At 49.8% G+C, this 142,283-nt stretch overlaps 1 protein-coding gene across 1 annotated transcript; it reads left to right on the plus strand.

Annotated features, from left to right (window-relative positions):
* Positions 1–6,518: 6,518 nt before the first annotated feature.
* DYSF (dysferlin) lies at positions 6,519–76,209 on the plus strand. The gene is made up of 57 exons (XM_059469819.1): positions 6,519–6,648; positions 8,480–8,535; positions 9,034–9,125; positions 10,211–10,316; positions 11,498–11,612; positions 11,694–11,887; positions 12,060–12,188; positions 12,298–12,360; positions 12,476–12,526; positions 12,604–12,634; positions 13,047–13,162; positions 13,891–14,017; positions 14,288–14,391; positions 16,307–16,375; positions 16,453–16,496; positions 16,594–16,676; positions 18,486–18,527; positions 19,227–19,342; positions 19,647–19,760; positions 20,967–21,144; positions 22,145–22,269; positions 22,875–22,981; positions 24,966–25,158; positions 25,830–25,985; positions 27,141–27,272; positions 27,771–27,937; positions 28,227–28,341; positions 28,433–28,538; positions 29,151–29,293; positions 30,251–30,424; positions 31,081–31,186; positions 31,422–31,499; positions 34,047–34,228; positions 35,051–35,191; positions 35,998–36,027; positions 36,734–36,760; positions 39,579–39,680; positions 40,220–40,381; positions 40,921–41,086; positions 41,847–41,920; positions 45,653–45,715; positions 49,173–49,184; positions 50,206–50,304; positions 50,871–50,999; positions 51,703–51,858; positions 53,070–53,161; positions 54,206–54,376; positions 54,840–54,982; positions 57,860–57,999; positions 58,839–58,927; positions 59,134–59,229; positions 61,735–61,876; positions 68,528–68,627; positions 68,892–69,070; positions 69,867–69,976; positions 71,436–71,583; positions 73,134–76,209. The coding sequence occupies exons 1-57, from the start codon at positions 6,555–6,557 to the stop codon at positions 73,170–73,172; spliced, it is 6,318 nt and encodes a 2,105-aa protein (XP_059325802.1). The 5' UTR covers positions 6,519–6,554; the 3' UTR covers positions 73,173–76,209.
* The last annotated feature ends 66,074 nt before the right edge of the window (positions 76,210–142,283 follow it).

Here is a 142,283-nt window from a genome sequence, read left to right on the forward strand (position 1 = left end):
GGGTGGCTCGTGTCCCTCCTCTCCGTGTCTGTCCCCTCTCGGTATCACCGCGTGTCCCCTCCACGCCGGGCTGGGGGGTGACCCTTGGGGACAATGTTCCCCCCACTCGCGGAGGTGGCGTAGGGCATGGCCGGGGGCCCGAATGGGAATTAAAGACCTCGTGGAAAAGCTGCGACTCCCGGGATTTGTCACCCCCCGGGATGGTGACACCAGTGTCACCCCGCTGTCCCCACCCCTTGGGGACACGGCGGGGATGTCCCCACGCCCGGCCCCGGCTCATTCCCAGCGCTGGAATCCCGGGAATGCTGCAGGCCCCAGCCCCCCAGGCCACCCCCACTCCCCTCCAGCTGCGGTGTCACCTCTTGTCACCTCCCCCCGCCCCCGCGCGCCGGGATGAGCGCAGGAGGCGCTGGAATTAATTGCGTTAATCAAGAAAGGTTAATGAGGAGGCGGCGGTGCCAGCGCGGGGAGCGGGGGGGTGGCACAGCTGGCACCGGCACGGGGATGGCGACACCGGGTGGGGACACCGAGCGGCGACACGGGGCTGGGGACACCACGTGACCCCCGTGGGGACAGCTGGGGACCCCCGTGGGGACGGGGGTGACCCCGTGACCAGCCTGGGGTGGTGGCACCGTGAGTGAGCACGTGTGGCAGGGGTGTTGGGGACACACGCAGGGGTTGGGGACAGTCACAGGTGATGGGGACACGCACAGGTATTGGTGACATGCAGAGCTGTTGGGGACACTCACATGGCACATGTTGGGGACAGTCACAGGTGTTGGGGAGAGTCACAGGTGGTGGGGACATGCAAGTGGCACATGCCGTGGGGGCACTCCTATGTGTTGGGGACATGCACAGATGGTGGGGACATGAGGTGGGGACACTCATATGGCACAGGTGTTGGGGAAACACATGTGACACTTCTAATGGGGACGTTGACAGGTGGTGAGTTCATGCCAGGTGTTAGGGACATGTGGTTTGGACAGACACATGGTGCAGGTGGTGAGGACTGTCACAGGTGTTGGGGACACACAGATGGCGCAAGGGGACATGCATGTGGCACTTCCCATGGGGACACTCACAGGTGTTGGAGACATGCAAGTGGCACATGCTGTGGGGACACTCCCAGGTGCTGGGGACATGCACAGATGGTGGGTACATGTGGTGGGGACACTCACATCGCATGGGTGTTGGGGACACACATGTGACACTTCCCATGGGGACATTGGCAGGTCATGAATTCATGCTCAGGTGTTGGGGACATGAGGTGGGGACAGACTGGTGGCTCAGGTGGTGGGGACACACAGATAGGACATGGGGACATGTGGCACGTGCTGTGGGGACATTCACAGGTGTTGGGGACAGGTATTGGGGACACATATGGCACTTGTCATGGGGACACTCAGGTGGTGGGAACTTGTCCGGGTGTTGGGGACACACATGTGACACACTGCAGGGACACGCAGGGGTTGGGGACACTCACAAGTGCTGGGGGCATGCTCAGGTGTTGGGGACATGCACATGTGGTGGGGACACACAAGTGGCAGGGACGTGGTGGCGACACACACATGGCACAGGTGATGGGGACACATGTGGCACTCACTGTGGGGATGTGCAGAGGTGTTGGAGACACGTGGAACTTGTTGGGGACACACTCAGGTGTTGGGGACACACATGTGGCACTTGTGACACATGTGACACTTCCCATGGGGACATTGGCAGGTGGTGAGTTCATGCCCAGGTGTTGAGAACGTGAGGTGGGGACACACAGATGGCACACAGGGACACACATGTGGCACGTGCTGTGGGGACACTTCCAGTTGGTGGGGACACACATGACACTTGTCATGGGGACACTGAGTGGTGGGAACCTGTCTGGGTGTTGGGGACATGCATCTGACACTTCCCATGGGCACATTGACAGGTGGTGAGTTCATGTCCAGGTGTTGGGGACAGGCAGGTGACACAGGTGTTGGGCACACACAGATGACACATGGGGACATGCATGTGGCACATGCCATGGGACACTCCCATGTTTTGGGGACATGCACAGATGGTGGGGACATGTGGTGGGGACACTCATATGGCGCAGGTGGTGGGGACACACACAGGTGTTGGAGACATGCAAGTGGCACGTGCCATGGGGACACTCCCAGGTGCTGGGGACATGCATGGGTGGTGGGGACATGTGGTGGGGACACTCACATGGCATGGGTGTTGGGGACACACATGTGGCACTTCCCATGGGGACAGTGACAGGTGGTGAGTTCATGCCAGGTGGTGGGGACATGAGGTGGGGACAGTCACAGGTGTTGGGGACAGTGACAGTTCATGGGGACACGCACATGGCATAGCTGGTGGGGACACACAGGTGTTGGGGACATGCAGAGGTATTGGGGACACTCACAAGTGCTGGAGACACACTCAGGTGTTGGGGACAGACATGTGGCACTTCCCATGGGGACATGGACAGGTGATGAGTTCATGCCCAGGTTGTGGGGACAGGCAGGTGGCACATGCCACACTCACAGGAGGTGGAGGGGACATGGTGGGGACAAGCACATGTTGGGGACAGGTGGTGGGGACACACATGGCACTTGTCATGGGGACACTCAGGAGGTGGGAACTTGTCCGGGTGCTGGGGACACACATGTGACACACTGCAGGGACACACAGGGGTTGGGGACAGTCACAGATGTTGGGAGACATGCATGTGGCACATGCCATGGGGACAATCCCAGGTTTTGGGGACATGCAGAGGGACCACGCACATGGCACAGGCGTTGGGGACACACTCAGGGCACCGGTCATAGGGACAACCCTGTGGTGGCACTGGTGGTGGGGACACTCACAGGGCCTGGGGGCACTCACGTGGCACAGGGGCTGGGGACATGCACTGGTGGCCCTTCCCATTCCCATGGGTGGCCTCGGCTTTGATCTCTCCCAAATCCCAATTTTACCCCAAATCCCGAATTTCCCCCAAACCCCCAGGTCCCAATCCTGGCTCTGCAGGGTTTGGGGTCGCAGCTGATCCTGGGATTTGGGGCTGGGAAAAATGGGAAGGGATAAAGCCAAGAGGGAAAACTGGAATGGGATAAACCCAAAGAGGGGGAAGTGGGAATGGGGTCAGATAAACCCAAAGAGGGAAAAACTGGAATGGAGTCAGATAAACCCAAAGGGGGGAAAACTGGAATGGAGTCGGATAGACCCAAAGAAGGGAAAATGGGAATGGGATAAACCTAAAGAGGGGAAAGCAGGAATGAGGGGATGGGATCAGGGGGATATCAGTGAAAAGGGGGATCCCAAATTCTGGATCCTATCCTAGTTTGGGGCAGGATCAAGGATCCCAGATTCCAGATCCCAGCTTCCATCCCAGTTTGGGGTGAGACTGGGTATCCTGGATCCCATCCTGTTTTGGGGTCAGATCAGGGATCCCACACGCCCTCCTGGTTTGTGGCGGGACCGGAGATCCCAGATCCCAGATCCCGGTCTGGGGGGCGATCAGGGATCCCAGATTCCAGATCCTGGTTTGGGGTGAGATCAGGGATCCCAGATCCCGATCCCCTTCCAATAAGGGGCAGGATCAGGGATCTCAGATTTCAGATCCCAATCCCATCCCGGTTTGGGGTGGGATCTCCCAGAGCCACTTTCTGGGAAAGGCTGAGGCTGGAAAGAATTCCCAAAAATAGCTGAGGGTGGGGCCAATCCCAGCTGTTCCTGCTGGGAATGCAAATCCCATAATGGGGGCGGGGACCCCAAAATCCCCCTGGAGACTCAAAAAGGGGAGTGGGAACCCCAAATTCCCATCCCAGGGAAAACTCGGAGGTGGGGATCCCAAAATTCCCTCCTTAGGGATAAGGGGGGAATTGAGGACCCCCAAATCCCCTTTATGTCCTCAAAGGGACATCAGAAGGACTCCAGAATTCTTTTTCTGGGGATACTGAGGGAATGGGGACCCCAAAATTCCATCCTGGGGACAATGGGGGGGTGGGGACCCCAAAATTCCCTTTAGGACACAAAAGGGGGAGTGGGGACCCCAAAATTCCCTCTTGGGGACAATTTAGGGCTGTAGAGACCCCAAAATCCCCCTGATGTCCCCGAAGGAGGAGTGAGGATCTCAGACTTCCCACCTTGGGGACACTGAGGGAGTGAGGACCCCAAAACTCCCACTTGAGGACAATTTAGGGCTGCTGTGTCCCCAAAATCCCCCTGATGTCCCCAAAGAGGGGGTGGGGACCCCAAAATTCCTGCCTCGGGGACAATGGCAAACTGGGGACCCCAAAATTCCCTCTTGGGGTCACTGAGGGAGTGGGCACCCAAATATCACTCCCAGTGCCCCCAAAGGGGGAGGGAGAACCCCAAAATTTCTGCCTTTGGGGCAATGGGAAAGTGGGGACCCCAAAACTCCCTCTTGGAGACAACTTGTGGCTGCGGTGTCCCCAAAACGCCCCCGATGTCCCCAAGGGGGGTGTGTGGCGCCGCAGCCCCGCCCCTCCCCCACCCCAGGGGCCGGGTCCCTTTAAGGGGGCGGAGCTTTGGAGGGGGGAGGGGGGGAAATCCCGGGAATTTTTTTTTTTTTTTTGGGAAGGGGGGGATGCAGAGGGGTGGGGGAGGGGACGATGCTCCGCGTCTTCGTCCTGCGGGCCGAAAATGTCCTCACAGGCGACAGCGACATCAGCGACACCTACTGCTCCTCCACGTTCCAAGGTGGGAAAGAAACCCCTCGGGATTTGGGGTGGATTTGGGGGAATTCTGGGGGGAGATTCGGCCACGCCCGGCTGGGTCCTAAAAGTTGGGATGGGGCTGGAAGAGCCGCGGGTGCCCCCCTGTCCCCGTTGTCGCCGCCACCTCTTTAGTGTCCCCTCCCCGTTCCGAAATGTGAAGATCCAGAGGGGAAAAAAATCGGGATTTTGGGATTTTTTGGGGGGATTTTGGCGGCCCTAAATGTTGGGATGGGGCTGGAAGCGCTGCCAGTCCCCCCTGTCCCCATTGTCACCGCCACCCCTTTGGTGTCCTCTCCCCGTTCCAGCGTCAGAAACTCTAGGCGGGGGGGGGGGGAATCGGGATTTAGGGGAATTTTGGTTTTTTTTTGGGATAAATGTGAGGGAATTTTGGCCCGAGAAGTCGGGATGGGGTTGGAAGAGCCGCAGGTCCGCGCTGTCCCCTCTGTGGTGTCGCCACCCCACTGGTGGCACTTGGGGACCCCCCTAAAGCCACCCCCGGTCCCCGCCGCGGATATTTTGGGATTTTCCGTGCGGAAGGGGGGGGGGGGGGAGGGGAGGATCCCAAATTTGGGAATTGTTCCTTCCCGGGGTCCTTTCCCCACTGGGGACAAAAGTGACACTGAGGGGACAAATGACATGCTGACGTCACGGATTGGTTGGGATTTTTAATTTTTTTTTTTTTTTTTTTAATGGGAAAAAGCGGCTTTTTGGGATTTCCTGGGTGTTCGTGGATGAGGGAGCGGTCCCAGTTTTCCATGGGATTCTCCCGGTGTGGGTGTGGCATTCCCAGATTTTGGGGTTTTGGTGTTCCCAGGAATTCCAAAATCCCAGCATCTTCAGGCCTTGTAGGATCCTGAAATTCCCAGGGATTTATTTCCTATCCCTGAGGTTCCCAGCATTCCCAAATCCCAGTCCTGGGATATCCTTGGGGTTTCCAGAATTCCTGGATCTCGATGTTTTGATTTCTCATCCCTGGGAATTGTGGGATCTCTGAATCCCAGGGATTTGTGCCCCATCCCTGGAGCTCCCAGCATTCCCAAATCCCAGGGTTTGAGGGATCCTTGGGGTTTCCAGAATTTCTGAATCCCAGGATTTTATTCCTGGTCCCTGGGGTTTCCAGCATTCCTGAATTCCCAAGGATTTAATTCCCCATCCCTGGAAATTGCAGCATTCCTGGATCCTGGTGCTGGGTCATCCTCAGGCCTTGGAACATCCCTGAATCCCAGGGATTCATTCCCCATTTTTGGGGTTCCTGCATTCCCAGATCCCAGTGCCAGGTTATCCCTGGGGTTTCCAGAATTCCTGGATCCCAATTTATCATCCCTGGGAATTGTGGGATCCCCAAATCCCAGGGATTCATTCCCCATCTCTGGGAATTGCAGCATTCCCAAATCCTGATGCTGGGTCATCCTCAGGTTTTATTGGATCCCTGAATCCCAGGGATTTATTCCCCATCCCTGAGGTTCCCAGCATTCCCAGATCCCGGGGTTTGAGCATCTCTGGGGTTTCCAGAATTTCTGAATTCCCAAGGATTTAATTCTCCATCCCTGGGAATTGCAGTATTCCCAAATTCCTGTGCTGGGTCATCCTCAGGCCTTGGAGCATCCCTGAATCCCAGGGATTTATTCCCAACTCCCGCCCTCCCCATCTCCCCCCAATCCCAACTCTCTTCCCACGATCCCGGTTTTTTCCCAGCCCCTCCAGGGGCGTTCCCGTGCCGGGATGGGCCGGACCGGGAAAAGGGGGTGGGAATGGGATAAGGGAGAGCGGATCCCGACCCCGGCTTTCCCCATCCCGGCTTTCCCCATCCCGGCTTTCCCGATCCCGGCCATGCTCCGCTGCCTGCTCCAAAGGGCTTCCCAACTTCCCAGCCTGGAAAAGCGGGATAAACAAAGCGATCCCGTGGCCAGCCTGACATTCCGAGGTGAGGGAATCCCGATTTTGTATTTTTTTTTGGGAAGGAAGGGAGGGTTTGGAATGTTTTTAGCAGCTCTCAAGAAAATTTGGGATCTGGGAAGCTCCTAAATCCTTGGAAAATCTTTTGCTTTGAGGCTTTTATCCCCCTGATCTCAAAGTTTTTAAATCCACGCTGGAATATCCATCCCTTGAAATCCTTGAATTCTGCACTGGGATGGATATGAATAATCCCACATGGAGCAGGGGTTATCCAATTCCCGAGGGATGGATTTCCTGGGAAAACTGAGGGGTTTGCACTCCCAAAATTCCCTTTGGAGTACGGCGCTGCCCTGGCATTTTCCTGGAGTTCGAAAAAATGGGGGAAAAAAATCCAATTTTAAACAAAAATTAGGGAAAAGGACGAGCAGCTCCCGATCCAGGTTTTCCATTTGCTGCTGATCCCATTCCCACCGGGATCTCGCTGGAGAATCCCGGGAGCTCCATCTTCGACCAAATCCCGATCCAGGGTAATTCCAGGGCACTGAATCCCGGGAAATACCAGGAACGAGATGGGAACGAATCTCTGGATGAGGAAAACCAGGGGGATGAGTTTTCCATATTCCCAGAGCCGGGAAGTTCGGCTCTTCCCCAATCCCAAATAGGGAAGGGGTCGCTGAACGGTGCGAAAAGAGCGGAAAACCGGGAATATTTGGAATATCCCGGAGTCTCCCGGGATCTGAGTCACCTCTATTGTTTGGCCTTTTCCTTTTCCTCTTCCCGCGGGGGTCCCTCCCTTGGGATGCGGCGACATTCCAGAAGGGATGAGGGGGGCGTGGCTTTGGGAAGGGGGTGGGTGCATTCCCGGGATTGGGAATGTTGGATTTTGGGGGAATCCCGAGATTCCTGCCCGCGGCATTTGGGAGATTCTGGGGAAACTGAGGCACGATCCCGAGGTTTGGGAATGGAGGGAATGGAATGTTTGGGATCTCCGCTGGCTCTTCCCACCCTGAATTCCCAGTCCTTGGAAACCTTTGGATGCTCCTGGGGAAACTGAGGCACAGCAAGGAGGATTTTCCAGTGCATTTTCCAGCCTGGAAGGGTTGGGGATCCAAGTGGGATCTTGGATCCAATCTCTGTATTCCCAGCCCTGGGAAGAGGGAATGGGGCTGGATCCTGATCCTGGGGATTATGGGAATTTCTGGAAGCTCAGCCCTCGCTGTGAGGAGAGAACAGGATCCAGTCCTGGTCCTGGAAATTTCTGGAATTTCTGCCCCACCTGGGATCAGGGATTGGGATCCAGTCCTCCTCCTGGGAATTTCTGGAGGTCCAGCTCCACCTGGGATCAGGAATTTGGATCCAGTCCTATCCCTTGGAATTTCTGGAAGTTCACCTCTACCTGGGATCAGGCAATGGGATCCAATCCTCATCCTGGGAATTTTTGGAAGCCCAGTTCCAGCTGGGAGGAGGGCAATGGCTGTGATCCTGCTCCTGGGAATTGTGGGAATTTCTGGAAGTTCAGCTCCAACTGGGAGGAGAGAATGGGATCCAATTCCTGGATCATGATGTTTTAATTTCCCATCCCTGGGAACTGTGGTATCCCTGAATCCCAGGGTCCTGGTCCTGGGAATTTCTGGAGGTTCAGCTCCAGCTGGAATGGAGCCTGATCCTGGTCCTGGGAAGTTCTGGAGGTTCAGCTCCAGCTGGGATCAGGGAATGGAGCCTGATCCTGGTCCTGGGAATTCTGGGAATCCCTGGAAGCTCAGCCCCAGCTGAGATCAGAGTTTCATTGTGGGTTCCTGATCCCTGGGAAGCTCCCAAACCCCTGGAAGATCCCAATCCCGTTTTTTTTTTCCTTCCAGGTGTCAAGAAGAGGACAAAGGTCATCAAGAACAATGTGAATCCTGTCTGGAATGAGGTGAGAATTCCCAGTCCCTGGATTTATCCCCATTCCCAGAAAATGCCCGAATCCAGATGATTCCCTGGGGCTTCTGCCCCATGGGAAGTTTGGGATTGTTCCCTTTCTGTTCCAGAATTCCAGGCAGAATTCCAATCTCTTCCCCTTCCAGCAAAGTCTTATCCAGACTTGGCACAAATGTTTCAAGGAATTTCCATGGAATGGGAATTTTTCCAGCACCTTTTCCCTTCCAACACTTTCCTTGTGCTCCCATAGGCCAAAATTCCAAAAAAAAAAGGGAATTTGGTGGGAACATGGGCACACATTTGGGCTGGAGCAGCTCCTGGGATTTGTTCCTTCCCGGTAATCCATGGCCAAGGAAAACTTTGTCCCAAGGCAACTTTTCCTGGTGGATTTGCTGGGAAATTTGGCTTTGGGAATGCTGTGATTCCGAGGGGGTTTGGGATTTGGGTTCTCCACTCCAGACACTGATCCTGGCCTCTCCCTCCTTTTTTCCAGGGATTCGAGTGGGATCTGAAGGGAATCCCTCTGGATCCCGATGCCGAGCTCACCGTGGTGGTCAAGGACCATGAAACTGTGGGGAGAAACAGGTGGGAAAAATTCCAGAGCTGGACACGGCTCCTTCTCCCTTTTCCCATCCCCAGGATTCATCCGGCTCTTCCCAGACTCCGCGGATTCCCACTGTAGGATGGCCGTGGGAGGCTGGAGCTGCATTTTTGGGCTGCTTCTCTCGGAATCCGGGGGAAATTCCAGCGTTGGAAGGTCGGGAGGACACAGGGGGTGGTTGTTTAGGGACAGACGGATGGACACTTTGGACACTTGGCCGGGTTTTGGGAAGGGCTGCCAAGATCATTCCCAAGGCGCCGGCAGTGCCGGGAACGGCGGCGGGAGTGGAGCCTCCAGTTTCCTTCCTCCGACTGATCCCAGTGCCTCCCCCATTCCAGGGGTTCCCCACGGATCGGGGGCTCCTGCTGGGTGAGGATGGAAGGGATTCCGGTGATTCCCGGCCTTTCCCGGCTCAGTGGGGTGGGAAAGCTGCTTGGAAAAGGGAAAAAAATAGAGAAAGGGATTTATTTTTAGGGGTAAGAGGTTGGGAATGTGGCCTGAGGAGGGGAGGATCCTGATTCCAGGGCTGGAGCTGAGGCTGGAATTGCTGCTGGGCTGAAATCCAAAGAGGGTTGGAATTTGGGGCCGCTCCAACAGCTGGGTGCTCATAAATAGCCACGGGGAAATGGGAGGAGAGTCCTGGATCCTGGAGTAGGAAGATTCCGGCTGGCACCTCCCAGGCTGCTCCAAGCCCCATCCCAACCTGGCCTTGGGCACTGCCAGGGATCCAGGGGCAGCCACAGCAAATCTGGCAATTCCAGCCCAGCCCCTGCCCACCCTCCCAGACAGCAATTCCTTGCCCAGATCCCAGCCCAATCTCCCCTTTCCCAGTGGGAGCCATTCCCTGGCTCCTGTCCCTGCAGGCCTTGTCCCCAGTCCCTCTGCAGCTCTCCTGGAGCCCCTTCAGGGACTCTGAGCATACCCTGGATTTTTCTCTTCTCCAGGTGAACATTCCCAGCTCTCCCAGCCTGGCTTCATTTCCATGGCCTCCTTTGGACTCCCATCCTTGTCTCTGAAACAGTTTGGATGCCCTTGGAGCAGTGCTGATCCCTCTCCCTGTTTCCTGCAGGTTTTTGGGAGAATCCCGGGTGCCGCTCCGGGATGTTCTGGGCACTCCCAGCCTGGCGGCCTCGTTCAACCTCCCACTGCTGGACTCGCGCAAGGAGAGCACCGGGGTGAGTGCCCAGGTCCCAGTTTGGGACCAGTATGAACCATGGTGTGGCCAGCAGGGGCTCCCAGTTTGGGACCAGTATGAACCATGGTGTGGCCAGCAGGGGCTCCCAGTTTGGGACCAGTATGAGCTGTGGCGTGGCCAGAGGGGCTCCCAGTCTGCGACCTGTACGAGCCATGTGTGGCCAGGAGGGCTCCCAGTTTGGGGCCAGTATGTGCCATGGCTTGGCCAGTTTGGGCTCCCAGTTTGGGACCAGTATAAGCAGTAGCATGGCCAGGGAGGCCCCCAGTTTGGGACCAGTTGGGGCTCCCAGTTTGGGACCAGTTGGGACTCCCAGTTTGTGGCCAGTACGAGCCATGGTGTGGCCAATTTGGGCTCCCAGTTTAGGACCACTTGGGGCTCCCAGTTTGGGGCCAATATAAGCCATGCCATGGCCAACTGGGGCTCCCAGTTTGGGACCAGTAGGAGCCATGGCATGGCCAGGGGTGCTCCCAGTTTGGAATCAGCTGGGGCTCCCAGTTTGGGGCCAGTTGGGGCTCCCAGTTTGGGACCAGTACAAGCCATAGCATGGCCCCTGTGGGCTCCCAGTTTGGGACCACTTGGGCTTCCCAGGTTGAGACCAGTTGGGTCTTCCATTTTGGGACCAGTCTGAGCAATGTCCTTACCAGTGGCAGCTCCCAGTTTGAGACCAGTCTGAATCCCTTCCCTCCCAGTTTGATCCCAGTTTGAGTCCTGTCCCCCCCAGATGAAGCTACCAGTTTGGGACTGGTCTGAATTCCATCCCTCCCAGTTTGATCCCAGTCTGAGCCACATCCCTCCCAGTCTGATCCCAGTTTGAATCCTGTACCTCCCAGTCTGGGACCAGTCTGAATCCCTTCCCTCTTACTCTGGGACCAGTTTGAGTCCTGTTCCTCCCAGTTTGATCCCAGTCGCTCCCATTTTGATCCCAGTTTGAGTCCTGTCCTTCCCAATCTGAGACCAGTCTGAATCCCTTCCCTCCAAGTCTGGAACCAGTTTGAGTCCCATCCCTCCCAATCTGATCCCAGTCTGAATCCCTTCCCTCCCAGTTTGATCCCAGTTTGAGTCATCTCCTTCCCCGTCTGGGACCAGTCTGATCCTTTCCCTCCCAGTTTGATCCCAGTTCTCCCATCCCGGCCTCTCTGACACTCATTCCCTGTTTTCCAGGCCTCCCTGTTCCTGCAGGTGTCCTACATCCCCCCTCCGGGCGCTATCCCGCTTTTCCCTCCTCCGGCTCCTCCGGAGCCGGCCCCGCCTGCAGCCGAGCTGGACACGGTCACCGGTAACACAGCCCTTCCCCATCCCGGATTTTGGGATCCAAACCCATTCCCAAATCCCACATTTCCCTTCTCCCTTCCGGCAGAGACGGCCGGAGAGGAGGACACGGAAGACCCGGAGGCCATGGGGGACACGGAGCCCTCGGCGTCCTCGGGAGCACCGGGCTCGGAGCCGCCCTCGCTCCCAAGGAAACCGTCCGGGAATCACATCCAGGGGGTGAAGAGGAGGAGGAGGAGCTCTCCCAAAAAGCCTTTATCCAACAAACCGCAGGATTTCCAGGTGGGATGAGCTGTTCCCTTAAAATCCTGCCGGTTGTCCTGGTGATTCCCTGTCCTCCATCCTATGGGATGATCCTGGTGATTCTCATCCTGGTGATTCCCTGTCCTCCATTCTGTGGGATGATCTTTGTGATTCCCTTCCCGGTGATTCCATATCCTCCACCCCATCCCAGATCCGGGTGAGGGTCATTGAGGCCCGGCAGCTTCCCGGGATCCAGATCCGGCCGGTGGTGAAGGTGACGGTGGCTGGACAAACACGGAGAACACGGATCCGGAAAGGGAACAGCCCCTTCTTTGATGAGGTCAGCAGGAATTCCCACTCCAGCGATTCCTGGGAGAGGCTGCAATGTGGGAATGCACTCTGGATGGAAAACTGGGATAATGCCTCATCCTCATCCCGGTTTTCCACAGACTTTTTTCTTCAACATCTTTGAGTCGCCATCGGAGCTGTTCGATGCTCCCATTTTCCTCACAGTGAGTGTTGGGAAATCCTGGAATTCCCCCCTTCCCAGGGAAACCCCTCCTGTTCCCCAGGATCCTCCATCCCAGCAGGATTTGGGCTGGATCGCACATTTTTCCTCATTTTCAGGTCGTGGATTCTCGGTCGTTCCGCACGGATTCGGTGATCGGGGAATTCCGGGTAAGATCCCATCCCCTTTTCCTGGCATTTCCTGCTCTGGATGAACTCTGGCATCTCCTTTTCCTTTAATCCCGCAGATGGATGTGGAGACCGTTTACTCCGAGCCAAGTGAGCCTTGGGAAATTTCTTTGGGATTTTTTTGGGAAATGCGCCCACACATCCCAACTCTTCCATAGAGGAGCCCCAAATCCCAAATCCATGGCCACGGAATCCCAGAATGGTTTGGGTGGGAAGGGACTTTAAGGATCATCTGGTTCCATCCAGGGAAAAATTCCACCATCCCAGGTGGATCCAAGTCCATCCAACCTGGCCTGGGACATTTCCAGGGATGGAGCATCCATAGTTTTTCCAGGAATTTTGTTCCAATTATCGTTCCCTCTTCCCTGGTCCCTTCCTGGGAAAGGAACTGAAACATTCCCTTATCCCATTGCATGATTTCCATTTAAACCCCACCCGGGAGCATCCCTGACCTCCCTGCACATTCAAGGAGTAATTCCCAGTTTCCCACGTTTTCCCGCAGAACACGCTTTCCGCAGGAAGTGGCTGCTCCTCTCGGATCCGGAGGATTTTTCTGCGGGAGCCAAGGGCTACTTGAAGGTCAGCGCCTGCGTGCTGGGGCCTGGAGACGAAGCTCCCGTGAGTATTCCTACTGGGAATGGGGGGACATTCCAGCCCTGGGGCGTTCCAGCCCTGGGATATTCTGGCCAAGACCCACCAACCTCCATGGCCATTCCCAAGGAAGCCACAGTTTGGATTTTCCTCTGTTTTGGGGGAAAAGTGTTGCATTTTATCATGGAATCCTGGAATGGTTTGGGTTGGGGGAGATCTTAAATCCCACCCCTTTCTAGCTTAGGGACACTTCCCACTGTCCCAGGTGGATCCAACCCTGATGTCCAACCTGGGATCCAGGGGCAGCCACAGCAAATCTGGCAATTCCAGCCCAGCCCCTGCCCACCCTCCCAGACAGCAATTCCTTGCCAAGATCCCAACCCAATCTCCCCTTTCCCAGTGGGAGCCATTCCCTGGCTCCTGTCCCTGCAGGCCTTGTCCCCAGTCCCTCTGCAGCTCTCCTGGAGCCCCTTTAGGGACTCTGAGGATTCCCTGGAATTTTCCCTTCTCCAGGGGAACATTCCCAGCTCTCCCAGAGCTCCTGGGCTCCAGAATCCTGGAATGGTTTGGATTGGTTAAATCCCACTGCATCCATGGGCAGGGACACCTCCACTATCCCAGGTTGCTCCAAGCCCCATACCAACCTCACCTTGGACACTCCCAGGGCTGGAGCATCCCCCCACCCTCTCTCTTTTGGGATTTTCCTGCTCATTCCCGAATCCAGGGTGACTTTTCCCCTTGTCCTGTTCCCACAGCTGGAGAAGAAGGAGGTGTCCGAGGACAAGGAGGACATTGAGGCCAACCTGCTGCGCCCCACTGGGGTCACCCTCAGGGGCGCCCAGTTCTGCCTCAAGATCTACAAAGCTGAGGATTTGCCCCAGAGTAGGTTTTTCCTTTGGATCCCTCGGAATCACGACATTCCAGGCAGGAATTAGGGCCTGGAGAAGGAAAAGATCCGTTATTATAATCCAAGGATGTCGGGCCGTTTTATGGGAGAGGAGTTTCTTACTGGTCCAAACTGGTTTTAACCCCCTGCTTTTCCTGCCCGGAGAGCGTCTCCCCCATGGGAGCCCTCATCCCGCTGGTGGGACGGCTGGGACCCTCTAGATACTGCGGAATTCCAGGGATTTTGGCATCTCCCTCTTTTCCCAGTGGATGACGCCGTCATGGACAACGTCCGGCAGATCTTTGGCTTCGAGAGCAACAAGAAGAACCTGGTGGATCCCTTTGTGGAAGTCAGCTTTGCCGGGAAAACAGTCAGTGGAGCGGGATCCACCGGGATCCCGGGAATGGCAGCGGGAGGAACCCGGGATTGGGATGGCAGTGGGGTGTTCCTGGGGCTGGGATAACAGCGGGATTATCCTGGGATTGGGAATGGCAGCAGGACATTCCCTCCCAGATCTCTGGGATTGGGAATTCAGTGGGATGTCCTCAGGACTGGGATGGTAGTGGGGTGTTCCTGGAGCTGGGATAACAGTGAGATGATCCTGGGGTTGGGAATGGCAATAGGATGATCCTGGGATTGGAGTGGCAGTGGGATGATCCTGGGATTGGGAATGGTGGCGGGATGATTTTGGGATTGGGAATGGCAGCAGGACATTCCCTCCCAGCTCTCTGGGATTGGAATTTAAGTGGGATGTTCTTAGGACTGGGATTATAGCGGGATGATCCTGGGATTGGGAGTGGCAGTGGGATGATTTTGGGATTGGAAGTGGTACCAGGATGATCCTGGGATTAGGAATGGCAGTGGGGTAATCCTGGGATTGAGAATGGCACCGGGATGAACCTGGGATTGGAAATGACAGGGGGACGTTCCCTCCCAGATCTCTGGGATTGGGATTTCAGTGGGATGTCCTCAGGACTGGGATGGTAACAGGGTGTTCCTGGGACTGGGATAAACTTGGGATTGGGAATGACAGTGGGATAATCCTGGGATTGAGAATGGCACTGGGATGATCCTGGGATTGGGAATGGCAGCTGGATGACCGCTCATGGTCCTCAGGGTTGGGATGGCAGTGGGACATTCCCACCCAGGTCTGTGGGATTGGGATAACAGCAGGATGTCCTTGGTATTGGGATTTCAGTGGGATGGCCCCTCCTGGGTCTCTGGGACTGGAATTTCAGTGGGATGTCCTTGAGGTTGGAATGGCAGTGGGACATTCCCTCCCAGGTCTTTGGGATTGGGATGGCACTGGGATATCCTTGGGGTTAGAATGGCAGTGGGACATTCCTTCTGGATCCCTGGGATTGGGATTTCAGTGGGATGTCCTCAAGGCTGGAATGGCAACAGGACAGACCCCAGGAATCTGGGGTTGGGATGGCAGTGGGACATTCCCTTTGGATCTCTGGGACTGGGATTTCAGCAGGATATCCATGGGGTTGGGATGGCAGCAGGACGGTCCCCAGGAATTTGGGATTGGGATGGCACTGGGACAATTACTCCCAGATCTTTTGGATTGGGATGGCACTGGGACATTCACTGTGGATCCCTGGGATTGGGATTTCGGTGGGATGTCCTTGGAGCTGGAATGGCAGTGGGATATTCCCTCCAGATCCCCAAGCCTGGAATGAGGAAATTCAGTCTTTAAATGGAGGAATTTGGTCTTGGAATGGGGAAATTTGCTCCTGGAATGGGGCAGATGCAATCCTGCTGGTCCCAAGGTGGGAAGATCCCTGGGAAATCCGAAGCATCCTCTGCCTCCTGCACCAGGGGGTTTAGGAACCCCATGGAATGGGGGATGGATTTTAGGGAATCTGAGGCTGGATTTTAAGGAGGCTGAGACTAGATTTTAGGGAATTTGGGGACGGATTTTAGGGAAACTGAGGCCAGATTCTGAGAAGCCTGAGACTGCATTTTGGGGAACCTGAGGCTGGATTTCAGGAACTTGAAGCTGGATTTGGGGGAATGTGAACCTCAACTTTTGGGAATCTAAGACTGGATTTTGGGGAACCTGAGGATGGATTTTAGGGAATCTGAAGTTGGATTTGGGGGAATCTGAGCCTCAACTTTCTGGAATCTGAGACCAGATTTTAGGGAATCTGAGACCAGATTTTAGGGAATCTGAAGCCAGATTTTAGGGAATCTGAGGCTTCCCAGCTCCATGAACTGGGCCAACAGCTGCTTTCCTGGGACAACACCGACTTTTCCCTCTTCCCATCCCTCCTTTCCAGCTCTGCTCCCGAATCCTGGAGAAAAACGCCAACCCCCAGTGGAACCAGTGCCTGACGCTGCCGGCCATGGTGAGCCCTGGTGTCCCCAAGGTCCCCTCCCAGTGTCCCCAGCACCGCTCACCCTCTTCCTGTATCCCTTTTCCCAGTTCCCTTCCATGTGCGAGCGGATGAGGATCCGTGTGACCGACTGGTGAGCGGGAAGGGCATTCCCAGAGCCTGGAATGGTGGGATGGGCGAGGGGACGTCCCTTCCCCCGCGGTCCCCAAAGTGACGATGTCACCTCGCAGGGACCGCCTGACGCACAACGACGTCGTCGGCACCGCTTTCCTCGGAATGTCCAAGATTTCGGCCCCCGGCGGGGAGCTGGAGGGTAAGGGCAGGAAGCAGGCTGGGATTTGGGATGCATGGCCTTGGAGGAGCTGCATGGCGTGGCTGGAGGTTGGTGGTAGCTCTGGGGACGTCACAGCTGTCACTGTCCCTGCTTGGGGACGCAGGGTCCTGTGGTCACTTCAAGCTGTGCTGCATGTCCAGATTGGATCCAACCCCTCTGGTTCTTGTGATTGGATTCTTGGGAATGGGGGATGGAGGCTGCAGGTCCATGGTGTGGCTGGATGTTGGTGGTGGCTTTGGGGATGTTACAGCTGTCACTGTCCCCACCTGGGGACAGGGGATGGGGTCCTGGGATTGCTCTGAGCTGTGCCTCATTTCCAGATGGATCCAACCCCTCTGGATTCTTGGGATTTGGTGGATTATTGGGAATGGGGCTATGGAGGAGCTACATGGTGTGGCTGGAGGTTGGTGGTGGCTTTGGGGACATCACAGCTGTCACCGTCCCTGCCTGGGGACACAGAATGGGCTCCTGTGGTTGCTTGGAGCTGTTCCCCATTTCCAGATTGGATCCAACCCCTCTGGATTTTTGGGATTTGGTGGATTCTTGGGAATGGGGGAAGGAAGTTGCAGGTCCATGACATGGCTGGATGTTGGTGGTGGCTTTGGGGATGTCACAGCTGTCACTGTCCCCACCTGGGGAAGCGCAATGGGCTCCTGGTGTTGCTCTGAGCTGTGCCTCATTTCCAGATGGATCCAACCCTTCTGGATTCTTGGGATATGGTGGATTATTGGGAATGGGGGAGGCTGCAGGTTCATGGTGTGGCTGGAGGTTGGTGACACATGGTGGTGGTGGCACCACTGCTGGCAGCCACGTACCCCTGACGTGTCCACCTCACTAAGGTGACATTTAGGGGCTGTCACAGGGTGGGAATTCCCATTCAGCCCGTGCTGTTCCAAATCCTGGGAATTTTCTGAGGGTAAGGAGCCCCAGGCGTGGCAGGGCTCAGCCGGGTGTCACTGTCAACGGTGCCAAGTTGGAGGGTGGGAATTTGGGACGCGGCTTTGGACCTGCTGAGGGCTTGGAGCTTCTACCTGCATGAACTTTTCCTGCTGCCAGTGCTTCCGTGGAATCTGTGATCCCAGTGGGAATTCTGCACTTGGCTTTGTGACTTCCCCATGAGCTGTAGCGACACGGGATGGCCATGCTGGAAAAAGCTTGGAGCATGCTGGGATAGTGGGATGTGTCCCTGCCCATGGAATGGGATGAGCTTTAATGTCCCTCCAAGCCATTCCATGATTCCATGGATCAGGACACGATCCAGAGGCTCCACCCGTGTCCCACCCCTGGCGCTGTCCAGTCCCCTCTTCCCAATCCCAACACAAATCCTGGGATGGGCTGGAGAGAGAGAGAGAGAAAGAGGCTGGGAGGGAGGATGGGAATGGTGGGATCCAGGATTGGCATCTCCCTTTCCCACCACTGGGATCTGTTTGATCCCAAGGAAATGCCTGGGAATTCAACTCAGGGATGCTCCAACCCCGCTCCATCCCAATCCCACAGCCTCTGGAATTGTCCAAGGCCAGGTTGGACAAGGCTCGGAACAACCCAGGATAGTGGGAAGTGTCCCTGGATGCACCTGGATGGGCTTTAAGGTCCCTTCCCACCCCAACCATTCCATGATTCTTTGATTCCATGATTCCATAATTCCTTGACTCCATGATTCCATGAAAAACCTCTCCCTTTCTTTCTCTGTCTCTCCATGGGAATCTCCCCCCTCATTCCCGTCTCCATCCCTTTTCCGTGCTCCTCTTCCAGCCTTTCCCAACCTCTCTCCCTCTCTTTGTGCCTCAGATGAGTTTCCTGCTCCTGTGAAGCCTCTGAAACCCTCGGACCGTACGTTCCCAGTACATCCCAGTTTTCCAGCGCCTCCTGGGACTGGTTTTACTGGTTCCGCTCTCTGGATTGGGGGAGGATCCGCTGGGATGAGTTGGGCACCTTGGGAAAAGGGAATGGCTCCAGTTTGGCCCTTTGGGGATTCCTGGGATGCTGTCGTGTCTGGAATGTGTAGCCAGATGGGTGCATGGAGGGCAGGATTCCTGCTCAAAGTTCCATAAAAATGAGTGGTTCTCCTCATGGAATCACAGGATTGGAAAATCCCTCTGATCCATTGGCCCCCAAGGCCACCCCATATCCATGTCCCAGGTGCCACCTCCACAGGGATGTTCAGTCCCTCCAGGGAGGGGGACAACCCCTTGCAGGAAGGAATTTTCCTGAAAATCCAACCTAAACCTCCCCAGCACATCCTAAGGCTCTTTCCTCTCTCCTGTCACTCTTACTCTTGTCTGACCCCTCTCTGACTTCGCCCTTTTCCATGGGGACTTTTCCTGGGATTGGGAATTCCCAGGATTCAGCACCACGCCCTCCGTATTGTTCTCCTGCTCCAAGGTGAGGTCGTGGGATTCAAAATGGGTGGAAATTCTGGGATTTTGGTGGCCTCTGGCTGTGTGATCTCTGTGATGCTCCAGTGAGCATGATGCATTCCCAAAGTGCCTCCAGGAATCCCTTAATCCCTCTTTTCCCTGCCATTCCCAGTGGATGACGGGCTGGGATTCCTGCCGACCTTCGGGCCCTGCTACATCAACCTGTACGGCAGCCCCCGGGAATTCACCGGATTTCCCGATCCCTACGAGACGCTCAATTTGGGAAAGGTGACATTGGCTGCTTCACAGCGCATCCCAAAATAACCTCCGTCTCCTCTTTTCCAAAAAAAAGCTGCTTCTAACTGCACCTAGCTTTGTCATCAGGAGCCTGTGCTGCATTTCCCGCTCCAGGTTATTCCCGCTAACGCCTCCCGATTCCACTCTGTTCCCAAAATTCCACCTTGGAAGCTCCAGCTGGAATTCTTTGCCTGATCCTGCTACTTCATGATGAAGCTCCTTGGAAGCAAAGGCAGAGCTTGGCCTCGGGAAGGGAATTCCGGGATCCTGACTTCTGTTCCTGGTCTATCCCAAGGGCGAGGGGGTTGCGTATCGGGGACGGATCCTGGTGGAGCTGGAGACCAAACTGGTGGAGCACATGGAGCAGAAGGTGGAGGAGATTCCTGCTGATGACATCCTGAGGGTGGAGGTATTGGAATTTCTGGAAAATCTCTGGGATTAGCATGTGGGACACTATGGAAGGGATGTTGGCCATGGGTAGGGATTGTCCCATGGTCTGTGAGCTCCTGGAGGGGTCTCCTGTTGGATTTTTATCCCAAAGTGTCCAGGTTGGTCCATCTGAGCTGATCATGGTGAGCATGGAATTGTGGGACCATGGAATGGTTTGGGTGGGAATGGGCCTTGAAGTTGATCACATTCCACGGGCAGGGGCAGCTCCCACTATCCCAGGTGGATCCAAGCTCAATCCAGCCTGGCCTTGGAGACTGCCAGGGATCCAGGGGCAGCCACAGCAAATCTGGCAATTCCAGCCCAGCCCCTGCCCACCCTCCCAGCCAGCAATTCCTTGCCAAGATCCCAGCCCAATCTCCCCTTTCCCAGTGGGAGCCATTCCCTGGCTCCTGTCCCTGCAGGCCTTGTCCCCAGTCCCTCTCCAGCTCTCCTGGAGCCCCTTTAGGCCCTGCCAGGGGCTCTGAGCTCTCCCATGATGTTGTGGGATATTTCCCTTCATTCTGGCTCTCTCAGATTTCCTCCTTTGACTCCTTTTCCATGAGAAGTTGTAGCCTCCTCTTCCATCTGGTTTTTCTAAAATTCCCCCAAGATTCCCATGATGCAAAATTTGTTATTCCCCCTGCAAGGAAATTCCCATCCTGGGCTCACTGAGTTTGGAAAATCCTCTGGGATCATCCAGTCCAAGCTGTGCCTGATGCCCACCCTGGCACTGAGTGCCACACCCAGGAATTCCTTGGGCATCTCCAGGGATGGGGACTCCAAATCTCTCTGGGCACTCCCAATCCCTGACCACCCTTTCCATGAGGAAATTCCTGCTGTTGTCCAATCTGAGCCTCCCCTGACCCAGCATGAGGCTGTTCCCTTCTATCCTATTATTCCCTGGGATTAGATCCCAACTCCCAACTGGTTCCAATCTGTCAGGAAGTTGTGCAAAGCCAGAAGGTCCCTGTGGATCCTCCTTTTCTCTGGAATGAGCCCCTTTCCCAACTTCCTCATCTTTTCCTGGTTCTCCAGCCCCTTCCCAGCTCCCTCAGCTTTTCCTGGATCTCCAACCCTTTCCCAACTCCCTCAGCCACTCAGGATTTACTCTCCAGCCTCTTCCAGCTCCACATCCTGGAGATCATTGCAGCATCTCCTCCACATCCAATTCCTGTTTGTATTCCAGAAGTACCTGCGCCGACGGAAATATTCCCTCTTCGCCGCCTTCTACTCGGCCACGATGCTCCAGGGTGTGGATGGCGCCGTCCAGTTTGAGGTCAGCATTGGGAATTACGGCAACAAGTTCGACACCACCTGCCTGCCCCTGGCCTCCACCACCCAGTACAGCGGGGCTGTCTTCGATGGTGAGTGTGGATTCCGTCCCTTGGGATGATCCAAACACGGCTGGTGGAAGAGAACCCTGGAATTATGGAATGGTTTGGGATGGAAGGGGCCTTAAATCCCATCCTGTTCCAGATTAGGGACACCTTCCACTATCCCAGGTGGATCCAAGCCCCAATGTCCAACCTGGCCTTGGGCACTGCCAGGGATCCAGGGGCAGCCACAGCAAATCTGGGAATTCCAGCCCAGCCCCTGCCTACCCTCCCAGCCAGCAATTCCTTGCCAAGATCCCAGCCCAATCTCCCCTTTCCCAGTGGGAGCCATTCCCTGGCTCCTGTCCCTGCAGGCCTTGTCCCCAGTCCCTCTCCAGCTCTCCTGGAGCCTCTTTAGGGACTCTGAGGATTCCCTGGATTGATTCCTTCTCCAGGGGAACATTCCCAACTCTCCCAGAGCAGAGGGGCTCCAGAATCCTGGAATGCTTTGGGTTGGAAGGGACCTTGAATCCCATCCCATTCCAACCCCATCCATGTTTAGGGACACCTCCCACTACCCCTGGTGATTCCAAACCCCAATGTCCAGCCTGGCCTTGGACACTCCCAGGGATCCAGGGAAGCCAGAGGTTGTGTCCAGGTGATCCTGGTGAAGGTGTCCCTGCTTGGACCAGACAGCTCCAGAGGGTTTTCCTGCCTCATCCATGGGGAATTTTTGTCTGGGAAGGAGCAGGGAAGCTGTGACATCTCTCAGCTCCATGAGGTGGTTTTTGGTAGTGTCTTTTCCTGGCTCCCATCTTATCCCACCAGGAATGCTGAGCTTGTTTCTGGTCTCACTGCCAGAGCCATGGAGTCAGATCCCATTGGATCTCGGTGGGATCTCAAGGATTTGGGGAACACCATTCCCATCTTTCTCTTAAACACCTTCTGAGGGGAATTCCCATCCCGATCACACTGTTCCCCCTACATCCCCGCTCCCGAGGGGTGGATCCCATTATCCAACATCCCGAGGTGACGCCGTGCTGTCCCCCAGGCTGTCACTACTATTACCTGCCCTGGGGGAACGTGAAGCCCGTGGTGGTGCTCTCCTCCTACTGGGAGGACATCGGCCACCGCATGGACGCCCAGAACCTGCTGCTCCACGGGGCCGAGCGGTTGGTGAGTGACCGGGACATCCTGGGGACACTGGGACGGGACAGAGGCCATCTCCAGGCTGGGGAATGACCAGGGACATCCCTGGGGACATCCCTGGGGACATCCTGGGGACACCGGGAGGGGATAAGGGCCACCTCCAGGTTGGGGAGTGTCCAGTGATGCCCTTGGGGACACCGGGAGGGGACAGAGGCCACCTCCAGGCTGGGGAGTGTCTGGTGACACAGCCGTGTATCCACTGGATGAGGAGCTTCATGGAATCATGAAATGGTTTGGGTGGGAAGGGAACTTAAATCCCATCCCAATCCCACCCAATCCATGGGCAGGGACACTGCCCGCTGTCCCAGGTGGATCCAAGCCCTGTCCAACCTGGAGACAATTCCAGCGATCCAGGGGCTGTCCTTCAGCTCCTGAGTGATTTCTGAGGTTTCCCGTTGGATTTCCCTGTTGGTTCCCCTGGAGCTCCAAACATTTGGATGCAGATCCTTGCTGAGACCCAGAGCGGAATCTCTGATCCCTGGGAGTTTTCCCAATCTCTTGCTGGGAATATCCTGAAAACGGGATGGGATTCCAGGTGATTCCTCAGCTCCTGATCCCCACTTTTCGTGCAGGAAGCCAACCTGGAGAAGATCCATGTGGCCCTGAAATCCAACCGCTCTCCAGTCGAGCTGGAGGCCCTGGGGTCCCAACTGCTCAATGACGTCATTGCTGACTGCAGGTACTTTGGGAATTCGTGATGGGAAACCTTTCCTGATGTTTCTTCTTGGTTTTGGAAGGGAACACTGCCTCCACTCCTCTTCTCCTTTCTTCACCCCCTTTTTTCCCCCTTTTCCCCTCTTTTCTCCCCTTTCCCCTCTTTTACCTCTTTTTTCCCATTTCTCCTAATTTTTTCCACTTTTTCATCCCTTTCCCCCTTTTCTATCCCTTTTTTGTTTGTTCCCTCCTTTTCCCCACCTTTTTTCCTTCTATTTTCTCTCCCTCTTTTCCCCATTTTCCCCTTTCCCCCTTTTCCTTCCTTTTCCCACTTTCCTTTTATTCACTTTTTCCCTTATTTCAGTTTTTCCTTTCCCCTCTTTTTCCTCTTTTTCCCTCTCCCCCCTTTCCCCCTTTTTGCTTTCTTTTTTCCTTTTCCCCCTTCTCCCTTTTTTCTATTTCTTTCTTTTTTCCCCTCTTTCTGTCTTTCTCTCTTTTAATATTTTTCCTATTCTCCCCTTTCCCCTACTCCTCTTTCCATTTTTTTGTCTTTTCTCCTTTTTTTTCTGTGCTTTTCCTTTTTCCACTTCCCCCTTTTTTTTCCATTTTCCCCTCTTTTTCCCTTTTTCCATTTCCTCCTTTTCTCCCTTGTTTCTCTTTTTCCCATTTTTCCTTCTTTTGTCTTTCCCCCTTTTATTCTCTTCCCCCTTTTTTCCTCTTTTTGCCTTTTCTCCCCTTTTTCTTTTTCCCTTTTTTCCTTCCCACCCTTTCTTTGTCCTTATTTTCTTTCTTTCCTTATTTCCCTTTTTCCATTCTCCCCCTCCTTCCCCCCCCCCCTTTTCCCATTTTTTCCCATTTTCCCACCTTTTCCCTGCTCATTCCCCCTCACTTCAAATCCTCATCCCTGGAAGTATCCAAAGCCAGGCTGAACAGGGCTTGGAGCAACTGAGGAGCGTGGAAAATCCCAAACTATTCCATAATTCCATGTTCTCCCTATTTACCTGCAATAAAAAATGGGATTTACAATCCCAATTCCCGAGGTGAGAATGTCGCATCCTTAAAAATCTCCTTCCAAACCTCTGCACAGCCTAAAAATAAAATTATCTTTCTCTCCATCTATTTTTTCCGGAGGAAATCCTGATTTGTGGCTCAGGAGTTGGGAGCAGGAAGTTAATTTATAGCAGCGGATCCATAAATCCTTGAATTTTACAGGAAAACCTCCCAGTTTGGCACCTGATCCATTTTTCCAGGAGCTTGGATAATGGATATTAAAATGTGGGTGTGGCTCATTCCCATCCTGATTCCCGGGGGAATTCTGGCCTTGGTTTGAAACTCTTTTGCTCTTCCCATTCCCAAATATCTTCGTTGGCTTCTCAATTCCTTTGAAATTTGCTGAAAATATGGAAAAGCCAATTAAAAAGGCTGGAAAATCCCACAAGAAGTTGGATGAGCTATTGGGGGGGGAAATTGGGGTGGATTCATGATCATTAATGACGATTAGTGACCATTAATGACCTGCAATGATCGTTAATGACCATTGATGATGATTGGCGACATTAGTGACTGTTAAACACCATTAATGATGACTGGTGATCTTTAATGACAATTAGTGACTTTTAATGACCATTAATGAACAATTCATGATGATTGGTTACCATTAATGACCATTAGTGACCCTTAATGAACTTTAATTATCATTAATCACCTTTAATGATAATTAATGACCATTAATGATGATTGGTGACCATTAATGATCAGTAACAACCATTAACAACCTTTGATGATGATTGGTGACCATTAATGACTATTAATCACCATTAATGATGACAGGTGACCATTAATGACGTTTAAGGATCATTAAAGACCATTGATGATGATTGGTGACCATTAATGACCACTAATGACCATTAATCACCAGTGGTGATCATCAGTGACAATTTACAGCCCTTAATGACCTTCAAGGTCCATCCCAATCCAACCCAATCCCTGATTCCTGCCTATCCCTGCAGCCTGAAGCTTCCCGATGTCCTGGGGAGGGCATCCAGCACCCACCTGGATCAGAATCTGTTCCGCTTCCGAAGCACCCACCTGGAGCAGATCCTCAAGGTGGCCCTGAGGCTCAAGCATGAGAATTCCGGCCTTTCCCAAATCCTGGATCAGGCGGAGGATTGGCTGTGCCGGCTCCGGGCCATGGCGGAGGAGGTGACGCTTCCTGGTTTTCCCATCGTGGTTGTGGTGGGAAGCCAGCGGGGGGGATGTTCCATCCTGGCTCCCAAATCCATGGATTCTCCCACGGTGCTAGATTTTGGTCCGATGGTTGAGGTTGGTCTTGCTCACGGATGGGTTGAGGTCAACTCATGGATAGGGAGCAGCCGTGGGAGAAGGACTTGGAATGTTGGTGGGTGGGAAGTTCTGCGTGCTCCAGCAGATCCCACAGCAGAAATAGGGGGAATTCTGCCCCTCTGCCATGGAGCCAGGCTGAGAGAGCTGGGAATGTTCCCCTGGAGAAGGAATCTATCCAGGGAATCCTCAGAGTGCCTGAAGGGGCTCCAGGAGAGCTGGAGAGGGACGGGGGACAAGGCCTGCAGGGACAGGAGCCAGGGAATGGCTCCCACTGGGAAAGGGGATATTGGGCTTGGGATCTGGGCAAGGAATTGCTGTCTGGGAGGGTGGGCAGGGGCTGGGCTGGAATTGCCAGATTTGCTGTGGCTGTCCCTGGATCCCTGGCAGTGTCCAAGGCCAGGCTGGATGGAGTTGGATCCATCTGGGATAAGATCTCTCCCAACCCAACCCATTCCATGATTTCACGATCCCATTCTGGGCTGTGCTGGTGGATCCCTCCTAACAGGATCCTATGGATTTGTGTTTTCCAGCCCCAGAACAGCCTCCCGGACATTGTCATCTGGATGCTCCAGGGGTACAAACGTGTGGCCTTCGCCCGCATCCCGGCCCACCAGGTCCTGTATTCCCGGAACATCCCCAACTGCTGCGGCCGGAACTGTGGGAAGCTCCAGACCATCTTCCTCAAGGTACCTTTGGAAGCCTGTCCTGGCAGAATCTTGGTTTTCCAAACTGTTTTCCCACTAAAAATAATTAAAAAGATGGAAAATCCAGCAGGGAAAGCTCAAATCCCAACACAATGTTCAGCTCTGGTTTCATGGAATCATGGAAAGTCTTGGGTTGGGAGAGGCCTTAAATACTTGACCTTGTCAGGGTTCCTGTCCCTCTCCCTGTCCTTGCCCCTGGCTTTGTCCCTCTCCCTGTCCCTGACCTTCTCCCTGACCCTGTCCTTATCCTTTTCCCTGGCCTTGTCCCTGACCCTATCCATGTCCCTGAACTTGTTCCTGCCCTTGACCTTGTCCCTGTCCCTGTCCTTGTTCCTATCCATGTCCTTGTTCCTATCCACGTCCTTATTCCTATCCCTGTTCTTGAACTTGTCCCTGTCCTTGACCTGTCCTTGTCCTGTCCCTCTCCCTGTCCCTGTCCCTGCCCTTGTCCCTGACCCTGTCCTTGTTCCTATCCATGTCCTTGTTCCTATCCACGTCCTTGTTCCTATCAATGTTCCTGAACTTGTCCCTGTCCTTGACCTGTCCTTGTCCTGTCCCTCTCCCTGTCCTTGTCCCTGACCTTCTCCCTGGCCCTGTCCTTATCCTTTATCCCTGGCCTTGTCCCTGACTGTGCCCTTGTCCCTATCCATGTCCCTGAACTTGTCCCTGTCCTTGAGCTTGTCCCTGTCCTTGTCCCTGACCTTTTCCCTCGCCTTGACCTTGTCCTTTTCGCTGTCCATGTCCTTGTCCCTTTGTCCCTGTCCCTCTCCCTGTCTTTGTCCCTGACCTTTTCCGTCTCCTTGATCTTGTCCTTATCCCTATCCCTATCCCTGCCCTTCTCCTTGTCCCTGTCCCTGACCTTTCTGTGACCCTGTCCTTGTCCCTGATCCTGTCCAGGACCACTGGAATTTTGAAGCTCCTCAAGGTCACATTTTATGGATGTCGATGGTGGCATTGGGATGATCCTGAAGGTCTTTTCCAACCTCAATTCCATGATCCCAAAGTGCTCCACCCACTCCTGACATTATCCCATGACTGCTCCATGTCCCACCTTCCCCATTCAGGGATCTTCATTCCCACCCTTCCAGTCTCCCAGAATTGCCGTTAATCCCTCCCCGGGGGCCTTTTCCTTGGCAGTACCCGCAGGAGGAGACAATGGGGCCACGGATCCCGGCGCAGATCCGGGTGCGGCTCTGGTTCGGATTGGCTGTGGATGAGAAGGAGTTCAACCAATTCGCCGAGGGAAAACTCTCCGTCTTCGCTGAAACTGTGAGCATTCCCAAGGGATCCTCATCCCGGCGGGAAAAGGGGGTGGGCTGGACCTAAAACCTCTTCACATTCCCAAAGGATCCCTGTCCTGATGGGAAAAGGGGGTGGGCTGAACCTAAAACCTCATTGCATTCCCAAAGGATCCCTGTCCTGATGGGAAAAGGGGGTGGGCTGAACCTAAAACCTCATTGCATTCCCAAAGGATCCCTGTCCTGGTGGGAAAAGGGGGTGGGCTGGACCTAAAACCTCATCATTCCCTAAAAACTGTGGGAAGGGGGAGCTATTCCCACCATCTCAGACTGGAATGCTGAGGGGAAAGTTGGGAGTGAGCCATGGAACTGTGTTGTCCCTCACAACGGGAAAATTGGGATGCTGTGGAATGGGTTGGGCTTTTCCCAGATCTGTCCCTCTACTGGGATTATTCATGGGATTCTATGGGATTATTCATGGAATTCTGTAATTCTGACCCCAAATCCATCTTTTTCTTGGCTCTCCTAGTATGAGAACCAGACCAAGCTGGCACTGGTAGGGAACTGGGGCACCACCGGCCTCACTTATCCCAAATATTCCGACGTCACCGGCCGGATCAAGCTTCCCAAGGACAGCTTCCGGCCTTCCGCGGGATGGACCTGGGCTGGGGATTGGTTCATCTGCCCAGAAAAGACGTGAGTGGGGCTTTTCTGCTGGGAATTCCCGGGAATCCCAAAATCCGGTGGCAAAATCTGGGATGCCTTCGTGGTTCCTTGTCTGTGCCCACGGATGTGATTCCCCTTCATCCAAATCTTGGGATGCTCCAAAACTGAGGATTTTTGGGGTGGGATTTTCATCCTGGTTTTGGTTTTTCCTAAGGAGGAATTTTGCTCGGATAGGTGGGAGAAATTTGGGAGCGCTGAGGATGGCACAGGAGGAAGGTGGGATGGAGAATCCCTGATTTTGGGTATTCCTGGGATTCAGGCTGTTGCACGATGTGGATGCTGGGCACCTGAGCTTCGTGGAGGAGGTGTTTGAGAACCAGGTCCGGCTTCCCGGAGGGCAGTGGATCCACATGACCGATTCCTACACGGACGTGGTGAGGGAAAACTGGGAATTCTGGGAGCTGGGCTGGAATCCCAGGGGAAATTTAGGGATCGGTTTGGGTGAGAATTCCCTGTGTCCCACAGAATGGGGAGAAGGTCCTGCCCAAGGATGAGATCGAGTGTCCTCCAGGCTGGAAGTGGGAAGATGTGGAATGGGACACGGATCTCAACAGGGCTGTGGATGAGAAAGGTACCAGAGACGGAATTTCAGGATCTGATATTTGGGAATTTTGGGATCCTGGAATTTTGGGATCTATGAATTAGGAAATTTGGGATCCTCAAATTTAGGGATCTGGGATTTGGGAATTTTGGAATCCTAGAATTTTGGAATCCAGGGTTTGGGAAGTTTGGGATTTCTTACCATGGGACATGGATGAAAACATACCCATGGCTGTGGGAACTGGATCAGGAGAAGGGATCAGGCTCTGGGAGATAATTTTCCCTTGTCTGCCTGGAGCTGTGGGATGGGAATTCCAAAAGGCAGTACTGGGATAATCTGGGAAGGTCCTGGAGGAAAAGAAATGGAAAACACCGGGCTGGAGAGTGCTGGAATGGTCTCAGGGGTTGGAATAGCTGGAGGGAGTGAGGGAAGAGTCCCCATGGTGGGATTTGGAGCCAAGGACACCACGGATCCATCCCTGGGCATTCCAGAGGGATGGACTGTGCTGTAAGGAGGGAAATCCAACTGGAAAATTTTGCTGGATTCAGCCACACCTTCACTGTTGTAAATTCCTGGTGGGAACCAAGGTGTGGGGAGAGAGGCTCTTCTCCCGCCTCCACCAGGTATTCCCTTCTTCCCAAGGCTGGGAATACGGGATCACGATCCCACCGGAGCGCAAGCCCAAGGCCTGGGTGCCGGCGGAGAAGATGTTCCACACCAACCGGCGCCGGCGCTGGGTGCGGCTCCGCCGGCGTGACCTGGAGCACATGGAAGCCGTGAGAAAGGTGGGATTGGCTGGGAAAAGGTGCCACCGGATTGGGATGTGGCCCTGTCCCTCCGGGTGGATGCCTGGCTTTGGCAGGATCCGCTTTTCCTTGGAGATTGAGGGAGGCTTGTCCCGGTTTCTAGTGGAAAACGCCACATTCCTGGGGTGGAGAACATTCCGGAGGGATTGACTAGGATGTGGTGTGGGGTGGGGACATCCAGGAAAGTCCAGGAGTGTGGGAAATGGGGGAGGGCTGGTGTCCCCAGCCTGTCCCTATCCCGCTTCCCTCTAGATGGGGCCATTGGACCAGGAATGCCACTTCCGCTCCTCGGTCCTTCCCGCTGCTTCCCAAGGCCACTTGTCTCCCTTCCCAGAAAATGTTTGGGATAATTGTAGCCACTGTCACCCCATTTGCTGTGGGTGTCACCGGGAGAAAAACCTTCCAGGGCTTGGGGTGGACGATCCAGGGAGAAATTCCAGAGGTGGCAGAGTCATGGGAGGGGTCGGGACGATGGCAAAGGGAAAAACAGGATCTTGGCAAGGAATTCCTGGCTGGGAGGGTGGGCAGGGGCTGGGCTGGAATTGCCAGATTTGCTGTGGCTGCCCCTGGATCTCTGGCAGTGCCCAAGGCCAGGTTGGACACTGGGGCTTGGAGCACACTGGGATGGTGGGAGGTGTCCCTGGAAGTGGCTGAGCTTTAAAGTCCCTTCCATCCCAAACCATAATTCCATGATTCCATGACAATCTCCAGGGCCTTTCCCAACTGAAACCAAATGACCTCAGAAATCCTTCCCAACCTGAATATTCCTATGATTCTCCAAATTATTCCATAACTCCATTCCATGACTCCAATCTGGAGGAGACACAGGGAAAACCTGGGGTGGAACAACCATATTGAACAACATCCCGAAAAACCCTAAACCCAGCTTTTGGGTCAATCCTAGAAAACCTGATCCCTGTGATCTCTGTCTGGCAGCACAAGCAGGAGGAACTGGACGGGGATGGTTGGGAATACGCTTCCCTCTTTGGCTGGCGCTTCCACCTCCAGCAGCGCCGCTCTGACGCCTTCCGCCGGCGTCGCTGGAGACGCCGGATGGAGCCTCTGGAACGCACCGGCCCCGCCGCTGTCTTTGCCTTGGAAGGGGCTCTGGTAGGGAACAGCTTATCTCATTCCCAAATTTCGGCCTGGAAATGTTATCGGCCGCTCGTTATCTGTTTCCCGTTATCCTGTTATCCTCCCTGTTTGTTCCCTGCTTTCCCTCTTTGCTCCTGACTTTCTCCACACTCTGGATTTTCCAATCCACTCCTTTTCCAATGATCCCATGAGAGCCAAAGCAGCACAAAGCTCCCATTCTATGTTTTTATGGAATTTTTTCCTCTCCTGTTTGGCTTTTTTCCCTCCTTTTTCCTTGCTCTGTCTTTCCCTTCAATCCAGAGTTGATCTCTTTGGGATCAAAGCAGCTCCATGGTGTTTTCCATGAGCTGTTCGCATCTTGGGGGATCCCGGCTGCCTCTCACCCCCAGAGCTCCTGATGGGACTGTTCCTATTCCCCTTTTTCCCATGGGATCCACAAACAGGAATTCTCAGCCTTGGAAATCGCTCCTTTTCCCACAAATATTCCAAGGCCAATGGGGAATTAGGAGAACTTGGGAATCTCCAAGAGCTTTTCCAACCTAAATTTTAGGATTCTGGGGAACACTGGAAGCCCAGACTCCTCTTGGACACCCCAGAGAATTCCATTCATGGGAAATCCTGGCTCTGGGGATGATCCCAGCATTCCCCACTTTCCATTGTTTTCCTTGCAGGGAGGAGTGACTGATGACAAGAGCGACGACGGAAAATCTGATGGAAAATCTGCATCCACCCTGAGTTTCGGAGTCAACAGACCCACAATCTCCTGCATTTTTGACTGTAAGGACCCCAAGGGAGTGGGAAAGGCATTTCCCATCCTTTTCCCAGAAAAAGATGGAAAAATAAAAATGGAAAAAGGGTGGAGAGGAGGACAGTGCTTATGGGAACATCCACAGGCTCCAGGATCGGAGCTAGGGATATCCCGGGGGGATTGAGCTGGAATTCTCTCAGATGGGAGATGAGGAATGATGGAATCTCCCTGGGGTCTTTTCCATGTTTCCCGTTCTTCCGGCAGCCGGGAACAGATTCCACCTGCGCTGTTACCTGTACCAGGCACGGGATCTCATTGCCATGGACAAGGACAGCTTCTCTGGTGAGTCTGGATCTACACTGGCATGGAATTCCGGGAAGAGTGGGACCATCCATGGGCCAGGACACTTTCCCTGATCCCAGGTGGATCCAAGTCCATCCAACCTGGCCTTGGGCACTGCCAGGGATCCAGGGGCAGCCACAGCAAATCTGGGAATTCCAGCCCAGCCCCTGCCCACCCTCCCAGACAGCAATTCCTTGCCAAGATCCCAGCAAAATCTCCCCTTTCCCAGTGGGAGCCATTCCCTGGCTCCTGTTCCTGCAGGCCTTGTCCCCAGTCCCTCTGCAGCTCTCCTGGAGCCCCTCCAGGCCTGGAATGGGCTCCAAGAAATCTCTGGAGCCTTTCACTCTCCAGGCTGGATATGATGGAGCACAGGGAGACACTTCCATGGGATTTGCCCAGGGAAAATTCCAGAGGGTGATTCCAGGATTTAATCAGGACCTTGGCACTGTCCGGCCCCTTCTTCTCCAGCATCCTCAGGAAATTCCTTGTTGGATTCAATCTAGTGAAAGGTTTCCAGCCCATGGGGTTGGATCCGGATGATCCATAAGGTCCTTTCCATCCCAAAACAGTCTGGGATTCCATGATTCCATATTTCCTTAGCATCCCCCTTCTCCCAGCTGCACAGTGGGGCAGCAGTCCCTGGGATTTGGGATTTAGGAAGGGGATTTCCATGGAAAGAAGGGAATCCAGGTGGAAAACAGGGGCTGGCCTTTGTGAAGGATTTTTCCACGTCCTGCTGCTCCACCCTTTCCCAGCATAACTCCACAGATTTCTGAAATTCCCAGGATTGTACTGGTGCGGTCGGGACTTCCCACGCTGGGGTTTTTGGGATAAGAAAGAAGTCAGAATAGGAAAAATCCTTTTATCCATGAGATTTCCATGCTGGAGGTGCTTGGATGGTTGGATGCAGATGGAACATCCCTTTGGAATGTGGTTGAGGGGGTATGGAATGCCGGAAAATCCCACATCCTCATCCCTGGAGGCTGGGTCATCCCAGCCAGAAATTCCCATTAATGATTTGGAGCTGGAAAAGCGGGAAAAGGGAATGTCACCTCCTCTAGATCAGAGCTGGAATAATGTCCCAAATCCTGGGAAAAGAGTCCACTGGTGGGAGGGCTCCAACATCCCTCCAGGGCTATCCCTGCTTGATTCCCATGAGAATTTACAGAAGGATTTGGGTGGGATTTCCCTCCAAATTCTGGGATTTCAATCCCACTTGGAACAACACATCCCAGGAATGATGGGAAACAGGGTCAATCCCAAAACTGGGGAAGCAGCTGGACCATGATCCCGAGGGAATTCTGCTTTTCCCTGTGGTTGGAATAATGTGATTTTTGGGAATAAACACCCCAGAGCATCCAAAAAAAAAAAATCCCCCAGTGCCTGTTCCCACCTGGAATTCCCACAAAAGGCTCCTTGTTGGGATGAGGAGGTGGGAGCGAGGTGAGCTCATGGCCCGGGAGGGCAGTCCGGAATCGTTTTCCTTTGGAAAAATCCCGGCCAAGGACAACACGAGCAGCAACGTTCCACAATGTGGGATTGTGATTCCTGCTGCCGGGAATAAAGGAGTTCATTAAAGGGGCTTGGCAGTTGGAAAAATAAACATTCCCTGCTCCCAACAAAGGGGCTTTAGAGAGGCTTCCATTAAAAAAAAAAAAAAAAAAAAAAAAAAAAAGGAGGAGAAGGGAAAGAAAAAAGGGGGAAAAAAAGGGAAAAGCAACTCCAAATCCAGGGGTTTTTGTATATTGTAATGGATTTGGCTGAGGAAAAGTGAGAAAGGCTCTTCCCAGAGTGGGTTTTTGGGAATGTCTGAGTGGTCCTGGATTGTTGAGTGTGGATAGAGGGAGAAATCCAGCCCCTGGTGCCCCAATTCCTTGGAAAATGGGGGGAAAAGGGGGAATGCTGCTGAGATCAGCTGGCCCTGCTTCCAGGGGGTGTGGGATCATCCTGGGATCTCAATCCAGTGGTTTGTGGGATAATCCTGGGATCTGAATCCAGGGAGGTGTGGGATAATCCGGGGATCTGCATCCTTTGCCTCCCATTAAAGCCCCCAGGGATATGTGGGATGTTCCTGGAATCTTCATCCAGGGATGTGGGGGATGCTCCTCTACCTTCCAGCCAGGAATTCCTTCCCAAGATCCCACCCCAATCTCCCCTTTCCCAGTGGAAGCCATTCCCTGGCTCCTGTCCTTCCTTCCCTTGTCCCAAATTCCTCCTCAGCTCTCCTGGAGCCCCTTTAGGTCCTGGCAGTGGCGCCAAGATTTCCCTGGATCTTTAGAACAATCCCAACTCTCAGACTGAGCCTTTCCAGCTGGAAAACCACCTGGAAAACCCGGCAGTTTAAGCTTGGAATGCTGAATTCCAGGTGGGATACACTGGGTAGCTCCTTTCTCCTCAAGCAAGACCTGAGGGAACTCAGGGTGAGATGGAGCAAGCTGAGAATTCCAAAATTCTTTGGGAGCCAGTTCTGGATGGAGCTTGGAATTCTGCGAGAGCCAGAGCTGGGATCCATCCCTGAATCCCAATCCTTGAATCCCATTCCCGCAGATCCCTACGCCATCGTGTCCTTCCTGCACCAGAGCCAGAAGACAGTGGTGGAGAAGAACACCCTGAATCCCACCTGGGATCAGACCCTGATCTTCTACGAGATCGAGATTTTCGGGAATTCTCAGGATGTGGCCGAGTCCCCTCCCAACATCCTGGTGGAAATCTACGACCACGACACCTATGTGAGTGTGGCCATTCCCGACGGGAATTCGCAGCCTCTGGAATGTGTGATTTCCAGCATCTCTGGGTGGTTCGGGCTTTGGGGTGGACTTTCCAGAGAGGGAAAATTCCAGGGAAAATCCTGGAATGTTGGGTAGTGTCCTGGAGGTCCCATTCGTTGAGCTTCCTCATTGTCATTTGAAGTGGGGAAATTAACAGAGTTTCCTCATGGAAAAACATTGGGATAAAGTTGGATGCAGTCATGGAAATAGGGAAACGCCCTGTGCTGTTTGTGGTGTCCAAAAGGCCTGGGAATTATGGAATTTTGGGGGGTCAGTGGCAGGAACTTGAAGTTTTTCCCAGAAAAAACAGGCTGAAAAAAAGAAGTCGGAAAAACCAAGTGCGACAGGGAATTCTGTGGAAAACCACTTGGAATACACCTTGGGAAGGACTTGGGAATATCTCGGGAATCTTCTTCCCTCTCTCCTGCTTCTTCCCAGCAGGAAAGATTCCAAAGATCCCAGTGCAGAGCAGGGAATGGGATTTTTAAGAGCTGCCAAAGGCTCTGTGTTCCTGCTCTGGAACACCTGGGATAGGAATTCCTAAAAAAGTGTTTTTCTCCTAAAAAGGTGTTTTTCCAGCCTTAGGAATTCCAGGGAGGACTTGGAAAGCTGGAGGCTCTAAGAGCACCAATCCCATACATTTTCCCTGCCCCAATCCCATAACGGGATCGTCCCTCACTCCTGATTTTTAGCTGAGAGGAGGGATGGATTTCTCTGGGAAAAGGGATGGCAAGGACGATCCCAATTCCCATGGTTCCCAATTCTCTGGAATTCCCTTTCCAGGGTGCGGATGAATTCATGGGACGCTGCATCTGCCGGCCCAGCCTGGAGCGCTCACCCCGGCTCTCCTGGTATCCCGTCCTCAAATCCGGCCGGAATGTCGGGGAACTCCTGGCCGCCTTTGAGCTGATCCAGAGGGAAAAGGTGAGATCCATCCCTGAGCCTGGAATGCTCCGTAATTCCATTTCTTCCTCAGGATCCAACTTTTCCAGGCAGTGGGTTTTCCATTGGTGCCTTTGGAGCCTGTGAAGAATTGGAGGGATTTGGGACTTGTCCCTTTTTGAGGGATAATTCCATAGGAGGAGATTTTCCAGGAGGGAAAAGAGGTGGTTTAGGGTTGGCCTGATGGAAAACTGCAGAATTCCAGGTGGGATGGGCTGGATGGATCCTTCTCTTCTTGCCAAGTTCTGGGGAATCTCATGGATATCGAGGGAGCTGGGAATTGCCAAATCCCCAAGGAATGCTGCCCTTTCCTTGGAATTATTTCTGGAGGGGGTTTAGGAGAGCGGAAGCCACTCCAGCTTTTCCAATGGCTGCATCCCAGATGTGCCAGGAAAAAGGGATGGATTGGGAAGCTCAGTCCCTGTATCCCACTCTTCCTTCCCAGCCCTTAGGTTTATCTGGGAATGGGAATCCCACAATTCCCTCTTCCCTGGAAATCCCAGCCCAAGCACCAGGACAAGGACCCAAATATCCACATGTGGCCTCTTCGTCCTCCTCATTCCCTCAGAAATGGGTGGGAAAGGCCTTGGAAAAGCCTTGGAATGAGGTGTGCTCCCAGAGGAGCTGTTTGATCCCAGTGGGAATCATCTGGGTGGATTTGGTCCTTCCATGCTGGATGAGAATCCAGGATTTTTAGAGCTTGGAATGGAAGGGGCTGAAGTTTCCCTCCTGGAAAAAGAGGAATTAGCAGTGGGAATGTTAATGGGAATTGTGTTCTCTCCCTGCAGCCGGCTGTTCATCACATCCCTGGATTTGAGGTAATTCCCAACTCCTCCTTGTGAATCCAGCACCATTCCCAGCTTTCCCAGGGATTTGGAGGTGTTTCCAGCCCTGCGGCAATCCCTCCATCCTGTCTTAGGGAATTCTTTTAGGATAAAAGAAATCCTAAAGCATAGAGATTCCGATTTTCCTCAGCTGATAAGGAAAACTGGGAGTGGGGCAGCTCCTTCCCGACAGGGCAAACTCATCCCATTCCAGGATGATCCAGAGGATGCCATGGAGATGCTCCAAAGGCTCTGGAGCCAGGCTGGCAGAGCTGGGAATGTTCCCCTGGGGAAGGGAAAATTCCAGGGAATCCTCAGAGTGCCTGAAGGGGCTCCAGGAGAGCTGGAGAGGGACTGGGGACAAGGCCTGCAGGGACAGGAGCCAGGGAATGGCTCCCACTGGGAAAGGGGAGATTTTGCTGGGATCTTGGCAAGGAATTGGTGTCTGGGAGGGTGGGCAGGGGCTTGGCTGGAATTGCCAGATTTGCTGTGGCTGTCCCTGGATCCCTGGCAGTGCCCAAGGCCAGGCTGGATCCACCTGGGCCAGTGGGAGGTGTGGGACCCCATCCTGGATGGGATTTAGGGATTTTTCCTCCCTAACCCATTCCATGATTCCCTTTGGATATCAGCTCCAATTATAAACCTTGGGATGGGTTTAGGGATGAGAATTCCTCTAATTCTGTCCTCTCCTCTTTCCCAGAGCGAGCTCTCCTCCAGTCTGGATGAGGTGAGTCTTCGGGAATTCCATATTTTCATCTTGGAATTGTTCAAATTTGTTTCTTTGGGAAATCCTCTTTTTCCCAGATGGGTCAAGATGGGAGCATCAGGATTTTGGGAATAGGAGTGACCTCTGACCTGATGGGCTTTTCCTCATGGCCAGGAATGTTGGGATCCATTTACCCTCTGGAATGAGGTGTCCCATCCTTTCAACCCGGGCGTGCCAAAGCCGGAATGCTCCCAATTCCAAACTTTCCACAGGGAATCCCAATTCCAAACTTTCGATAGGGAATTTGCTGTGAATCGAGGATGTGCTGGACTGTTCCAGTTGTTCCAAAGGAAATTTTCGTCCCTCATCCTGGGAAAAATTCAGGGATAGGTTGTATGTGGCTTGGAGCTACCTGGGATAGTGGAATGTTCCCTGCTCATGGAATGGGATGAGTTTTCCAATGGAAAGTATTCCATGATTCCATGATTCCCATGATTCTTATTCCATACCCAGGATCCCAAGACTTTATCCCTGTACGTCCCATGGAACCAATCCCAGGCTGAACCATCAGTTGGGATCTTGGAAAACTCCAGGCAGGGAAAGGGAACAACTCTTGGAATGTTGTGGTGGCCCTCGGAGCCGTTAATCCCAAAATTTGGGAGATGAGCTAGGAAAGACCTGAGCCACATTCCCAGGAAAGGTTGGATTGGATGGGATAAACACATTTTTCCAAGATTTTTTCCCACCCAAACCAGCTTTCCTGAGAGCTCATCCCGCTGTTCCATGTGTCCATAATCATCTCTCTCCTTTTTTTTTTTCCTCCATTTCTTCCCACTGCCGGGATTCCGGGATGGGGCATTCCACAGCTCTGCATCCCTGCCTTGTTCTCGGAGGGGCTCCTCCAATGGGTACCACTCTCTTCCCTCTCCTTCCCTTTTCCCAGAATCCAAGAAAATACTGGCAGAGCCTTTCAGGGAGAGCAGGATTGCAGGAACCCCATCCCAACAAAATTCCGAAGGATTGGTGCCACCTGGAGCCTCCGGTGCCCCATGGATGCTCCTGAAGGACCGGGATGGCTCCATCCTTATCCATTTTTTCTTGGGAATGGCCTTTTGTGGCTGAATTCCCTCTGAACTCTGGGATTTATGTTTGGATCGCATCCCAGCTTCCATTTAAACTGGGAATATTTTCCAGCCTTTTTTTTTGGCCTCATCCATGTTGATTTTCCCGGATACAAATCTGGGATGGAATCAATGATCTCCAGAGTTCCCTGCCACCTGGATTCCCTTGAATTTATCCTTGTTCAACCCATCCTGGCTCCCAGCAGGATTTTCATGGATTTTCTTCCCTCCAGCCAGCTTTGTCTGGGAATTTTTTTTCCCACTCCCATCCTGATCCTTCTGTGCTCCCGCCTCATTCCTGGCATTCCCTGCTCATTCCCATCCATTCCAGCATTCCATCCTCTGACATTCAGCTGGAATCCAGGAGGATGCCTGCAAAACCACTGGGAGAGCAGCAGGAAGGACTTAAAAAACCCCTGGAATGACACAGGGTTAAAATCCAAGTTGATCCTGGAGAGGATGGACGGGGCAGGAGCTCTTTCCCAAGGATTTCCCACTGGATTTGCTGAAAGATTGATCTCTAAAATCCCTTCCAACCCAAACCATTCCATGATTTTGGGCCTGAGCAGCCTGAAATGAATTTTTTTGGGAATTAGATTTCCAGAGGTAACCCAGGGAATGTGGGAATTCTCTGCAGCTCTCCCTTCTCCTTCGGGTTATCCCAGATAAAATTCCCATTCCCTGACAGCACTAACCCGTGCTGGGAGCACATGGATCATGGAATGGAGGAGTGGCTGCTCTGTGTGGGAATCCCAGGCACCTCTTCCCACATGGAATTCCCAAAAACTCCTTCTAACAAGCAGCTGGACTCAGGAACCAGCAATTCCCAAGGAAAATTAAAACTTGGAATTTTATGGGAAGGGGAGTTGGAATTGGATGATCCTTAAGGCCCTTTCCAACTCCAACCATTCCATGATTCCATGTGGAAAATCCCTTTGGAGAACCAATCCCTCACCCAGTCCCGTAATTAAAACACACCCACGCGTCATTGAATCCAATAAAATTCCAGCTGGGAGAGAATTCCATGCTCCTGGGATGGATTTCCAGAGGTTTTGCTTTCATTGCGGCCTTTCCGGGGGCTCTGGGAGATGCAGGAAAAGAAAAGGGGAGGAATTCTGGCTTCCACTCTCCTCCTCCGGAAAGGCAAATTTGGAATTCCTCAGCTGCCTCGCAGATTTGGGATGATCCCAATGGAATTCCCAGGTAGTTTCTCCCGCGCCCTATCCCATGGATTTCTGGATTATCCATGAAGTGTGGGATGAACCACAGCCCCTTCCCAGATCCAGAGGTGATGCCAATCCCCCATCCCACGGTGCTGCTCCCACTAAACTTTTTGGGAATTGTCCAACTACAAACCCGCCGCTGCTGCTTCATCCCTTTCCTCATCCCACTGTGATCCCGGAATGGGATAGAGGTGATTCCATCCTGTCATTCCCTAAAAAAGGTTTAACCTTGGAGGGCAGATCCTTTGTGTTTTTTGATCCCTGGGAAAACCTCAGGAATGTTGGATCTTCTCCAGGATGGATTAAAGAGATTGAACCACTTTTCTGGCACCTCCATCCTGCCATTCCTCACCTCTCTCCTCTGGCTGTCCTGGATTTCCTGGGAGAGATCAGTTTGGCAAGGATGGAGATTCCGGGTGGATCCAACCTGGAAAGGGATTGGATGTCCCATCCTGGTGCTTCCTGACATTTTCCTTTCCCTCTCTGCTCCCACAGTCCGCGGATTCCGACCTTCCCTACCCGCCGCCGCAGCGGGAGCCCAATGTTTACATGGTCCCGCAGGGAATCAAACCCGTCCTGCAGCGCACGGCCATCGAGGTGAGCCATGGATTCGGGAATGACAGCCGGGAATGGGATCCAAGATGGATTCTGGGGTGTGATTCCAAAAAAATAAAGGAGGCTCCAGGGGGAACTTCTGGTTATTCACAATTCCCTGACAGGAAGGTGGACCTGGGAGTGTTGGGGTCTTCTCCCAGAGAACCAGGGATAGGATAAGGATGAAGTTCAGGGAACAAGGAATGGGAAAAGGATAAGGATGAAATTCAGGGAACAAGAGATGGGATAAGGATGAAGCTCAGGTTGGATATCAGGAGGAATTTCCTCATGGAAAGGATGGTCAGGCATTGGAAGTGCCCAGGGAGCTTTGGAAGTGTCCAAGGAACTCCTGGTGCTGAGGTGGGGATCAGTCAAAGGTTGAACTCCATGACCTTGGAGATGTTTTCCAACCTCAAGAATTCCATAATTCCCACTGCTGGTTGTGTTGCTTGTCCTGGAGGTTCTCCTCCACTGCCAAGGAGCTCCATGGAAACCTGGAAGCAGAGCCTTGGCTCAGGATTTGGTGTCCCCTCATCCCACAGATCCTGGCCTGGGGGCTGAGGAACCTCAAGAGCTTCCAGCTGGCCAGCGTGACCTCGCCCAGCCTGCTGGTGGAGTGTGGCGGGCAGCGTGTCCAGTCCGGCGTCATCAAGAACGTCAAGAAGAACCCAAACTTCGACGTCTGCGTGCTCTTCATGGAAGTGGTGAGGTCCCAGTGGGACTGGGGTGGTGCAGGGGCAAGGGAATGTCCTCAAAAATGGGGTGAAGTTCCTTAAAATCCTGTAAAAATGGATCTGGTGAAGGACCTCAAAGTTCCATAAAGGAGGATCTTGTGAAGGGCCTGAATGTCCCATAAAAATGGAGCTTGTGGTGAAGGATCTCAAAATCCCATAAAAGTGGATCTTGTGCGGAAGATCCTCAAAGTCCCATGAAAGTGGATCTTATGAAGAACAGTGCTGTAAAAATAAATTTTATAGTGAAGGACCTCAAAATCCCATAAAAATGGATCTGATGAAGGACCTTAGAACCTCACAAAAATGGACCATGTGGAGGTGTCATAAAATTGGTTCTACTGATGAAGGACAGTCCTGTGAAAATGGATTTTATGGTGAAGGACCTCAAAATTCCATAAAAATGATTCTTTTGGTGAAGTTCCTTCTGCCCTTGGTTTTTTGGGGAATGGTGCAGAACCTCTGCCCTCCCTTTCCAGCCTCATTCCATCTTCCTTTCCCTCTTCCCGCAGCGTCTGCCCAAGGAGAGCCTCTACAGCCCCCCCATCATCCTGAAGATCATCGACAACCGCCCCTTTGGCCGGAGACCCGTGGTGGGACAGTGCACCATCCGCTCCCTCCAGGAATTCTACTGGGATCCCTCCCAGCAGGACACGGGGGCACCCCAGGAGCAGCCAGGTATGTGGGAATGCTGGGATTTGTGTCCTTCGTGGAGTCATGGGATGGTTGGCTTGGGAAGGAACTTAAAGATCATCTGGTTGCACCCCATCCATGGGCACCTCCCACTGTCCCAGGTGGATCCAAGCCCCAATGTCCAACCTTGGACACTTCCAGTGATCCAGGGGCAGCCACAGCTGCTCTGGGAATTCCATCCCAGCCTCTCCCACCCTTCCCAATGGAATTTTTTCACAATATTCCATTGAAATCTCCCCTCCTTCAGTTCAATCCATTCCCTCTTGTCCTGGCACTCCGTGTCACAAGCCCCTCTCCTGACTCCTTGGAGCCCTGGATGGGATGGGGATCATGGGCTTGGGATATTGGAGATGAGCTTTGGGTGGTGAGAAAAGTCTGGATGAGTTTGGGATCTTGGAGATGAACTTTGGATGGTGGGAAGGGTCTGGGATGAATTTGGGATCATGGAGAAGAACTTTGGGTGGTGGGAAATGTCTGGCATGAGTTTGGGATCATGGAGATGAATTTTGAATGGTGGGACGTGTCTGGGATCATGGACATGAACGTTGGATGGTGCGATGTGTCTGGGATGAGTTTTGGATCATGGAGAAGAACTTTGGATGGTCTGCGGGGCCTGGATGGGATTGGGATCATGGAGATGGGATCAGGGAGAAACTGGGATCACTCCTGGAGGTAGATCCCACAGTTTCTGGGCTCTGGGATTCCCAAATCCCGGGATCATGGTGCCGTCCTGCTCCGGTTGCAGATGACGTCAGCCTCACGCCCAGGGACGACGTCCTCATCGACATCGATGACAAAGAGCCCCTGATCCCCATCCAGGTACGGAAAATGCGCTGGGAAAATCCTGGATTCTTTCTGTGGGTCTGGTGAGGGTGGATCCGAGGTGCTGATGTGAGGCCGGATCTGCTTGGATCCATCCTTTTCCAACTTTCACGCGTTTTTCCTTCCTCTCCTCACCTGCGCAACCCCAAACTCCTCCTCATTCCCTCTCTTGGGAATGAGGGACTGGATTTGCTTTCCCGATGGAGAGAAATCCATGCAAGGTTCTTCCCAAGGAAAGCAAAAATTCCCTGAGGCTCCGTCATCCTTGCTCCATGGCCGGATCTCCTTTTCCCAGTTTGGCTCCTGGTTTGCAGGAATTTTACTGAACTGGGATTGTAGAATCCCAAATCCATTGTGGTGGGAGTGGGAATTGGTGCAGTTCCAATGAATTTGAGGGATCTCAGCATTCCCTTGGGAATGGATCAGGATGGACACACCCCTGGAGCTTCCATTCTTCCAGAAACTTCCTGTATCCACAGTCCTCGGGTTCCTTCTCCAGCAGAAGGAATCTTTGGGACCTGTGCCGAGATGTGAGTGGGATGCACGGATCCCAAGGTGATCCCGGTGCCTCTGGAGCAGCTAGGAATGGTGTCAGGAATGTTTGGTGGAGCTTTTCCCAGTCTCCCATGCCTTGGTGGGATATCAAGGGCCGGAATTTCCCTTCTCCCTATTCCTGGATGCCACAGGACTGGAAAAGCTGGAGTTTCCAGAAGGAATCAGCTTTGCAGGTGTTTCCTGTCTCAGTTTCCCTGGCCTTGAGTGATTCCAGGGATGGAGGAGCTGCTGAATCCAAGATGTCCAACTTGGGCATGGATCCTGCTCTTTATCCACATCCTTGGTGACTCCTGGGAGTTTCTATTCCCAAGGATTTTCTGGTGCTTTTGGATATTTGTGGTGTATCCCAAGCCAAACACGGGCTGGGTCCCACATCAAGCTGGGAATCCAGAATTTGGCTAATTCCCCAAAAAAACTGTGGATGTGGCCCTGCTCATTCCCACTCATTCCAAATCCTCATCCCTGGAAGTGTCCAAGGCCAGGTTGGATGGAGCTTGGAGAAACCTGGGATAGTGGGAGGTGTCCCTGCCCATGGAAAAGATGGAATGGGATGAGATTTAAGATCCTTCCCACCCAAATAATTCCATGATTCCATGATCCTATTCACAGCTCCGTTGGGATCTTGTCCTGAAATCCTTCAGCCTCCATTGGGAACAGGACAGGAGAATTGGGAAAAGTTGGCTCTGGTGAAAAGTGTGGAAAGGGAAAAGCAGCTCCCGAAAATGCTCCTGATTGGAGCACTGGGAAATTGGGAAAGCAGCCCCATTCCCTCCTTTTTGCTTCCCATTTAGGATTTATTCTTAAAATTTACAGCTGGGCTTCATCTTTTATCAGGGAAGTAACTGGAGCGTGTCCATGGAAAACATGGAATTTGGGAAAGGGACTTGTTGTAATAAAATCCCTATTTTTTTAAGTCAGAGAAACTTGGGAGAAAACTGAGGGAATAATGTGGGAATCTGTGAGATCCCAGCTTGAGATGTGGAGCTTGATCCCAGCTTCCCATGACCTTGATCTGGGGTTTCCCATGATCTGGAATTGGAATTTCCCACAATCCAGTGCAGGAAGAGCTTGGACCTTCCCACTGGTGGGATTCCCAGTTTGTCCCATTTTTCTGAATGATCAGGATGGAAGGAACACCCTGGGATGTCCAGAGTGGCTTTGGCCATGCCCACGAATCCCTGGAATTCTCTGCTCAGATTTCCATGATTTATTCATGGAAAGCCATGGTGGTGGGAAACCTGCTCCCATTTTTTCCTTTGGGAATAAAACCTCTGGATAGGGACTCACCTCCCTTTATACCCCCTGGAGCTCTGGGAGCTGCTCCCAGGAATGTGGGATCCCATCCCAAAGATTCCAGAGGAAGGAATGAGAAGGAGCTTTGGAATCCTGGAGCTTTGTTCCCTGGGATAATTTTATTGGAAACATCTCCAAGCTCATATCAAATTTAGGGAAGAGTTTACACAGTAGGAAAAGGGAGAGAGGGATGTGACAAAACCATTCCAAAGTGGAAAATTCCAGCATTTTTTTCCTGGGAAAAACATTTCCCAAACAATCCCCCTGCCACCAATGGAGTTCTTCAGTTTGACCCTGGATTTGTCCTTCTCTGTTTGTTTCTTTCCTTGTTTTTCCTGTTATTTCGGGAAAGGAGGGAGCTTCTTCCTGGAAAACCAACCCAAAATTCCCACCTGGGAATTTTGGCCCTGGAAGCTGCTCCTCTCCTGGAGGTGGGCATGGATTGAGGCGTGGATGGACCATTGGGATCATTCCGCCCATCCCGGGCCAGATTTGGCAGGTCAAGGACTAGTCCCTGCTCCGCTTTCCTGGGAAAAGGGAGGGATCCCAAGCCAGCAGCTTGTGCTCAGGGCTCTTTGGAAGCAGGAGCCAGGATTTTTCATGGATGCGTTTCCTTGTGTGGCTCCGGAGTTTTTCTCCCTCCTTGCCAAGCCTGGCTTTGGTCCCTGCTCCAAAGGATGGTTGGAACAAAGGATCCCTTTGTTGCTTTCCCTGGAAAATTGGGAAAACAACCAGAGGTGAAATCCCTCTGCTCCAAGGTTTGGGAGTGTGTTATCCATCTCATCCGAGCAGGATCAAGAGTTCAGATGGAATTTAAAACCAGTTTAAGTGCACGGGACACATCCTGGTCACCCAAAGCGAGGAAAATCCTAAAAAATCCTGGAAAAGTGATTTTTCCTGGCTAATCCTGTCTAGATTGGTTCTTTGGGAAAAGGACACGGAGTGAAGCTTTGGAAAGGTGGAATTTGTGGAAGAGGCTGCTGGGTCAGGCCTTGTCCTGCCTGCTCTGCTCCCGGTGTTTTCTGAGGGTTCATTCCCATGGGAAGAGGCTCAGGAAGGACTTCCACAGCTCCATGGGATTTGTTCTGTCTGCTCATGGATAAACCAGCTGGAAAGGAGCTGTTCCCAGAGCCACGAGGGAATCCTGGTGGAAAATGATCCTCGGGGAGTGTTTTCCCTATGGAATGTTTTCCCTATGGGAATCCTGGTGGAAAATGATCCGCAGCAAATGTTTTCCCTGGAAATTGTGGAGTTTGGCCCAAGGATGCCGGTCTGGATCTGGTTGGATAAGAGAACGGTTTTGGGAACAAGCCTGAGCTGGATAACTGGGAATGCTGTCAGGATTGGCCTGATCCTCAAACCTGGCTGTTTTCTGGGAAGAACCTCTCATTCCTCCCCCTTTTCCACTTCCAAGGGATCCTTGGAATCTTGAAACAGCGCTGCCACTTCCTGCCCATGGATGTGATGCCGGCTTTTGGTTTGCCCAGGATGAGCCGGACTTGGACGTGGGCTTTGATCCTGAGCATTCCCAATCCCATTCTAAATCCCCCTGGCTCAGATCCTTCCCTGAATTCTGGGATAACTCCTTGACTTTGCAGCTCACAGTATCCAGGGAAAAGCCTCTGCTCCACTGGAAATTACTAACAGTAATTTTTCCATATTTTTCCCCTTTAATATCCCAATTTTCCTCTGCGTCATTCCAGCTGTTTGCTGAACATCCCTAAAAACAAGCCCTGTGCTCATCCTAAATTTGCCTCATCCTGGGAAACCCCAGGGTTGGTAATATTAGTTTGGATTAATCCCATTAATTGTTGCTTTTGCTGCTGTGTGTTCATCCCGATTCCTGGAATTCCTTGGATAACGGATCATTTTAATTTGTAGCTTCCTGAGGGTTTGACAAGCTCAGCACTAATTAACATCCCGGATTCCCGGGCCCTGCCTCATGTAGGTATCGCTTCCTTTCTAATTGCTAATGAATTTCTTAATTAATTAACCGCTTAATTGATGACCTGAGCCCATGAGGATACACAGATAAAGCCAGAAGGAGGCGTTTTCCTTCTGGGAGTGATCCCGCTTGCTGCTTAGGAAAATGGCAATTCCAGCTGGCTGCCCCTGTGTCCTTGGGCTTTCCATTAATTCCAAAGGGAATGAGGGGGTGGTTTGAAGGAATTCCATCCCCAGCTCGGGGATCCCAGCACAGGAAGGACATGGAAATGTGGGAGTGATCCAGAGGTGGGACCAGGATGATTAGAGGGATGGAACAGCTCTGCTGGGAGGAAAAGCTGGGAATGTTCCCCTGGAGAAGGGAAAAATCCAGGGAATCCTCAGAGTCCCTAAAGGGGCTCCAGGAGAGCTGGAGAGGGACTGGGGACAAGGCCTGCAGGGACAGGAGCCAGGGAATGGCTCCCACTGGGAAAGGGGAGATTGGGCTGGGATCTTGGCAAGGAATTGCTGTCTGGGAGGGTGGGCAGGGGCTGGGCTGGAATTCCCAGATTTGCTGTGACTGCCCCTGGATCCCTGGCAGTGCCCAAGGCCAGGTTGGATCCATCTGGGACAGTGGGAGGTGTCCTTGCCCATGGATGGGGTGGGAATGGGATTTGGGGATCCTTTCCATTTTCCTGCTCCCTTTTTCTCTTTTCCATGAGAAAAGCGGATGTTGGGATTTTCCTGGGTTTTATAGGGAGGGCAGTGGAGCTTCTTTGCCTTCTCAGGGATAGCACTCCAGAGGAGTAGTTCCCTTCATCCCAAATTCATCCCGATTAGGTTCTCCATGGAATCGTGGAATGATTTGAGGTTGGAAGGACCTTAAATCCCATCCCATTCCTCAATTTCCATGGGCAGGGACACCTCCCACTATCCCAGGTGGATCCAAGCCCCAGTGTCCAACCTGGCCTTGGACACTTCCAGGGATCCAAATATTTTCCAATGGATGGATTTCTCCATTCCAGAGAGGTGACAGTGCTGGGATCCCAACTATGGAAGCAAAAATTCCTGAAACAACCCCCCCCCATCCCGCTGTCCATCCACATTTTTAATTTCCATGGATGTGCTTTTGGTATAGGACAAAGAAAATCCAGGGGAAAAAAACAAAAAAGAGGGAAAAGCTACAAAGTGTTAATTTAAAATCAAACTACGGGAATATTAGGTGGGAATAAACCATCCAATTGTCCTGGTTCATCCAGGATTCTCCAGGAATGGGAATCAATGTGATAAACCCCAGTTTGCAGAAAGATGGGAATGTTTCCTCGGGAAAACCATCCTGGTTTGGAAAACTGGGTTCCCATCTTCCTTCCCGGCTCCTTCTCCTTTATGGTTCAGGAGCTCTGCACAAAAGCAGGAGCTGGGAATGAGGCCCAGGGGCTGCAGCTGGGGAAATCTTGGAAAAAAGCTTTTCCAGCCAAAAAAATACAGCTCCGTGCAGAGTGTGTGAGGGAGGTCCTGGATTTCACCGGGATCTGCCTCAGGCTGGGGCGTTAATGAGGAGGGGGAAGAGTTTAAAGTGCCAGAGGTCAGGGATGGGTGAGATCTTGGGATGGAATTCTGCCCTGGGAGAGTGGGCAGGGGCTGGGCTGGAATTCCCAGATTTGCTGTGGCTGCCCCTGGAACCCTGGCAGTGCCCAAGGATGGATACTGGGGCTTGGATCCACCTGGGACAGTGGGAGCTGTCCCTGCCCATGGATGGGGTGGGATTTAAGGTCATTTCCTACCCAGAACGTTCCAGGATTCTGGAGCCCATCTGCTCTGGGAGAGCTGGGAATGTTCCCCTGGAGAAGGGAAAAATCCAAGGAATCCTCAGAGTCCCTGCAGGGGCTCCAGGAGAGCTGGAGAGGGACTGGGGACAAGGCCTGCAGGCACAGGAGCCAGGGAATGGCTCCCATTGGGAAAAGGGAGATTGGGCTGGGATCTTGGCAAGGAATTGCTGGCTGGGAGGGTGGGCAGGGGCTTGGCTGGAATTGCCAGATTTGCTGTGGCTGCCCCTGGATCCCTGGCAGTGCCCAAGGCCAGGTTGGATCCACCTGGGACAATGGGAGGTGTCCCTGACTGTGGGATGGGATGAGCTTTCAGGTCCCTTCCCATTCCATGATTCCGTAATTCCATGATTCCTGGGCACCTCCTGGAGGAGAGGAGCTCAGGAGGGACTCTTGGACACCTCTGCTCCTCCATTCCCTGCTGAGGAGCCCTACAAAGCGGTTACTCTGCTGTTACTCCACTGTTACTCCAGCTCGTGCTGCTTTCCAAATCCCCCATCCCAGGACATGTTAATGGAGCCCAGCGGAGCCAGTTCCAGCCAATCCATGTCTGTAAACTATTTGGGATAATTGGTTGTTTGCTGTGTTTGCTCCTTTCAAATCCAAGCCTACATTTCACGGCTTCTCCGGTTACTGTTCCTTGGAAGGGCTCTGGGTGTTGGATGGCTTCTCCTGGGAATGATTCCCATCCCAGCGCTGCCCCCCCATAATGTTCCTGATGGTTTTAATATTCCCAGCTGGGAGCCAGCCCATGGCACTGCCACTGGGGAGGGGGAAAAGTATTCCCAGAGAAAACGCCGAGATTTCTACAGCCAGGGTTTGTAGGATCATGGAATGGTTTGAGTGGGAAGGGAGCTGAAAGCTCATCCCATTCCATGGGCAGGGACACCTCCCACTATCCCAGGTGGACCCAAGTCCTTCCAAGCTGGTCTTGGGCACTGCCAGGGATCCAGGGGCAGCCACAGCTGCTCTGGGAATTCCATCCCAGCCCCTCACCACCCTTCCAGCCAGGAATGTTTTCCATAAAGGAGGAATTATCCTTCCTTCATTCATGCTTTCTTCCCAGAGCTGCTGTAGCTCCTGGGATGACGGGATTGGGTGAAATGATCCGGTTATTCCCAGGATATCCAAATGATGGGTCCCTCTTGGGAAACGTTGGAGTTCTAGGGTGGCGAGAGGGAACAGGGATGGAACACGGATGGGGAAACTCTGGGTAATCATGGCAGCAGATTTCCAGGTGGGAATGAGCTCCTTTTCCAGGGAATTTTCAAGATTTGCTCACTTGAGGTTAAATTTATCCACAAGGGATTCTCACCTGGGGGTTGTGCCCAGTGGGATCCATGAAAAAGCTGGAAAGGGAGCACAGATCCCAATCCCAGAGATCATCTGTACCATGGAAAAACCCCTGGAGGTGGTTTGGGATACCTGGAGGGAATTTTATCTTTCCCTTGGATAAATGAAATTCCTCAATCTGTTCTTTTTTAATCCATTGCTTTCTATGACTTTTCCATTCCCCAATGGAATCATATCCATCACCATTAACATTCCAGCTGCTCTCCTTCCCTCCTTTTTGTGTTTTCCCTGTTTTTCATTGGAATATCAGTCAAAATCCACCAAAATCTCTAATCCAGTTCTTTCTCTTGTGGCTGCAGAGGATTCCATGGGTAAGTCCTGGGTTGAATCCAAGCGTTGTCTCTGTATCCCAATACTGTGGAATGTCATGATGTCTGAATGGAGCCCTTGGAACAATAAAATGGGAAGTGACGAAAGGAAAATTGGGATTTCCCCTCCCAAAAAAAGGAGGTGGCAGAAGCCTCTGAGTGAATTTCCATAATATTCCAATTAAATCTGGTGTCTATCCATTAAATCCCGTGCTGTTGATTTCAAATATAAATCCAGTAAAACTCCATTTGGAATTCTCTGTGAGGTCACTGAGCTGGAATTCTGTGGCCTCCTAAAAGGAGACACCAGGATTTTCTCGGAATTTTTCATGAATTGCAGGCAAAGCGATCTCAAAAATGGGATTCCTATAAAATCTATGGAATATTGAGCCCACATGGTCCTTTTTTTCCTCCTGGAATGGTTTGAACTGGGAATAAGGCAATGGGAGTTGGTGAGAGCTGAGGTTTTGTGGGATTTTCCCAGGTTTTTTTCGTCCAAGGGTTGTGTCATTCTGGAGACCTATGCACTGTTGGGTTTTAATGGAAAGATGGGAATTGTATGGATTTATTAATTTATCCTCAGGTTTTGTTGGGATGGGGAGGTTGGGAGGTGCTGAGATACAACCAGGAAGTCAATCCCTGTCTCCCAAATCCCCAAAATTTCCAGGAAAAGCCTAAAATTGGGGCATTTCAAGCTGTTAACACTGGAGTTAAATTGGTTTATTCCTTGCATGGAAATTCTGGGAAAACCACCCTTTAAGTGGCCAAAACTTCCCTAAAAATGCTCCAAATTCTTGGAATATTCTTCTTGGAGCTCTACCTCATCTTCCCATGAGGAATAATCCTCTTGGGAATATCCAGAGTGGCTGTAACACCCGGATTTGGGCTGGGGGCATCCTGAAAAAAACCTGGAAATCAGGGATGGAGTTGATGCAGGGTTCACTTCCCAAATCTGGGAGCTGCTGCTGTTTTCTGGGGATTTTTTTCTGTGGAAAATGAGTAACTCTGGGATCTCTGGCTGCAGGAGGAGGAATTCATTGACTGGTGGAGCAAATTTTACGCTTCCACGGGAGAGAGGGAAAAATGTGGATATTACTTGGAAAAGGGATTTGACACCCTGAAGGTGAGTGACTTCCATCAGGTGTGGGTCCTTGGAATTCCACTCTCCATGATTTCTTTGGGATTTTTGGCTTTTTTTCCAAATCCGGTTTCAAAAAAACCAAAACATTTTCCCCAGGTGTGGAAAATTCCGTTTCCTTTGGAAAAGCCTTTTGGGAAACTTCTGGAAATTTTCCCTTGGGAAATGGCAGAGAGGGTGGGGAAGTGCCATCCTGGGAAAAGTTTGGGAATGAGGAAAATCAGGGATTTCTCAGGGAAGAGGGAGATTAAGGCACAAGAGGTGCTAAATTTAACACATTAAAATTTAACCATTTTTTCCTTGGGTTTAAGGAAAATATTCTCAGCTGGAAGATCTCTATCCATGAAAAACCCACCAGGAGACCTTGGCTTTGTCTGGGTCCTTGGGATGGGCTGGAATTTATTGTGGGATTCCCAAATTCTCCTTTTCCCACTGCCCAAGAGGGAAATAAGAACGAAAATTCCCAGAAATTTCTCCCCATGGGATGAAGTTTCCCAGGATTTAAGAATTTGGTTGGAATTTTTTCCCACAATCCATCTTTTCCTCCTCAGGTCTATGAGACGGAGCTGGAAAATGTTGAGGAATTTGAGCATCTCTCCGACTTCTGCCACACCTTCAAACTGTTCCGGGGGAGATCCCAGGATTCCAGCGATGACCCCTCGGTGGTGGGGGAATTCAAGGTGGGATGGGCCCTCTCCCCATGGATTGTGTCCCTAGGGGTGGGAATTGTGGGATCTTTAAAGTCCTTTTCAGCCCAAATCGTTCAGTGAGTCCGGGAATTGTTGGAGTTGAGGAATCCTCATTCATGGAAGTGGCCAAGGCTTCTTGGAAGGGGCTTGGAGCAACCTGGGACAGTAGGAGGTGTCCTTGCCGGTGGAAAGGGTGGGAATGGGATGGGATTTAAGGTCTCTTCCAACCCAACCCATTCCAGGATTCTGGAGCCCCCTGCTCTGGAGCCAGGCTGGGAGAGCTGGGAATGTTCCCCTGGAGAAGGGAAAAATCCAGGGAATCCTCAGAGTGCCTGAAGGGGCTCCAGGAGAGCTGCAGAGGGACTGGGGACAAGGCCTGCAGGGACAGGAGCCAGGGAATGGCTCCCACTGGGAAAGGGGAGATTGGGCTGGGATCTTGGCAAGGAATTGCTGGCTGGGCTGGAATTCCCAGATTTTCTGTGGCTGCCCCTGGATCCCTGGCAGTGTCCAAGGCCAGGTTGGGATGGACTATGATCCACCTGGGATCAGGGAATGTGTCCCTGCTCATGGAATGGGATGAGATTTCATCTCCCTTCCCACCGAAACCATTCCATAATTCCATGATTCATTCCGGTCATTCCAAGCCTGCTTCCATCTCTATGAGTTCTTCCTTGAATTGCCTTGTCCATCCCAGGGTTCCTTCAGGATTTACCCTCTTCCCGACGATCCGCGTGTTCCGATGCCTCCCCGGCAATTCCAGCAGCTCCCGGCCAGGGGACTCCAGGAATGTCTGGTCCGGGTTTACATCATCCGCGCCTTCGACCTCCAGCCAAAGGATTCCAATGGAAAGGTATCCCAGTGGGAAAGCTCTGAGTTGACTCCTGTAGTGGATTCTTGTAACAGCTCAGCCCTTATTGGTCAAAACTGGGTCAAAATTGGGTCAAAATTGGTCAAAATTTACAAATTTGCCCTAACATCTAGGAATTTGTTCCTGTTTTTTGCCCCCCTTGGAATATCTGGGAAGTCTGTGAGGCAACTCTTCCTTTGTCCGTTGGGATTTTTCAGGATTAGTTCCATGAGTTTTCGGTTTAGTTTTATTTTGAGGGTTTTTTTTTTTTTTGGTGTTTTTGGTGCAGAAGGGAATAAAATTCCGTTTTTCCCGAAATTCCTTCTTGCAAACATTTTCTGGTCTGGAAGAGAAATTCTGGGAAAATGGGAATTGTGTAGGTCCAAAACTCAGAGAAGGGAAAAATCCTTTTTAATTATCTTGGTTCCACTGGAAAAGAGGGGGAAATTTGAGGAATAGAGTGGGAAATATGTGAGGAAATATCTAAGAAAGATAGATGGGAAAATAGTAAATACACATGGAAAATTTATAGAAAAATAATGAATAGACATAAAAATACATGGAAAAAAGTATATGGAATATGGGAAATATATATGGAATACATGGAAAAATAGATGCAAAAATTCCAACTGCTTTTGAATTCTCCCATTTTTTTAAAAGAATTTGGGATTTTAAAAGGAAATGTGAATTCCTAAGAAATTCCCCATGAGTAATTCCCAAGGATTAAAAAGAAGGAAAAAAAATGGGAGTTTTTTAATTTAAAACCCCAAACCAACTCAAATTTGATCCCAAATTTCCCCAGGGATGGGAATTTTATGGAGGCTCATCCCAGCCCAAGGAATACCTGGGTGCACATTGCTGTTTCCCATCAATTCCTTAAAAAACAAATAAGCAGGAAAAGAAAAATCCGGGAGAAGTTATGAGAAAACTTGGTCTGGGCATTTTTTCCAGGGAATTCTTGGATGTGGCTGGGATGGTGGATCCCTGTAGATCCAGGTAAAATCTTTTAGGTGGAGCTGGATCTTTCCCTTGAATTTTTTTCCTTCTCCAAGCAAAAAAATCCAACTTGAATTAAATCCCCCACTTTCCAAATTGATGCCAAATTCCCAGAATAATTTTATTTGGGAGAGGGATGTGATTTGGACCAACCTATGGAAAAGAGTGGGACTGGAATCCCATGGGATTTCTGTGTTTCTTTCCGTGCCCACCTCCAGTGTGATCCCTACGTGAAGATTTCCGTGGGAAAGAAATCCATAAATGACCAGGAAAATTATCTTCCCTGCACTCTGGAGCCTGTCTTTGGGAAGTAAGTATGGATTCCATTTGGGATCCACGGAATTTTTTGGGTGTCCTATTGAGGGAATTGTTCTGGGCCAACAATCCCATTCCATTCCAAAACCCAGTTCCAGGTTGGAGCAACCCGGGATAGTGGGAAATGTTCCCCACCCACAGCAGGGATTGGGAATGGGATGGATTTTAAGGTTTTTTTCCATCCCAATCTATTCCATAATTCCCTTGGCTCTCATTCATCAATCCCGGGGATTTCTGAGCTGTGGACTGGGGAGCTGGAATTCCATACTGGAGGAATCTGGATCATCCCATTGTTGGGAAGGAGTTTGAGGGACTTCTCCTCATTCAGGAATTTTGATCCAATGTCTGAGGGAAAAATGGGAGGAATGGGGCACCACCACCTGGAAAAGGATTAGCCATGGATAATTGAGTTGTTTCCCTCAGAAATGGGATAAAATTCCAAGGTTAATGGGACCAGGGAATGCCTGGAGCTGCTCCATGGAGGATTAGGTTGGATATCAAGAAAAGATCCCTCATCCAGAGGATGGTGGGGAACTGGAACAGCTCCCCAAGGAATGACCACATTTCCAAGGCTGCCAGAGCTCCAGGAGTGTTTGGACACTGTTCCCAGGGACAGGGTGGGATTGTCTTGGGAAGGAGTCGGATCGATGATCCTTACAGATCAGGCTATTCCATGATTCTCTGATTTTCTGGGAGAACAAAGCCCCATGGAATTGAGCTTCCCTCAGTTTTCCAGCTGCCCCTGGATGGATCCCTGGCAGCGCCCAAGGCCAGGTTGGACACTGGGGCTTGGAGCCACCTGGGATCAGGGAAGGTGTGGAATGAGGTCATTAAGGTGTCTCCTGATCCAAACCATTCCATGATAAACGAAGCCAGCACAACACAGCCGTGGCCTTGGTGGATCAAGGTGACCCGGAAGCTCAGGGACTCTGATCCATCCCATCACTGGTGGGGTTGGGATGGGGTGTGGATCCATTCCCATGGAATCCAGCACAGCACCATCCTCTTTTCCCAAGCATTCCCCTGTTCCCGTTTCCAGGATGTTTGAGCTGAGCTGCACCCTGCCCCTGGAGAAGGACCTCAAGGTCACCCTCTACGACTACGACCTCCTGTCCAAGGACGAGAAGATCGGCGAGACTGTCATCGACCTGGAGAATCGTTTCCTGTCCAAATATGGCGCTCGCTGCGGCCTCCCCCAGACCTACTGTGTGTGCGTTCCGCCCTGGGCTTGGGATGTCCAGGAATCCCAGGATTGGGATGCTGAGGGGGCCACAGGATCACAGCAGGGTTGTCCTGGGGGACCTGGCTGGAGCTGTGCTTCCCAGAGTCCTGGTTCTCCTCCAGAGAGATCCTGTTCCATCCCTGGTGGCTTCTGGTGACCTCATGCTGAGGACACCCCCAGAGATGTGGCTGCCCCATCCCAGGAATGGGAGACTGGGGTGGGATCTTGGCAAGGAATTGCTGGCTGGGAGGGTGGGCAGGGGCTGGACTGGAATTCCCAGATTTGCTGTGGCTGCCCCTGGATCCCTGGCAGTGTCCAAGGCCAGACTGGACATTGAGGCTTGGATCCACCTGGGACAGTGGGAGATATCCCAGCCCACAGCACTGGATGAACTTTAATGTCTTTCCATTCCAACCCATTCCATGATTCCGTGATTCTGTTTTGGTTTCAGCTCCGGCCCCAACCAGTGGCGAGACCAACTCCGTCCTTCCCAGCTGCTCCACCTCTTCTCCCTGCAGCACAACTACAAAGCTCCCACCTACAAATCCGACCGGATCATCTTCCGGGATCAGGAATACGTCCTCTCCGAGCTGGGTAAGATGTCAGGGATGCTTTGGGAATGCAGAATTTCCTTGCTGCAGAGAAAGGGATGGAGCTGGATGTCATGGAGACATCACCAGGTTTGAATGATGGCATTGGCTCCATTCTCCTCCTCTCTGGCCACATTTGCTCTGAACCATTCCCAAGCTTGACTGTGCTCCCCATCCTGGGATTATACCCAGACCTTCAATCCAGGAATGTTGACCTTGAGTTGGACCCAACCCAGCACCCCTGGGTGGGGCTGATACTCTCCAACCTGGTGTTCCGAGTGCATGGAGACATCATGAGGAGGGACATCATGGAGGTCAGGAGTGGGTGATGGACATGTCCCCCTCCTCCTCCTCACTGTCCATGCTCTGCTCTTTTCCCAAACTTGGTTGTGTCCCAAATCCTGGGATTGAATACAGACCTTCCATCCAGGAATGTTGACCTTGGTTTGACCAAACCCAACACCCCCAGGTGGGAGCTCCATTGTGGCTGGGAAGCTCCAGCCTGGTGTTCCAAGTGCATGGAGATGTCCCATGAAGGGTGACATCAGCAGGAGTGGCCAGTGGCATTGTCCCCTCACTGTCCACATTAGTTCTGCCCTTTCCCCAAGGTTGTCCATACCCCAAATCCTGGGATTGAATCCAGACCTTCAATCCAGGAATGTTTACCTTGAGTTGGACCAAACCAAACTCCCCTGGATTGGGAGTGATATGCTCCAACCTGATAATCCAAGTGCTGCCAGAGCCAGGAGAGCTCCGAGATTCCATTGGAATCTCATTTTGGGAATGGTCACTAGAGGGAGACAATATCCCACACACAGACCTGTGAATTCTTTCGGGATTTGGGGGGAATTAGGGAACAAACCCAACTTCTACAAGGAGGAGAAAAGCCCCAGACTTTTGGGGAGGAGTTTTTTGTTTGCCCTTCGCACCTCCCCCTGACCCAACATTCCTGGGGCAGAAGGATTTTTTGGGGAAAACTCTGCTTTAAGGCACAAAAAGAGGGTTTTAGTCCCAGGAGGATTTGAAATCCCACCTGGCTTGGCCCAGGAGCTGCAGTTTGGAATCATGGAATGGTTTAGGTTGGTACCATAAAGATTATCTTGTTCCACCTGCTCCATGGGCAGGGACACTTCCCATTATCCCAGGTGGATCCAACCTCTCCTTGGACACTTCCAGGGATCCAGGCACAGCCACAGCTTCTCTGGGAATTCTCTTCCAGGGCCTCGCCATCCTCAGAGCTAAGAATTCCCCACATCCCACCTAAATTTTCATTGGATTTTTTAAAGCCACCACACCAAGGGTGTCACCAGAGACACAAAACAAGGCACAGCCCAGGGCTGATCCCTCTCTGCGCTCTTGGAAAACAAAGCAAAAATCCCTGCAGGAATTCAGATTTTCCCCTGAGGAGAAGGGAAGCATGGAATCCTCATTGAAAAGTTTTCCCGGGAGAGCTGGGGAGGTGTTAAAACGTTTTCCCCCCCGTGGCAGCGCCTGCTGTCACCTTCTCCGAGTTCAAACAGCAGAACAAAGCCCGAGGCTTGACCCAGAGCAGGTCTGGAATCCAGCTGCAAGCTCCGGAGCTGGACTGGGAATAAACTGGAGCCGTTAAACACGAGAGCCAGGATTTTACAAGCCCCTCCCCCCGGCCCGCTATTCCATAACTCCCAGATTTTGTTGTTCTCCAAGAGGGGCTCATTCTTTTCGCGGCGTGTAAAGCCTCACGTGTGTGCGCACACTCCGGAATTCCAGGGTTTGGGAAATCATTGGGAATTAGCCCAGGTGGCTGGAGTTAAGTGTGTCCTTGCCAAGGAAGGAGCTGGGATATCTCACTGGGATTTGGTGGAGTTGGAATGATATTTATGGAATATTTATGGAATACTATTTATGAAGCACTTTGTCTTTCAATTGTCATGAGTAGGGTGAAGTCCACCAACCCCAGCCTGGGATTTTGGGATTGTTTGGGTTGGACTCAGAGAATCAGGGAATTTTTAAAGTTGGAAAAGATCTTTAAGATCCTGAAATTCTAGAAGTCAGGTTGGAAAAGACCACCAAGATTGAGTCCAGCCTTGTCCAAGTGTCATGTCCAGTTGTTCCTTGGACACTTCCAGGGGTGAGGACTTCACCACTTCCCTGATATCCAAGGACAGGGCATCGTGTCGCATCCCAGGAATGGGATGGGGAGGCAGGAGTTGGCCATTGGTGGTACTGGGATGGATGGAGGGATGAGTGGATGGATCCTGATCAGGAAGACAAGGCAGGAATGTCCATTATTGAGGAGTCTTGGCCCATCTGTGGCAGGACCAGGGGTTGGTGTGGAGTAGGTCAGGCAGAGGAGATAATTCCAGGTCTTCCTTGGATGGAAGACCGCAGATATCCTGGTGGGACTGGAGCAGGGACTTGGACCAGAGTAGGAACTTGGAACAACCCCAGGCAGTGCTGGTGGTGTCTCCATGTCCTTCCTCCTCCTCCCATTCCTGTCTTTCACCCCAAATCCCACAGAGAAGAAATGGGATCCTATCAGGATCCCATTCCTGTCTGCCCAGCTGAAGATCCTGGATGGCTTTAAGCTCTGGGATAAACTCCTGGGAGTGGGAACATCAGCAGAGGATTGATGGGAATCCTGATTTCTGGGACTCTAGGAGAGCTGGATTCATTGGATTGTCCTTTCCATGGGATCCAGCTGGATCCTTGTCATGTTTCCCTGGCTGTGATTTGTGGAGTGGTTGCACAAGCATCTCCATGGGTTTTCCCACTGGGAATGCCATCCCTGTGCCCAGCAGGGTTTGTGGTGATGATTTGGGAATCGAGGCTGTGCTGCTCCAGCTCTTCCTGGCCCAAATCCATCCCTGTGGGGTTCTCTCTGCTCTCTTCCCTGTGGCAGAGGATGGAAAACCCCCAAATCCACACCTGGGCCCGGTGGAGGAGCGGCTCGCCCTGGCTGCCCTCCGGAAGCAGGGATTGGTTCCGGAGCACGTGGAGACCCGGCGCCTTTACAGCCCGCTCCAGCCAGACATCGAGCAGGTGGGTCCTGGAATGTGGCCGGGATGAGCCCCAGGAGCGGCATCTCCTGATCCAGCCATGTCCAGGGGGAGAATCCTGCTGGGAATGTCTGCCCTGGGATATGGGATGTTCCCAGGGAGGGGAGGTGGTCGATCCCTTCAGCATATGCTCCAATTTTTTAAAATTAAATTTACCTTAATTTAGTTTAATTTAGTTTAATTTTACATTTTTGATCTGAAAGTCCTACTCAGAATTCTTCTCCCAGAATCCCAGGATCACTGAGGCTGGAAAATCCCTCAAAGGTCATGGAGTCCAAGCTGTGCCCAATGCCCACCCTGGCACTGAGTGCCACATCCAGGAATTCCTTGGACATCTCCAGGGATGGGGTTTCCAAACCACCCTGGGCACTTCCAAGGCCTGAGCATCCTTTCCATGAGGAAATTCCTGCTGATGTCCGACCTGAGCCTCCCCTCACCCAGCCTGAGGCCATTCCCTCTTTTCCTATTATTCCCTGGGAGCAGATTGCAGCTCCCACCTGGTTCCAACATTCCAAGAAGTTGTGGAGAGCCAGAAGGTTTTGCCTCTGATCCCTGTTTTTTCCAGGCTGAGCCCCTTTCCCATCTCTCTCAGCTTTTCCTGGTGCTCCAGTGCCTTTTCCACCTCCCTCAGCTGCTCCTCAGGATTTACATCCATCAACACATTCCCAACTATCTCTCAAATAATTTTAAAATAATCTTTAATGCCCCTTTTCCATGGAGGAATCCTGCCTTTCCCCCTAAAGGTCCCAGATCTCCCCGGGGAGGTTCAGGTGTTCCAGTCTGGAATCTCCCAAGGTTTCAGGGCTCTGTTTTTCCATGCAGGGAAAGCTCCAGATGTGGGTGGATCTGTTTCCCAAATCCCTGGGACATCCCGGCCCCCCTTTCAACGTCACTCCACGCAAAGCCAAGAGGTAACTTCCCATTACTTCCTCATCTTTTCCTTGGAAAAGGAGTTTGGAATGCTTGGAAGCCTTGGGTGGGGATGGATTCACCCACCTGGATGAGGGACAGATGTGGGATCATCTCCAGGGAGACGGAAATCCATCCATGGGACAACCAGGCTTCCAGGTGGATGAGTTTTCCACCTTCTCATGGGTTTATTCCCGGGATTTTCCAGGTTCTACCTGCGCTGCATCATTTGGAACGCCAAGGATGTGATCCTGGACGACCTCAGCATCACCGGGGAGAAGATGAGCGACATCTATGTCAAAGGGTGAGTGTCCCGCTACGGAGCCTCCTGGATTCTGGAGGCTGTAGGTGCAGGAGCAGCAGGGAAGGAGTTAAGGTGGTCCTTGGATTGGTATTGCTGGGATAGACTTGGATTTTGCCGGGATGGAGGAACCATCATGGCTCTCCAGTTATGGATCCATGAATTTCCAACTGTGGATTCGTATCTCCAAGTATGGATCCACACCTCTCCAGTTGTGGATTCACCCCTTTCCGTCTAGGGATCCACACCTCTCCAATCATGGATCCACATCTGTTTGCCTATGGATCCACCCCTTTCCAACCATGGATCCCCACCTCTCCAGCCATGGATCCACACCTCTCAAATAATGGATCCACACATCTCCAGCTGTGGATCCACACATCTCCCAACTGTGGATCCACCATTCTCCAGCCATGGATCCACACCTTGCCAATTATGGATCCACACCTCTCCAATCATAGATCCACCCTTTTCCAGCTACGGATCCTCACCTCTCCATCTCTGGATCCAGAGATGTGGGAGCAGCCTGGTCATGGGGAGAGGAGCTCATTGTCTGCTCATTCCCAACTCCTCTCCCAGACTTTTTCCATGATCATAGTTTCAATTATTTGCATGGTGGCTTTCTTTGGAATTTCTTTTATTCCTGGAAACAGGTCCTCCAGCACCCCTTCCCTTCCCTTCCCTTCCCTTCCCTTCCCTTCCCTTCCCTTCCCTTCCCTTCCCTTCCCTTCCCTTCCCTTCCCTTCCCTTCCCTTCCCTTCCCTTCCCTTCCCTTCCCTTCCCTTCCCTTCCCTTCCCTTCCCTTCCCTTCCCTTCCCTTCCCTTCCCTTCCCTTCCCTTCCCTTCCCTTCCCTTCCCTTCCCTTCCCTTCCCTTCCCTTCCCTTCCCTTCCCTTCCCTTCCCTTCCCTTCCCTTCCCTTCCCTTCCCTTCCCTTCCCTTCCCTTCCCTTCCCTTCCCTTCCCTTCCCTTCCCTTCCCTTCCCTTCCCTTCCCTTCCCTTCCCTTCCCTTCCCTTCCCTTCCCTTCCCTTCCCTTCCCTTCCCTTCCCTTCCCTTCCCTTCCCTTCCCTTCCCTTCCCTTCCCTTCCCTTCCCTTCCCTTCCCTTCCCTTCCCTTCCCTTCCCTTCCCTTCCCTTCCCTTCCCTTCCCTTCCCTTCCCTTCCCTTCCCTTCCCTTCCCTTCCCTTCCCTTCCCTTCCCTTCCCTTCCCTTCCCTTCCCTTCCCTTCCCTTCCCTTCCCTTCCCTTCCCTTCCCTTCCCTTCCCTTCCCTTCCCTTCCCTTCCCTTCCCTTCCCTTCCCTTCCCTTCCCTTCCCTTCCCTTCCCTTCCCTGGATTTATCTTGTGTCTAACAGTGCCATCCCAGCCAAGGAAGATCCTTTTTTTGGGATTTATGGGCAGGCAGAGGCGGGATTTGGGAGCAGACTGTAAATCCCTGGTTTACAATCCCAATTTTCCTCCTGTAAATCCAGAATGCTGTGCAGCTTTCCTGATATTTCCATCAAGTTGGCTGTTATCAGCACTGATGGAGCGGTTCCTTGTCTTTTGGGGTCCTAAAAAGTTGTGCTGCTGGAAAAGTGGGAGCATCCAGGGATTGCTCAGATCCCTTTCCCAATTTTTAGCATCCAATAGAATGCTGCAAGGCTGGAAATGAGTAAAACTTTGCTCAGCTTCCAGATCTTCCATCCCAAAGCAAAGTCATCCTGAAAAATCCTATTGGGAATGGATGAAATGATCCTTTTTGTGCCTGAGGATCTGCCTATGGATCAGAAATCCCATGGGGAATATTCGTTCTGTCCATTGCTGCCTCAGGAACGGGGGCTGGAGCCTGCTATCCTGGATTGGGTATTAAGGAAAAATTCTTCATGGAAAAGCTGTCAAGCAGTGGAAAGGGATTCCCAAGGAATGTTCAGGCTGGGAGAGCTGGGAATGTTCCCCTGGAGAGGAGAAGGCTCCAGGCAGAGCTCAGAGCCCCTGGCAGGGCCTGAAGGGGCTCCAGGAGAGCTGGAGAGGGACTGGGGACAAGGCCTGCAGGGACAGGAGCCAGGGAATGGCTCCCACTGGGAAAGGGGAGATTGGGCTGGGATCTTGGCAAGGAATTGCTGGCTGGGAGGGTGGGCAGGGGCTGGGCCGGAATTCTCAGATTTGCTGTGGCTGCCCCTGGATCCCTGGCAGTGCCCAAGGCCAGGTTGGACACTGGGGCTTGGATCCACCTGGGACAGTGGGAGGTGTCCCTGCCCATGGGTGGGGTGGAATGGGATGATCCTTAAAACCCTTCCATTCCAAACCATTCCATGACTCCATAATTCTGGAGTTGCTAGCCACATCACTGATTCATCTCCCATCTCTGGGACTGCTGCCTTCCCTCTCCCATCTCCAGGTTTTCCCCACCCCCAGCAGCCACTGGGATTGGGAATATTCCATTTCCAACTCACAGATGTTGTGACGTTGAGCGAGATCCCAAATCCTTCCACGATCCTGCTTTTCCATGGGCTCTGTTTATTCGTGGCAGGTGGCTGGTGGGACACGAGGAGAACAAGCAGAAGACCGATGTCCACTACAGATCCATGGGAGGAGAAGGGAATTTCAACTGGAGATTCATCTTTCCCTTCGATTATCTCCCGGCGGAGCAGATGTGCCATGTGGCCAAGAAGGTGAGTGGTCCTGGATGGAATTCCTGCATCCTTGCGGGAATTCTGGGACACCAGCAGGAATTTCCTCATGGAAAGGGTGGTCAGGCCTTGGAAGTGCCCAGGGAGTTTTGGAGTCCCCATCCCTGGAGGTGTCCAAGGAATTCCTGGATGTGGCACTGAGTGCCAAGGTGGGCATCAGGCACAGCTTGGACTGGATGATCCTGGAGGGATTTTCCAACCTCAGTGATCCCATGATCCCTGTTTTTACTTAGCCTCAATATTCATGGAATATGACGTACCCAAAGATTCCTGTTTGCAATGGAACCTTCTCTGAAACCCACTGGGATCCCAAAAAACCCCCTTGGATCCACAAAACCTCTGGCATCCCTGAAACTCACTGTGATCCCCAAAAATCCCCCATGATCCACAAAACTCACTGAGATCCTCATCCCATCTTATTTTCCACAAAACCAGCGCCTCGACTGGGAAGATGCCGAGCGAATCCCCCATCCCAGACAATTCCCAGCTTCCAAAGCCCTTCCCAGGCAGTTCCAATGATTGACAGAATCCCAGCCGGGCCTATTTCACGCTTCATATCCCACAAATCCCAAGTACAGGGTGTACTACATCCAATTATCCCACTTGGAAAAAGCCAAGACCGCCCTCCATAAACCCCTTTAAGCAAATCCATCCCGCTGTGCCGATCTGGAATCTTTTCCCACCACATGGCTTCCAACGCTGGATCCGAAAATAAACACCTTGTAAAAGCTCTCTGTAAAGGCTGGAATAATGAAGGGAAAGCCGGGTGGAGCATTCCGGCCCCAGGAATTTTTTGATCTCGCCATGTGCTGTTTGAACTCCGGCTTGGCTCCTGCGGCTGTAAAAATCCCGGCTGTAAAGGCAGGCACGGGAAGGTGGAATTTCAATCAAAGGTTGGGAGTGACTGTGGGGAATTGGGAGCTGCTCAAAACCACCTGTGCCCAACTGGGCCGGGAAGGAAGGAGTTTTCCAGTGATTCTCCTTTTTTTTGTTCCATGCTGGAGCTCCCAGGAGTGTGGCCAGGTGGATTAGGAATCACGGAATTATGGAATGGTTTGGGTGGGAAGGGAGCTGAAAGCTTAGCCAGTTCCATCCAGGGACACCTCCCACCATCCCCAAGCCGCAGTGTCCAACCTGGCCTTGGGCACTGCCAGGGATCCAGGGGTAGCCACAGCATATCTGGGAATTCCAGCCCATCCCCTGCCCACCCTCCCAGCCAGCAATTCCTTGCCAAGATCCCAGCCCAATCTCCCCTTTCCCAGTGGGAGCCATTCCCTGGCTCCTGTCCCTGCAGGCCTTGTCCCCAGTCCCTCTCCAGCTCTCCTGGAGCCCCTTGAGGGACTCTGAGGATTTCCTGGAATTTTTTCCTTCCAATTCCAGCAATCCCAGCTCTCCCAGCCTTTCCCACAGCAGAGCTGCTCCATCACTCTGATCATCCTGATCCTTCCTCTGGATTTGCTCCAAGAGCTCCAGGTCCTTCCCATGCTGGAATTCCAGAGCTGGAATTCCTGCAGATGGAGACTCCATGGGTCATCCCAACTCGGGCTGCAAGTCAAATACTCTCTCCAAAAAAACCAAGGATGCCCCTGGATAAGTGACTGTCCATGATATTTTTGTTTGATGTGAACACCTGGGAGTCTGGAAAACCGGGAAAAACCCAGGAAAACACAGGTGCCACTCTTTTCCCTGCTTTTCTGAACCTTCCAACCACTTCAAGATGGTTTTCCATAACTTTCCTGGCTGGGTTAATATTATCAAGATTTTCCTTCTCTTTCTGATAGAGGATTTTCCCAAGTCCGAATTTTAAAATATTTCTGTGGAAGAGAAATATCCCTATCTTTAGGACAGCTCTTTGGAATACATGGAAATGCTTTTTTAATGCTTTTCTCATCATTCCCTTGGAATTTCCTTCTTTGCTCCCGCTTTTTTTTTGGTGCCATCTTTCTCTTCCAGCCCTGGAAAATTCAAACCATGTTGGCTGCATGGGAAGAGCACATTCCCAGGTTTTTGAGTCCTGCAGGAAAACAGTTTCTGGGATGGAAAATGAGAAAATCATGGAATGATTTAGGATGGAAAAGCCTTCTAAGATCACCAGCTCTGCCAAGGCCACCACTGACCACGTCCCCAGGTGCCACATCCAGAGGGATTTTAAATCATTCCAGGGATGGACATTCCATTGTTTCCCTGGACAGCATCTGCATGGCAGGAAAGCCCTTTCCATGAAGGAATTTTCCCTGAAATCCAGCCTAAACTGGAAGTTTAAACTTTGGATTCCCAGTTAAGCCTGTTATGGGATGGGTCATGGGACAACCAGGACAATCCAAGGTCACCTGGATGTGGATCCCATTTTCCGGGCATCCACGCAGGGAAGAGCTCAACTCCCACATCCCACAGGTGCCACGGGGTGGAAAATGAGTGGAATTACTTTTGGAATGTTCAGTTTCCTGTGCCAATTCCAGCAGCAGCTGGATGTGGTTGCCAGATCTGGATCTGGGAAGTTCTTTAAGGTAGGAAGGGGTTTGCATGGAATGTCGGAGCAAACAGCATCTCCATGGATGTGCCGGGTCTGGTTCTGGAATTCTTATGGATGTGGAGGGGCTGGAGCATGGCCAGGGAAGGGAATGGATCTGGGAACGGGCTGGAGAATTCCTGAGGGAGCTGGGAAAGGGGCTCATCCTGGAGAAAAGGAGGATCCAGGGGGACCTTCTGGCTCTCCACAACTTCATGGAATGTTGGAATGAGGTTGGAGCTGGGATCTGCTCCCAGGGAATAACAGGATAAGAGTGAATGGCCTCAGGCTGGGCCAGGGGAGGGGCAGGGTGGACATCTGCAGGAATTTCCTCATGGAAAGGGTGCTCAGGCCTTGGAAGCACCCAGGAAGCTTTGGAATCCCCATCCCTGGAGGTGTCCAAGGAATTCCTGGATATGGCACTCAGTGCCAAGGTGGGCATCAGGCACAGCTTGGACTGGATGATTCTGGAGGGATTTTCCAACCTCAGGAATTCTGTGACATCCAAGGGGAGTCTCCTGCATGTCCGGGACTCCCAAATTCCTGCAGGATGCACCTGAAATGTAACTTTTTGGGACCAGACTTCCTCTCCTTCCCAAAAGTCAGGTTTCCTCCTTTGTATTCTGGAGCACATCCACAGTCCAGGAGAATTGCAGCCCTGTCAACACTTTCCTGGGAATCTGAGCCCATTTTTTCCCTGCTGCTTTATCCACAAAAATCCATAAAATACCCCCGAGCCTCCCCTCACTTGAAAAACAAACCCCCAAACAATAATTCCAGCCTTTTTTCCCCGTGGTTTGGACAAGGCCGGGATATAAATTTCGCACTCCGGGTTGTTTTTATAGGGAATGTTCGGAGATCGATTTAATTATGGAAGCGAATTTCACGCTGCCTTGAAAGGGACCCATAAACTTCTCTTGGCATCAAATTCCCCCTTCCCAATTCCCTGTTCCTTTTCCTGCCTTTCCAGCAGAGCTCTGGGTGTCCCCAGCTGGACAGGGCTTGGAGCTTGGAGGTTTTGTCTCCAGCCAAGTGATGTTTTATGGTGTTTTTCCATTAAAAAAAAAGGGAATTTGGAGAAATGTGGCATTGAATTCCCACCTGGAAAGGGTCGAGCCCTACCTGAATTATCCCTGGAATGCTGGGATGTTGTTCTGAAGGATTGGGATGCAGAGGGTACAGAGCTAAGGTTTTGTTCCCTTTTTCCTTGGATATTGCAGTGGGGAGGAGGGAAGGTGGAATCCCAAAGTCTGACGGGTTTGCCAGCAGTTCCGTGGAATTGTGGAATGATTTGGAATGGGAAGGACCTTAAAGCCCGTCCAGGGACACCTCCCACTATCCCAGGTGGGTCCAAGCCCCATCAAACCTGGCCTTGGACACTTCCAGGAATGGGACAACCACGGCTTCTCTGGGAATTCCATCCCAGCTCCTCCCCACCCTCACAGCCTGGAATTCCTTCCCAAGATCCCATCCAACCTTTCCTTCAGCTTCATTATCCTTAGGGACACGGATTCACTTGGGATAGGTGGGAGATGATCCCAAGTGTGAGGTTTTCCTCAAGTTTGGCTCCTTGTGGATGGGATGGGGCAATGAGAAATTCCAATGAATCCTTGGGAAGTTGCATCAGCCCAGAAGAGAGTGTGGGATGCACCTGGAGCATGGACACATCCATGGATTGTGGGAATGATGGGATGAACCTCTGAGCCAGGAATTCACTGGGAAGAAGAGGCACCTGGAGGACATGGAGCTTGTGGAGATTTCCTTTCCAGGGAATATTCCAGCTGGGAAATTAGATGGTCTTGAATGTCCCTTCTAGCCCAAACTGGTCCGGAATTCCATATATTTCCCCATTTTCCAAGCCAAGCTTGGGAACGTGGATTTCTCCCAGAAGGGACAATCCAAAGGAGCTGGTGATGTTCACCTTTGACGTGGATCTTCTGCCACCTTGGAATTTTCCTGCTCCTCCTGAGGTCATGCCAGCTTTGTTATCGATGGATCCATGGTTCCTGGATCCCTATGGATCCCTTCTTTCCCCAGTTTCTGGGAAAGGGAAGAATCAACATCAACTCTTCCCCTTTTTTAGCAGTTTTAATTTAAAATGGCTGGAAAAGCTGGGAAAAATCCCCCTGGATAAGCATCCATCCCAACCCACTGCAACCAGCAGAGGGGAGAGAGGGAGTTTTCCATGGACTTCCTTTGAGATTTCTAGATTATCCAATATCTCAAATGCATCCATAAAATGCTCCAATGCAAAATTCCTGGCACGTTTTCCCAAAACCGGGCAGGCAACGGAGTGAAATTGAAACAGAACTGTCCACGGGGATCTCTTAAAATTAATCCAATGGGATTGGAATGCCCACGGACTCCCAGCTGGAATATTTGTGTTCCTATGGAATGTGACACGTTTTTCCTCCCTTTTTATAATTTAATATTGGATGAAATAATGAATCCGAGTCTTGGGGTGAATTTATGGAGCGAGGGATGAATAATGCTGGGTTTCCTGGTTTTAATTAAATCTCGTCATTTCTGACACTTCCAGGAGGAATTACCACCGGGACACTCTTGGAGGGGTGTCAGGAATCCCGCTGGGATTTTACTGCTCTTTGCTGGAGCCAGGAACAACAATCCCAACAATCCTTCGGCTTTGGGTGGGATTCTGTCTTTCTTCTTTTTCTCAACATCCCTTTTTGGACATCAAGAGGAATTTTTTTAATGGAAAGGATGGTCAGGCTTAGGAAGTGTCCAGGGAGATTTGAAGTCCCTATCCCTGGAGGTGTCCAAGGAACTCCTGGATGCTAGGGTGGGGATTTGGCACAGCTTGGACTCGCTGATCCCAAAAGGCATTTCCAAACTTGGGGATTCCGGGATTCTTAATCCTGACTCCCAGGCAACCCAACAGTGGTGTTAGATCCCTGTTGGAAAAAAATCCTGGTTTCACACATGGAAATGGTGATGTGGATGCTGCTTCCCAGGCAGTGAATATTCCTTACTCTGGGGTGCAGAACTCGTGGATAACTTGGGAATGTTCCCCTGGAGAAGGGAAGGCTCCAGGCAGAGTTCAGAGCCCCTGGCAAGGCCTGGAGGGGCTCCAGGAGAGCCAGAGAGGGACTGGGGACAAGGCCTGCAGGGACAGGAGCCAGGGAATGGCTTCCACTGGGAAAGGGGAGATTGGGCTGGGATCTTGGCAAGGAATTGCTGGCTGGGAGGGTGGGCAAGGGCTGGGCTGGAATTCCCAGATTTGCTGTGGCTGCCCCTGGATCCCTGGCAGTGCCCAAGGCCAGGTTGGACACTGGGGCTTGGATCCACCTGGGACAGTGGGAGGTGTCCCTGTGTGTGAGGTGGGCTGAGTTTTCAGCTCCCTTCCCACCCAAAGTCTTCCACGATTCCATGATTTTGTTCCCCACTGTGAGCAGTGCTAGAGGAGCCCAGAGCAGTCTGAGGGATGTTTTGAGGCTTGGAGCAACCAGTGTGATATCATGGGATTCCTGGGATACCATGGAATCTTCCTTTCCACATCCATGTTCCATTAATAAATTCAGGAGCTGTGGGTGGCCTGAAGGTGGAACTGGCATTTGATGATCTCTGATTATCCCACTGCCTGTGACAGACCTAAGAGCAGATTAAAGCCATGGTGGATCTGGAAGGGAAGGGATCCTTGGGAATTCCCTGCTGGAAGCGCTGATTTAGGTGTCAATCCCATATTTTTGCATGAATTAAGAGGAAGGTGAAGTTTGGTAGCGCCAGCACTCCATGCTCATTGTTGTCTTCACCTTGGAGACTCATCCTCATTGGAATTGTGGGAATTTCTGTCTCTCCTAAGAATCCTGTTTGGGATCCCATGGAGCCATTTCCTAAATTGCATTAAATTAAATTAAATTCTGTAAATAAAATTAATTACATTAATTTAAATCATTAAATAAGGCATAAACTGCTGCTGACACCTTCCAGAAGCATCTTGGGTTTTTACACTGATTATCCTTATCCAAGAGTTTTCCAGAACCTGTGCTCCTGCAGATCCACAGCAGGACACCCCAGGAATTCTAGGATTTCCAGAGCCAGGCCCTGCCCAATTCTCCCGATTAATCTTTAATTTCCCCATGTTTTTTTTCATGGTGGGATTTTAGGAACACTTCTGGAGCTTGGACAAGACGGAAAACAAGATCCCACCCCAGCTGATCCTCCAGATCTGGGACAACGACAAGTTCTCCTTCGATGACTATTTGGGTAAGTTAGGAATTTTGGGATCCATCCCAAAAAAAGGGGAAACATCACCACCACAGGTTGTCTGGACAAGCTGTGGCTGCTTCTGGATCCCTGGAAGTGTCCAATGCCAGGTTGGATGGGTCTTGGAGCCCCCTGGGACAGTGAAAGTTGGGAGTTTGGATAGGGATGGTTGGGGTGGCCCAAACTCCATGGGATCAGGGAACATTCCATGTTTTAAGGATTTTTCCCACTGAGATGTCTCACCTGGAATGTTCTCCCCTGCAGGATCCATCCAGATGGATCTCAACAGGATGCCCAAGCCTGCCAAGACGGCGGAAAAGTGTTCCTTGGATCTTGTGGATGATTCCCTGTCCTCCAGCCGCTCTGTGTCCCTCTTTGAGCAGAAAACTGTCAAGGGCTGGTGGCCCTGCATGGCTGAGCAGAACCAGCAGAAGATCCTGGCGGTAAAGTGACCTCTCCATCTTTTTCCTTGGATCCTTCACTCCAATTCCCATCCCCAGAAGTGTTCAAGGCTTTAAATTCCTTCCCAATCCAAACCATTCCAGAATTCCCTGAAATTTTCATTCAATTCAAGCAAGGGCAAGAAATTCCATTTCCAGCTGGAGGTTTTGTGGATCCAGCCAGATCCACTGTGGTTAGCTGGAAGTTTTCCGGCACTGTGCAGAGGAACGATCGGTTTTGTGGGATTTTCACCCTGGTATTTGGAATGTGCCACCAAATTTGATTCCATGTCATGACTATTCCCAACAATCTTATGTCCTAAACACCTGGGAAAAATTCCAGCTGTCCCAGGGATAATTTTAAAGATGTCTGGGCTCCTGTTCCAGGTTTTGGTGGCTGTTCCATGCAGGTGAGAGAATCCAGGCAGGGAATTGGGTGATTCAACCAAAAAACCCTGAGCTGGTTCCAGGGAAATCAGGAAAGACTGGATGTGGAACTCAGTGATGATGGGTCACAGCTTGGACTTGATCCCAGAGGTTTTTCCAGCCTCAGCGATCCTGGGATTCCGTGGTTGCCCAAATTTGGGTGTCAGCGGGATCTGGGATTTCCTGGAATATCTCCAGTGACAGATGAAGGATCTCTGGAATCCTGGGATCCTCATGGTCATTGCTGGGAGTGGTTTGGTTCTGCTCAAAGCATATTTTCTTCCCCTAATCCTTATTTTCCATCCCACGTTCATTCCTCACCTTTCCCCCTGTTTTTGGGGATAATTAATAAGTTTTTGTTTAATCCATCCAGGGCAAGCTGGAGATGACTTTGGAAATCGTGGCCGAGCAGGAGCATGAGGAGCGTCCGGCCGGGATGGGTCGGGATGAGCCCAACATGAACCCCAGGCTGGAGGATCCCAAGTAAGAACATGCCAAATGGAAAAGCAGCCACCAGGGCCTGGAATTCTCGAGGACCAAATGAGAATTCTGTGTTTCCAGCTGTGGGGTACTGGGCTGAACTGGGTTTGCACCTGGGTCGGATCCACTCTGAACTGGTGGGGACTGGGAGGGAGGTCTGGAGAACAAGTTCTGTGGAATTGGGAAGTTGGTCTGGAGAACCAGTCCAATGGGATTTCGGACAGTGGTCTGGACTGCGAATCCATTGGGATTTGGAAGCTGGTCTGGATCACCAGTTCAGTGGGATTGGGAGGCTGGTCTGTACCACGTATCCAGTGGGATTGGGAGGCTGGTCTGGACCATGAATCCACTGGGATTTGGAAGGTGGTCTGGAGCACCAGTCCAGTGGGATTGGGAGGCTGATCTGGACCATGAATCCGGTGGGATTGGGAGGTCCGTCTGGACCACCAGGGAGGACACTGGTGGGTTGTATGCAGGAAGATGGAAGACCTGAGATGGTCTAGGGAGATTGGGAGGTTAGTCTGGAGCATGAAACCAGTGGGATTGGGAGTCTGGTCTGGATCACCAATCCAGATTTGGGGGACTGATCTGGATCACCAATCGGGTAGGATTGGATGACTGGTTTGGACCACCAAGGAGAACATTCATGGGATGTATCCAGAAAGATGACAGACCCGAGAGCATTAGGATTGGGAAACTGCTCTGGACCATGAATCCATTGGGATTGGGAGGGTGGTCTGGACCACCAAGGAGGACACCGGTGGGATGTACCAGGAATGTGGAAGAGCTGAGACAGTCCAGGGGGATTTGGAGCCTGGTCTGGACCATGAATCCAAGGGATTGGGAGGCTGATCTGGGTCACCAAGGAGGATGTTGGTGGGATGTACGCAGAGGGATGAGGAGCTGATACATTCCAGTGGGATTGGGAAGCTGGCCTGGATCACCAGTCCAGTGGGATTGGGAGGCTGGTGTGGACCATGAATCCATTGGGACTGGGAGTCTAGTTTGGACCACCAGTCCAGCAGGATTTGGGAGACTGGTCTGGAATCACCAGTCAAACTGGCCTGGATCACCATTCCAGTGGGATTCGGAGGCTGGTCTGGATTGGCAGTTCAGTGGGATTGGGAAGCTGGTCTGGATCACCAATCCAGTGGGATTTGGGAGACAGGTCTGGACCACCAAGAACATTCATGGGATGCATCCAGAAAGATGATAGACCTGAGAGCAGTGGGATTCTGCACCGTGAATCCATCTGGATTTGGGAGGCTGGTCAGGACCACCAAGGTGGACATTGACGGGACATCCCCAGAGGGATGAGGAGCTGACACATTCCAGTGGGATTGGGAAACTGGATGACTAATCCAGTGGGATTTCCAGGCTGGTTTGGGACCACCAAGGCAGGTGGGACTAGGGATCCAGGAGAATGAAATTCCAAGGTGACCCGCCCTTCCCTTGGCTCTAGGCGTCCCGAGACCTCCTTCCTGTGGTTCACGTCCCCATACAAGACCCTGAAGTTCATCCTGTGGCGCCGCTACAAGTGGGTGCTGATCCTGGCCATCCTCCTCTTCATCCTGCTGCTTTTCCTGGGAATCTTCGTCTACGCCTTCCCGGTATGGAGAGGCTGGGATTGGCCGAGGTCCGAGGGGTGGTGGATGCAAGGGGATGGAAAATTCTGTGCTGAGAAACACAATAGGTTAAAAAGGAACTTTTTTGGGTTTGGGATCCTTGTGGGAAAAATATGGAGGGGTTGGAGCATGGCCAGAGATGGGAATGGAGTTGGGAAGGGGCTGGAGCACCAGGAAAAGCTAAGGGAAAGGGGCTCATCCTGGAGAAAAATGGGATCAGGGAGGACCTTCTGGCTCTCCACAATTCCCAGAAAGTTTGGAGCCAGGTGGGATTTGGGATCTACTCCCAGGGAACAACAGGACAAGAGGGAATGGCCTTAAGTTGTTCCAAGAGAATTTTAGGTTGGATGTTAAGGAAAATCCCTCATGGAAAGCAGTGTCCAGCCCTGGAGCAGTGGAGTTCCCATCCATGGAATTATTCCAAAAATATCCAGATGTGGCGTTTGAGGACATGGATAATGACGAACAAGGGCTGTGGCTCTTTTCCAACCTCAACAATTCCATGATATCAGGAATAGTGGAGATCCCAAAAAAACATGGGAAGGCCATTCCTGGTATGTCCTCAGCAGCACCAAGTACTGGCACTGGTGTGCCAAGATGCCAAGGTTTTCTGGGATGCAGAGGGAAAAAATCTGGGATAGCTTTGCCTGCCCTGGTTGCCTTTGAGGAAATTCCATGGAGCTGCTGGCTGGATTTTTCCTTGGACTAAATGAGGATGGGGCAGGGATGGAGGAGCCTCTCCCTGCTGGAAAACTCTGCATTCAAAAAAAATCCTGGCACAGCTTTGGGAATGCTCCGGGACCCCTTTCCCAAGGGGCAGAACAGGTGATGTCCCAGATTTTGTGGGATCATGGAAAAAGGACCTGTAGCGATACAGGGCCAAGGGTAGGATGGTGAATTCATGAGATTTGTGGGAATCCCAGGGGATGGGAAGGAGCAGCGGGATGCAGAGGAGAGGAGGAGGTTCCAGGAAATCAAAGGAAACCGGGAATGCTTCCCACCAGTTGGACACTGGGATGGTGCTGGAGGGAGGGGCCAAATTTATTCCAAGGGTTTGAAGAGGTGGGAATTTCTCTTAAAAATTTTGGGAAGAGCAACCAAAATCCAGGAATGACTCCTGGTGCTTGTTAAATTCTTTCAATGATTCCCTTTTTTTCCCAATCATTCCCTTATTTTTTCCAGTGATTCGCTAATTTTTCCAGTGATTCGCTAATTTTTCCAGTGATTCGCTAATTTTTCCAGTGATTCCCTCCTTTTTCCAATAGTTTCCTTATTTTTCCAAGGATGCCCTAATTTTTCCAATCACTCCCTTATTTTCCCAAGGATTCCCTCATTTTTTTTCCAAGGATTCCCTCATTTTTCCAATGATTCCCTTATTTTAACATTGATTCCCTCATTTTTCCAAGGATTCCCTCATTTTTTCCCAATGATTCCCTTATTTTTCCAAGGATTCCCTCATTTTTCCAATGATTCCCTTATTTTTCCAGTGATTCCCTAATTTTCCCAACAATTTCCATGTTTTTCCATCCTTCCAGAACTACGCTGCTATGAAACTGGTGAAACCTTTCAACTGAAGCTGCTCCCGTGCCTGCCTAGGAATTTTGGGAAGGAATTTTGGAAGTGGAGAAGGAGCAACCTCATCCAGGCCTCCAGCTCCTGCCAAAGACTCCGCTTCCCTTTGGAATTCCACCTGGGAAGCGTCACCTAACCAAAATATTCCTGGTTTTCCAGCCTTCTGTGTTGTGTTTGAGTTTTCCTGCTTCTCTGGTTGGTAAATCCCAAATTCCAGTGAAAATCCGAGGAGGGAGCAGGGAAAGGACCTTTCCATCCAGAAGTTGAGAATGTGCAGAGGGTCCTCAGGGCAAGATTTGGGATTTGCCGACCTGAGCAATTCCCACCGATTCCAAGCACTTTTCACTCCCTGATCCAGCGTCAGTTTCCCTTTTCCCTGTGTTTTCCCATTTATGTATTGTAAACCTGTGGAAAATGTGTTGGAAAACCGGAATCCCTGGGATGACACGTTGCATTCCCAAAGCTGAAATAATGGGAGTGGGAAAGGTTGTGGTGCAAAACCTGGGATTTGGAGTTGGTGCTCCACAAAATCCCAATTTCTCTTGGATTTTGAGGCCTTTGCACTCCTTCATGGAATTCTGGAGCTGGTTTTCCCTTGGAGCTGCTCCACAATCCCACAGGTCTCCCATTCCAGCTGGGAGAGGAATCCCAGGAGCAGCTGGGCTTTGATTTCTGCCTCTCCCGCTGTCTCCCAGCCACTTTTTATGGGAATTCTTGGTCTTTTTAGTGTCAGTATTTGCAGAATCCCAGAATCCCTGAGGTTGGAAAAGACCTTTGGGATCATCAGGTCCAAGCTGTGCCTGATCCCCACTGAGTGCCTCATCCGGGAATTCCTTAGAAACCTCCAGGGATGGGGGTTCCAAAGCTCCCTGGGCATTTCCAATCCCTGACCACCCTTTCCATGAGGAAATTCCTGCTGGTGTCCAACCTGAGCCTCTCTTGGGACAACTTCAGGCCGTTCCCTCTTTTCCTGTTTTTCCCTGGGATAGATCCCAACTCTCACCTGGCTCCAAATCTTCAGGGATTTGTGCAGAGCCAGAAGGTCCCTCCTGATCCTCCTTTTCTCCAGGCTGAGCCTCACTGATATTCCTTTAGAATCAGCCATTTTTCCCTTGTATTCCCAAAGATTCTTATGGAAAACATCCCAACCCATCCTCGCTGCTGCCAGGCATTAATGGAGCAATAAACCTGTCCTGGGGCAGGATTTGTTTTCCAAACAAATCCGTGATCCACAACCTGCTCAGCCTCTCATGGATCCAATGGGAATGCTGGGGCATTCCCTCTTTTGCTGTTCCCTCCTCCTGTCCCTGGAGTGGGATGATCCCATGGGATGTGCCACTTGGGGATTTGTGACCTTGGCAGGGTTGGACTTGAGCTCAGAGGTCTTTCCCACCCTGGATGGTTCCATAATTCCATGATTCCCAGGGCTTTCCAGTGCTGGGAGGATGTTAATCCTCAAATTCTCATCCTGCAAGAAATCTCCCAGTTTCCCACCAGGAAAATTCCGTTAATATCCGGCTGCTCTGGCACCTTTGCTGGTTCGGGATCTTCCCATCCTCCCTTCAGCAGGATGAGATTTATCCTTGATTCCATGTTTTCCTTGGAGTTGTGGCTGCTCCGAATGAGCGAGTAGCTGGGAAGAGCGATCCCAAGGGATCAGTTTCCCAGGAAAAACCGCTGATGGCAGCTCCTGCCCCACTCTGGCCGGGATTTTAAAGCTGTGCTTAAAAAATAGGGAAAAATATTTTAGTTCCTTTGTTGGATGGGGATGTAATCCATGGGGGATCAAATCCCGGGACTCTCATTGGAACATCTCCCAGATTGCATAGGGCAGTTCCTTCTCTGTGTTTTCCGCACGGAAAACGCATGGCTTTGGGATTTATAGGGATTTTTAGGGATTTATAACCCCATCCCTGCTGCTGAGCTTTGGCTGATCCGTGGCCCCTTCCCAAAAGTTGGAGCGGAGGAATTGGCTCCGGATTTGCACATCCCAGGGTGGAGGTTTCATTTTCCGTCGTTAAATGCTTCGTTGTCCTTCTTTTTTTCCCTAAAAGCCTCCCAACCCCATTCCCACCCCCATCCCTGTTTATAGCCACCATCAAACCACCAGGATTCACTCCAATTTTCCAGAGGTTTTATTATCCCAAAGGATCTGAGGAGACGAGGACAAAAGTTGCTTCTGTTTGGCCCTTGCTGGGATTGGGAGTTTGGGTTTTATGGGAATGTTGGTCCCTGCTCCTTTCCCACCAGAATCCAGCTGTGTCAGAGGGAGTCTGGAATTCCCTGAGTGTTCTCCTGGAATCCACAGTGGGAATTCAGGTCCAACATCTCTTGGATTTGGGGGGATTCTGGGATTTCCCATCCTGATGTAATTCCCTGTGATGCCAACCCAAACATCTTGGAGCCAAGGGCCCCAAATGGATGCATGATCCATGTTGGAATGCCAAATGTGGGATGCTCATCCCCCATCCCACTGGGAATGCTGCTGTCTATCCCAGAAAGACAAAGAATCAAAATCCATCCATGGGTTTCCTTTGGAACTTCCAAGGCCAGCTTGGATAAGTGATTGTGGAATGCCTGGAATGGGATGGGCTTGAAAGTTTGGGATTCACTCTAGAGACACTTCCAATGGGAAATCCTATTTTATTCCCAGCATTCCCTTGGCAAACCTGGGTCAGCAGTGATGGGAGAGAAGGATCCAGGGCATCCCATTCCATAAAAACAGGGATTTCCAGAAGGAAATCCGTGCTCCCAGTCCAACTTTCATGCCAAGAGGATCCTATGGGATTCCGGTGGGTAAATTCAGATGGGAACATCTGGAAGAACCAACTCCATCCCATTTTTTTTCCCCTGAACAGCCACATCCAGCTCCAGGCCTGGTTGTGACTCCTCCAAATCCAGGTGGGAGCTGTGGAAAGAATTCCCTGTGGCTTCCGGTTATCCAGGGAATTGGCTGGAATTTGTTCTGGATCACCTATGCCTGCCTTATCTGCAATAATGCCCAAAGCACTGTGATTCCCAAAGAAATGCTCTGAAACATTCCTGTTCCCAGTGTTTTGATTGTGGGGATGGAACTGTGCCTTCTCTTGGGAGTGGGAATGGGAAAATCGGGATTGTGGAGAAGGGAAGAAATCCAGGGAATCCTCAGAGTCCCTGAAGGGGCTTGAGGAGAGCTGGACAGGGACTGGGGACAAGGCCTGCAGGGACAGGAGCCAGGGAATGGCTCCCACTGGGAACGGGGAGATTGGGCTGGGATCTTGGCAAGGAATTGCTGTCTGGGAGGGTGGGCAGGGGCTGGGCTGGAATTGCCAGATTTGCTGTGGCTGCCCCTGGATCCCTGGCAGTGCCCAAGGCCAGGTTGGACACTGAGGCTTGGATCCACCTGGGACAGTGGGAGGTGTTTCTGCCCATGGATGGGGTGGGAATGGGATGATCCTAGAATCCTTTCCATCATAACCTGTTCCATGATTCCAAGATTCCCTGGAAGTTAATTGCCAAAAGTTCCACTGCTTGAGCGTTTCCCTGATCCCAGATTTCCTCGGCCTGATGCCAGGAGTAATTCCAGCCTGCAATTCCAAAATGTGGGGACACCTTTGGGACCATTCAGACACAACACCCCTGTTGTGTTCCCATTCCCTCCGGGAGCTGAAGGAGCTGGAAAACTTCCATCCCACAGAGGGGCTGAATTCCCTAAATCTCCAGCATCCATCCCAAAAAACCCTGGCAGTGAGCGAAATGGATTTTGCTCCCCAGTAAGAACAATTTTCCAGGCAGTGCCCAATTTATGCATTACAAAGGGAGCATTTTCCACCTGCAAATTTTCACCCAAAATCCCGGCAGATTTTGCCAAAGCAGTTGCAAAAGAGGGGGGCAGTGCAGGGAGAGCGGGATGAGAAGTGGGATCCAAGTCAAGGCGCTTCCATAAATTTTTTTGGGGAACTGTTGGCAGCTGGATTTGTTAGTTCAGCCTCTGTGGATGGGGCCTGCCATGGGTTCTGCTCATTCCTGGGAACACGGATCCAGTGGGAGCACTGATCTAATGGGATGCTCCCTACAAAACACCATTGTGCCCTCCTGGCTCCCAAATCTGTGAGTTTTCCTATGGGAAGCTGGAGATTTCCTTGGATTTGAGTGACACGACTCATTTCAGCCTTGCCTTGAGGCCTGACCCCTTCAGGCTTTCCCAGGATGGTGATTCCTAGTGCTGGAATTTCCCCCCTGGAAAACGCACTTGTGGAAAAGGTGGTGATGAATTTAAAGGTGGATCGATAATCTGAAATTCCTGAGATTGGCTTTTACCATGGATAACCCTGTGTTGTGTGACAGTTGCAGTCGGGATTCATCCCAGAAAAGCCCAAACCCTCGGACTGAGGGATGATTTGTGGGGATCTGCAGGAGACTCCCAAGAAATGAGCCGTGAAACTGCTCTGGGTTTGACTTCATCCACAATCGGCTTCCAGAGGAAAATGAGTTGAATTTGTCCTGTCTGCTTTTTCCATTCCCATTCCAGCCTTCCCAAAGAGCCAATCCCTGAAATGTGCCGGGTATTTTTATCCTTTATAAAAAAAGAGAGGAAAAGGCTCGGGATGCATCCAGGGTTTTATTCCAGCTGCTGAGGTTGGATTGGGCCTGGATTTCCCCTCAAGGTTGGAACCTTTTCCATGATCCTTCATCTTCCCAAGCCTTCCCAGAATCATGGAATCATGGAATGGTTCAGGGAAAGGACCTTAAAGCTCCTCCCATTCCATGGGATCCATGATCCTTCATCTTCAAGCGACCTCAGGCCTTGGAATTCTGACTTTTGGGAAAGGTTCGGTGGATATTTGGGATATTGGGTTGAATCATGGAAATCATGGAATGGTTTGGGGTGGAATGGACCTTCGAGCCCATCCAGAACCTTCCCTTGGACAATTCCAGGGATGGGGGATCCAAACCTCCCTGGAAAACAGGATTTTGAAGGCTGGATTTGGATATCTTTCCCAGCTTTTTGGATTCCCTGAGTGCCTCTCTTTGGCATTTGTGATGATTCCAGGGAGACTCCCTGGCCCTTGGCTGCTCCATCCCTGTCAGCATTCCATGTCCCATGGGTTGAACATCAGGAGTTTCCATGCTTGGCAACCTTTTCCGTGAAGGAATTCTTCCCGATATCCAAACCAAACATTTCCCTGTGCATTTTCCCTTTGCTTTCCCTTCTTTTTTGGTCTTTACCCACTTTTCCCTCCATTCTCTTCACCTTTTCCACTTGTGGATTGTATCCAGGCCCCATCCATGTCCAGCATCCCAGGAAGGGATGGGAATTACAGCCTCACAAATTTGGGAAGTGGCGGCTCTCCCAAATCCAGCCCATTTTCCCCTCTTTTTCCTTCTCCCCAGAACTCATGGGAATGAAATTCATCCATTTTCCCACCTCAGTGCTGGGATCTCCTGGAGGTTTTCCCTGGAATCAGTCTAATCCCATGTTTATGAAAATCATGGAGCCAGGGTACTTTACTGGATGGAATTCCTGGGGCCAGTGGAGGAGGGAGGAATCTCTTCATCCCTGTTTTTTCACCCTACAGAGCAGATTCCAAAGGTTCTGCTTCTGTCCCAAGCCAAAAAAGACAAATAGGATTTGGAGGATGTGGAAAAGTGGGAAAAAGAAACCCCAGGATACACCAGAGGTTTACAATTCCTCTTTGCCAATGAAAACAGTGGGAAGACTCATCCACTGGCAAATCCATGGCTGGAAAACAAAGCCTGGATTCATTGTCTCCCTCCATGGAAAACAGGGAACAATCGGGATGAGTCATTTCCAAAGGGTTGGAATGGCCTTGGAGCTTCCCAGCACCTCCAGAGAGGGACAGGGAGGTCATTGGAGAGGTTTGGAGTTCTCCGTGCTGGAATGCCCGGAAGAGCTCATCCCTCTTTTCACCCCTGGGACTGGGAGAAATCAGAGTCAGGCGCCTCCAAACCATTCCTGGCTTTTTTTAGGAATTATGCAATCCAAGGGAAAACAAACAGAACAATAACACAAATGCAGGTTGGATTTTATTGCTGTTTTCCCGTTGTCCAAATAATCAGGGATTGGGAATTCCATGATTTCCTTAGCAAGGGAAAAAACCTAAAAATACTCTATTCCCGTAGGATAATGGAAATTAATTTCCTTCAATTCCAGATCCATTTTTAAAGGAATACCAGAAATCCCAAATTTTGTGGGCAATCATCTCCCTCATGGTCTGAGCTCCAGAAATCCCAGTGATGTTGAAGACTTTAATAAATAAATAAATAAATAAATAAATAAATAAATAAATAAATAAATATTAATTAATTTTAATAAGTTAAATTGTTATTAATTAATTTTTAAATTCTTAACTCATTCCTAAAAAAAATAACTTGGAGAGGATCATTCCCTCTTTCTTACCTCTCCCACTTCCATCCCAACTAGGAATTAGCACAAAACAGGGATTTAATTTTGGGAAATTCCAACCTTCCCATGGAACTGGATGGGAGGGAATTAGACAAGGAAAAAAGCTGGAAAAAAGACAGGGAAGAGAGCTGGGATATCTGGGAGAAGGGAGAGTCCATGTGGGATGAGATTGGAATCCAAGTCTTGTTTAACACGTCTGGAACCAGAAAACAGCCAGGAATAAATCTTGGCTAAGCAGGAAAACCAAAATTTGGGATAAAACAGAGAGGAAAAGGCTGTGGATGCCTCCCAGGTTTTATTCCAGCAGGACCAGCAACTGAGGTGGGATTGGGCCTTGACTTCCCCTTGAAGTTGGAATTTTTCCGTGATCCTTCATCTTCCCAAGCCACGGGATCGTGGAATCATGGAATGGTTCAGGGAAAGGACCTTAAAGCTCATCCCATTCCATGGGCAGGGACACCTCATGCTATCCCGGGATGCTCCAAGCCCATTCCAATCTGGCCTTGGACACTCCCAGTGATGGGGAGCTGTAAGTCCATGGAGAACCAAATCCCAAATTCCGACAGTTCAGAGCTCTGATGGTGAGGATAATTTTCCATCCTCTCCTCACCATTGGGAAAATTCCCCTTGGACAACTTCTGGGCTCCATGGAAAAATTCCAAACCTTCGTGTCCAAGTCCTCACAGTGCCAAGGAGAAGCCGAGGTTGGAGAGGGTCTGGAAAAGGAATTCCACTCCTGGTGTGCCAGTGGGTGGATGAGACATTCCAGGCTGGCTAATTCCAAGAGTTCTGCTTCCCATTAAAGTGCCGGCGAGCAGCTGGAGCTCTGGAGTCCATTAAATGCCACTTTTTGGGAATGGGCTTGGATTCCAGCTGTTTATTTTTATATCCAGGGAGCAGAGCAATGGATGCTGAAAAAGGGATAAAATGGATAATGGGATGCGGGATGGAAAAAAACATTAGGATATCAAACACAGATTCCCTGCTCCGACATTCCAGGGATGGAAAAACTCTTTAAGAAATATCGGCATCTTGAGCACCTGGAGGTAATGGAGAATCCAGAATTCCGCGATTGGAATGGCCAGAATCTGTACTGGGAGGTGTGGTTCTGAATTTCCCTGGAATGGATTGCCTGGGAATAGGGATGGGGATCCTTTTTCCAGAGGTGCTACTGGGGAGACGTCAAAATGGAGGGAAATGAGATGGAATGAACAAAAATGGTTCCAAGCTCACCTTTTAGGAAGGAATTCCTGGCTGTGAGGTAAGTGAGGGGCTGGGAAGGAATCCCTGGAGAAGTTGTGGAAGTTTCATCCCTGCAGGGTCCAAGGCCAGGTTGGACATTGGGGCTTGGAGCAACCTGGGACAATGGGAGGTGTCCCTGAACATGGATGGGGTAGGAATGGGATGGGATTTAAGATCCCTACCTACCCAAATGATTCCAGGATTCTGGAGCCCCTCTGCTCTGGAGCCAGGCTGGGAGAGCTGGGAATGTTCACCTGGAGAAGGGAAAAATCCAGGGAATCCTCAGAGTCCCTGAAGGGGCTCCAGGAGAGCTGGAGAGGGACTGGGGACAAGGCCTGCAGGGACAGGAGCCAGGGAATGGCTCCCACTGGGAAAGGGGAGATTGGGCTGGGATCTTGGCAAGGAATTCCTGGCTGGGCTGGAATTGCCAGATTTGCTGTGGCTGCCCCTGGATCCCTGGCAGTGCCCAAGGCCAGGTTGGATGGGATTTGGAGCTGCCTCCTTCACTGTGCAACTCCCAACACATTCCCAAACCAATCCCTTGGATCAGGTGGTACTCTAGTGGACCAAATCCAACATTTCTCTGCTCCAAGGATCCCACCAGCAGCCGGGAATTGGGACAGCTCCGCTTTTCCACACCCCACAGAGCAGGAGCAAACGCCGGCAGCTGCTTTTCCAATAACGGTTTATGGGAAATCCACGGATTAACATCAAAGGATTTCTCCCGGCCAGGTGGGAAGGTAGAGCTCATAACCTTTTATTGCTCCTGCTCCAGGGAATTATTCTCCCACTACCAGGCCTTGGACATCGGGAATGTATTAAATCCAGGCCCCCCTGGAGCACCTTCGTCTCCCTGCCTCACCATCCCATTTATACAGGGAATGGCTTCCCACTGGGAACGGGGAGATTGGGCTGGGATCTTGGCAAGGAATTGGTGGCTGGGAGGGTGGGCAGGGGCTGGGCTGGAATTGCCAGATTTGCTGTGGCTGCCCCTGGATCCCTGGCAGTGCCCAAGGCCAGGTTGGATACTGGGGCTTGGATCCACCTGGGACAGTGGGAGGTGTCCCTGTCCATGGATAGTGTCAGTTCTCTGGGACAGTGGGAGGTGTCCCTGTCCATGGATAGTGTCAGTTCTCTGGGATTTAAGGTCCCTTCCCATGAAAACTATTTCAAAATTCCAAGTCAGAGCTCTCCCAGGTGCAGAATTCCACAACTGGAAGGGGCTTCAGGTGCTCCCAGATGGAACAGGGGGATGCGATCCAAGGTGGCTTCCCAGGGATCATTCAGCACCATCCACAGGGAAATTTCGGAAAACCAAATAATCCTAAAATGCCAGACTGGCTTGGGTGGGAAAGGACCTTAAATCCCATCCCATCCCATTCCATGGGGCACCTTCCACTATCCCAGATTGCTCCAAGCCTTTTCCAGCCTGGCCTCCTGAACTCCTGGAAGCCGGGATCCATCAGCTGACAGTGACATCACAACCCCGAGCCGTCAGGACATTCCCAACTCCCAAAAATATCACTTCTCCAGAGGCCGGGAAGAAGCAGCAACCCATCCATCTTGTCAACACAGCTATTCCCAGTTTTTTCTGTCTCTGGGAACACAGGGAGGGTGGGAAGTGTGAGGGAAGGGGGGGTGGTGGCACATCTGGATGCTCTCGGAGGTGGTGGCAGCTGTTCCCTCATCCCGGTCGCTCTGGGTCTGGAATCAATTTCCAAGGGGTTTTTCCTGCCTAAATTGGAGCCCAAAGTCTGCTTGGCTCCTTCTCTCCCGGTTTTCCAGCTGGGATTCTATTCCTTAGCCTCGTGAGGCTTAAAAATAGAAGTGGTGGAAAAGGACACTGAGCTGCTCTTCCAGAGGGAGGGAAAGGAGGGAATTCTAGGCTCCTCAGAGCAGGGAAGGGGAGAAATTCCATCAGGAGAGAACCCTGAGCCAGGTTATTCCCAAAGGGATTTAAAATCCACCTCTCCCATTCCTGGTTTCTGCTGGAAGCCACTTAAAGTGACGTTGAATTCTGAAAGTGGGATGAAATCCAGGATTTTTCCTTGGAAAAATGGCATTGCAGGGCCTGCTGATGGAGCCCTGTGCTCTGGGGAAAAATCCGGGATGGGATTTGTTTAACAACGTCAGAAGTTTGTCCAGATAAATCCCCTGGAATTCCAGGGGGCTTCCTTGGTGTAAAACCTGGGAAAGGGGCACCCAAAAGCAGATTTTGGGGAAGGTGGGATATGATCCAGAGTGGGAAAGGGTCTTTGTGTCTGGATTCAGGTGGAATGTGCAGCTTTATGAGAAAAAAAGCTGATTTTATGGTATTGTAACCAGTGAGGGACAGGAAAATTGGGAATGGGTTCCCACTGCTGGAAAACAGGGTTGGGTGGGATATTGGGAAGGATTTTGGAGAAGTTTGTCCCAAAAAAGCACGAAAATCCAGGTGGTTTCACAGGTTTTCCATATCCACAGGTCAGATTCCCCCTGGGAATTCATTCCATGGGTCCTTCTCCAGCCCCAGGAAAGGGATTAACCTAAATAGGGTCGCCAAGAGTCACTGGGAGTTCATCAGATCTGGAGCATCCGGATTTTGGGAGCAGGAGCAGCTCCCTGGTGATGTTTGTGCCTCTGGAGAGGTTCTTTCATCCCAGGAGAAAAAAAAGTGGGATCAAGGAATGGGTTGGGATGGGAAGGACTTAAAAACTCAGCCAGTTCCATCCAGGAATAGCTCCGACTGTTCCAGGTGGATCCAGCCTGGCCTTGGGCACTGCCAGGGATCCAGGGGCAGCCACAGCAAATCTGGGAATTCCAGCCCAGCCCCTGCCCACCCTCCCAGACACCAATTCCTTGCCAAGATCCCAGCCCAATCTCCCCTTTCCCAGTGGGAGCCATTCCCTGGCTCCTGTCCCTGCAGGCCTTGTCCCCAGTCCCTCTGCAGCTCTCCTGGAGCCCCTTCAGGCCCTGGGAAAGGCTCCAAGTTTTCCCTGGATTTTTCCCTTCTGCAGGGGAACATTCCCACCTCTCCCAGCCTGGCTCCCAGCAGAGCTGCTCCCTCTGATCATCCTGCTCCTAAAAAAAACCCTAGAGCAGTCTCTGGACACCCACTCTAAATCCTGATCTTTGCTCCTACAATGTCCATGAGGAGCCTTAGGAAAAGCTGAGCTCAGGAAAAGGTGTTTTGGAAGCACTGATGGAGCTTGGGGTGGATTTGGGATCTTCACATTCCTGCATGAATTAAAAAAATCCCAAACAAAGACCCCCTCTAAAAATCCCAAATCCCAACAAAAAAATAGGTGAAAATGCTGGAAATCAAAGAATTTTCCACCTTTTCCAGCTTTCCAGCTTTCCCTCCAGGAGTCAGGGATCCACATCCCATTTTTGGGCCTGAGAAGGGAATTCCCAACAGCACCCAATCCTATTTCCTGCACTTCCAAGTGTGGGAATTCCACTGGAACAATTGAGATTTCATCTCAAAATCACTGGGAAGGACAGACAGGAGTCTTGCAATCCTTAGAAAAACTCAGAATCTGTGGGACAAAATCCATGTGGAACAAAAAATTATTTTTAGCAGTGGTCAGGCTCCATCTGTTCCTGCTGGATTTGGGATTTAAGAATGCAGGACCTTTTTGGGATTTAAGAATGCAGGACCAGAGTATCCCTGCTCCTCTCTGGAATTCCAGGGGTTTTTTTACCTAAAACCTCAGCTTTCCCAACAACTTTTTCCTGTTTTTTTCCCCCCAATCCAGCTCCACTTCTTCCTCAGGAAGAGTTTTCCCGTCTCTGCTCTGCTTTATGGGATTTCCATGCCCTGACGTGACCCCCATTAATTCCCAAATAAAAAAATCCGGCTGAAGACAAGAACTCCTCTGGTTTTTCCACCTTTCCCCCCCCCCCCCCCAATCCTTCTGTTTCTGGGCTCATAATTTTTTACGAGCTCAGTGATTCCGAACTATTTCATTTCCCAGCTCCCTTCATTATTTCCATGTTGGGAATTTTATTGGCGGGGAAGGTAAACAAATAACATTTGTTTTCCCTAAAATCCACATTCCTCCCTTGTTTTCCCGGTTATTCCCAGTCTGGCTTCTGTTTGTCTCATATCCCGTGGCCATGTGGAAGGGATGGAGATGTCAGGATATTTTGGATCCCTGTTTTTGTGGGTAAGATTTGGGTTTGGAATGGTGGGGAGGGGGGAAGGAGTTTTGGGGAAAAAATGGTTTTGGGGGATCCATGGTGGATCATTCCCAGAGAAGTTGTGAATGCCACATCCCTGGAAGTGTCCAAGGCCAGGCTGGATGGGGTTTGGAGTGACCTGGGATAGTGGGAGGTGTCCTTGCCCATGGATTGGGTGGAATGGGATGGGATTTAAAACCCAAAGGATTCCATGATTTTATGGAAAGGAAAAAAAAGGAAAAAAGGAAAATTCTCCCTCAGCGGGTGAACTCCCAAAAGGAAGCAGCACATCCAGGGAATCCCAGAATTCCCACATTGAACTGGAGCAGGACCTGTTCATCCCATCCCATCCCATCCCATCCCATCCCATCCCATCCCATCCCATCCCATCCCATCCCCCCATGGGGCAGCATTCTCAGCATCATCCTATCCCAAAAATCCAGATCCATCCCTGGGAAGTGGGGAGGGAAAACTTTGGAGCGAGAAACACTTGGAGTGGATTTCAACGAGCCGCCCTCGTTCCGTTGGCTAGAAATAAATCCATGGAGAACAAAAAAGCTCTCAGGGATTCACAGGTGCTTGGAGCCTGTTGAAATTTTCCGGGACTTGCTTTTTTTTCCATGAAAATGGGATGCAAATCCATGCAGGGCATGGAAGAGCCCTTGAAAAACACCCACGGAGCGCAGACATCCTGCCCCGAGCTTGGATGAAAAGTCCTTGATTGGAGGTTTCTTCCCGTTTTCCCTCTTGATCTGTAGGAAAAGCGGCTCCTCTGACGTGTTTGTCAATGCCTCGGGAAGAGGGAATGAGCGCAATTAGCTTGGGAATTGTTATGGAATAAAGGTCAGCTCGTTAGCGCACGGAATTAATTCCCGAGTGGTTTTTCCAGGAGGCTCTCCAGGCCCTTGGGAGGCTCAGCCAGGTGAGGCAGGGGAAGAAGGGAATTGTGGCTGCTCCGCTGCCTCCGGCACAAAATGGATCCGGAATTTTCCTCTTGGAGCAGCTGCACAAGGCAAAACTAGGGGCAGCTGTGGGGGTGCAAACATATTCCTGTTTTCACAGAATCCCAGGAAGGTTTGGGATGGGATGGATTTAAAGTTCAGCCCGTCGCACCCCGGGACAACTTCCACTATCCCAACCTGGCCTTGGGCACTGCCAGGGATCCAGGGGCAGCCACAGAAAATCTGGGAATTCCAGCCCAGCCCCTGCCCACCCTCCCAGCCAGGAATTCCTTATTCCCAAGATCCCAGCCCAATCTCCCCTTTCCTAGTGGAAGCCATTCCCTGGCTCCTGTCCCTCCGTCCCTTGTTCAGTTGTTTCCAGTTGGCTCCACATGGGATTTGATCCCAGTGCCTCCTGTCCTCGTGGTTAATGGTTCCTGCCCCAGGAAAACTAAAAGGAGCTTTATTCCCTCCAGGAATTCCGAGTGGAGCACATTCCTTTTTTATTCCCACCTTTCCTACCCATTCCAGCTGGACTGGGGCAGGATCTAAACCCAGCCTAAAGCCAGGCCTAACCCCCCACTGGCCTGCATGGACATTCCATGAGCTGCTGCCTCACACCTGCGAAATTCCTCCTTGGAATGGCCCATCCCGGTGTCAAAGTCAGCTTCGAAGATGTGGAATTCAAATTCCCACAACACCCTGGGATTTTCCAGCCACAAAGAGGAAGTTTAACCTTTCCCTCACCTGGGGAGTGGGATTGGAAGCAGGTAACAAAGCCGTCATTCCTCACTTTTATCTCCATGGATTTCCTTTCTGGCTTTAAAGAAGCCCTGGAATTGCTGTTTTCTGACAGACCACAGGGACAGTCAAGCAGAATTCCCTCCAAATTCCAGGAAATGTTTTTCTGGGATGGAGCTAAGAGTAAGTAAACAAACCCCTAACCTCGGAGTTACCTGGGAATGTTGTCCTGAACTCCACCAGCTCTGGAGCGGCTCCTCTGGGATTTGCCAGCAGCAGGTTGGTGTGGATGTTGGAAATTTGAGATTTTTCCTGTCAGGAGCAGGGATAGTCCCTGGAAAGCATGGATGCAGCATTTTGGGGAGCTCAGCCCCACCTTGGAGGTGGAGTTTCCATCGGGTTGTGGTGTCCATGCTTTCCTTGGATTTTAACTGGGAGAAGAACCACCCAAGGTTGGATAAGGCTTGGAAAAAACTGGTATAGTGGGATGTGTCCCTGCACATCCCGTTGGAATTAGAAAATCTTTAAGGTCCCTTCCCACCCAAACCATCCCATGATTCCATGCATCCCAAGCTCTGCCTTCACTTTTCCATCCATTCAATGCCCTGGGTCATTCCCTCCTCTTCCCAGAAAGGCTCTGTGGGGGTGCTGGACAAAACATTTCCTCCTAAAATAGCTGGGAAAGGGGCTTGGGAGGCCGCAGAGATCAGAGGTGCTCCAACAGAGGAGCTGCAGGGATGGATGCATCCCAGATGTGGAAGGGAACGGCTCCATCCCAGGAAAATTACTTTTTCCCCTCCCAAAACCAACCTGGCAAAGGAGGATTAGAGAAATCCCACTGGATTTTGTTGTTTGTTTGTTTCAGCTTTTATTATTATTATTATTTTTAAATTATTTATGTGAATTAGGTTTCTCCTGATTACAAAAGCAAATGGAAAAACATGGAATTTTGGACGGGTCCAGGGAACGGAGCACTCGGAGACGTCTTGGAAAAATCTTGATTCCCATTTAACCTGGGCAGGGAGAAATGTGCTGGATGAGAACAAATTCCATGATTATGGCTACGGATGGGACTGGGATTTAAAGAGACAGGAATGGGATAATTACCATGAATGTTGTTCTGAGGGAGAACTGCAGGAGGGAAAAACCTTTCATGGAATCATGGAATTCTGGAGTGGTTTGTGCCGGAAGGAACTTAAATCCCATCCTGTCCATAGGCAGGGACACCTCCCGCTGTCCCAGGTGGATCCAAGCCCCAGTGTCCAACCTGGCCTTGGGCACTACCAGGGATCCAGGGGCAGCCACAGCAAATCTGGGAATTCCAGCCCAGCCCCTGCCCACCCTCCCAGCCAGCAATTCCTTGCCAAGATCCCAGCCCAATCTCCCCTTTCCCAGTGGGAGCCATTCCCTGGCTCCTGTCCCTGCAGGCCTTGTCCCCAGTCCCTCTCCAGCTCTCCTGGAGCCCCTGCAGGCCCTGGAAAAGTCTCCAGGTTTTCCCTGGAAACTTTGGAGAACCCTTTTATTTGGTGACCTTTTGCTGGACACTTCTCTTGTCCCTGCATCCCAAAAAAACCTTGGATACCTCTTCATACATAGGACAGGGATTTCCTCTCTCCACAGGTTCCCCTTGGAGATGATCCGGTGGTCATGGAAGCAGATCTGGAACTGCTCCATCCCAAAAATCCTCTCCAGAGCTTTTCCCTAATTTTCCAGAAAGAAAAACTCCAGCTCCTGGTGGAAAAGAACTGGGATGAAAAAACCTGGGATCACAGGTTTGGTAGTAGGATATTTCTCAAGTCAGGCTCCCATCCTGCTGGACATGGATGAGATTCCCTGGATGGATTCCAAGCATGGAATTCTGTAACTCTCTGAGGTGGGGATCACTGCCCTGCTTTCCCAGGGAATATTTTCCTGGCATTTCGGGATTTGGGATTTTTGGATTCAGGATTTCAGCCTCTCTTGGGGTGCCCAAGGATGTTTGGGATATTCTAATGAGGCATCGAATTTTCCTGACTCTGGAAAAGAATCGGGATGAGCTTTGCCCTTCCCTCTGGAGCAGCAAAGGTGATTTTCCTGGAAAAGATCGAGGGGGGGAAAGGAGGAAAACCGGGAAAAGCGAGAATTCCTGGTGGCACCAGAGGGAGCTCTTCCATTGCAGATGAGGCAGGAATCAGTCAAATCCTTAATCTCCAATTCCAGGATCAGATCCCACCTGAAACAGCCAGAGCCCCTTCCCGGTCCCAAAAAATGCCTCCACCCCTCCAAGGATCCCATACCCATATTCCCTCTAAAACTTCCACTCCAAGTACATTCCCAGTTTTTTTTTTTTTTTTTTTTTTTTTTTTTTTTTTTTTTTTTTTTTTTTTTTCTGGGCTGGAAACAGCCTTGAAGACTGATGGGAGAGAATGATCCTGGAAAATCCTGGAAAATTTCCTCCCGATGGCACAACTGAAGCCAAGAGGATTCCAAAGAGAAATTCCCATTCCCTGCTGAGTTTGGGAAGTGGGATCATGGATCCAATATCAGGAAATTGCCAGGGACAGGTCCCCATGGAATGCTGAGTGCTTGGATCCCTCAGAGCTTTTCCAGGTATTCCCTTTCCATTGTGGAGACATCCCATGATTTCCACTTGGCTCCTGCCAAGGAATTAAAGGGAAGAAAGATCTAAAAATAAAAGAAAGGAGAGGAGATTCCTCTTTTCTTTGGGATTTTAAAAAAGTGGGATCTGGTCAATTTTCCACATGGCTCAAACATTGGGGACCATTCCATGGATTTTTTGGAAGTGTTTTCCAAAGAATTTCCTTGAGAAGGGATGATGGAGGATCCCTGAGCTTTTCCTGTTCCCTCTGGAATCCCTGCTCCATAAAAGAGATTTTCTGAGCTCTCCCAAAGGTTTATCCAAGTGTGGATCCATCCAAGGAATATTTTCCAAGGGATTTATTCAATTCCCTTCATCCCAAGATCATCCCGAGTTCCTCTCTCCAGGTCTTGGGCTTTTGGGAACAGGAATGACCCAATTCCTCATTTCCATGCCCTTTTCCTGATCCCTGTCCCAGAGTCCTTTCCCAGCCATTCTGAGTATCCCACATTTCTCTTCCCGACCCACAAACTGGATTTGGGCCTTTTCCAACCTCAATAATTCCATTATTTTATTCCTCACCTACTTTATCCCTCCTCAGATCCAGCTGCTCTCCTTGGATCTGCTCTTCCTTAGCAGGGAATGTTCAGAACAACGAGCCCTTCCCAAATTTGGGAATTCCAGCAGATTTGGAGCATCCTGGAAATTTGGAACCCTGGCCAAGAACGTGGAGAAGTGACCTGGAGGAGCAGGAAAAGCAGCCCAGATTCCACAGGCTCATTCCAAAGGGAAGCTCCCAAAAAATTGCCTGTGGATGGGATCAGGTGGGAACAGATCCAGGTGGGATGTGGGACAGGGAATCCATAGGGAACTGCTCCATGGTTGGATTGGGATCATTCCCAGCTTCCTTGCTGTTACAGCTCCTGGCTGGGAATTCTCCAGGGAATGTGGGAAGGTGCTGTGTAAGGTTTGGGATAACGGGAAGTGGGGTCACATCGTCCCTGAAGAATTAAGGATGAGGGAGGGATTGGTCTCCAGATTCCACAAGGAGCAGAACCAGGATCTTCCCATTCTCATTCCCACACAGCAAATTCCAGGGGCTCCAGGAGAGCTGGAGAGGGACTGGGGACAAGGCCTGCAGGGACAGGAGCCAGGGAATGGCTCCCACTGGGAAAGGGCAGATTGGGCTGGGATCTTGGCAAGGAATTGGTGTCTGGGAGGGTGGGCAGGGGCTGGGCTGGAATTGCCAGATTTGCTGTGGCTGCCCCTGGATCCCTGGCAGTGCCCAAGGCCAGGCTGGACATTGGGGCTTGGGTCCACCTGGGATAGTGGGAGGTGTCCCTGTCCATGGATGGGGTAGAATGGGATGGGGTTTAAGGTCACTTCCAACCCAAAACATGCCAGGATTTTGGAGCCAGGCTGGGAGAGCTGGCAATGTTCCCCTGGAGAAGGGAAGGCTCCAGGCAGAGCTCAGAGCCCCTGGCAGGGCCTGGAGGGGTTCCAGGAGAGCTGGACAGCGACTGGGGAAAAGGAAGATCCAAAGATCCTGCATGGACCATTCCCATAGAAATCCAGGAGCAGCATTCCCTGCTCCAAAGGCTCCTGAGAACCCTGAATTGCTGCTCCTGCTGGGAATTTCTAATTGCTTGGCATCCCAAGCTGAATTTATGAGAAAACTCCAGCCCTGGAAGTATCCAGCTCCTACAGGACTGGGAGTATGCTCCAAGGAGGTGTTGGGAAAAGTGGGATCTTGGGATTCGGGATAGTTTCCGAGCAAGGCTGGAAGTTTGGATACAATGGGAAGCTCCAGGAGGCATGTGCAGTTCCCTCAGGATATTCCAGCATCCACCTCCTGCAGGTAACCCCAATCCCAGAAATCGGAGCTGCCCCTCCGGAGAATGTCCAGATCCCGAGGAGTCTTCCCTCCAGCCAAACATTCCAAGGAATCTCAGTCCCTCATCCTCTACACCCTAAAATTCATTTTTTCCCCAAAAAACTTGGGAATAAAGCACAGCTCTTGGGAATTGTGCTCCAAAGTCAGACAGGGACTTTTGAACAATCCTTCCTGACCAGGTCAGAGAATTCCAAGCAGGAAGATGCTAAATCCAAGGTTTTTCCTTGGAGCAAATCCTTTCCAGTAGGATACTGTGGAATCTCGATGGGATTTTCCAAGGAAAAACCAGGAACACAAAGGCTGGAGCAGCAGCAGCAGAGCCCCAGGGACTCCATCCATCCTCCTCCTCTATCTCCACACATTTCCCAGTTTTCCAAGGGCTCCAATTCCCTGCCAGCCACTGGAAATTCCACCTGGAGCATGGGGATTGAGTCCAGGCCTCATTAGGATTTGATATTCCCGCTGATTGCTTTTCCAGGATCCCAGATCCAACTCCGAGGGAGCTGAGAGTTCAAAGATCCAACAAATTCTCTGGCAGATTTATCAGCTCCCAAAATGCCTTTATTTTCTCCCATCCCCCTCATTCCTATCACAATCCAAATTAAAGGACACCAAAAAATCCAACATCACATCCCTGATTTTGTCACATTCCAAAATTTTTCTTGGGATGCTGCTCTAGATCCTGTCTGTGCAGCAGGAAGCAGGAGCAGGCTGGAAAAACCCAGGAAAAAAGCTGGGAGATGGAACAGCAGGGAAAGAAGAAAAGGGAAAGGGAAAGGGAAAAGGAAAGGGGAAGGGGAAGGAAAGGAAAGGGAAAAGGAAAAGGAAAAGGAAGGGGAAAGGGAAAGGGAAAGGGAAAGGGAAAGGGAAAGGGAAAGGGAAAGGAAAGGAAAGGAAAGGAAAGGAAAGGAAAGGAAAGGAAAGGAAAGGAAAGGAAAGGAAAGGAAAGGAAAGGAAAGGAAAGGAAAGGAAAGGAAAGGAAAGGAAAGGAAAGGAAAGGAAAGGAAAGGAAAGGAAAGGAAAGGAAAGGGATAAAGAAGGAATTTACACCCCCTCATCCCACTGTTTTTCCTGGAATTTTCCTCCAGATTTACACCTTGGAATTAGAGTTGCCAGATGCCTGCAGGCAGTTTGGATTCCAGGGAATCATCAATTTCAAGAAAAGCTTTTCCCGCTGTTTCAGCTTCCAGTCCCATGTTGGCACAGAGCTGGATGGCAAAATTTGGGAATATAGCCATAAATCCACCCCCAAAATCTGTGGATGCGAGGCTTGGGATGTTCCCAAAATTCAACCATCCTGGAGATAAAAGAGAGGAGCAAGGAATTTCCTTTGTTCCCGAATTTTAGGGATGAAATGGAATCCAGGACAGACAAAAAACCTTCTCAGCTTCTCCCTCTGCCCAGGGATGCCTTGGGGATGTGCAGGAATTCCCTTTTCTCACCTTGAAAACCGAGTTGTAAATCCATCCTTTTGCCTATGGAAGTTTCCAAGAGAAAATTCCTGGAGAAATCATGATTTCCCTGAGCCAATAGCACCTGGAACATCCCCCAGGCTCTCCAAGGCCTCAATTCCTTGCGGAAAAACCTTTGGAAAAGCAGAATCTCTGTTAAAATTCGGGCTGAATTTTAGCAAGGAGGTGTCTCCCACAACTTCCAAAAATCCCTCGGGTTAGATCCCACTCTTGGGATACTCCAGGAACAACATCTTTCCCAAGTTTTCCCTATTCCTCTCCTCATTTTAGGACTCCCAAATGAAGGAATTTCAACCTCCCAAAATTCCCCTCTTCTCTTCCTGCTCTTTTTCCAGGGATACAGGATAGAGTGGGATAGCAATGGCCACTTCCCACCACCATCCCAGCTCCCAAAACCTCCAATCTTCCCAGAAACTGGGATAAAAATCCCTTAGAAACCCGACGTTTTCCGCATCAGTCACTTGAAAGAGCCCAGATCACCTCCAAGTATTTTTATGGAAGGAGTTTCCCTCTTATTCCCGATTGTAAATCCCTGATGTTTTCCAGCTGTTGGCTTCTTATCCAGCAGTGGAAGGTGTCGGAGCAGCTGCACTGGGCAGGTGGCGGCCACTGGGAAGCTCCACAGCTGCTGGGATGGGAAGAACTGGAAGCAATTCCCAATCCTAATGGAGATGGTTCCTCATTAAACGGGAAGTTCCACGGGCCTGGAGAGGATTTGCTTCCAGAGGCAATTCCTGCCCAAATTTTTGGAAGCTGAAAGGGAGACAGGAGGTTTTGGGGAGTCGGGAAGGGATGGAAGGCAGCACCGGAGGGAGGTTTTGGGGTGGATTTTTGACACGAATCCATGGATGAGGGAACACTGGGAAGTCTTTTCCAGGCCAGTGGAAGATTCTGGAAGATATGAGTCAGGGAATGAGGATTGGATTAGGAATGAGGAAGGGGAAAAGCTGGACCCACCTGGAGATTTAGGAGTTTAGAGGAGGGGAAATGTTCCCTCAGGTTGGGAGAATTCAGGTGCTAAATTCCCTAAATCCCACTGTGGCACAGGATGATCCCAGCCCATAACAACGGCGGATTCCACTTCTCCTGCACTTCCCGATCCTGAGATTCAGGACCCAGTAGAATCCTGGAATGGTTTGGAAGGGACCTTACATCCCATCCAGTCCCATCCAGCGTGAATCCAAGCCCCAGTGTCCAACCTGGCCTTGGGCACTGCCAGGGATCCAGGGGCAGCCACAGCAAATCCGGCAATTCCAGCCCAGCTCTTGCCCACCATCCCAGCCAGCAATTCCTTGCCAAGATCCCAGCCCAATCTCCCCTTTCCCAGTGGGAGCCATTCCCTGGCTCCTGTCCCTGCAGGCCTTGTCCCCAGTCCCTCTCCAGCTCTCATGGAGCCCCTTTAGGGACTCTGAGGATTTCCCTGGGTTTTTCTTTTCTCCAGGGGAACATTCCCAGCTCTGCCAGCCTGGCTCCAGAGCAGCTCAGGGGCCTTCTCTGGATTTGCTCCAGCAGCTCCAGGTCCTCCTGAAGTTTGGATCTGGGAGCTGGGGCAGCTCTGCAGGTGGGCTCTCACCTGAGGGGGCACAGGGACAGAATTCCCACTTTTCTTTGGGATCAGCCCAGGGAATGGAGGGGTCTGGGCTGTGCCATTCCAACTTCATCCACAACATCCCAAATCCCTCTCCCAGGGCTGCTTCCCAGCCCATGTCATGGTGGAAAGACCTCACTGAGCTGATGGTGGTGTTTTCCATCAGGATGAGATTCCATGCAAGAAAAAATTGGCTTTTGGTCATCCTTGTAATTCCATAAAAAATGTTGTGTCCTCGTCATTCTCTAATAACCAATATTGGGACTATCCCTAATTTATGGGATTTATTCCCATAGATTTTCCATGGTTTATGATCCCAAAATCTTTTAAATATTAGGATTTATCCTCCATTTCCCCCTGCTCTTCTCAAGGAGCCAGGGAATACCAGGAGAGATGGAAAAGCCCTTTTTTTGGGAATTGCTGCCTAAGGTATTGTTCATGGAATTATAAATTACAAAAATTCCATATTTAAGCGTTTCCAAGGTTTCCTGAAGCCACAGGTTTGGGTGGAGAGAGCCAGAACATAATTCCAGGGATAGTTAAATTCATCCAGGAAAAAGAATTTCTGGTTTGGAATTCAGTGGGATTATTTCAGGTGGAGAAGAGGGATAGGAGTGAAAAGGAAAATCCAAAAGTGAAATTCTGTTGGAATTCCAAGTTTAAAAAGTGACTCTGGCAGTGGGAAGCCGTTCCCACTTTTTCTGTCACTCCAGAGCCTTATCCAGAGTCCCTCTCCTGCTCCCCAGTCTCTGTCTCACATTAATCCCATCCACCACCACATCCCTTCATTCCAGGAAATGGGATCTTCCCACAAAACCACGGAAGCTGCAACTTCCACAAGGAAAAAATGGGAATTCCTGCTTCTGGATTTGCTGTCTCACATCAGCTGTTTGGAATGACCTCGGAATTCCCAGCTCAGCTCATTCCCTCCATTCATCCAAGATTTGGGTAGGAATCCAGGGTTTTTTGGAAAAAAGAGATTCCATGTGGTTCTTGGCCTCCTGGGAAGGATTGACTCCTTTGGGGAAGGTTTGGCACCTTGGCAGCCTAAACCAGTGGGAATTTGTGGGAAATTTGTCTTCCCGAGTTTACTCCTGCTCAACTCGTGCCTGGAAAAACGTGGAGAAATTGGAGAGAACTGGGAGAAGAAACAATAATGAAAGTGCTTTCTTTGGGAAGCAAGATTTCCATGGATCACATGCTGGATCCTGGATTTCTGAGATTTTTGGTTGGATGGGAGATCTCAGATAAAGCTTGGATGTGATAATGGTTTAAAAACAGGAAATGTGGAGGGGAATGAATCCGAGCATGGAATAATGAGGTTGGAATTATGGGGAATTTAGGCCATCCATTAAATCTGTTGGGCTTGGAATGGTTTCCAGGGAGGTGGGGTGGGAATGGTTTCCGATGGGGCAGGAATCCATGGAGACAAGGAAAGGATGATCCAATTTGGATGTGTTTGATCCCTAATTTGTTATTTATTTTCTAAACCAGGGAATCACTGCAGGGAATTGGCGGCAATTTTATCCCAACTCTTCCGAAACCACAGAGAATTCTTCATATTTTTGCCTTTTCCCCTTTTCCAGCTGGAAAAGTTGGGGAAAACTGGAACACAACGCATTCCAGTTTTTGAGAAATCAGAAAATTAACATGGATTTCATCATCACCTACTAGATGGGGGGATAAAAATCCCACAACTCATCCCAATTCCCTCCACATTCCAGAGGGAAGCATCTCTTTCCTCATGGTGGGGGAATAATCAGGACAAGAATAGGAAAATGCATTCCTGAAAAACCAGGGATGCCAAGGACAGAGATTTTTGGGATGGGAGAATTTGATCCCATCATAGGTGACATCTCCCGTGTTTTTATCCCTTTGGGTTTTTTTTGGGTAATGCCTTTGTGGAATCTGACAGGTGCATTGGATTTGGAGCAGATTTTTTCCCATTATCTTCTGGGGGAGCTTCGAGTTATCCTGGAGATCCATCGGAGCTGGCAGAGGTTTCCAGGAAGTTTCTGGATGGAATTAGCTGCAGACTGGGGTCAGTGCCAGAGGCCTCTCCATGAACTTGGAATCCGAATCCCAGCCTTGGAGCAACAACTGGGAAAAATCCATGAGGAGCTCTCCCATTTTTCTTCTTACTTCTTGGGAGATCCATTTTCTTCTCCCTTTTCCTCTTTTTTGTGTTTTGTCTGTGGCCAGGGTAGAAATGAAGGTCGGGAATCAGGTGGGAAAGAATCCTTGGAAAGAGACGGAGCTGGAATTCTTCTTTGGAGGATTTTTTATCTCACGTGGAGCTGAAGAGGACTCAAAACAAATCCTGCTGAGGGATGTCAGGAATCAGAGCGAATTTCTCCATGGAAAAGGTGAATAGATATCAGAATGGGCTGCCTAGGGAGGTTTAGGTCCCCATCCCTGGAGGTGTCCATGGAATTCCTGGATGTGGCACTCAGTGCCAAGCTGGGCATCGGGCACAGCTTGGACTGGATGACCTTGGAGGGATTTTTCAACTGAGATCTTTCTGGGATTCTGGGATATTTTTCCCTGTGAGGGTGGGCAGGGGCTGGGCTGGAATTGCCAGATTTGCTGTGGCTGCCCCTGGATGCCTGGCAGTGTCCAAGGCCAGGCTGGACATTGGGGATTGGATCCACCTGGGATGGTGGGAGGTGTCCCTGCCATGGGACTGGGTGGGATTTAAGGTTCATTCCAACCCCAACCATTCCATGATCCACAGGTTGAGTTTGTTCAGCACCCAGAGATTTTTCCAAGCTCAAATTGAGAATAATCCACTTGATTGAGATGGGAAAATTATGGAATTGCCCCGAATTCTGGGTTCTGTGGGACAACCTGGATTTGGGCTTGCTCAGGTGAATTTTGGCCCCGGGCAGCTCTTGGTGCATTCCCGTATCCCAAAATTCCAGGTGGGACTTTAGGGATCTCTCCTCTGGTTCTCCCTGAGCTCAGGGTGGCTCTAGGGGTGTTTTCCATCTTTTCCTTGGGATGAAACCCCAGAGACTGAGCTGAACCCATTGTTCTGAGACACCTTCACATTCCATGAGGATCTATCACAGGATCCAGACTTAAGGGACAAACTGAACATGGGACAACAGGAAAAGAGGCGGAAAATCATTAATCCTGGTTTATCGATGGAAAAAGAGTGTTTAAAATAATTCTGGTCCATTTTATTTAGAAGGAATTCTCTGGGAATGGCGGGAGGAGCTTGGGAAACCATGGATGAAGACACCCCAGGGTGGGGCTTTGATCCTTGAAGTTCCTCCTCCAACCCCAAATTCAGGAATGGTTTCCTTCATCATCCCACGATTTTATCATCCCTCCCCTCCTTTGCCAGATTCCACAGGAAGCTGTGGATATCTTCCAGCGCTTCGGGGTGATGGAAGAACTGGCACATCTATGATGGGTCCATAAAATGAGCTCATCCTGGGAATGTCTGCTGTGGTTCAGAGGAGTTCAATTCCCTTTTCCCACTCCCTTCCTCCCTCCTCCTTCCCATTTTGTGGCTTCTTTGGTGTTTCCCGGCTCCAGCTGGGATCAAAAGCAGGAAGGGGGTGTTGGAAGGATGGATGTTTCAGCAGGACAAGGAAAAATTGGGTTCTTTTGGGAAATCTCAGTCAATCCTTTCCCCACAAAATCAAAACCAGGGATGTCTTGGAGCAAGGGATGCTTCCCCTGAGCTGTTGTTTGGGAAAGATCCAGGAATTCAACATTTTGTTCATTGATGAGCTGAAGGTTGGAATAATCTGTTCCAGACTGGCTTAAAATGGCCGGGATTAGATCCAGCCCCCTTCCTTTGGGAGATCTGGGGGGTCCTGATGGATTAAAACAAAAAAATCTTAATGGAAAAGAATTCCAAGGAGGGATTGACTGGAACCTTTTAATGGCACTTCAATTTTCCCAGCTTTTCTGTGGCTGCCCCTGGATCCCTGGGAATGTCCAAGGCCAGGATGGACAGGACTTGGATCCACCTGGGACAGTGGGAGGTGTTCCTGGATGATCTTGAAGGCTCATTCCAACTCAAATCCTTCCATGATTCCATGGATGTTGTTTCATGGACAATCCAACCTTTTTTGCTCCCAGGGTGGATCCTCTGCTCCTCCACATCCTCCCCGCGATCCTCATCAGGAACAAAACCTCACCTCACCCTAATCCTTTGGGAGTCATGGCTCTGCCAGGAATTCTGGATCACGGATCGACCCTCCATAGGTACTTTTTTAAGAAAGAAAATTTGGAAAAATTTCCGCATTTTACTGCTGAGTGAATCCCAAAGCAGAATTAAAAATTCCAAATGCAAAAAATTGCTAATTTATTTCTCCATGTTCTGGCTGGAGTCAAATTTACCCAGGGGACATCTCCAGGACAATTAATCCCTGGATTTGCCAAGGGCTCCATGCATCATGGAAAATGCTCCATGGAGAGATTTATTGGGAGCGAATCCATTTCTTTTCCTGGATGCCAAATTCTCACCTTCTCTGGAGCAGCCACTGAAGTGGCTTCTCTCCTTTTAACAGTTGGGAGTGTTTGGAGAGTGAGAAACAGGGAATTCAGGCCCGTAATTCAGCTCCTGGCAGCCGAGGGATCACCGGGAAGCACTGAACATTTCTAGGAAAAAAAAAAATCCGTGGTGTTTTCAGCTCCATTTCGGCTGAAAGGGTTTTGATCCAAACAGAGGCTGATCCCAAAGAAAATAAAATTTATGGATGTTCCCAGACAGAGGTGGCACCTCTGTGTCCCCTGAGGGACATTGGGAGGTTCATCCCTTTTTTCTCCTTGGGGGTGGGTGTGGAATCATGGAATGGATAGGATGGGAAAGGACCTTAAATCCCATCCAATTCCATGCACATGGACACCTCCCGCTGTCCCAGGTGGATCCAAGCCCCAATGTCCAACCTGGCCTTGGACACTGCCAGGGATCCAGGGGCAGCCACAGCAAATCTGGCAATTCCAGCCCAGCCCCTGCCCACCCTCCCAGCCAGCAATTCCTTGCCAAGATCCCAGCCCAATCTCCCCTTTCCCAGTGGGAGCCATTCCCTGGCTCCTGTCCCTGCAGGCCTTATCCCAAATTCCAGTTCTCCTGGAGCCCCTTTAGGGACTCTGAGGATTCCCTGGATTTTTCCATTCTCCAGGGGAACATTCTCAACTCTCCCAGCCTGGCTCCACAGCAGAGGGGCTCCAGCCCTGGAGTAGCTCTGGGGCCTCCTCTCTTCTTTTCCTCTCTCTGTTCCATGACAGACATCACAGGAATTCCAGGATTGTGGAAATCCTTGGAGAGCTGCAGCCTGGATGAGGAGCCAGATTTGGGATGGGTCTGCAGCACCCATGGAGCTCCAGAGTTGCTGCTGGGAACCCAAAATTCCAACGGTGAGCTGAGGAAAAGTTCGGTTTCTGATTGCAGAGCGACATTTCCTGAGTGTCCGGAAACTGGAAAATGCCTCAACTTGGAGACGGACTGAGGACAAGGCCTGCAGGGACAGGAACCAGGGAATGGCTCCCACTGGGAAAGGGGAGATTGGGCTGGGATCTTGGCAAGGAATTGCTGGCTGGGAGGGTGGGCAGGGTCTGGGCTGGAATTCCCAGATTTGCTGTGGCTGCCCCTGGATCCCTGGCAGTGTCCAAGGCCAGGTTGGACATTGGGGCTGGGATCCACCTAGGACAGTGGGAAGTTGTCCCTGCCCATGGCAGAGTTTGGAAGGTGATTTCCAACCCAAATCACTCTGGAATTCCATGACTTGGAGCTCTGGTAAGATCAGGGTTGTTCAGACCAGGTACACTCCATGAAGACTCCATGGACAACAACGCTCCGAAAAACATGGAAAAACATCAAACCCACCCTATCCCAGTGGGAAAACTTCCAGGACAGAAGTGCAGGAACAGGTTAACACCTTTTCCTTGGGAAAAATAAACTCAAAGGAGAACTCTGGGTGCCATGTGGAGCCTCTGGAGCTGGGACAATGCCTTTTTCTGTCTCCACCGTTTCTCCCTCTGGTTATTCCAGCGGCACATGGAATTCTGCCACCCATTGAGTCACCGACGCCACCTCTCTGCTCCCTTCCCAACGTGCCCAGCTCCTTTATTATCCAATAAATCCTCAAGCACTTTCCTGTCATCCTGGGGCCGCGCTGGGAACGGCTCAATTCCGTGTCTGAGTGTGCCTGCGGCTCCTGCCAAATTCCAGGGGCAGCCAAAACCACAGGAAGGCTGCAGTGAGAGGGAATAGGCTCAGAGCACAAGCAAATCCATGGATTTTATTGGAGATGATGCTTGCTGCTGTCTGCACAGTGGCTTTTCCACCCTGGAAAAAGAGGGAATTTTGGGTGCAAACCAGGGAATTTCATCCCTGGTTTTCCATAGATGTTTAGGTTTGGGATTTGTCCCTTGAACAGGGAAGATTCTGCTGGTGGCTCTCGTCCTCCCTGATTTGCTGCCAGATGATTAAATGTCAGGAGAATTCCTGGATTTAGGAATTCTGCTCTGCCAGAAGCACGTTTGGGGCCTGGAGAATGTTGGAGACTCCTGTAAGGCTGACAGCTTTGATTGACAGCTCTTCATACCACTGATCCCAAAGTCTGGAAGTGTCTAAGGCCAGGTTGGACACTGAGGCTTGGAGCCAGCTGGGATAGTGGGAGGTGTCCCTGAGCATGGATGGGATTTAAGGTCACTTCCAACTCAAAAAAGTCTGGAATTCTTGAGCCCCTCTGCTCTGGGAGAGCTTGTAAAGTTCCCCTGAAGAAGGGAAAAATCCAGGGAATCTTCAGAGCACCTGGCAGGGCCTGGAGGGGCTCCAGGAAAGCTGGAGAGGGACTGGGGACAAGGCCTGCAGGGACAGGAGCCAGGGAATGGCTCCCACTGGGAAAGGGGAGATTGGGCTGGGATCTTGGCAAGGAATTGCTGTCTGGGAGGGTGGGCAGGGGCTGGGCTGGAATTGCCAGATTTGCTGTGGCTGCCCCTGGATCCCTGGCAGTGCCCAAGGCCAGGTTGGACACTGCGGCTTGGATCCACCTGGGATAGTGGGAATGGGATAGGATTTAAGTTCCTCTTCCCACCCAAACAATTCCATAATTCCAGGATCCATCCTGATTTCTGGACATCACCGAGGAGCCCTCTGGATGCAACATCTCCAAGAGAAAATCCCAGGGTTTTGTGTGGACCTTTCTTATCTTCCATGATGGAATGGAGGATAAAAAACCCTGGAAGTGCTGGATGAAGGTGGGATCACGATCCAAACCCCTCCTTCCAAACCTTTTTGTGCCCCAGGATCCTGGACACACCTCCAAAAGGAGAACGAGGCCTTCCCATTCCTTGTCCTTTTCCTACTCTTTTTCATCCCGAAGTGTTTATAGCAGGAACATTTCTTTTTATAGCCTCTTCCATCACCGGATGTGGGAGATGTTGACACATCCAATTATCCCGTGGTTTGGGTGGCCCGGGGACACGGAGACGGGAGTGGGAACTTTGGAGCAGGGAGAGAAACCACTTCCATCAAAACGTTCCCGGGATCCTGCCGGCGGCACGTCCTGGCTGCTCCGTGGGGAATGGGAAGGGCGGGAGCTGGGAGTGTTCTGAGGTGGCCCAGTGCTTCATCCCCCGTCTCCTCCTGACCTTCCCGGGACTGCTCCGGGACTTTTGGTTTTTTCTCTGCTCTTCCTCAGTTGTTTTCCGTGTCTCTGCTCTTCCCTGTTCTGGCTGGAAACTCCGGAATTCATGCCAAGGAAGTCTTTTTTCGTGGCATCCTGGTGCAGCCCTGTGATATTCCTGCTTTTATCCAAGAGTTTGTCCTGCTTTCAGGCTGGAATTGGGAATAATTAAGGAATGGAAGGTTTTCCCTCTCTCCTCCCACCTGGGGGATTCCCTGCAGATCCCACCTCTCAGTTTGGAGCATTCCCAAGAATTTCCTTTTCCTGGTGCTTCCCAGCTGTTGGATGTGTCCTTGGCTGAGGTTTGTGTAGTTGGTGGTGGGCATGGAATTATGGAATGGTTTGGATTGGAAAAACTTCAAGGATCATCCCATTCCACTAGCAGGGACAAATTCCACTGTCCCAGGTGGATCCAATCCCAATGTCCAGCCTGGCCTTGGACACTGCTGGGGATCCAGGGACAGCCACAGCAAAGATCCATCTGGATCCACAGTGGACACAATGCTTCCCACCTGGAATGAAGGAAGGCGACTTAAAGTGTCCAAAGCCAGGTTGGACATTGGGGCTTGGAGCACCCTGGGACAGTGGGAGGTGTCCCTAAACATGGATGGGGTGGAATGGGATGGGATTTAAGGTCCCTTCCAACCCAAACCATTCCAGGATTCTGGAGTTGCTCTGCTCTGGAGCCGGGCTGGGAGAGCTGGGACTGTTCACCTGGAGAAGGGAAAAATCCAGGGAATCTTCAGAGTCCCTAAAGGAGCTCCAGGAGAGCTGCAGAGGGACTGGGGACAAGGCCTGCAGGGACAGGAGCCAGAAAATGGCTCCCACTGGGAAAGGGCAGATTGGGCTGGGATCTTGGCAAGGAATTCCTGGCTGGGATGGTGGGCAAGAACTGGGCTGGAATTCCCAGATTTGCTGCGGCTGTGTCCAAGGCCAGGTTGGACATTGGGGCTTGGATCCATCTGGGATGGTGGGAGGTGTCCCTGGGTGGAACTGGGTGGTTTTGAAGGTCCCTTTCCTTCTCAAAGCATTCCATGATTCCAGGATCCTCCGGTGGTTTTGGCAGTAGGGAAAGAAAACCAATTATCTTAAAAAAAAAGGAATCAGGATAATCAATCCAGACTAAATCCCATTTCATGGGATCCAGACCATCCCAGTGTTCCTGATGCTGTTCCTGGAGAAAAGTCCCTTTGGACTCCCTAATCCATGGAATGTGGGCCGGGATTGGAATTGTGGTTTCTCTGGAGGTGTGGGATTTGGGTCAGCTCCAGAGGGAGGGATGAGAGAAGCCACATCCAGGAAAAACCTGGAAAAGAGAGGGCCAACATGGCCTCAAATTGGAATGCAAATCTCAGAATTCTCTCTCTAGTTCCTCTCCTTCCTCCTGCTCCCAGGCTGACCTGGAACAGAAGTTTCCCTTCCCAAAAAGTCATGGATTTGCTGACAGGCCCAGCCTGGAGCGTGGATTGAACCCCATCCTGGAGGATTTGTGGTGGCTCTGGGCAGAATTCCAAGCAAACACAAACACATTCCCCAGTGCCAACGTTGTGGATCCATCCCTGAGGAATGGGAACAAGGAGAGATTTCTCTTCCCAAACACGGAGAAACATTGGGAAAAAAAAGAGAGTGAATTGTGGCTTCCCTTCAAGTTGTTGGTGACACGGAGCTTCCGGTGAAATGGATTTGTGGCAATATTTGGGATTTATGACAAATTTACCTTGGAATGAGTTTATCCCGAGGCAGATCTGGTGGTGGCCAGACCTTTTCCAAAGGCCACCTTGGACTTTGGATTTCCATATCCCAGGAATGAAGAACATCCCCAAATCCATGGATAGATATAATTTAAAGCATAAAAAATTCCATGTTTGCAGACCTGATGATATCCATATGTGGCTGCAGCTTCCCAGCAATTCCAAGCTGTAAAAATCAGGGGAAAAAGGGAATTCAGATCCCATGGATGAGATTTCTCTGGAATCGCTGGTTGTGCCCAGAAGAAATCCACAGGTTCTGTGTGGCAGATCCCATCTTGGAAGAAGAACCAAAGCGCTTCCATGTCTGTGGATGCTCCGGAGGTCTCCCAGAAAAAGGAAAAATTAGTGCTTCCAAGAGGGAAATGGAACAGGCTTGTTCCAAGGAAAATCAAAGGGGAAAAAGGAGCTGGAAGTGGAGTTTTCCAAAGGGCAGAGATGCTGGAGCTCCGTGGTGGAACTCCATTCCAAGTGTCCACGTGTTTCCCTGGAATAATTCCCTCAGGAAAGGGTGAGGAGTGGCACAACCATAACATGGAGTGGAATGGGAAAGGTTTTTCCTTTAATTATCCCGGGATTTGTCAGATGTTGCCTCTCACGGGGATTTCCTACTCTCTCCAGAGTTTTAAGCCCTCGGAATTTGTTGTTCTCCTGTTTTTCCATTGGCAACTGCTGCATCCATGAATTCCAACTATTTTATGGGTGTAGCTCCATTTCCATGAAATTCTGCCCAAAAAATTGTCCAAACCCCTCTACCCACCTTGAATTTGCCATTCCACCTTTTCCTTTATTTTTAGGATTTCTCTTGGGCTCATTGTCACTTTTTTTTTTTAGTTTTGCAGGAATTTTTTCACTTTTAGAAATTCCTTAAATATTTCATTTTCTGGGATGGAAAAAATTCCTATCTTTTAAAAATCAAATCTCCAAGATTGTCCAAATCCAATGTTATCAAATCCGACTATTCCCACCATAATGAAATCAAACAAGTCTGTGCGATCTACAAGGAATATTCCGCTATTCCTAAATGGAGTTTTTTTGGAAATTCCGTTTCCCACAAAGCTTCAAATTTTCACCTCCAGCTTCCAGGTGGGAATTAAACCAGGAGGAAAAATGCTGGAATTTTTCCTGGGAAAGAAATGTGATTTTCCAATAATTTTTGGGAATATTTTGAGTCAGAATTATTAAAAACAAGTGTTCAGATATAAAAATGGTGGGAAAAGAATGGATTCCAATATGAGTTTCCAGGGATTTTATTTTCCCCCCCTCTGGATTTTTTTAAGGATCTACTTCACCTTCCCAACATTCCTTCTTTGTTCCAAGGGCTGGAATTTTTGATGGAGATGCTCTGATGGATCTGATCCTGCTTATTCTTCTTTAACTGGGAAAAAGCTGCTCTGATCCCAAAAATGTAAAAGGATTTGGGTGGAAAACCAGCCTGGAATTTGATTTCTTGGCAAAACACAGCAGCAAATTCCATAACTGCATTTTTTTTTTTGAGATCATGGAGTAGCCCAAGTTGGAATGGATCCACAAGGATCATTTATCCAGTTCTCAAAAATTCCAGGCAAAGTTTGGATTTGTTTGCAGGTAAAAAAAGAAAAAAAGGGAAAAGAGGGACCAATCCACTGGAAATATCCTAAAAAATGCATGGCTGGGAGCTCTGGAATTGCATTTCCAGCCCTTGGAATGATCCATCCCAGAGGATGCCAGAGGGCCTGTTAATATCCCTTTAATTTCCCCCCAAAAAAGCTCTCCCCAAAAAATTCTGGTGTTTATTTGACAACACCAACATTGGGAAATGTCAGAGTGGTCAGAGCTGGAAAATCCATAGATGGAAACAAACAATGGATTTAATTTGGGATTTCAACACCCAGGTCGGATCCGACTGGTTTGTTCTGGGAATTAAACATTTGGGGTTTTTTGGGATTAGTTGGACTAGAGCTGAACCTAGGCTGGATCCAGCTCCAAGAGGGATGGAATTCTGTCCATCTTTGGAATTCTCAGGGATTTAAAGTTCTCTTATCCTATGGGAATAGCTTCCAGAGTGAGTTCTCATCCAATGGGAAATGGGGATAACAGATTCCTTGTTTTCCTCAGGAATATCCAGTCCAGGTGCAGGAGGACACAGATTACTGGAATTCTGTCTGGTGTTCCTGTGGGAAATATTCCCATCTGCCTATGGATATTATGGAAGATTATGAAAAATTTTTGGGAATTTTTTTCTTTCTCTTTTTTTGGATGGCAAAAATTTTCCAAAGGAAAAATTCCATGTTTCCCATGGATAAAATAAAATAAAATAAATTAAAGTTTAAAAATAAAATACAATAAAAAAGAAAATAAAAACCAAAATTAAATTAAATTAAATTTAAAAGGTAAAATAAAAAATAAAATAAAATACAAAAAATTACATGATAAAATAAAAATAAAAAATAAAATATAAAATATGTAAAATTAAAAGAAACAAAATAGAACAAAATATAAAATAAAATAAAGTAAAATATAAAATAAAACCAAACTAAAACAAAATAAGATTAAAAATTAAATTAAAATTTAAATATATTAAAAAAAAATAAATTAAAATAAATTAAATAAAATATTTAAAAAATTCCCAGTTATAAATTAGCTTCCATCAATTTCCAGACCCTGGAAAAATGGTTTAATGCATGTTTTTCCAAACAATTCTGTGACATTTAATGGATCTTTGTCCTTTTTTTTTGCCAGAAAAACAGCTGGAGATGTTCATGAGCAGCTCCTGAGCTCCAATGCCATGACAATGTTCCCTAAAATCTGGAAATTAAGGAAATTCCATCAGCTAGCAGGAAAATTGGGATATGGGAAGAGAAGATGAGGCACAATCCTAATAACCCAGAAGATTTTGGGGAGGATAAGGAATTCTCAACCTGCTGCCAACAGAGAGGAGTGGGAAGCAAAGGACAAATCCTGGGAGCTGCCAATTCCTCCTGGATTTTCCATGCTGGAGAGATCCAAACCAAATCCCGGTCCTGAGATAATGGGGCTCTTTCCTGTGATTCCAGAGGGAAAGGAGAAAGGAAAACCTCGGCTCTCCTCTGGATGTCAGAGCTGGACTGGAGGAGCCAAAATGAATGGGTTGGGAAAACAGAGGGATCGCTGTTCCTGTGATCCTGCTGTTTTCCCATGGATGGTTTGGAGGGGAAGGTGCCCTTAATGACATCACTCATTAAAGGGATTTGGGATGTCACCTCCTGCATCACCCCCCATCCCAGGTCATGAAAAAATCTTGGATTGCCAGGAAAATGTCCCGAGTTAGAGAATAAGAGAAGAATCAGGCAAAATTCCTGTTTTGTTTGAAAAGGGGGAAAAACAGAGCTAGAGTTGCTAGAGAGTTCCATGTGGAACTAGGAGTGCCAAAATCTCCTGGAGTTTCCTCAAGAAATACAGTCCCAGTTTGGATTTTGAGGGTAAAATTCCTGTCTGGAATTAAATTAATTTATCCTCATTTTGGTGCAGCTGGGACCACAATTCCCTCTCTATCTGTTGGTCCCCAAGTCCATAAAGGCAACAAGAAGTGAATTCTTTCCGGCACTTTTGTTGGAATCTGGGATGAAGAAAAGTCCCTTTGAAAGCAGAATTGACTCAGAAGACTCTTCCAGGAAAAAGGCGATCCCGGTGGGATTGATAAATGTCCGGAATGTCCATCAGGAATGTGATGTCAGTGACAAAATCCTGATAAGTGGGAATTTTGGAGACGCGACTTGAAAGAGTGGGAAAGGGGCCCAAAACCACAGAGCACCAGGGTCGGCTTGGGAATGGCTCTGGAATAGGATGTTCTGGGCAGGCTCCAAGGGAAATGTGGACAAATCCCATAAAACGGAGAGATTAGAAAAGGGGATTTTGCATCAAAGGCCTGGATGGGGCAGAGATGGAAAACCCCGGAATGTCCTGAGATTGCTTTTGGGATCGAGCCTTTCCGAGCAGAAAGGCTGCAAATCCTGAAAAACAAATGGAAATTTGGGATGGGAAATACAGGTGGAGTGACCAGGAGAGGCTCAGTGGGCAGAGCAGAGAGAGAAAAGTCATGGAGCCAAGTCATGGATATTCCCAGAGAAGCTCTGGCTGTCCCTGAATCCCTGGGAGTGTCCAAGAACAGGTTGGATACACTGGGGGTAGTGGAAGGTGTCCCTGCCCATGGAATGGGGCTGGAATGGGACAGGATTTAAGGTCCCTTCCCACTAAAACCATTCTACGATTCCTTGGAATCTACTGGGATAAGAACTGCCCAATGTGACCCTGTTTGTTCTTCAAAGCCCAATCCCACTCTCCAAAATCTGATCCCACTGTCCAAAGTCCCAATCCTGCTCTCCAATATATAATCCCACTCCCCAAAATCCCAATACCACTCTCCCAAATCCAATCTCAATCTCCAAAATCCAATCCCACTCTCCCAAATCCCAATCCCACTCTCCCATATCCAACCCCACTCTCCCAAATCCAATCCTACTCTCCAAAATCCTATCCCATTCCCCAAAATCCAATCTAACCCTCCAAAATCCAATCCTGCTCTCTGGAATTTTTTTCCCCCCACTCCTGACCACTTCCCCCTTTCCATTATTTTTTCCCTTCTCATGGATTTTTTTTCCCCAGATTTATTCTCTCCCGGGTGTTTTCCAGCCGTGTTTATCCAGGAGGAACAGCTCCTCCCCTTCCCTGCCCTGCAACACAAATGAATCGGACGCTTTGTTCGAATGCTCCAGGGAGCAGCAGGACATTATTTTGGGAATGTTTGTCTGTCGGATCAGCAGGTCCAGCAAACACCCACAGGCTGGAAACCCATCCCGATTTTTGGGGTTGTTGCTTTTTTATCCCTGCTGGAAATAAATCTGGTTGTTATTAATCCCAGGACTTCAGCAGGGATGGCTTTGTTGCATCCCAGAAATTGTGGGAAGAGGTTGGATGGTGGGGTGGAAGCGAGATCTTGGCTCTGGGGATGTTTAAGTAGCTCAGCTCCTCAAAGCTCCTTGTTCTCCATGGACAAAGTCAATTTTGGAATGATGGTGCCAGTGGGAATATTTATTCCAGATATTCCCGCCCACCCTAGTTCAACTTCTTGTCCTTCCAAATTCTGAAAAAACAAAGGGAATATTTCTGATAGAATAAAACCTGGAGAGAAATACTAAAAAATTAATTTGGCTTTTATCCTCTAGGCTTTTCTCCTCTTCTCCCATTATTTTCATCTTTCCATTAGCTGTAAAATATCATGGAATTGGAGATTCATGGAATGGTTTTGTTGGGAAAATTCCATCGGGTTCCATGGGCAGGGACACTTCCCACTATCCCAGGTTGATCCAAACCCAGCTTTGATGGAAAACCCAAACCTGGAGACACCAGAATCCTTGTCCAGGCTTCCTTGGTGTTGATCCATTGGAATCTAACCCCAATCCATTGGTATTCTCCTCATGGGAGTATTTAGATTCCTTGTTTGGAGCTGATGCAGAGGAATCTGATTTTTGGAATTTGGGAAAATAGTCTGTTCCTGGAATTACATGGATGGGGAGGAAGGGAAGGGAAGGGAAGGGAAGGGAAGGGAAGGGAAGGGAAGGGAAGGGAAGGGAAGGGAAGGGAAGGGAAGGGAAGGGAAGGGAAGGGAAGGGAAGGGAAGGGAAGGGAAGGGAAGGGAAGGGAAGGGAAGGGAAGGGAAGGGAAGGGAAGGGAAGGGAAGGGAAGGGAAGGGAAGGGAAGGGAAGGGAAGGGAAGGGAAGGGAAGGGAAGGGAAGGGAAGGGAAGGGAAGGGGACACCTTCCACTATCCCAGGTGGATCCAACCTGGCATTGGACACTGCCAGGGATCCAGGGGCAGCCACAGCAAATCTGGCAATTCCAGCCCAGCCAGCAATTCCTTGCCAAGATCCCAGCCCAATCTCCCCTTTCCCAGTGGGAGCCATTCCCTGGCTCCTGTCCCTGCAGGCCTTGTCCCCAGTCCCTCTCCACAGTTTTTCAACCCTCTCCCAGATTTCCCAGAAAAATGGCCTGGAAAATATTCCCAGCCTATCAACAACCACATTCCATAAGGGGACCTTCCCACCAGATCCAGATCGAGGTCCAGATCCAGTTTCAGGTTCTGATCTACATCCAGAACCTGATCCCAATCCAGATCCATGCTCACTCTTATTAATCCAGAGCAGAATCCCAAATTTCTGGGAAAAAGGGGCAATTTAGTGGGATTGGACTTTGGTAAACAGCTGTAAAAATGGGAAGATGAACTCTTCCATTGTATTCCTTCCCTGGATTTGGAGCCAAAGCAGAACCTGGGTGGTGTTTGTTTAACCTCCTGGGTCTGAAGATTTTCATTCCCTGTGAATCAGCTTCCAGCTGCTCCAGGAATTCCCGGGAGGGAAGAGGCTTCATCCGTGGGTGAATTTTTTTTTGGGATGAGTTTCTTATTTTGTTGTTTTTCTTTTCCAGGATTTTGGCCCGTGGGTTGTCTGGGATGTCCCAGAATGGAAGGGGTTGAGGTGGAATGAAAACGTGGAGCGGGAAAAGTTTATCCCAACTTTTCCAAACCTGAAACGAGGTTCAGGGTGGGTTCACTCAGTGTTATCTTCAAGTGGCTTTTTTCCAGTTTGGAATATTCTGGGATTTTGGAATAAAACCCTTCAAGTTCTTCAGGACACAAAAGGGCTTGGATTGTGAAGAATTGGGGATTGTGTTTTCCACCTGGAATTCCCCAGTCATTGGAAGCTGCTCTTAAAACTCCCATAAAAGGGAGATTGTCAAGACATCAAAATTCATGAATTCCTTAAATACAACCTGGAAAAAAGGAGTTAAAGATGAGGAAAATCCCTTTTTCCTGAGGTAGGGAGACCACCAAGAGTCCCAAAGTGGGGAAAATTTATGTTTTAATGCTTTAATGGGAATTTTAAGGAGGAATTGCTACCGAGTGGAAAAATCCATTGGCCATGGAGTGATTTCCGTTTGCCAATTCTGATGAGTCATTCCCGAGTCAGGAATAATCGGACAAAAGGGGCCAAAAATGGCCATGTCCTGCCAAGGATTTCTTAGGGAATGGAGTTAAATCCTTAAGCGGAGCTCTCTTCCCAGAAAGCTGAAACTGCAGCTCTCCATGGAAAGGTCAGGAGTGGATTCTAAAGGAATTTTGACAAAATGTCGGATTTGAAATCTTTCGGCTTTAGCCATGAAAAAAAGCAGGAAAAAATATTTTTAAAAAGGGATTGGTTTCATCCAGGATCCCCCAATTTTTCATGAGGGATACATGGAAATCCTAAAGAACAGGGGGAGTTTGGGAACACCAGGAATTGTGGCTCCTAAGGGAATGGGAATGAGTTATCTTCACTTTTTTGGGAGATTGGATCCATCCGTCATTCCCAGCTCCTTGGAGAAGGAGCAGTTTTAGTGGACAGAGAATCATGGAATGGTTTGGGATAAAAGAAATAGAAAGATCCCATTCCAACCCCTGCCAGATTCCAGGGGAGCCTGGTGGTTTTTCCAAGAAATCTGGAGAGATGGAGATGAATCCACTCTTGGATCATCCTGATCTCCCAGGATTCCTGGGAAACCCAGCCCCAGAGCCATGGGAGAACAGGATCTCACAACTCCACGAGGAGTTGGTCCATGTCCATCCGTGCCTCAGTTTCCCTTCCCTTTCTGGAGAAGTCTTCTGCTGTTTCCTTTGGAATGGGACACAGCCCTGCTTGGAAAAGTGGGATAAACTGGGATTCACTCAGGAATTTTTCCCAAATGTCTTTGGATTCACAGGAATTAAGAAATCATCAACGAGTCCACAAGACCACCAACTCCTTCACTGATGGGTGACAAAAAATTCCTTGGAGAGCCATGGCTGGTGGATGTTGTGGAATTCCACAGTGCTGTTATTCCTGAAAAACATTGGATTTTATCGGTGGTGACGGAAAATGGACCCACCAGGGAGCCCTGGCCAGGAGGTCACAGACAGGAGAGAGCCAAGGGGCTCCTCTTGGGATCATTGGATTTAAATGGAAAGGAAGTAGGGATAGATGGGAATTTGGGAAGGAATTCCTGGCTGGGAGAGTGGGCAGGGGCTGGGCTGGAATTCCCAGAGAAGTTATGGCTGCTTGTGGAACCCTGGGAGTGTCCAAGGCCAGGTTGGATAGAATTTGGAAAAACCTGGGATAGGGAAAGATGTCCCTGCCTATGGATGGGATGGGAATGGGATGGGATTTAGGGTCCTTTCCAACCCAAACCATTCCAGGATTCTGCTGTGGAGCCAGGGTGAGAGAGCTGGGAATGTTCACCTGGAGAAGGGAAAATTCCAGGGAATCCTCAGAGCCCCTGGCAGGGCCTAAAGGGGCTCCAGGAGAGCTGCAGAGGGACTGGGGACAAGGCCTGCAGGGACAGGAGCCAGGGAATGGCTCCCACTGGGAAAGGGCAGATTGGGCTGGGATCTTGGCAAGGAATTGGTGGCTGGGAGGGTGGGCAGGGGCTGGGCTGGAATTGCCAGATTTGCTGTGGCTGCCCCTGGATCCCTGGCAGTGCCCAAGGTCAGGTTGGACATTGAGGTTGGATCCACCTGGGACAGTGGGATGTGTCCCTGCCCATGGATGGAGTGGGAATGGGATGATCCTTAAAATCCCTTCCAACCCAAACCATTCCTTGATTATTAAAATGCTGGAAAGGTCCCAGGAGAAGCAGGAACCTGAATGGATTGGAGGTGCTTTTCCCAGCTGGACACACATGATATCCTTCATTTTAGAGGAAAGTCCTGGGAGAAGTTCAGGCTGTGCTGGATCATCTCAGGCCAGTGGTGGTTGAGCAAAGAATTCCCTTTTCCCGCAGTAAAACTGGAATTTTCCCTTCTATTTTCCAGATTTTCAACACCTGGATCCACATCTCAAGGGCCTGAAATTAAAAAAATCCTTAATAACCAGATGATTTCAAATGCTTGGATCAAATAACTTCCTATTTTTAAGGATTTCTTTTCCATCATTTATAAAATCTTTTTTTCCTCACCATTTGTATCCAAACCACATCCCAGACACTCCAACCCCATCCAGAAAAAAAAAATTCCGTGTCTTCCTACTGCCCTTTGATTCTTCGGGAAGCATCTGGCCTGCAGGAATATGGACAGGCTGCAAAATTCCCTTGGAGTGCTGGAACATTTTATGGATTATCCGGACAATGGGAACCAGGAGGTTTTTGACACCTCGTAAATCCCGAATCCCGCGGGGCCGCCTCGCGCTGACATATTCGGAGCTGGAAAAGGGGGAATTTTAATCACGGGATTGATGGCACGACACAGCCATGGGAATTCATCAGCCCGAGTCCTAGGATGATCCCGCGGCGTGGACAGCGGGAAAGGTGGGAATTCTGTCCCTCTGTCTCACTGAGCTGCACAGATCCTGCTATTCCATGGATCAGGGATGTGCACAGATCCTGCCATTCCATGGATCAGGGATGGGCACAGATCCTGCTATTCCATGGATCAGGAATGTGCCCAGATCCTGCCATTCATGGACCAGGGATGGACATGGATCATGCCATTCCATGGATCAGGGAATGGCACAGATCCTGCCATTCCATGGATCATGGATGGGCACGGATCCTACCATTCCATGGATCAGGGGTGGGCATGGATCCTGCCATTCTATGGATCAGCGATGTGCCCAGATCCTGCCATTTCATGGATCAGGGATAGCACAGATCCTGCCATTTCATGGATCAGGGATGTGCCCGGATTCTGCCATTCCATGGATCAGGGATGGGCACAGATCCTGCCATTTCATGGATCAGGGATGGGCACGGATCCTGCTATTCCCTGGATCAAGGATTGGCACAGATCCTTCTATTCCATGGATCAGGGATGGCCACGGATCTTTCTATTCCCTGGCCCAGATGCTACCATTCCATGGATCAGGGATGGGCACAGATCCTGCCATTCCATGGATCAGGGATGGGCACAGATCCTGCAATTCCATGGGTCAGGGGTGTGCTGAGATCCCATTAACCAGGAATGTGCCCAGATCCCGCTCTTCCCCCATGGATCCCACACCTGCCCACCCCCCCATTCCATGCAATCCCAGGGTTTTCCCCAGTCTGTTCCCAGATGAGCCAATTAAACTGAAAACTCAACTTTTCCTGCTCATTTCCCACCCTGACACCCAGCCTGGCAAAGGATGGGATTTTCCCTCCCACTTCCCACCCTTCCCTTTCCCGAGGCCTTTCCAGACCCTCATCCTGGGCGATTTCGAGGGCTCCCCGTGCGTTTGCCTGTTCCCCATTAAATCCCAACCCCGGCTCCTCTCATTAGGGAATGAGGGCTGGAATGACTTACATTCATGGAGCACTTCAATCCCATACCAATGGCTGCAGGATACACAGGAAAAGGGGGAATTTTTCCTGCCTGAATACTCCAGACCCTGCTGGATTTCAGATCCTCACATTCCAAGGATGTGGCTAAAACTGGGAGAAATCTTTGATCCACAGAAAAAGGGGGAATTTTTCCCACCCAGATACTCCAGACCCTGCTGAATTTCAGATCCTCACATTCCAAGGATGTGGTTAAAACTGGGAACAATCCCTGAATCCCTGTATTTATCTGTCACAAAGCCTTAGATTTTGTTGGTGATTCCATTTGGGAATGTCGTGATCCTAACCGGATATTCCAGAGGATCATGACATCAACCACAGCCGGGAATGTGAGGAATTAGACCAGAGCCCATGGGAACACTGGTTTCCCAAGAAAGCCGTGTTAACCCTTGGCTCTGCCTGTCCCACATGGAAAACCAAGGGAAGTGGGAGCTCTGCCAAGATAAAAGAGCTGCTGCTCTCAAGCAGGAGGCTCCAGGGATCAGGAATGGTGTCCTTGACATCATCTGGGAATCATGGAATGGGGTGGGATAGAAGGCACCTGAAGGATCATCCCATTCCCACCCCATCCATGGGCAGCGACACCTCCCACTGTCCCAGGTGGATCCAAGCCCCAATGTCCAGCCTGACCTTGGGCACTGCCAGGGATCCAGGGGCAGCCACAGCAAATCTGGCAATTCCAGCCCAGCCCCTGCCCACCCTCCCCACCAGGAATTCCTTGCCAAGATCCCAGCCCAATATCCCCTTTCCCAGTAAATAAATTTAAGGTCCCATCCCACCCAAAGCATTCCATGATTCCATGACTCCATCCTGTATTTTCCCCTCATTTCTAAAGGATTTCGGCCCTTCCAGATCCCTGGATTTCTATCGCTCCAGTGAAATCATTCCCATCCCACTCCAGCCTCGGCACCACTCTCATTCCCTGGAAAAAATCTTCACTCTGGGTTTCATGGAACATTGGAATGACAAATTAGGGAATGGTTTGGCTTGGAAGGGACCTAAAGCTTCTCCCTAATTTGTCCCAAGGAATGTTTTCAAGGATGCTTCATGGAATAAACACCATTTCCCAGAGTCCTTAATCCCAAATTATCCACACCGGGACATGATTGGGATGGGAACTCTGATTTTTATCCCGATATAAATCCTGGGCACTTCCGAATCTTGGGGTTTCTCCCAGTGGGGGAGCTCTGGAAAACTTTTTTAGGAATAAACCCCATCGGTCTCGTGGTTGCTTCACTCCTGTGGAATTGGAATTCCTGATTTGTTGGGTGGTTTTTCTGGGAAAAAATCCTGAGGCTGGGGGTTGAAGAGCTGGATCCGTTCAGGAATAACAGTTACAAAATTCCCTCCTTTGGAAGGATCCTGGTGTGGGATCTGCATTTTCTCAGGATCTGGAGCTCGTGGTGCTGTCAGTCAGCTGCAGGCCGGAATTCCCACATAAAACGTTTGGAATGTTTTGAGGAGAGCCATAATCCTTGGAAAAATGATGGCCTTGGACACTTCCCACCTGTAACGGGATGAAAGCTCTCAGCACCAGCCTGCGGCGGCTTCCCGGGAATAAATCATCTCAACCCCTCCTTCCAGGAATTCTGGGATTAGCCCCGACCCATGAATTAGGAGCAAGTGGGAAAAGCTCTGCTCCCAAATGCCGGGACAGGCCTCGGATGTGGGAAATACCCTGGAGGGAGTTGGAATTTTCATGGATCCTCCTCCTCCTGCTTCGGATTTAAACAGCAGCTGCTCCTGCACAGAACATTCCCAGATTCCTCTGGAGAGGATTTGTCCCACTCTGCCCCTGGGGGTGTTCCCAGATCCATAAATCCCCAGTGCCTGGGAAATGTTCAGCCCATTCCCTTTGTAGGGGAGGCAGGAAAACACTTCCAGCCTTTCTTTATTCTCCCTTTTCCCATTCTTTTTCACTTCTTTTCCCTTTCTCTTTACTTTCTTTTTCCTTTCTCTTCTCTTTATTTTTTCTTTCTTTTTTTCCTCCTTTTTCCTTTTTTTCCTCCTTTTTTTCTCCCCTTTTCCTTCCTTTTTTCTCTCTGGAATGTTAAGAAGGTGCTTGGAGTGACTGGCACTGCCTGCTTGGAATGAGGGGAGATTCCATGTTGAAAAATTCCCAGAACTGCTCATTTATTATTATTTACTATTACTATTGTTATTATTTAATTAATATATCATTATATTAATTTATCTATTATTAATTATAATATGATTTTTTAATAGCAACTATAATTATAATAGAACCACTGGTATGGGTGGGAAAGCTCATCCCATTCCAACCCTGGAACAGCTTCCACTATCCCAGGTGGATCCAACATTTACTTGGACACTACCCAGGATCCAGGAGCAGCCACAGCAAATCTGGGAATTCCAGCCCAGCCCCTGCCCACCCTCCCAGCCAGGAATTCCCTTCCAAATTCCCACCTTTCCCTGCCCTCCATCTTCTCAGGGAATATTCCAATCCCGTTTTGCATTCCTGACTTTGCAATCCATCTGGAATATCTAAAAATCCAGGAAAAAACAATTCCCAAAATTCAGCCACGCTGACTAACTCCTTAAGCTCTGTGAGCTTTCTAAAAACTGGAAAACTTTAACCTCTTGCTGTGAACATTCCCAAGTTCTCTTTGCTCTTCCCCGACCTAAGAAACTCCTCATCCCTCCCTTTTCCCTGGAATATTATCTGTTTTCCTGGAATATTCCGCTCCATCCTCCCAGAACGTTATTAACAACCCCAGCAATGGAGAGAGCCGTAAATCCCCCGGAATTTTACTGCGCTCCAAAGGGTTGGTATCGTCAGGCTCCACAAATCATCGGGATAAATCGGATTTCTGGGATGGCATTTCATCAAAATATTTTACGGCTCTGCCACTCCGAGCTCGGATTTACGGCAGCAGCGGCTCTGCATGGAAATCCAGGGAAAAAAGGGAAAATAACTCCGAGGCAGCTCAGAGTGGGAGAACTTTAAAGAGTTCTTGGTTTTCTTTCCCAAACTTTCTTGGAAAAGGTGAGATTTTGGGGATCTGTGTGGGTTTGGCTCATCCTGGTTGGCTCAGTGTTTTTACCGGGAAAAATTGTGGATTCTCCATCCTGGGAATTGTCCATGGATAGGTAGGAGCAAGCTGGGATAGTGGGAGGGGTCCCTGAACATGGATGGGGTGGGAATGGGATGGGATTTAGGTCCCTTCTCACTCAAACAATTCCAGGATTCTGGAGCCCCTCTGCCATAGAGCCAGGTTGGGAAAACTGGGAATGTTCCCCTGGAGAAGGGAAAAATCCAGAGGGAATCCTCAGAGTCCCTGAAGGGGCTCCAGGAGAGCTGGAGAGGGACTGGGGACAAGGCCTGCAGGGACAGGAGCCAGGGAATGGCTCCCACTGGGAAAGGGGAGATTGGGCTGGGATCTTGGCAAGGAATTGCTGTCTGGGAGGGTGGGCAGGGGCTGGGCTGGAATTGCCAGATTTGCTGTGGCTGTCCCTGGATCCCTGGCAGTGTCCAAGCCAGGTTGGACATTGGGGCTTGGATCCACCTGGGACAGAGGGAGGTGTCTGTGGTTTGGAATGGGATGGGATTTAAGTTCCCTTCCCACCCAAATCATTCAATAATTCCATGGAATTTCATTTACAAGACAATTCCAAGGATGGAAAGTCCAAACCTCTCCTGGAAATTGGAACCAATTCCTCAGAATAGGGAAGAGATTTCCTCATTTTTTTTATGATTTCCTTCCCTTTCTTGTGTCTCTGGATCCTGGAGCACCTGAACTCATGGGCTTGTCATCCCAAGAAATATTCCAGGGAATCCCCAGGCTCTGCTGCTACTTTTTCCCATTCATCCCACTATTCCCTGCTCTATTTCACTTTCTCCCAGTGAAAGTGAAACCCCTTTGTGCTGGACACACAAAGCCTGCAGTCTCTCTTTTCCCACTTTTCCAGCCTTGATACTCTTTTATTCCCAAAAAACCACATTAGGGGAATTTTTTGGGATGCTTTTTCCCTTCCTCATCCCATCCCTGTCAATCTCTGTGATTTCCCCTTTCCCAGGAGTTTCCCTCTGCTCCAGCACTGGCACAGGATAAAATCCCAATCCTACCTGAAAATGGGATGGGAATCTCAACAGGAAACTCCACCTGTGCCTGGTGCAGCCTTGGCTGGGAGATTCCAGAGGCAAATTCCAGAGGCAGTGACAGCACCTTGAGACCCACGATGGGAGGAATTCCAGCATTTCATGGAAGAGACTGGGACAGGAGCAGGAAGGAGATGACAGAGCCTGGGAAGAAAATTACAGTATTTTTCCAGACCTTTGAGGATGATGGGAATACAAAGTTGGAATTGTCTGAGATTTAGTTAAAGTAAAACTGGAGTTTCCTGGGCAAAGCCAGACTCCAGTCCTGAGTGGAGCTGGGTTTAATCCACCCTTTCCCTGTTTTCCCTGTTTTTCCCCACATTCCCACTTTTCCCAGGAGCTGGGAATCCATGGGGTTAATTACCCTGTTAATTATCCCTGTTAATTATCAGGATATCCAACCATTCCAAGGGTTCCTTCTGTGATTTCCTGCAGGATTAAAATCTCTGGAAATGGGAAAAACACTTGGAAGTGGCACTCCAGGACAGGCTGGGATTGAGGATCCCAGAGGATTTTTCCAACCTTAAAAATCCTGGGACTTGGGAATTCCTCTTCCTTTAATCCCAGCTGGAGGTTGAACACAGTTGGAGTGGTGGAATTAATAAAAATGGTGTTTATAATTTAAAACCAGGTTTATCACCATTAAAACCACTTTTTGTCATTTAAAATCAGGTTTATCCTGACAAAAAATAGGTTTATCACTAAAAACTGGATTTACATTATTAAAACCCAGGTTTATGTCACAAAACCCCAGGATTTAGCATTAAAAACCCTGTTCATCCTAAAAACCAGGTTTATTGTTATAAAATCTTGTTTTGTCATTATCAAAACCAGGGTTGATCATTACTGAAAGCAGATTTCATCATTTAAAACCAGGTTTATCCTTAAAAATCAGTTTTATTGTTATAACAACCAGGTTTTATTGCTTAAAACCAGGTTTATCATTATAAAAAACCCCCAGGTTTATGTCATTAAAAACCAGGTTTATATCACTAAAACCCGGGGTTTAGCATTAAAAACCAGGTTTATCTTTATCAAAACCAGGGCATAACATTAAAAACCAGGTTTATCATTATAAAAACCTGTGTTTGTCATTATTAAAACCAGATTTTATCATTTAAACCTGGTTTATCATGACAAAACCCAGGTGTGATCCTTAAAAATCAGGGACTTTTTCATTATAAAAACTGCATTTGTCATTAAAAAGCAGGTTTATGTTATTTTAAAAATGAGGGAAAACCAAGGAAAGGAGGAGGGAAAACTGTGGAAAGGAGATGGGAAAACCATAGAAAGGAAAAGGAAAAATGAGGAGGGAAAACCATGGAAAGGAAGAGGGAAATCCATGGAAAAGAGGAGGGAAAACCGTGGAAAGGAGATGGGAAAACCATGGAAAGGAAAAGGGAAAAGAAGCAGGGAAAACCATGGAAAAAAGAAAGGAAAAGGAGTAGGGAAAACCCTGAAAAGAAGGGAAAACCATGAAAAGTAGAAGGGAAAACCATGGAAAGGGAGGAGGGGAATCCATGGAAAGGAGATGGGAAATCCATGGAAAGGAGATGAGAAAAGGAGGAGGGAAAACCATGGAAAAGAAGAGGGAAAAGGAGGAGGGAAAACCATGGAAAGGAGAGGGAAAACCATGGAAAAAAAAGAGGGAAAATGAGGAGGGAAATCTATGGAAAAGAGGAGGGAAAATGAGGAGGGGAAACCATGAAAAGAAGAAGGGAAAATAATGAAAACAAGAAGGGAAAACCATGCAAAAGAGGAGGGAAATCCGTGGAAAAGAGGAGGGAAAAGCAGGGGGTAAAATGCATGGAAAAGAGGAGGGAAAACCATGGAAAATAGAAAGGAAATTCATGGAAAAGAGGAGGGAAATCCATGCCTGTGCCTCTCATGCCTTTCCAAGATCTGTATTATCCCAAAACCAAATTCCTGGCTCATTCCCTGCCCTCCAAGGGAAAAGCAGATCATGGAGTCACTTCCGGAGTCTCCCTGTCCCTTATCCTTCCTGGGAGAGTTTTCCAAGGGCACTTGGAGCTGGAATTTTCTTGGCTTGAAAAGTTGGGAATCTCAACTCGACCATGTTCCAAGTTGGGAATCACAACTCATTCCCATTCCAAGTTGGGAAATGGTTTTTGGGGATCCATTTGCCAATAAATGAGAGAAAACTCCAGAGCCACCCCTGTCCTCCATCACATTGGGTTCTGATTGTTCCAAGGACAGGCCTGGGAACCTCCGGTATGGGAAGGAGCCTTAAATCCTAGGAATAAATCAGGAGCCGGAGGTGCCAGGAGCAGCAGAGGTTCTGATATTGGATCCATATTTTGTGGCTCTTGGCTCAGCAAACAGGGGGAAAATGGACTTTATTCCATGGGGATGAGCAGGGATCACATCCAAGGGCGGGGACAATTCCCTCTATCCCAGGTGGATCCAACCTGGCCTTGGGCACTGCCAGGGATCCAGGGGCAGCCACAGCAAATCTGGCAATTCCAGCCCAGCCCCTGCCCACCCTCCCAGACACCAATTCCTTGCCAAGATCCCAGCCCAATCTGCCCTTTCCCAGTGGGAGCCATTGCCTGGCTCCTGTCCCTGCAGGCCTTATCCTAAATTCCATCTCTCCTGGAGCCCCTTTAGGGACTCTGAGGATTCCCTGGATTTTTCCCTTTTCCAGGGGAACATTCCCACCATTCCCAACTTGGCTCCAGAGCAGAGGAGCTCCGGCTGTCCATGGACTCATCCCAAAATTCCAACTGGGTCCTTCCACACCTGCCCCATGCCTAGGCCAGGATTTGGATAAGATTCCCATGGGACACAGCTGTGCTGGGATTGGTTTTATGGGATCTCAGCCCATCCCACTGCACATTCCCAGGATCCACCAGAGCCTTAACTGGGAACTGCTGGCCCAAGCCCATCCCATCCATTCCCATCCCAGCCCTTCCCTCATCCCATACTGTTTTTATGGGAATGGCTCATCCCATGTGCAGGGCAGGCACTGCCCTGTTCCCGACACATCCTGGCCAGATGAATGAAGGGAGTGGGAGTTTTCTGCCTTGGGAATGTCGGGAGCAGCTGGGCTTCGTTACTGATCCGGCCGTGTCTGGTTTGAGTTCACACCTTGGGAATTGGGCCTGGCTCAGCTCTCACCTCATCAGACGGGCTGGGATCAGATTCCTGCCGGCCTGGAAAAAACCTGGGAATTGGAGAAAGGTTTTATGGGGATTGTGCACTCTGGAAGGGTTTTAAGGGAAAGAGGGCAGGGATAGATGTGAATTTAGGGAAGGAGAAGCTGTGACTGCCCCTGGATCCATAGAAGTGTCCAAGGCCAGGTTGGACATTGGGATTGGATCCACTTGGGATAATGGGAAGTGTCCCTGCCATGGATGGGGTGGGAATGGGATGGGATTTAACTTCCAACCCAAACCATTCCAGGAGTCTGCTCTGAAGCCAGGCTGGAAGAACTGGGAATGTTCCCCTGGAGAAGGAAAAAATCCAGGGAATCCTCAGAGTCCCTAAAGGGGCTCCAGGAGAGCTGGAGAGGGACTGGGGACAAGGCCTGCAGGGACAGGAGCCAGGGAATGGCTCCCACTGGGAAAGGGGAGATTGGGCTGGGATCTTGGCAAGGAATTGGTGTCTGGGAGGGTGGGCAGGGGCTGGGCTGGAATTGCCAGATTTGCTGTGGCTGCCCCTGGATCCCTGGCAGCATCCAAGGCCAGGTTGGATCCACCTGGGACAGTGGGAGCTGTCCCTGTCCATGACAGGATGTGCAGGTGAAGATTTACCCTTCAGGACAATAATTATCACTAATGAAGGACATTAATTAATAAATTCAATCCCATTTAAGGACATCTCCTACTCCTTTGATTTGCTTCTTTCCCAAATTTTCCTTTCCCACCTTTCATCCCAAGCTTTTCCCTGTTTCTCATCCATGCTTCCCATGCCCCTGATACTCCTAATACTGGAAAAATTCCCATCAGAGCTCCAAGGAATCACTCAGAGTGCTCAAATATCCCTAAAAAAGCAGGAAAATCTCAGTGATCACTCCAGGGATAAAATCAATTTTAAAAATGGTATTTTTTAAAATAAAATCAATACAAAATAGGATTTTTTTTCCCCAGAAATTTGCAGGGACCATCCCAAAATCCCAGATATCTCCAGTGTCCGAAATTCCCGGGCTGAGGGAGGTTAAAGTTGCCACAAATCCCATTTGACCTCCTGAATGGAATTAATGAGCTGGAAAACTTCCCGTGGATAATCCAATGAGGTGGATAAAAAGGTCCTGAACTCCTTGGCATGAAGTCAATTCTAAGAGAATTCCCTTTCCCTCTAATCCTCTCTGGCAGAATGGCCCAATCCTGGCTTTTCCTGGAATTTTAGGGAAAGAAAATAATAGATTTATCATTAATTTATGATTTTTGCTTCCCAAAATTCCAGGAATTTTGGGAAGCAAAAATCATAAATTAATAATAAAATTACTTCTATGCTGATCAGGAGGAAAAATTCCAAGAAAAGGAAGAATTTTGTATTCCTGAATATATTCCTTCCTTGTTTTTTATTCCAGTATCCATCAGGAATCCTAAATTTAGACCAGGATTCGTTAGTGCTGATTTTAACCCAAATTTAAGCCAGTTCAAGGCTCCAGACTGGGAAAATCCTGAATTTTATGCCTGTTTTTAATTGGTTTGGGTCTTAAAAATCCATAAATAAATGGAGCCTTTGGTGAACTTGCAGGATTTTTTCAAATCCAAAGAAATCCTCTAAAAATGGGATTTTCCTACTGGTTTTCAGTGGAATTTTACTCTGGGGGTTTAATTCCAGCTTGGATCCCACTCCATCTTTCAGTCCTTCGAATTCCATGTGCTGAGTCCAGCTCCTTCCCTGAAACTGCTCCTGCTTTCCCTATTTTCTGCTGTCAGCTTTCCCAAAATTCCAGGATTGTTGTCACAGTTCATGGATAAAACCTTGGAGCTTTGGGATTTTGTCCTTCCATGGAATCTGGATGTTCAGGAGCCTCAGGTTGCTCCAGAGGAGGTTTTTGTTGGATACTGGGAAAAATTCCCTCGTGGAAAAGGCTCTCCATGCCTGGCACAGGGGGTGGAATTCCCATTCCCATTTCTTCGACCCTTTATTCCCACTCTTCTCTTCCCTCCCATTTTCCCCCTTTTTTCCCCTTTCCCCCCTTTTCTTCCTTTTCCCTTTTTTTGCTTTTTACTTTTCTCCTTTTTGCTTTTTTGCCTTTGTACACTTCCCCCCTTTTCCCCTTTTTCTCCTCTTTTTTTCTCCTTCTCCCCCTTCCCCCCTTTTTTTCCATCTTTGTCCCTTTTCCCTGCCTTTTTCCCTTTCCCCCCCTTTCCCCCCTTTCTTCCATGTTTTTGCCCCTTTTCCCCTTTTTCCTTTCCCCTCTTATTTTCCCCTTTTTCCTCCTTTCCCCCCTTTTTTTCTCTTCCTTTTCCCCCTTTTCCTCCCTTTTCCCCTTTTTTTCCTTTCCCCCTTTATTTTCCCTTTCCCCCACCTTTTCCCCCTTTTTTCCCTTTTTTCTGTTTCCTTCCTTTACTCCTTCCCCCACTTTTTCCCCTTTCCCCCCTTTTCCTCCTTTCCCCCCTTTCTTCCATATTTTCTCCCCTTTTCCCTTTTGTCCTTTCTCCCTTATTTTCTGTTATTTTCCCTTTCTCCCCTCCATTTTTCTCCCTTCTTCTCCTTACTCCTCTTTTTTCCTTTTTTCCCCTTTTTTCCCCTTTCCCATCCAATTTTCCCTTATTTTTCCTTTTTCTTCCCTTTCCCCTTGTTCTCCCTTTCCGCCCTTGTTTTCCCTTTCCTCCCCATTTTCCCCATTTTTTTCCTGTTTTTTTCTTCCCCCCTCTCTTTCCCCCCTTTCTTCCATATTTTCTCCCCTTTTCCCTTTTTTTCCTTTTCCCCTTATTTTCCATTATTTTCCCTTCCCCCCCTTTTTTCTATCCCCTTTTCTCCTTTCTCCTATTTTTTCCTTTTCCCCTCTATTTTCCCTTAGTTTTTCTTTTTTCTCTTCCTTTCCCTCTTTTTTCTCCCTTTTCCCCCTTATTTTCCCTTTTCCCTGCCTTTCCCCCCTTTTTATCTTCCCCCCCCTTTGCCCCTTCCCCTCCTTTTCCCCTTTTCTCCTTTTCCCCCCCTTTCCCCTGCTTTCTTCCATATTTTCCTGTTTTTCCCCTTTTTTCCTTTCCCCCCTTATTTTCCATTATTTTCCCTTTCCCCCCTCATTTTTTCTCCCCTTTTCTCCTTTCTCCCCTTTTTTTCCTTTTTCCCTCTATTTTCCCTTATTTTTCCTTATTTTCCTTGTTCTCCCCTTTCCCCCTTGCTCCCCTTTTCCCCCTTCTTTCCCTCTTTTCCCCCTTTTCCCTTTCCCCCTGGCATTTTTCCTGGCTGGATAACGAAGGCTCAAAGCTCTTCCAGCATCGTTTATTCCAATACATCACAGGTGAGCAGGGAAGAGAGAAAACCGGGAATGGGATATCCTGGGATGGATCCTGAACCACCCCTGACCCCTGGCTCACAGAATTCTGTGCTCAACAATCCATCATTCCTAATGGATGGCCGGGAATGTCCCCATGGGGGTCCCCAAGGGTTACTCAGGGGTGGCTTCACAATGTGCAGGGATTTGGGATCATTCCGGGAACGCTCCGAATCCCAGTCCTGGAGCCGGGTGCGGAGGTGGAAAATGGGAATTTCACCTCTCCCAGCTCCACGGCAGGGTGAGAATGGGGTTTGGGATGAGTTTTTCCCTCCGGGAGATGGGATTAGGCAGGTTCCCAGCATGGTCCCAATTTAATTTAATTCCGTGTCCTGGCGAGGAATTCGTTCAGGAATTCCTGAAGTTCAAGGAGCACTGGCCCAGAAGTTGTTCCCGCGGAAAAGGTGGAGTTGGGAAAGCCATGGGAGAGGAGGTCATTAGGGGGTGACCTGTCACCTCTGATCCATCACCGACATTCCCAACCAGGAGAAAACCACAGGAATATTCTCCTTTGCCAGTGGAAGGAGATTATTCTGTTTATTCCATTTTTTCTGTGAATATTGTTTATTTATTAGCACCAATTTTGGTGGAAAATGTGGGAATTCCTGAGACACACCTGGCAATTTTTCCCTGTCTCCAAGACCATTCCCATTTTTCCTAGGAAAGGGAATATCCACCTTTGTCAATCCAGCCCAGGATTCCATGGAGACTGCATCTCCTGAGACATCTGGAGAGCATCCACACCATTCCCACTTTTCCTCAGGGTCTTCCAATGGGAAACACAGACATTTTCCAAGTAGACACAGCTATTCTCCAAGAAAACCCAGTCATTTTCCAAGGAAACCCAAGAGCTTTCCAAGAAAATCCAGCCATTTCTCAAGGAAATCCAGTCATTTTCCAAGGAAACCCAGAAGTTTTCCAAGGAAACTCACGGACTTCCAAGGAAATCCAGCCATTTTCCAAGGGAAAATCGCCATCCATCCATGCCATCCACACAGATATTCCCTGAGAAAACTTCTTATTCCATGGTGGGACCCTTGGCCTTTTTCCCACTTTTCCAGCTGCAGAGATTTGTTTATCAGGAATATTCCTTCTCTCTAAGTGCTTAATCCCTAAACCTTTGGAATTATTTCTCCCATTCCAATGTCCTACACTCCTTTTTTCCCATTCCAACAGCTATTCCAGCATTTCCAAGGCCACCCTGTCCCTAATCCAAATTTAGGCTGTTCCCAAATTTTCCAGGTATTTCCTTAGAACCAAATCTATTTCCAAAGGTTTTCCTGCATTATAAAAAACCTGCATTTCTCAGGTCTTCCCTAAATCCCTGAAAATGGGAACATCTGGGAGATGAGGCCTGGGAATTTTTCTTCACCTGAGGAAAACTCCAAGGAAAAGATGCTGGAAAAATGTGGGATGAAACCTGGAAAATGATAAATGTTGGGAATTACAAAAAAAAAAAAAAAAAGGATTAAAAAGACAAGGAGCTCAAGACTTCCCAGATTTTGTAGCAGACAAAGTCTGGAGGAGAATTCCAGAGGTTTGGAGGTAGCTGTGCTTCCCTAAATTCTGTTAAATCCCATCATGGATCTGCTCTGGACAATGGGGTGTGACTGGATCCTCCTGGAAGTTTGGGAAGCACTGTTTCCATGGAATTTGTCAGGCTGGAATTGGAGCGGATAAATTCATCCGGATGGGGAGTGATGTCAGCTCTGGAGATTCCGTTTCCCTTCTGGAATTTCCCTCTTGGAAAAAAAACCCTTGGATCCTGCTTTTTGTGTGAGTTTGATGTGGAGAGTGCAGCATCCCAAGGATTTCTGTCATTCCATCCTTTTCCCAGATGCTGGAGCAATTCCAGGCATTTTTTGGGACAACATCTGTCCCACTGGGCCTCCCTGAGCTCCTCCAAAGAAAAGCAGGAATTTTTGGGAGACTCTGAGAACTTTCTTCCGACCCTGACTCCTCCTCATCCACAGATGGAGGCAAAGCCTTTGGAAAGGGATTTCCTCGATCCTGGAATTTTGGCTCTGCCTTTCTATGGATCAACTCCCTAAAGCCCAACGGATCCCTTGTATCCCCACGGGATATTTCCTTAGAATCCCCATGGAATTTCCCTGTTGGGAAGCACTTGGGAAAGTCATTGGCACAGACACCTGGAAGGGAAATTGGGAATTTTTCCCTGTCATTCTCCTCATTCCCAAATTTTCAGTCTTTTGTTGCAGCTCTCTCTAAAAGGAGCATCGAACTTCTGGGATAATGGGATATTTATCCAAGGATTCTTGGAGTCACCACCAGAGGAAGAACCTCCAGTGGAGCCCAGTATAAACTAGTAAAAACCAGAAAAAATCAGTAAAAACCAGTGAAACCCAGTAAACTCCAGTATGAACCAGTACAAAAGGAGTTCTTTGCTCTCTAGTAAGAGATTTTTTGAGATTATTTTTAAACCTTTTTTTTTTTTTTTTTTTTTTTTTGAGACCAGATGCTGTCACTGCCTCAAGGATCAGGATCTTGAGTTTGGAATAAATCCTATGGAATTGGGAGGGATTTTGGAAATCGAGTCGTGCCGCAAAAAGAAAAATTTCCCAGGATGCATTGGGATTGTTCAGCTGGGAGAAGAAAAACTTTGGAATGACCAAACTGGGGAAAATCCAGGGCCTAGAGGGGCTCCAGGAGAGCTGGAATTTGGGACAAGGCCTGGAGTGACAGGAGCCACGGAATGGCTTCCACTGGGAAAGGGGAGATTGGGCTGGGATCTTGGCAAGGAATTCCTGGCTGGGCTGGAATTCCCAGATTTGCTGTGGCTGCCCCTGGATCCCTGGCAGTGCCCAAGGCCAGGTTGGATCCACCTGGGATAGTGGGAGACATCGCTGTCCATAGATGGGGTGGGAATGGAATTTAAGGTCCTTCCCAACCCAACCATTCCCAGATTCTGTGGCTCTCTGATTTTCTGGGAGGGGGAAAAAGAGAGAAAATAATTTTGAGGAGGTTTTGTGGCTTTTTGATTCCAAATCAGGGAAGGCACTGAGAGGGAATCTCATCCTGTCAGGATCCAAAGGGAAAGTTTTGGATCGTGGACCAGGATCTGCTCCATGGGACACAAGGAATGGGCAGGAACTGATTCTGGGAAGTCCCACCTGGACAGGAGGAAGAAATCCTTGGAACAGATCCAAGAGAAGCTGTGGAGTCTCCTCACAGGGAATATTCCAGATCCATCCTGACACAACCTTGGGATGGCCCCACTGGAGCAGGGAGTGGGACAGAGGATCCTTTCTGTAAATCCCATGAATTCCACTTAGGAATTTTTTACGTCCCACAGAAGTTGCTGATGGACCCTTGGGAGCACCTGGATCACAAGCTGGAAATCCTGGATTTTATACTCACAAACTGCAGCAGCAGCAGGAACAAATTTTCATGAAATTTGCTGGAAAAAAAGCCAATTTTCCCAAGCCAGCACTGTTTTCCAAGGTCCTTTCAGTCCATAGGAATTTGTCACTACCCACATTTCCTGATCCCATGGTGGACATTAAGAAGTTTTCCTTGTGAGTCAAGTGGAGGGAAGAAATTCCTCTGGATCAAGAAAACAGGGATGAATTTAAATGGAAACACCCGGATGTGGCTGGGACAAATGTCCTTAATAAATTAAACGCTCCCGACATTCTAAAGAGATTCCCTGGCAAGGCCAGGCTGCCATGAAAGCTGGAAAAGAAGGATTTTATGGATGGAATTCTGTCACACTGCTCTGATCCCTTTTGGAATTTTTCTGGATGCTGGAGGGAGATGGAGAAGGAGAGAACTTCAGGAATGATCCAGGGATAATAAGAATTCCAACAGGGATGTGTCCCTAGGGAGGTTGGATTCCTTCCGAAAGTTCCAGAGGATGGCAAAGAATTCCTGGGAAAGAGGAGGCTTTTCCCAGGACCTGGCAGGGCTCTGGGATTGTGGAAGGGCAGGAATTCTGTGGGAATGTAAAATCCAAGGAATGTGGGGCTGGAAGGGATTTCCTCATCCCTTTCCCTTTGGATGCAAGTTCAGAGACAGCTCAGGAATTCCTGAGAGGTTTCCACCTGGCATATCCATACAATTCCTGGGAAAATCCTTTGAAGAGCATCCTTATCCCTAAAGCCTTCAAGTTTCTGTTTTTTTTTTTTTTTTCCTCTCAAACCTAATCCTGCTTTTCTGGAATTAAAAGCAGGAATTCTTATTCACCTGGAGCCAACAGGGACAAGAGGTGGTTTCTCCCTTATGAGATGAATTCCATGGGTTTGAATCCCATTATCCCAGCTTTGAATCCCATTTTCCTGGCTTTCCTCAGCTCTCCAAGCTCTGGAATAAACAACTCCGATCTGAACCTTAATTCCAGCTGAAGTTCCTCCTAAATCAAAATCCGTGGAATCACAATATATGGAGATATCTGTAAAAGATTATTTGAGTTCATGGAATCATGAAATTATGGAATTGTTCTGGTGGGAAGGAACCTTAAAGATACCATTCCCACCCCATCCATGTTCAGGGACACCTCCCACTGTCCCAGGTGGCTCCAAGCCCCAGTGTCCAACCTGGCCTTGGACACTTCCTGGGATTTTAGCCCTGCCCAGGCCTCCTTTGATGGGAAAAAACCTCAGTCCATCCAACTTGGAGTTAATTCCAACTTCCCGCTCCATTCCAGCTCCATTTTTTATTTATTTATCCCTCAAGGGCCTCCTTGAAGCTTTCCCAACAATCCAGTGGAGGGTTAAATCCCAGGATGAAGGAAGGAAAATAAACCTTGGGAATGTTTAACCACTGAGGGCAACCCAGGGATGAAAGTAAACGATTCCTGGCCTGGGAAACTTCACCTCTTCCTGAAAAAATTCCATCACTCCTTTCACCATATGAGGGCACAATCTCCTTATTTTTAGGATTCCAAGAGGATTCCACAATGGATATTGTTTGAAGTGTTTTTCCCTGTGGAAATTCACTGAGTGGGATATGAGGAAGCAGAGCAGGATCCAGGGAATAAAGGATCCCTAAAGCTGGGTGGATATTCTCATTATTGAAGGAAAAGCACATTCCCATGGTTGGATTGTAGGGAATGTTGGGAAGAACAGGAGGAAATAACTGTTCCCTACAAACCCTGCTTCCAGAGCTCGTAAAACTCAGGATTTGAATGGATTTTCAAGGAAAACTGTTGGGTCAGGTGGTTGGTTTGCTCCCTTTGGATCCTGGAGCTGTTCCTCAGGTTCCTGAGGATGGAATTCTTGGAATGTCCCTAAAACTGCCAGGTAAAGATCATTCCATAGCTCCTTGCTCAGAGGAATTCCAGGGATAAGCAGAGGTGTCCAGACCCTTTTTCCATCCCTCTGGAATCTCCCATTCCTTCCTTTATCAATCATTCCTTAATCCTCTCCTGGTCTTTTTTTTTTTCCCTTTAGGATTTCCCAGTTCTCCTTTCCTCCCTGCAGGAATCCTTCATTCCTGATATTCCCAACATCTGGCCCAGGGTTCTTTTCCATGCCTTATCTCCTTCTGGAAGAGCAGCACATCCCACCATCCCTTCCTCCCCCTAATTCCCATTCATCCCACTCTCCACGTGGAATTTTAACCCCATTTGGGAAGCAGCTCTGGGCAAAGACACGGCATTAAATAAAACCACCCATCTTCATCCCAAAAAATCCTCAGGAATGGTGCAGGTGCTGTTTTTCCACCATGGATTTGGAAGGGGACAGGGGGAAGAAGCAGAAACTGAGATAATTTATAGGTTCAGGAATTTTCTGCTGGAAAAGGGAGATATCCATGGGGATCATCCCTGTCCTTGACAATTCCCATTTCCAAAATCACCTTTTAATTCCACCCCTCTTCCTCGTTTGGTTTTTTTTTTTTTTTTTGTTTTTTTTTTTTTTTTTAATCCATTGAAAAGGAACCAAGGAATAAAAACTTCAGGAATAAATCAGGAAAAAAAAAAATCCTTCCCAGATTTTCCACTGTGCCTGCAGAGCAAGGTCCAATTTTCTTTTCCTTTTATTCTTTGGGAACAGAATTAAATCAGAATCCATCACTTTTTTCAGGATCATTTCTCATCCTCCTCTTTCTCCAGGATGGTTTGCGCATCTCCAGGAGTTCCTTCCACACCCCCCTTGGAAAAGTTGGAATTTCGGCTGCTTTTTGGTGTCACTGGGACGGTTGCACATGGAAAAGGTCAGGAGAGACTGGAGCAGTGAGTCAGGCAGGGAGGGAAAGGAAACCGGAGCTTTTCCAACTGAAATCCTGCTACGGATCCCGCATGATTCCAAAGGCAAAATCAATCCCAGGCGTTCTGTGTTGTTGTTGACATTCTCAATCCCAGAGGGATTTAAAGCTGTGGGGAAGGCTCACGTTCAAGTCAAAGTGACCCAAGTGCAACGAAAAATGATGGAAGTGAGAATCTTTTTGGTATGAGTCAGCAGCCACGGCTTCCAGAAGCCGTGTGGTGAACCCGAAATATTCCACGGGAACAGGCCGGCTTTTTTAGGGAATGTGTTCATTCCGGAGAGGTTGGATCCAGGGCTAAATTTAAGCTCCAAGCCCTCCCCAGACTGGGAATGGTGATTACCTCTGGGGCTGTGGTGGGAGTTGGGAATTGCTGTCCTGCTGGAGTTGAATATTCCAGGCCTGCCCAGTGAGCTTCTCCGATGGATTTTCCTGCATTCCCAATGTTCAGGTGCTTCCTGATCCCGGCTCCTGCACTCACAGAATCATGGAATGGGGTGGGACGGACCTTAAAGATCATCCCATTCCATAGGCAGGGACGCTTCCCACTGTCCCAGGTGGATCCAACCTGGCCTTGGGCACTGCCAGGGATCCAGGGGCAGCCACAGCAAATCTGGGAATTCCAGCCCAGCCCCTGCCCACCCTCCCAGACAGCAATTCCTTGCCAAGATCCCAGCCCAATCTGCCCTTTCCCAGTGGGAGCCATTCCCTGGCTCCTGTCCCTGCAGGCCTTGTCCCCAGTCCCTCTCCAGCTCTCCTGGAGCCCCTTCAGGGACTCTGAGGATTCCCTGGAATTTCCCTTCTCCAGGTGAACATTCCCAGTTTTCCCAGCCTGGCTCCAGAGCAGAGGGGCTCCAGAATCCTGTAATGTTTTGGGTGGGAAAGGACCTTAAATCCCATCCCATTCCCACCCCATCCATGTTCAGGGACACCTCCCACTCTCCTAGGCTGCTCCAGTGTCCATCCAATCCTAATTTTCTGCTCCATGACCAGGTGTGTCCATGGAAAGGGGATTGTTCCATTCCAGAGGGTTCCTGGGACCTCAGCTGAGTTTGTTGCCACTGAGCTTTACCCAAAATCCCAAAAACTTTGAGCACTCTCAGATCCCATTCCAGTGTAGAACTGAGGAACAAGGAATGTTCTTCCCTCATGGAGAATGTGGATTTTCCTGGAAAGGCCACTCTGCCCTGGAATGGAATTCCCAGGGAAGTGAATGGCATCTATGTTTCCCCATTCCCAGAAAAGCTATGGATTTTCTATCCCTGGAAGTGTCCAAGGCCAGGTTGAACACTGGGGCTTGGATCCACCTGGCATAGAGGAAAGTCCCTGGAGTTGGATCCAGATGGGATTTAAGGACTCTTCCAACCCAACCCATTTCCTGATCCTGATTCCCACTGATCTTCCATGGCCCTTCCAGAAGGGAAAGGGTTGTCCTTGGCTTTTTTCTCCCATCCAACAGCATTTTGGGTATTCTACAACATCCCAAATGGAATTCCATATCCAATCTCAGGGATCTGAACCTCATCCTCAGCTTCTCAAGCCAATGGAAGCAGCACCTTGGAATTAGGCCTGGGAATGCTGGAGTCGTCCTTTCCTTTCCCATTTCCCAGGAAAGCACAGGTGTGCATGGTGTGATGTCCAGCTCCCAGTCCATGGATTGGGCTCTGGCACAGAAAATTAAGGAAAATCCAGCATTTTTATTCCTGGTCACGATCCAGGAGCTGATTTCTCCTGGACACAAGGAAAGGGATAAAGGATTTGCCATTCTCAAATCCAAGTGTCTTCCCAGCCTTGGATCAGCTCCTGCCTGGCAGGTTCTGGAAACTGACTGGAGCAAAGCTGCTCCCAATCCCGGGATTATTTCTGTTCCCAGCATGGCAAAGAATTCCATACGTGGCCTTCAGAGCCCACGGAGTTCAGGGATCCATGGAAACATCCAGGATCCATCTGGAGGTGGAGATGTGACCCTCAGGAATGGGATGTGACCAGGAATGGTGGCCAAGGCGTCTCCCAGCTCTTCCCTTCCCACTGGATCTTGGGAAACAACATCAGGCACTTCCTTAATTTTATTTCCTGAATTTGTTGCCGTCTTTTTCCTGCTTTAATTCCAGGCAGATCCCTTTTCCTCCAGCTGGAATTGTGAATGGGAAGTGGAGACAACTTATTCCCACTTTTTTCACCGTGGCTTTGCCATTAATTAGGGCTGGAGAACTTAATTATAAATATTAATTAATTAATAATTTATAATTATTCCCCAAAGAGGCAACAACAATCCAGATAAAATTCCAAGCCAGGAAAGTGAGGAGGGAGAGACTTCAGGAAGAGAAGAGTCAAGAAATCTTCAGGAATAGCCAGAAAAATGGGAGAGAAATCAAGGAATAAGGTCCTGGCAGATGTGGGGGTGGGAAATAGGGAAAATCCAAAGGGAAGGGTTTTAGTAGGAAAAGCATCTGGATAAAATTAGAGTGGAAAAGTGCTCGAGAGAGGGAAAGAGAGGAAGAAAAATTTTATGGGATTTACTGACAAATCCCGCTCTGTTTTTTAGGAAAAAAACCCAAATCCAGGGGTTATTTTTATCCTCCTTCCCCAGATGAAAGGAGCGAAATTCCAAAAAAAAACCCAAAAAAACGGACAAAAAGAAGCAGAGAAAGTCTTTCCTTTCTCCTCAGCTCCTGTGGAAAAATCCCCCCTGATCCCCACTTTATGAAGCCATAAAAAATCTTGGAAGTCTCTGCTGGCAGATGCCGGCAGGGCTGGTGCTGGAGGCTCAGATTTTTTGGGATGAGAGGGTTTGGAAAAGCACTCGGCTTTGGAATTGTTCTTAAAGGTCAGCGGGGCGGAGAAGGGAAAAACGAGGAGCCAGGAGCTTTTCCCGCCGGATGGAGCCAGGGAGCTTCTGGTGACATCTTGGAATGATGTCTCCTGTAGAACAGAGAATTCCAGGATATGCTTTTTTTTAGGAATAGCCAAACCAAAAGTTTCACTTTCATCCGAGGTGCCTAAGTCCCTAAAATTGCTCCATTCCAGTTGGAATTCCGGAATATAGAATATAATATGTAATATATATATGCCAAAGTTTTTCTATAAACATATATATACATTTAATTATATAAAAATAATTATAATTATTGTAATATATACACATAATAATTCTATTCTATTCTATTCTATTCTATTCTATTCTATTCTATTCTATTCTATTCTATTCTATTCTATTCTATATTTTTATTCCAGTTGGAATTCCAGGCCAAATTCCCTCTGGTTTCTCCTTAAATCCAAGCCTGAGGGGGGAGAGCCAAACCTCATTTTTCCCTCTCCAAGAGCTTTTGGTTTTCCCTTGTAAAGAGAAAATTCCTGATTTTGGTGCTTCACGGCAATTACAAGGTGGAATTCCATCATTTATTCCACACCTCTGATGGATCCCGAGTTGCTTCTCCCTAAAAATTCCCTTGGAAAAGAGGAGGAATCAAACCGGAGCCACAAGGTCACACCTGTATAGAAACAATTCAGCTCTGGATAGAAATTCCCAAATTCCAGGTATCCCCAACATTCCTTGAATGTTGGAAACATTCTGGGAAAACCTGAGGTGGAACTCAGGGAGCAGTGAAAGATGGGATCACCACCCAAAATTCCAAGGAAAGTGTCCAAAATAGGTAAATCCATGACATTCCAGCCTTTTCCCATGCTTAGAGCTGCAGGTTTGCTTCCCCAAGGCATCAGGAATTGGGAAACTCCTGTTTTTAGGGAAAAGGAGCTGGAATTCCTGGAATTGAGATACAGGGAACTGACCTGAGCCTTGTTCCTAATTCCAAGAAATTCCAAAATTCCTGGTTGTGTCCTGGATCCAAGGGAAGGAGCACAGGTGCCTGCCCATGGGCATTACTGAGGGATTGCCCATTTTTTATCCTTTTTTGCCCTTTTTTGTCCCTTTTTTGTCTTTTTTTGGTCCTTTTTTTCTCTTGGATTTTTTCCTTTTTCCCTGCCTTTTTTCCTCATTTTTCATTTTAAATTAAATTCTCCTATTCCTAACATCTCAGGACATTGTGTTCCCTGTTTCCCAAAATTCCATCTGCTATCCCCACAGAAATCCTTAGGCAAACTGCTCTTGCCTAATTCAGAGGCTTTAGGAAGATTTTGTGGGATAAATCCATGGGTCAGGTTTGTTGCCATCCTGACGGATTTTGTCATAGGCACTGGGAATTTTGTTTTCTTCTGGGATGACTCTTCCCTGCTGAGGCCACTCCGTGCCCTTTTTCCATGGATTCCCTGAGCCTTTGGGCACCAACCTGGCCTTGGGCACTGCCAGGGATCCAGGGACAGCCACAGCAAATCTGGCAATTCCAGCCCAGCCCCTGCCCACCCTCCCAGCCAGCAATTCCTTGCCAAGATCCCAGTCCAATCTCCCCTTTCCCAGTGGGAGCCATTCCCTGGCTCCTGTCCCTGCAGGCCTTGTCCCCAGTCCCTCTGCAGCTCTCCTGGAGCCCCTTCAGGGACTCTGAGGCTTCCCTGGATTTTTCCCTCCTCCAGGGGAACATCTCCAGCTCTTCCAGCCTGGCTCCAGAATCCTGGGAGCAGCTTTGGTGCCTCATCTGGATTCTTTCCAACACCTGCATATCCTTCCTATATTTCCCTATCTCCCCTCATGACATCGATAAAAAACCAGGAATTCCAAGGTGGGATTCACAGTTAGGAGGACTGCCAATGTCCTCCTAAATAAACTCTACCATCAGGAGAACCAGGCTGGAAAGCCACACCGCAATTCCAAGGGCAGGATCCCAAATGCCAGGGGCTGGAGTGAGGTTAAGGAGCCTAAAAAAAACCTGGAGGGAGGCCGGGAAGAGCTGGAGGGGAAAGATCTGGGATAGTTTGGGATGAGTCATGTTGGGAATGAGTCAGCAGTGTCCTGCTGCTGTTCTGTCCTGGGATTTATAAACAAAGTTCCTACTCGAAAGAACACGGAGAGAATCTTTCCACTCTGGAGCTGGGACAGGGATTGGTTGACATCTTGTGGACTGGGGGCTCTGTGTCCTTTCCCAAAAAAAAAGGGAAGAGAAAGCCCACCGAATAATTTGGATAATTAAATACGGCCCATGATGAGCCAGGGGTGGTTTAATCCAGAAAGGAAAAAAATAGGAAATGGGAATTTTGGGATTTGTGATTTTGCTGACTTTTTATCCTGGTTTTTGTTCCATTTGAGATGTTGGAATTCATTCTGATCCATAAAAAATCATTGAGATTCCATGCTGTGACGTCAATCTGGCCTTCCTACATTGCAGATCCTTGGAATTCCTGCATCTCAGCTTCCTTCCTGCAGTAGGAATTGGAGGAAAATATCCCTGGAAAAAGTCTCGGAGAGGTCTCCTGGAATCCCTCCCATGGGATCATCCCTGTGTCCAAGGCCTCCTGAGGGTTTGGATAATCTATTTTTAGATCTTGGATTTCCATCCCTGAATTTGTGGCTCTTTTTTCCACCTTTCTACTGGATTTTTTCAGTTTTCCATGTGGAATTCACAACATTTTTAAAATGCCCTAAAACTTGGGAATTTTACCCCTTGATTTCATAAGAAGGAATTCTTTTTTTGTTTCTTTGGAATTCCTGGTTTCTCCCATTGCTCCAGAGAGTTTTCCATTGGCAGCTTCCAAATTATTCTTTGGGAAGGCCAAAGCTTGGAATTTTGGGATAATGAAGGTTGGAAAATATCTCCAAATCTATCAAATCCAACCTTTGAGCAAACATTGCAACATCCACAAATCCATATCCTGAAATATTGACTTGGACACTTCCAGGGATGGTGATTCCAGGTTTTTTCCAGTGCTTGACTGGAAAGTGCTTTGAGTGAAGGAATTTTTCCTGGAGGAATTTTTCCCATGGAAAGGTGGACACTGAGCCACTTCCAATAGGATCAGATCTGAGGGCTCTGCAGGAAATCTGGGAAAATAGGAATAAAATCCATGTTCTCACTTCCCAACCTTATTCCCAACTTCTCTTTCAGCTCCCCTTTGGACACAAAATCCAGCAGGACATGAAATCCAGACAACGGTTGGATTTGATGCATTTGGAGATTTTTTCCAACCTTCATTATCCAAAAATTCCAAGCTTTGGCCTTCCCAAAGAATAATTTGGAGGCTACCAATGGAAAAACTCTCTGGAACAACGTGACCAATCACCAATTCCAAAGAAACAACAGAAGAATTCCTTCCTATGAAATCAGGAGGTAAAATTCCCAAGTTTTTAAGGCATTTTAAGGATTTTATGGATTCCACACAGAAAACTGAACAAATCCAGTGGAAAGGTGGAAAAAGAGCCACGAACTCAGGGATGGAATTCCAAGAGCTAAAAATAGATTATCCAAACCCTCGGGAGGCCTCGGGCACAGGGATGATCCAAGGTGAGGATTCCAGGTGACCCTTCCAAGACTTTTCCAGGGATATTTTCCTCCAATTTCTAGAGCAGGAAGGCAGCTGAGGAGCTGAGCTGAGTCACCCCATGGAGAGGCTGGGATAGATGGAATTTATCCCATGGAGCCGGAATTAAACCTGGAAATAACCCCAAAAACCTCTGTGGGCTTTCCAACGTTCCCAAATCCAACCTTTGGCTCAGAGAGTGAATTCCTCAGGATTGGCTGTTGCATCCCAGGAGGAAAAGCGAGAAAACAAAGGGATCCATGAGGATAAACAGGGACTGTTGTTCCATGTATTGGAGGATTTTTGTGGAGACGGCATCGGATTTCCGGCATCATGATCCCAAATAAACGCTCCAGGATCGCAGAGCTGCAGCTGCCTCCGAGCCTGAGAGGACAAAAATTTGGAATATGTGAAATGTGGAATAATTCCCTTCCTTCCTCGCAGGATCCCAACTTCCCTTCCTTCCCTGCAGGATCCCAACTTCCAGGGCGAGGACATCGCCCAGGGAGAGAACAAATCCCAGGGAATGGGAATTCCTGTTGGAAAGAATTCCAGGCAGGGAGAGGAGGGAGTTTGTTCCCAGTGAGATTCCAGGAGACCTGCGCTGGGTTGAGAGGGGGACAGGAGGGATTGGGAGGTGTTCAGTAGGGCAGGGGATTCCCAATGGGATGGGAATTCCTGCCTGGATGCTGCTCCAGGTGCCTGGGATCCCTTGTTTTGATGCATCCCGAAAGCAGAACGATTTGCTGGGAAAATCCAGATGAGGCACCAAAGCTGCTCCCAGGATTCGGGAGCCAGGCAGAAGAGCTGGAGATGTTCCCCTGGAGAAGGGAAAAATCCAGGGAAGCCTCAGAGTCCCTGGAGGGGCTCCGGGAGAGCTGCAGAGGGACTGGGGACAAGGCCTGCAGGGACAGGAGCCAGGGAATGGCTCCCACTGGGAAAGGGGAGATTGGGCTGGGATCTTGGCAAGGAATTCCTGGCTGGGCTGGAATTCCCAGATTTGCTGTGGCTTCCCCTGGACCACTGGAATGGGGCTGTTCCTGCATCCCAAGGATTTTCGGGGAGCTGGGACAGCCTGGCAGATCCCTGGAGCAGAGCTGTTTACTCCTGCCCTGGGATTCTCCTGCTCTGTGGGAATTTTCCGGGCTACAATTCCCCCTTTTATATTCCACTGGCATTTGCCTTCTTCATCCTCAATCCTGACTTTCCCCCACTCCCAAATCCTCTTTTCCATCCCCTTCTCCCTGTCCCGCTTTGAGCCGAGCGTGTTTTCCTTCAGGAATCTGCAGCCTAATCCAGAACAAACAAAACATTCCCACAAAACCTCCAACTCCATGAACTCCTGCCCCAGCCTTGACCGCACTCCCTCCTCCCTCTCTTCCCAGCCCCCATCCCAATCCCGCTTTTCACCGGCTTGCTGAGGTTTCCAGGAAATTTTTTCTCCCTGACGAAGGATCTTGCAAAAACTCCGGAATTTTTGGGCAGCCACTGGAGCTGGGATTGGATGGATCCTCCTGGCTTTGGGAACGATGGGGTTGAGGCTGGATTTGCACCTGCCAGAGGTGGAGAAAATCCCTTGAAAAGCAGGAGATCCCTGTTCCTATGGATTTTGGGAGTGGAGCTCTGTTGCAGGGAACAGCTGGGTTGGGAATGGGTGAATAGGAAGAAAATTGGAATGGGGCTGTTGGAACAAATCCCAGGATTCCAGCAGCTCCCAGGTCCTTTTCCAGCATTCCTGAGGAATCACTGAGCTGTTCCCTGTCTGTTTTTTTGGATAAGGACTCCCACAGCTTCCCAAATTTTTTGGATAAGGACCCCCACAGCTTCCCAAATTCAATCCCAAAAATGTTGGGACTGAGGAGGAAGAGGGGGATGCTCCCTTTCCCACTGGTATTGTCATTCCTGGCTGTCTCAGCTGAGAAATGGGCTAGGAGAATTTGGAAAGGGCTCTTCTGGCTGAATCCAGGGAAAAATTGGGTGGTGAGGATGAGGAGAATCCTCTGCTTCCCAAAGGTGTGTCCTGGGAATCATGGAATGGTTTGGGTGGGAAGAGACCTTGGAATTCATCCTGTTCCAACTCTCACCTCCCACTGTCCCAGGTGGATCCAAGCTCCAATGTCCAACCTGGCCTTGGACACTGCCAGGGATCCAGGGACAGCCACAGCAAATCTGGCAATTCCAGCCCAGCCCCTGCCCACCCTCCCAGCCAGCAATTCCTTGCCAAGATCCCAGCCCAATCTCCCCTTTCCCAGTGGGAGCCATTCCCTGGCTCCTGTCCCTGCAGGCCTTGTCCCCAGTCCCTCTCCAGCTCTCCTGGAGCTCCTTCAGGGACTCTGTGCTCTCCCTGGATTTTTCCCTTCTCCAAGGCAACATTCCCAGCTCTCCCAGTGCAGAGGAGCTCCAGAATCCTGGAGCATTTTCCCTCCTCCTCCCTATGGATGAAGTGGGAACAGCTCCTTTTTCCAGGAGGGATTTATATCCCTGGAAATCCAGCCTGATCGACAGCAATTCCCAGATTCTGGAATCTCTTTGAAGGTGATGTTTGGATAATTGATTCTTTTTCCTTCTTCCCTCCCTCCTTCCTGCTTTTCCTCCTTCCCATCCCTCACTTTATCTCTCTGCTGGGAAATGTTTCACTTCAAGGATTTCCAGGATAATTTTTTTTCCCAATTTTTCTTTGGTGCCATTCCAGACTGTAGCCACTGGCATTGCTCCACCACAACCACCAGGAAGGTTGGGAGAGGCTCCAGAGTAATTTTTCCAGTTTTCTTGTGGGATTTGTGGCACAGGGAATGTGGGAATGTGGGATATGGTGGGATTGGCTCATCCCAGCTGGGATTACAATGGGTGGTATGGAACTATTCCCAAATTCCCTTAAAATCAGCATCTTCCATAAATTGGAGTCTCTATTCCCTGGGTATGGCTGACACTTTTATCCATGATTTCAGCAGGAAAAAATGGGATTGTTCATTCCCAAATTCCCTCTTAGCCCTCCCTGTCCCTTTTTAGGAGGGAAAGGTTATCCACAGGGAATTCCAACACCTCATAACACAATTCCCCAAATCCCAGAGTTTTCCTCCCTGGGAATTTGTGGGATAACTGCCTGCCGTGGGATTTCTCCAGTCCCAAATCCAGGGAACCAAATAAATGATCTATCCCTAATTAAAATCCATAAATAAATGCCAAGAGGAATTTGAGGAATTGGAGGAGGAATTGAAAGAGAAATTTCCCACCTTCAAATCCATAAATCCATTAAAAAACTAGGAAAAATGCAGATGGGTTTTCAGGGAAAGCAAATCCTGTTCAGCTCCTCAATTTTGTGTGTCACAAATCCCATTTTCTGAGGAATTGAAATTTCCAGGGAATGTTTGAGTGTCACCCTCCTTCCAGGGACATGGAATTCCAGGAGGGTGGACAACACTATTTTCCTGCTCTATTTGCTCCCAGCTGATCCTGCTCCTGTAATTCCCAAATCTCAATTCCCAAATCCCAATTCCCAAATCCTTCCAGGTTATTTTTCTGAGCTGTTTCAGGTCCTCTTTCTCCAGCAGTTTTGGGTTATTTTCCAAGATTTTGGGCCTTCCTTTCCCATTCTTTTTTTCCTGTCCACATCCTTATCCTGCTCTGGAATTTCCTCTCTGGGATTTCTACCTCCTTTTTATTGGGATCCATAATGAAGGGGTTCAATTGGACTTGGGAAAAAATATAGAGAATAAATTTTCCCTGGGATGGAATTCCCAGAGAAGCTGTGGCTGCTCCTGGAAGTGTCCAAGGCCGGGTTGGATAAACCTGGGATAGAGGGAGGGAATTGGAACTGGGTCCTTTCCCATCAAACCAGTTTGGAATTCTGGGATTCCATAAGAACAGAATGACTGAGAGGACAAGGGACTGAAATTTGGGATAAATCCATTAAATTGCACTTTACACAGAGAATCAGATAGTGGAATAAATATGGATGGAGAGGAGCTTTGGAATTTCTTGAAGGAAAATGAAATTATGTTCCCTATAAAACACAGATTTTGGGAATCTTGTCCAGAAATCTCAGCCTCTCCATTTCCTTCAGATACTGGAAAGAGAATTCTCAGAAATTTTAAAGAGCTCCCAGCAGTATGGAAAACCTCACTAAGGAAAATCCTAATGGCAGGAAAATACCCCTGGAGATGCTCCCACTGTGGGAATTCCATGGAGGAACAACCAGGAAGAGCCCATGGAATTCTGGAATGCTTTGACATGGAAGGGATCTCAAGGACCATCTCATTCCAAGCCTTCCATGGAATATATCCCTGGATTCAGCAGGATGGCATAAAAACACCAGGATAAAGTTTGTTATCCTGGAACCCAGGGATAATATTCCCATAGGAACAAACTTTCCAGGTGTTTTTATGCCATCCTGCTGAATCCAGGGAAAACCCAGCTCTGGCAACAGCCAGGGAAGTCCCTTAGGAGACATTCCCTGCCCCAGGAGATTTCCTTGGAAAGCCCTGATCCAAGTCTGGCTGGAAGTAGCATTTTCAGGATGGAATGTTCTCCATCTGGCTCCAGAGCGGGATCTTGCCAGGCTCCAGCAGCCTTGGATCATCCAGATGGGAATTCATCTGGAATTCTGGATGGGAATTCATCTGGAGCACCCAAAGCCTGGAGCTTGATGGGGTCCAAGCATCTGCTTGGAATGAGCTGCATGGATAAAGCCTGGGAAAAAATGGGGGAAAAAAGGAAAAGATAATAAAAAATAAGCGTTTCTTAAATCTTCCAAAATCCCCAACCCAAAGTGATCTCCAAGGAAAAAAAATGGGATTTTCAGCTTGCTTCAATCCCAAATTTTGGTGTCCAAGAGGCCCCGCATCCCTCTGACCCCCATCCCAAATTCCATCCATCCCCTTTCCCTGGGGTTGTTCCCAGCCTTGGAACTAGAGAATCCAAAATCCCTCAGCAGCTGCTGCATGGAATTGGCTCCTTGGGAAAGCTCCAAGCCATGGGATTTTTGGGAATAACAGAACTTCCATCACCGCTCTCCGGATGAGGATATGAGAAATGGTGAGTGTTGTTCCTGGTAACGGCTGCACAGAGCTGAAAACCCTTTGGAATGTTGTGGGATTGGGGGATTTTCTTCTGTGTCATCCCAGTGGGAATGGGA

This window comes from Ammospiza nelsoni, chromosome 4 (assembly GCF_027579445.1).
Source record: "Ammospiza nelsoni isolate bAmmNel1 chromosome 4, bAmmNel1.pri, whole genome shotgun sequence".
In the NCBI taxonomy this organism is placed as follows: Eukaryota; Metazoa; Chordata; class Aves; order Passeriformes; family Passerellidae; genus Ammospiza; species Ammospiza nelsoni.

Excerpts from the sequence above, each read along its gene's own strand:
- DYSF (XM_059469819.1), top strand. The coding sequence starts at position 6,555 with ATGCTCCGCTGCCTGCTCCAAAGGGCTTCCCAACTTCCCAGCCTGGAA. Across the intron at positions 22,982-24,965 it reads GACGTCATTGCTGACTGCAG|CCTGAAGCTTCCCGATGTCC; the intron begins GTACTTTGGGAA and ends CTATCCCTGCAG. Across the intron at positions 54,377-54,839 it reads CTCCCCCAGACCTACTGTGT|CTCCGGCCCCAACCAGTGGC; the intron begins GTGCGTTCCGCC and ends TTTTGGTTTCAG.